The sequence below is a fragment of the Trichoplax adhaerens genome, genomic scaffold (assembly GCF_000150275.1).
Source record: "Trichoplax adhaerens TRIADscaffold_3 genomic scaffold, whole genome shotgun sequence".
In the NCBI taxonomy this organism is placed as follows: domain Eukaryota; kingdom Metazoa; phylum Placozoa; class Uniplacotomia; order Trichoplacea; family Trichoplacidae; genus Trichoplax; species Trichoplax adhaerens.
In genome coordinates, this window is record NW_002060945.1 from 8,835,311 (window position 1) to 8,952,976 (window position 117,666).

Consider the following 117,666-nt stretch of genomic DNA (forward strand, 5'->3'; position numbering starts at 1 on the left):
ATTTAGAACTGGAACTCAAAACGACGAAGTAAAAACAATTTTAAGCCTTAATATATCATTGGTTAACTGGCCACTGATCAGATTAACTAATACATATCTTAATATGCCTACAACCATGATTATTAGTATACGTATGCGTATAATAAGTTAACATTAATATGAAAATTGTACGTCAAGGTAGCATAACTGAAGATTTATATATATACTATATGAAAGTAAGTTATTCCAATGAAATTGGTAAATAGATATCGAACGATGCAGAGTAGATCTTATGAGCATACGGGTCAATTAGGTTAATATTGATATAGAAATTGCTCATCAGGATGATCGCATGAAAGGTGTATGTTCTTATATTCCGAATTGCTTTATTTATATTCGCATAAATGAAGTCTATATTTTAAATGATAATTAAGTGATATCTTACCAGTTTAAGCCGATGGATAGATAATGCAGCCTCGGATGAATGGTCGATAGTCGTTGCTAAAGCTCGGCTCATTTTTAGTCTAGCTTATACAATATTGATTGAAATCTTCTCTATCTGCTGAAAGACATAAATGAAAAGGATAACATGACAAAATGATCAATGCAGTAGAGTGATGAACTAGCTTCTATAAAGTGACCATCAAAGGTTCTTGCATTTAATGGTAAAATGGCAAAATTCGTGAATTTATATCCACATTTCTATTAAGGGAGAAAAATTTTAAGCTATTTATCTATTTTAATCATTACATTATCATTTTATGATTAAGCTGAAAGCTATAGTTGGTAAGCATGTAATTAAAGGTAATCATTTTTCAGAACATATTTTATAACAGCTTTTTTGGATCGGAATTAGACTATAGGAGAAAAAGAATACAATGCGGTAGGGCAACTAATACTTATAATGAGTAATTTTATCATTAATCGTAGAATACCGCTACGATCTAGCATCAGTTTTGCTATTACAAGGAGTGCTTGTAAACTAAATGATCATCTGCCGATTTAGCACTGATAACTCCAATAGTAATCAATAAATAGGCTGCTCATTACCGTGCAGGTATTGGATTTTATCCTGCTACATGTGCCGTGCAAAAAATTAAACTTAAACAAAAAATTGATTATGAGATTGTGAGTAGGAATTAGTTAATTCATAAATTACGGCAGCAAATTAAAATAGTTGATTTTCAATGGTAAGAAATGGTGACAAATTTCCATTTACTATCTAAGTGGCCTTACGCTGATTAATTGTAGCCAATGTTGTCCCAGTATAGTACAGTTTAGTTATGAAATATCAGGGCCATTAAATTTCTTTGTAAGCACTTTCTATATACACCAATTTGATATGGAGATCAAGAGAAATGTATTTCTGAGAAGCCCCCCAGTCTCTCTATACTAAAAACTTTATAAATAAATAATTAACTGCCGTATTTGCAGGTGCTTTATGTGTATTTATGCAAATGCCACACAATTAAAGTAACATTATTTTTTTTACAGTAAAGATACTTCAATGTTTCACGATTATATTGAATATAGTATTTTCTACTCAGTGCTACAAGTTGACTGTTATTTCGATGTATTTTCCATTGCTAAAATTCGAAGAGTCTATGAGTATTATCATGCTCTTACGCTGTAGAACCTAATACTGGTATAGCGGGCATGCTTACAATATACTTTAAAGCGGTAGAACTGACTGCAGATTATCAAACTATACCTCCTCTATTTTTGTATTAATTCTACTGGATATTATTTGAACCCTATTTATTTTACTGTATTTTGGTTGGTGATTGGACTGTTTGTACTGAGCTTTAGTGCCTGTTTATGCCCTACGATATCACTTGATCGAAGTTGATTGGCATAGTAGAATGAAATAGGTGTTGTAAATGATGTAATCCTGCTAGAGTCAAGTTGGTGTCAAGAATTGCACCAAATGAAGTATAGAAGTGATAAAAATGGAAATGACTATGAATAGTGACAGCTACGTCATTCCATTTTTCTTCTTGTCTATATAGAAATATTGTTATAAGTATTTAAAGTCGCTATTTAGGTAGTCTTGATGAACTATGGCCTTTCGTGAGTCAGCATGAGTAATAAGAATGACAATTTGCTAGCCTGCTGAGCTAAGATCTTCATACTGATTAGTAACAATTTATGTCCTAAGATACTATAAACCAATTGGAGGTATAAACTGACAATTTAAATTGAGAATAATTAAACAAATTGACTGTCCGTAGTGGTATGTAGTACTCTATCAAACTATACCTCCTCTATTTTTGTATTAATTCTACTGGATATTATTAATTAGCATGGTCAGCGTGCGATTTTTTAAAATTGACTTTTATCAGAATTGGCGTGATTTAAGTGTACCATTGGACTCAGCAGTAGGATATACTGTAAACTTCTTAAAAGAGTTGCGGTTAGAAGTACAGTATTTTGTCAGCTTAGTCATTCGGTAGATGGCATAAAGTAGAAATTCATGTTCTAACATTGCAGGCGCAAATAGCACAACTCATTAAGAATTGATCTCCTTGAGTTTATTTTTACAATCCATAAAAGGAAATAATTTAACTTTGTAACTGTCCAGTTTTGCTAAGATTTTCATCATTGTTAAGTCTATGCTCCATAGGATGGTACTGAGTACCGAAATTGCCGATTAATAGAATAGATTTTGCAAGAACATTGATGATTTATGTAGAGTTCAAATAGCCTAAATTTCAGGATGTTCTCACTTGTGGAAATTTTTCATCTTGATTTCATTTTGAATCTGTACAACAACCTCATTAAAATATTTAAAAGACTTTAAATCGATGTGTCATGCATCTCTATATATCTAAAATACAGTCGATTCATGACTCAATTTTAGAAGAATTCATTTTCCTGGTAATTTTTTATAAACCCTAAGTACACGATTCTGTCATTTTGAAGAGTATTGCGCCATAGTTGGAGATTGATTACGTTTGCTAGACCTATAGCAACTGATATTACTCAATAGCAATTTAACAAGCCAATTTTATATAGCGCGGTATAACTTACATATTCCCTTAAATATTCGATTCTGGCATCTTGGAGATTAATGATATTTACTAAACCTATAATAAGTGATATTACTCAATGCCAATTCAATAATCCGATTTGATATTTCATGGTATAATTTACATTTATATGTTGCATGGTACAATATAAAACTGTGCGTAGCTAATTTTATCCAAATTTGATTATTTGACAAGTATCTTACTTGAATGATAGATCTACAGCACTTTGCATAGTAGAGCATCAGGTGCGGTTTCATAACATAGACATTTATTTAATTGTTATGAGATTCTTTTAATCGTTGATCGCCTCATGATAGAGTGTGGTTAAAGCAACTGTGAAAAAGGTAGAGTTGGTGTTTATTTTCAATAACCCTGCAGTAGAAAATGCAGGAGTGTGTTTGTGAGTATGCCATTAATTCAAGATTATTATAAATAATCAATTACTGTATATACGCGTAAATCAATAAATAATGATCACATAGAAGCGTTTTGTAATCTTGGAAAAGATTGTTAGCTCTAGCTGCAATCGATGAACGTGTAATAACGGAAGAAATTTTGTTTTTAATGAATGGTAATAGAAAAGATTGTCCAATCTGGTATTAGATAATTCTTGTTTAGCAGAGATGGAATCATCTTTTGACCCTAGCCATGTTCGAGGAGGGACTTGTCAATTTTTTTTACATCGGGTAAAAATAATTGACAAGGCGCTGGTTCGAGCTATTGAAGGCGTTTTCAGTATTTTACATTGTCATGAATTGTAGTTCTCCTATACCTATAATTGTCTTGTAGTTTATGACGAAATGCAAAGTTTGTTTATATAAGAGTTATGGCACCACGTCTCTAGACTGTATTAATTATGCAAAATGGCGCATCATGGAGCGTCCTGCATCGAGTTAGAGATTGCCATGAATTATTCATGATTGAGGCTTATTCGATAATGAACAAATGATGTAATAGTCAATTTGTTTACATTCGAGCTGCAATTTCTCCAGACGATGCTCAATTGTAAACCATGGACTATCTTCTTCTATCTAGGCAGAGCTTGTAAGCCATCATTGATGGATTCAAGATAAATGGGCCTGCTCCAAAAAACCCCGCTTAATTATGATTCAATTCATCCCTAATGAAGTCTTTTTCATATGCAAAATTTTCATGCTGGAGGGTGATTTTAGGAGCTATTACCTCCGAGCTCGATTGCAGTAGGAAAGGGCTCGTGGAGTAAGTACTGTATTAGTCTCCGTGATCTTATACAGCCATGGCCACACTGAAAAAGTGTTGAAGTGATTGAGTTGAATAGGAGTAATACTCGTATACAGAGATATATTTAATTCCTATTCTATCAAGATCTCGTTAACTAGTCATAAATATGACTATAATTGATAATAATTATGACTCTAAGCAAGGGCTTCTACGTTATTTTTGGGATCACAGTAAAATTTCGTAAGTGTTCCAGCCAGCCTCGCTCTATCACATAATGTTTCACAGAATTTTAGGCCAGGGTTATGAGGCTAGAAGAAACTTGATCACTACCTACTGTACAGTACAGTATATCAACTAGCTTAAAGTTAGTTGCAGTTCTGAATTTACCATGTCGATGTTCTAATGGCCATTAGATACGATATCTACACAGTATACAGCGAGTTCTTCAGTCATGGGCTACGGAAATGCATTAACGTGATCAAGTGGTCCATCCCTCAACCAATTCAGTTGCTCATTTGGTACGGTTGATCAATGATAGTATAATTACAAGCCATGATCAATCCGATTTTTTATTTCTCTCCAAAATGGCTAGAGTATATGGATTATAGATTGATCTGAAATGAATTATTTCACTTGAGCATCTTGGTCAAAATTTAGTTGGATATCATGGAAGTCTGTATCGAACTGAGAAGTCACTTCGAACTCCGATTGGCTAGCTTTGATCTTAACACTACAGTACTGTACATATAGTCATTTCTAGCTTAATCCACGGCTAGTTTCCGTCCCTTGGGTTCAATCAGTGGTACAATTGCAATCCATTTGTCGTATACAGTAGTAGCTCATTTGAAGCGTACAGTAGTTGTGATCATTTTAGTAGTTGCTAGCAATGTTAAAAAGGTTGGAGATGGAGAGTACGCCAGGCATAAGTTCTTGACCAGTTCTTATGTACAGGGCTGCTAACAACGATATAGTTCATTGTACTTCAGTTGTCTACCCCACTATTACCTTGTGCTCGTTTTTGCTGTTTCAAAATTTGAATACTATCATTTTCGCTTTTCCAATGCAAAAGAGTGTACGGTTGCAGATAGAAAGTGGCGTTCAAATGATGAGCAAAATTGTCAGTTTAGGCATTTGTAGTTGACTAAACAGTCGCTTCCGGTCCTTCTCTCTCTCTCTTAGTCACTTAAGCTTATGTCCAATTAGTTCTGCAAAGCGGGTGTATACCATGGAGGAAATTTTCTTCTTTCCCCATCCATTTAATCAATTGACAATCCATTGATTCATTGCACTTTAGTTGTCCACCTCACTATTAATTTCAAATGATGAGCAAAATTGTCAGTCTAGGCATTTGTAGTTGACTAAACAGTCGCTTCCGGTCCTTCTCTCTCTCTCTTAGTCACTTAAGCTTACGTCCAATTAGTTCTGCAAAGCGGGTGTATACCATGGAGGAAATTTTCTCCTTCCTCCATCCATCTCATCAATTGATAAATATCAGAATCACTGACAGTACTGAAAATTCCCCACGACTGAACTAGCTGCTAGCAGCAAGTGGACGCCAATATTAGCTGTAAATAATCACGACAGTCAATGTGCAGAAGTCCGTCCAATCAGTAATTGGCTTTGCTCCGTACTTCCATTTGCCTATACTGTACCTGTAGCTGACTGCAGCTGGAAATTTTCTCCTTCCTCCATCCATCTCATCAATTGATAAATATCAGAATCACTGACAGTACTGAATATTCCCCACGACTGAACTAGCTGGTAGCTGCAAGTGGACGCCAATATTAGCTGTAAATAATCACGACAGTCAATGTGCAGAAGTCCGTCCAATCAGTAATTGGCTTTGCTCCGTACTTCCATTTGCCTATACTGTACCTGTAGCTGACTGCAGCTGGAAATTTTCTCCTTCCTCCATCCATCTCATCAATTGATAAATATCAGAATCACTGACAGTACTGAATATTCCCCACGACTGAACTAGCTGGTAGCTGCAAGTGGACGCCAATATTAGCTGCAAATAATCACGACAGTCAATGTGCAGAAGTCCGTCCAATCAGTCGTCCAGGAAAAGGTGGATCCGGCCGGTCCAATTAGCTTTGTTCCGTACTTCCATTGGCTTATACTGTACCTGTAGCTGACTGCAGCTGTACTGGACCCCAAGCAAGGTACTGGTACCGGTCCTGTTCCCAGTTGTAATAAGTCCCTGACCTGACGTGACGACGCGGAAAGGGTGGGTGGGGCGTGGCATACAGGGTCTCTATAATAAGTCTTTGCCGGCGATTGAAATTGGATGAAATTATCATTGGAAATTCTTATTAGACAAATTTGCTATGATGTACATGAGTGGATGCTCCAGTCTAGTAAGAGGTAATATGGAAACGCAGCAGCACAGCAGCCGAGTGCCGCAGATATGCCAGCACGCGTATTCATTTTCCGCGTGCCACAGACTTGTCGACGCAGACATGCAGACAGCAGCAGACGCTCAGGTAGTCGATGCCCTCGACTACCTGAGCGAGCCAGAGCGCATGCGAGCCAGATCGCAGCCATTGTCAGCAGCAGCAGCAGGGTAGCAGCCCTAACCACCACCACCATCACCATCACCCCCCCCTCCCCCACCACCACTAGCGGTTGGATTAACCAACGATCGTTGATGCTCGCCATTGGACAATTCGTCAACAACTTGCAGCTCGTTTATTCAACCACTTTCTTCAAGGTAGAGGTAGAATCAATCCATTAATGTATCCAAAAGTCATTGAGATAGACGATCGAGCCAGTCGATGAGGATGGATTGTGAATCAGGACCATTGTATAAGTAATCCTTTTCATTCTTGTTATCTATCTTTTATACTAGCTTACCAATCATCATGCGATTCTCATTTCGTTGGAAGAAGAAGAAAGTTGAACAATTGCAAGATGGCGATCATATATGTAAGATCTTGCTGTTGGATGGCAATACGCTAGAATATAAAGCTCAGGTAAGGCTGATTGCTATAGGTAATTTTTCATGTTTGAGCTTGTGTCTTGCCTAGTTCATTGGTATCATTGCTATTAAGTTAGCTTGATTGTGTCGTAACATCGGATCGAGGGATTGTTGGTCTGGATTTCCAAAAAAAAATTCAAAAATAACAGTGATAAGGGGTGATCCAGTATGGACTCGACGTGTATGGATAGTCTTTAACGGGGACTTTCAGTTATCATAACATGGTAATCGATAACGGAAAGCAATCAACAGTGTGTCTGCTTGATAGACTTGTTTACGGAAAAGAATGATCATCGACTGTAGAAATGACGAGTTGATTCTCTCAAACAGCGAGGTAGAATGCTACAATCAGCTTGTAATAATCGAGTGCATCCATGGCTAGATTGATACTGTGCTTGAATATCTATTGCACAAGTGTGAAGCAATCAAATTCCATTTCGATCGCTTTCTATTATGTTGATTTGTGAAATAAACTCAGAAAGGATTCTCTACTCTAGCAGTGTTAAGTCTATACGATCAAGGTAACAATGTTTAATCAATCAATCATGGATATACCATTAAATAAATAATGTCATCGAAACGCAACCAAAACCTTACGAGTATCACAATCAACGAGCGGATAAGATAAACGTGTTTTAAGCCTATTAGTGGCTAACTAAAAAAAAGACAGCAACTGCCTGCGCTATGGTTATAAAGTAACTTGCTATCGGTCAATATATTCCCTTCGATCATTATCCAACATACAGTCATATCAATCTGTTTTCAAATCGCCTGGGAAAAACGTTATCGACTGTAGGAGTGATTGGTTTATTTTTATCTACTAATCGCGTTAGATAAGCTCATCGACGCAAGTCTTGCAGGAAACCAACAAATAAAATCAATCAATTATCCGTACTTAGGACATCATTTCAACAGAATAGGCAACAGTAAGCTGGTTCCTTCTCCTATGCAATCCAACCTAAATTCTAAAATAACCCTCCCTAAATTCATCTCAATACTAGTCAATCCACGATCATGCGCCTTTTTTTTTTACATTGGGAATTTAGCAGTAGTAGAATTGCAGGAAGGAGGAGCTGTTCATTAAGATTGAGCCCCGTCATCACTTGATTAAGATTGCACCGTCTTGAACTCTATTTCCTGTCGATATACTGTACATAACATAATATCGTAGAAAAGAAGGCATATCGAATATATGCACTGTCTTTTGATTAATTAATTTACAATATTCATTCCTCCTTGTTCTATGTTTTCATCGACGGAGTTCCATTTTTTCCATCGGATAAAACTACACTATGACGAAAGGACTATCTCAACATCTTCCTTTCTACTAATTTGTCTATACAATAATTGGATCCATGAAGATAACTGATAGTAATATCGCCATCGTTGCTACTTTGAGTCAACGAATAAAAATTCGTTGACAATTCTTGGTGATTTTGAATCCTACAACGTGATGAAAACGACAGCAAATCTACAATCTATTGGCTACGATGATTTAATTTTAATCCTTGTTGATTTTTTGAGAATCTTATATGACTCTTGAAAACTGTATGAAAAGATTATTGACAACGGGTCGGACCACAATGATGATCATTATTATTTTTAAATTGTAGTGCAAGATGTTACAGTAGCTATATGCCTGCAGTTTCTATTGCAATATGGAGAAAGATCAATAATAAAAACTACAGTATTTATTTGTGATGATGATGATGAAATGCTATCGCCAATAGTGATGAATACTAAACTGTTCCACTCAATCTTTGTTGTATACCTATCAACTTTAATGCCATGAGGATAATATCAAAGTAGAGCCATCATGGCCTGCTTTCATGATAGTCATACAGACATTATTCTTGTTGTAATTAAAAACGATTCTACAATAAGCCATGGATGAATGATATCGTGCTGCATCATGGTGCTTGTAGGATTACAATAAACTCTCCCACAGAGCTATTTTTATCTTACTGTATTCAAAAAGAAGCAATGTTTAGACAAGACAACATGATTCAATTACTTGTACGCGTTTGCAATAGCGTAGCCAAGATGGGCAAGCAAAACGCAACGAGTGTTTTCGGATAAGACAGGATAGTTGAATTTCTTAACTTTAGACTATTTGCATTCATTCAATAACAATCGATGCAATAAGTTACATAGCCAAGGATCAAGGCTATTTATTGTACACAGTTTATTAATGAGAAAAAAAAGAGGCAGAAACAACGACGCCCGACGACTACATCAAATTGTAAATGTTGCATGCAATTCTTTTCTTTTCTTATGCAACAATTGAGATCGTCTACGCATAGAGTAGGATCAATGGCTCCAAATTTTCTATATTGCTATCTAAAATTAATTATAGATTGTCCATTGATACTGAGGGTAGAATGTCGTAAGGTAGCGAAGTATCTCTCTCCGATTTTTCCATTGCATTGCAAAATGTTTCAATGGCGTCGTTCAGGTTAACCAGTAAAGACAGCATTCGCTCTTTCCACATTGGATGAAGAGTCTGTGAAATCATCCATAATTTTTATTTTTATAGTAATATGAACTTGATTCAAATTGTGCGGACTACCCTACGGCTACAGTAGCTTGAGTGGAAAGGATGAAGGGGAAATGGTAGCTGAGATGGCAATTTACATTCACTTTTGTTTCCACTTTAAAAGCAAGAAATGTTTAGTCAAGCTGTCTATCAGTTCTATCTACTTGTATTTCTAACTTAGAGACAGTTGACTACTCATTCTATTGCAATGGTAAAAGGATATTCAACATCATTTTATCACCCATGTAGTTTCCTTGTCCAATTTTTCAAATGGAGCATCTACCGTCCTCGTAATAATTAACTAACAACTGTAGTTCCATTGCCTTGGTAAATTAATATATCTTTTTATCGCCATGTAGTTTGTGTGCTGCATTTTCAAATATGCAGCACACGTTACCTAGCGAGTCCGATTACTTTTAGTATACGAATATTCGAGATCTTTTCATCAAGCAATTTCTTCAGTGCAGTTTTAAATTAAAGATAATGGTATGCTAACTCCACTTGCGTTTGTAAAATGCTATTCAACATCTTTTCACAACCAAGTAGTTTCTTCAATCTAGTGTTGAAAACAAGTCATACTTGGACAATCGATATCATGCCGTATTAACTCATTTTTTTATTAGGGTTCCTACGCGCTAATAAATAAATTAATTATGCAATTATGTAAACTCCAACTATTTCCACCCTTGATACATAGATTAATTTAGGGCGGAAAAATCATTAAATTGATCCATTATGTTTTGATCGTAAGTTTTCCAGCCTAGCCATGCACTGTTGAAGTACAGTAGGCGTCGAATATCGCTCAATAACATGGCGATACCTCGATAAATTTGATAGACTTTTATTCCTTAGGGTTTACTCTCTTAATTAAATGTATTCGTGTATTCTTCATGATGAATTGAGCCATGTGTTAAAGCATGAACTACTTACTCTGTTATATCGAATATTTATGACTGCACACCTGGTATTCCAGCATGATGACTTAAGTCATGCAAGGCGTTAGGCAATACACTATTCGGTTATGTCTGCAATTTTTTGAAAAAAAAAATTTCAACATCTAGGCAGGAACTTCTAAGAGAAACTCTGAATTACTCTTAAAAATCCCTGATCTAGGATACTTTTCACATGGTGTGCAAATGCATGCGGCCATAGTTAATGACTTATCAACATGGGTTATATTGCTATTATTCTACGATAATGCTGGAAAATATCCAATTGGTCCATACAGCGAAATCTCTAGGGATTTTACTTTTCTCTTGAAAAAAGATTTCCAAGATTTATTTTAATAGAGGCGTGTTGCTATGGAAAAAAAATGGGATCGTGCTTATTCCCTTACTACAGTATAACTATTTTGGCAGTAGAGTACTGTACGTTTTTAGCAGTTTTTGACTTTCTTTTGATGTATTTCTTCAACGTCTATGGACGTATTGCCTTAGCTCAAAACATGATTGCTATTTCTTGCTAACGTACTAAACACAATAATAGAACGAATAGCAAGAAAAAATGGCGACATAGGAATAGGACTACGCTTCTTTTCAAGTATCATTTACAGTAGTAGAGGTATCACACTCAGAACGACTGATCCATTTTTTCCCCCACTTGGCATGATTTAGCCTAAGCAATAAATACCATACGTATAAATGGTCCAACTTGTAGGCAATTTATTCAATATCCTTCTCCACATAAGATACCAATAAAAACTGCCATGTTGCCAGAGCTAAACTTCCCTGCAAAAGCAGACAAGGGTTCGCGCATTGTCCTCATTCTAAATTGTGTTCGTCTATTCTCACGATGTAGTTTGCATTCAATATACTATCCATTTCTATTCCTATTTTCTTCTTAGATTGAATTTAAATCATTCTTCTGTCCTGTCATTGTCGTTAAATCTTGCCTAGGGATTCAATGGATTTATTTTTTGCATTTCTATTCCATTCTCCTTGTTACAATGAATTCAACCATTTTTGACACCCAATTCTTTGTTACTGTTATGCCATTTTGTTATCCAGATGGCAGTGTACTCTGAATTTCTACTCCTATTTTCCTTCATCATTTCACAATAAGTTTAAATAATTCTCACATCTTGTCGTAATACAATAAACATTCTACATGAAATACGATCTATTTTAGCTTGCAGGTTACAGTTAGCTCTATCAGTAAAGAACATGGAGGTAGAAAAGACATATACTATAGATCGGCCCTTTATTTTACCTTTCCAGCAAAGATCAATTACATTTTTAGCAGTAGATCAATATTGGTTATTCTAAAGGGGAGTCATAATATCACTCAATTTCAAGTATAGTGTGCTTTCCTCTCCATTCTGGATAGGATAGTACTAAACTCATAGCTAGAAATGAAATTGTTGCGGTCGCCTTGCGATATTCTTATAGACGTAGATCTTTGAGAACAATGATAATCTTTATTATTATTTTTAACTACTATCATGTCGTGGAGTAACTTAATCCGTATACAATAGTTGATTATATTGTTTGATCAACTTTACTATCCTGGATGATTGCATCTATGGATAGGTAGAAAAGTGAGAATGATAACGTGATGATGGCTATCTTATAATTTTATGCTAGAAACGTAAAAATAATGAAAATCATGATAGAAACAGATAGAATTTATTCTAGTACCCTGTCATGCTTTCATTATTTGGATCTATAAACTCACGAGTATATACCACTTTGTGGTCACATCTAAATTATCGAAAAACAAAATAGGATGATGTAGACGCAGGTATAAAAATCAATTAACATGGTCAATTTACGAATATGAACAAATAAGATAGGACGATGTACTACTATGTACTATTAACCATTAGCATGGCCAATGCTTGACTTGAAATTAAATTTCTGACCGTAGTATCGATTGAGAGCTATAAAAATGCAGCTATATCAGTAATGATGAATATTGAATAGTAAAATAAGATGATGTCATATCTAGTGGCACAAAATCGACAAAGCCAACTCTGGAATTGCGTTGATATTGATTTTTCATGCCTGTAAAGCGATTGCAAATATTGAAAAGCAAAGCAGGATAATCTACTATTATGTGCTGATTTAAAATCAACTTCTGGCCTATTCTACAGGAGACTTGTATCGAGATTGATTTCACGATCGTAGTATGGATTGTAGTACCCATTGGAGAGATGTAAAAAATACTACTCTCTTAGCGATCACAGACTCAATCAAAGTACGTAAATTTATCCTTTATTTATTACTTTAGAAAAGTGCCAGAGGGCAAGAAGTCTACGATGCTGCGTGTCAGGATTTAGATTTAGAAGAAAAGGAATATTTTGGTCTATCCTACACAGATTCAGCTCAAGTGACGGTAAGATTGAAATCTACTCTATTTAAAATACTTTCTTCTTACAACACCTATAGGTTACAATTACTACATTTCTTTATTATGGATGCCATGTAGAAAATCGATCTTGTTGTCCGCTATTTAATACCTTTATATGCTATAATCAATTGAATTAAAATGGATCTACATAGATTATACATTAACTTATCCCTTAATTTTTAAAATATAATTTTCCCTCTATGCGCAACAGCATTGGGTTGATCCTACCAAGAAAATTAGAAAACAAGTGCCTAGTAAGTTAATCGTTAGCTTAATGCAATACAAACAAATTGGTGAAGTAACATCAATCCTAATTTTTGGTTATCTTTTATTCATAAACAAAAATTAAATAGAACGGTTACAGACAGCCAATGAATACCCCTATAATTCTTTCTTTCTAGAAGAAATTTAATCGTTTGTTGATTTCTTTTACAGTTGGTCCACCATTTTCTATGCGATTTCTAGTGAAATACAGTATTGCAAATCCTGATGAACTTCAAGAAGAAGTTACTAAGTACTAGATTTTATACCATCCATTTCGTCTCATACGATTATATCCTTCATCTAGCTTAAAAGTTTGCCATATTATCATCAATGTTTATATATCTATTTGAAAATACGATAATAAAATCAATTTATACCAATTTTATATTGGAGAAGTAAGTAATTAGCTTGTGACTAATACCTTCTATCAATTTTTAGATATTTGTTTTACCAACATATTCGTAATGAAATACTCTATGGAAGGTAAGCAATAAGGTCTTTATGATACTATTTTTTTGCATTTATATTTTTATCTATTGTAAAAACTTTAAATCTTTTCTTTAGGCTTGAATGTCCAACTGATACCTTAACCAAACTTGCTGGATACGTTTTGCAATGTAATAAGAACTGTCGTAGTTTAATTTCCTGATTTAAACCTTATCAACGATGTGTTACATTCTAGATGCTATACTAACTGGGGCATATTTAGTCTAGATAGGAAGATGATAATGACTAACCTAATTAAATTTTTACAGCTGAACTTGGCGACTTTGATGAAGAGGTGCATACAGAGGGCTACGTCTCTGAATTTCGCTTTCTTCCTGAAATGATACAGGTACATTGTATAGATAATTTTTTGTTTAAAACGTTTTTAAACTTAGTCTTAATCATAGATTTCCCGTAGGGATATAAATTGTTTTTCCACTTTATTAGACGTTCTTTGTACTCTAATTAGTAATTTATCAATTAACCTTATAGACTGAAGAAATAGAAGCCCAAATTGTGGATTATCACAAATTATGCGAGTGAGTCAAAATAGAGATATCGTAATTTAGACGTCAGAATACTATCTCTTCTCCATTTTTATCAAATAAGTTAAAATAATTCATTTACAACATTAAACTATAATCGAGCAAGATTTATGCACGTATGTCTAGTATGGAGATTGAAAACCTTTATCAGATATACAACACGATTTATACTCTACCTTTATAATGTATCTTGCTTACTACACCATGTTCTAAAGTGAAATTTTGCCTCGTAGCGATACTAATATCTTTTATTGTTGCATTCCACAGGGGCCAGACACCGGCAGAGGCTGAGAAAAATTTTCTTACCATTGCGAAAACAATTGATATGTATGGTGTTGATTTACATTATATTTTGGTAAGACACATTTTTATAAGCAAAAATTATAACCTAGATATTGTGATAATAATTTTAAATAATCTAATTTGTCAACTTAGGGAGATTTAGAAATTGGTCTGGCACCTAATGGAATTATCATTCTTCGAAGATCCATTAGAATTGAATTTTTTTACTGGTAATTATTGTATAACCAATTTCTATCGATTAGAATCATTTTAGAAATTTTTTTCCAATAAGTTTCTAATTCTTTCTACAATATAGGCCAAATATTGTTAATTTAGAATTTAAAGGGAAGAAATTTATAATTGTCGCCAAAGGGGAAGGAGTAAGTTGTGTATTACATATTTCATTGCCGGTAACTGAAACATTATCAATCAGTATGGCAATAGCGTTAACATAATTCATGCTAACGCTTACTTAGGAGGATTCTAGTAAGATTAGAAATGAGTTTAAATTGGGTAGTGCAAAGGCTTGTAAACATTTATGGAAAAGCGCTATTGAGCAACATTCCTTTTACAGGTGATTGATTTTCTTGACATAGTTTTATTATTGTAGATAGATACGTGTATTAGTACAATACGATAAGAATATTGTAGAGTAATTTTTTAATACGCGTATCTAACTTTATTTATTGATTGTCTATCTTTAAAATTCAAAAAACAGGCTTACTATACCTGATGGCCCTGTAAAGAGAAGATTCAGCTTATTTAGAACACGCTCCAGTTTCAGATTCAGGTTTAGTACTTATTAATGGTTTACTTAAAATTTCATGTCTTTAATCAATTTATCCGAAATAATTTGTAGTGGTCGTACATTGTATCAAGCTCAAAGTATGCGAAAGAAAGCTCCTCGTCAATCTATGAATGTAAAAAGGTAAATCTTTATAATTAGTGACGCCTATATTTGTAATAGGTTACGGTATTCATGGTGAGAATTTCTTATTTTTTCGTAATTCTCAGAACACCGAGTCAACGTCAAAGTCGTAGAAGTCATAGATCAATGATATTACCACAAAAGACATCGTAAGAGGCGACATTATTTGTCAACAAGATGTTTATTTTAAATGAAAACTGCATAATATGTTGTGAAGATTTCAAGTATTTTTAACTCCAGTCTGTATCTTGACAAAAAACTAGACCATCTGTAACGAGAGTTGATGTATCGGTCGTAAAAAAATCGAAATCTGAACATGGTAAATATAGATTCGCTTGAGAGACCGTCTATCCATCTTTCTTGACAGTTAATTATCTTTATAGAAATTGACGGACCAGCTAATGTAGTGATCAATGCTCCCACTGATTCAAAAGCAAGTAACGATGATCATCTGTATACGGAAGTAAAAATTGCAGATCCTCTACCAGAAGATACTACAGAAGAATCTGGACCGTTATGTGAAGAAATTAGGAAACATATTGTCGACAGGTTGTAGAAATATGAAATATATATCGAAGGAAATATATTTGAATTCATGAATAAGTACAGTGTAGCACTATCTATTAATGGACCTATTTTTTACATGTAAATAACGTAGTGTTTTGTTACTTTTTAAATTGTGACCTAGCGAAACTAATGCTCTTCAACGTTCTCAGAGTCACTTCGTGATGCCAATGCCGTGTTCCGAAAGGTAGTGATTAAAATATTGATGTTGCTATTAATTAAGCGGCTATACGGTTGATACACCCGCATAATATTTAGAGCTGGTTATTTTTCGAAAGCGACATCTGATATACGACATCTTTAAAAATGAATTTTATTTCCTAGAATTTCGTTGGACCAATCTCTGCGTAGGACCCATTCCTTAAATGATGTAGCAAACCTACAAATAGAGTACGGCATAAAATATCACAGATGAATTTTGCTATTATTTTTTCAAGTTTGAGCTATTGTAGTGATTTTAAAACGATACTGTATCAAAGTGGCCAGAATGTAATCGCTATTTGCTGTAGATGCTAATATTGAAGTATAAAAATTTAGACTTTGTACATGTAGTCATAACATTTTTAGTAATGATAAAATTTTGTTGGTCGATAATTTAATAATATTTAAACTAGAAACGTGAACTCTAATGTAATACTTGTAAATACACTAGTGTAGCACAACTGAAACATCTATATGTAACCAATTAAATTCTTGTACAATATAATTGAAATGAACTTTTATTGTAATTGATATCGCAGGGATGAATCAGAATTAATCAGAACATGGAAAAGAGAGAAAAAGTTCCTTGAAAGTCTAGATGATGGTGATAAAGATGCAGCACAGGTTTGATATTGCCTATTTCAACTGTTAATAACTACTGGAGATGTAATAGAGAGGTAAATGATGTGTGTGATTGATATTGATTAGGATCTTGAAGAAATTAAAGATCTATTAAGTAAATTGGCGAAGTATTTAGATGTTCGAATGAATAGCCGTAATATGTACAAGAAATGTAGTAAAGAGAAGGTTAGTGGTAGTTTGTAATCTCTGTGATATTATTAAAATTTGGGGTAACCGATGATGTTAATGATCTATTAGGAATTACTTGAAAAAATCGAAGAATTCAAGAGAGCGCGAAAGCAAAAAACTGCTAGTGTTTATCATGAAGGGCTGACTACTACAGTGTCTGATTCAGGATCAAGTTACGCTGCTACGACTGAACAGCTACTTCAAGCTGCCAATGTTGATCACTCTGATGATAGCGATATTGAGACTACAGACCTTTAAATTTTATGTCTAATACATTCAATATATGTGACTACGCCATATGTATTTTTATTTAGAATGATTCTTAAATACTTCAGCGCTTATGTGACTCCGCAGTCTCACTGAGTCTTTTATGCTAATAGATATTATACCTAAGTAGTACTGTTGATCATAGAATTATTTACTAGCTTCATTTTAGAACTCGTAAACTCGCTTATCTAGAGATACAGCCTTCTTGATTATTAGGTTGGATTAAGAATAACTGGTTTATGGTAGTGTAGGACGAACACGCATATAGTTTTATGCTAGATTTTCAAAAAGTGTTTAGATATAGATATAATTATCAATTTTATCGAATTGATCAGCTCGCTAACACTTTACAATCTTAATCTTAATAAGAGTGTTAAGAATCTGCAGTAAGGAAATGGACCGATAGACTGCTATTCATGTTAGTTTTTAGTATCGTTGTTAGATCGTATTTATTGAAACTTCGTAGTATTTACATCGTTTTTTACTTCGCCCATTGAAGCACAGCTCCAGTAATTATTTTAAAACATTGTGTAATTGTGATAGATGACGATAACTTTAAATGTATCAGCATTATTAATCAGTTTTACGATTTTTACTTGATATAGTTTATTTACGGATAAATGTGTGTAGTGATATTGTAGATATTAGGAAAGTCATTTATGTTCCGATAAATTAATTTGGCAATCAGCCGAAATTATTAAAATAAATTTGCCTAAGCATCCCGGATCGAAAGTGGAGGGAATTATTAGTAAAGGTCCATCTGATGGTGCGTCAGTTAATTCACTAACCACAAAGCCTTTCCTAAAAAATAAAGCAGATTAATTGCTTAGTTTATGTCACACACAGCAAGTTCTAAAATTGATAATCAAAAAGAAATTTGATCAGTTATACCTGTAAGCTCCTGACGATTTTTTATATATTGAGCCACGCTCACCAGGCGCTTCTGATTGAACATTAAATCCACCATAATATTCTCTAAAAAATAAGCGTATCAAGATATAACGTACGTAGTGCATTAGCTGTAATGGTACAGTAAAATAGTATGTCACGCTATTTTAAACAAACATACCTGGGTAACTTTAACTGGATTAAAATGCGATTTTTTTTATTGACATGAGTAGGAAATGAAATTTTAAAGCGAGGATTTAGCTTAAAAGTTGGATGATTTGAACATCCTCCAGCAGTTTGAGTAGTCCATTCACCTACAATCTACAAAATTTAGGAAACTATCTAAGCTTTTGAAGACATTAGAAATTATAATTTACCAATTACATACACGTTTCTGGCAGATATATGGATTGCCAATCTCACCAATCCTAAATTCTGTGGATGAGTATACCTATCGACAATTTATTGTTATCCGCAGACCGAATTAATAATTGGAGAAGTCTCCAGTAGATTAACAATGTATACGGATACTGTATTTTCGAAGTAACGTTGATACTATGTCAGTAATTCGTTAATAGTCTCGCTACCTTCAATGTATAGTAAATGGTATTAGTCTTCTCGTGTTGAGAAATAACCAAAGTATAGCTGCTGTATCCTGTTGGAAGATCTAGCTTCGCTAGATAATGGGGGCTATTAATTTTTGTCCCTTGACTAAATGGATTGTCTAGTAAAATTAGATGCAGTATATGCATGTTAAAGTCACCGTTTCTTAAATTGTAATTATTGGTTAATAATAATAAAATAATAAAAATTAGTTATACCTGTATAGTATACTCTAGATCCATCAGTCTTATATACATGAATAGTGATAAATTCTTGGTTATTAGCAAAGTCTTCCTGTATATTACAAAAAGGATAATGATCTTCATAAGTTGAATCGATAATTCCTATTGGAAAATACTAAAAATTACCTTATCTACTATATGCCTAGTAAGTAACACCCATACGATAGGCTTTTCAGTGCCACCGATAACTTCTAATTTATACTGAGGATTATCGCCTAAAGAAATATCACATACGTAGTAATCAACACAAGTATTCAATCATAGGTATAGATGAGTAAATAATTTAAAAATCTATTTACCAAGATTAAAACTATCCTTTCCTGGACCTTTACCGGCATGCCATACACTGTTAAAATAGATCCGATATTAAGAATCTTAGGATACATTACATCAAATGTGAGATGATGTTTGCCAAAAATATTATCCGAAAATACACTCACTCATGCAAAGTATAACGATATTTAAACAGTTTCGGATTCCAACTTAAGTAAATTACATCAAAGAAGTGGCACAAACTTTCTAAATTTATCCAAAATACTCCTAAATAAAAATAAGTTGATGATTATTATAATTAGGTTGTTGCACTAGAAGTGTATTAAACAGCTTGAGATCAAATTACCGTTATCAGACGTCTTTGCTCGATCTAAATCATAATTTAGGGCCTTAATTAGCTCTGGTGTCCAATTAACAGTATCAGTTTCTGAATACTTTCCCTGGAATATTTCAGATTATTTGAGCAAAGCAATAGCCCAAGTATTAATAAATCCTCTAATATAAAATATGTCAACGATGCCAATACCTTCCAACGTAGATGACTCCATGGATTTTTTAGCTGGAAAAGCTTGATATCCTATGCATGTGAAGTGATGTAGCGGTTAGTATTAGTTCAATTTTAGACCTTCAAAAGACATCAATATTGTTACTGCTTGTGCTCTAAAACAGATAAAAACCTTAATTTGTTTTGCGTCTAATAACGCATACGCATGGGAGGATACAAGGCCAGTTCTTTCAGTGTCTGTATTTGATAATGCACCGGTAGCGACAGTTACCAGGACATCACCTATACAGAATGTAGTATTGTCGTATGTAAGCTAGTTGATGACATTAAAAAATAAAGAATGTGTTCGAATATACTCTAAAAGTATTGTTTTACCTCTCTCTAGCCCATCTTTTATACGAGCAAAGACTGAATTAGCTTTAAATGACTCCTCATTTTTCGTTGCTATTCTTTCAGGTATCCATCCAGTTAATGCGTGTAAATCAATATTCTAAGTAGGAGATAATAATGGTGTTTAGACATTTAGCTTACAGTATAGCCAGTTATTACTTAAAAAAGAAGTTTGCTTACTGAATTTGATCCAGGAAAGTCATAACCACCCATAACCTATATTATATTGTTATGTTATATAGGGTATAAATTTTGTGTGTTATAGTCCGCAAATAAGCTACTCTCGATGAGATACTAATCACATCTATTTCATCGAACCTTCATGTAGGCCTTCTCCATAAGGCTAACCCAAAACTCGTCACGATTGTGAGAAAAGGAACAAAGTAATTGGCCATCATTACCCAAAGGTAACGTGTCGTCAATGGCAATCTGATGATGATAAAAAATATCACAGCAACATTAACATGATAATACTGAAGTTTTTTTAAATATGGAAATTATAGCTAAAATATGCAGAACATGTCTAAAATAAAATGTCAAGCACAATTTAAAAGCTGTACCTTTCTCTGTATACCATTAATGTTTAATCTGACTAGGTATTTGCCACATGGATTAACGATAGGCCTCTTTTGTTTATCTTGAGGGAAAATACAGCTACATGACGTAATAGCAGGAAAATTTACGAAAAGTAAAATTTTAGTAAATGCCTGTAAATTTTGGTAAGTGATTTATATCTTTCAATATAGTACCTAGTTATAATTTGTTTTCTAAATTTTCTTTCATAAGCAGCGCTAACTGCAAGTGATGCTACGAAGGAACAATCAGATACAATTGTCTGAAAGATCATGATGAGGGTATCATCAATTGTTACTAGATATATTTTATTTTGTCCATTTCTTGTCTGTTAGCATTAAATTAACAAAAATGGCATAGTAAAATTGTTACCTGTCGAATACTAAAACTTGAGATGACGTGTATGATTTTAGGATCTTGGGAGAGATCATACGGTCTTTAACATATTAAAAGAATTTATAGTAATTACTATTCCTTAATAAGAAATTAGATAAACATACATACTATAATTTAAGTCCAAGTCTAATTATATAAATAGTTTTGCGTCGATTCCTAACATACCTAACCCATTTACGAAATTTCGCTTTTTGCTTTGGAGATAATGCAAGGGCTCCATCTTTGTCTCTTTGTACACAAAAGGTTAATTTTGGTATGTATTAATAAAGAATTCTGTGTTTATGTATTGCAAGGTGTATACACCATATATATTATCTAGCTAAGCATAAAGATCGGATATAAACTAGTAGCCGTGGTAAGAATCCACATCGAGAATTTTCATTAAAAATCACGAAAACCGCACTTACATAAATGTTACCGGATAAGCAAATCGATCATGTAGTTCTTCCCCATCTAGCCATGGCGGATAAACCTTGTTATTGATGTAGGAAGTTTTTCTAAGTGGTAAAGATATTATAAAAATCTTATATACTACTTCAGTATACCATTTACACTGAGTATGAGGAGCGAATGATGCAAAAGCGTATACAATACTTTAGAACGTCAATTTCTTTTGATCCTAATTTCTTAGTTGTGCCACTAGCAGCGTTTTCGTTAGGTGTAATACGAGCACCTGTAGGAAAGGAAAAGCTGCCAATTTGGTTGCTAGTGCTGACTTTATTTGTTAAGTGAGCTGCAGTGTTTCCTAACTGCTTTAGAGGAGAGTTTGACTCATTGGTGGATTTTCTTGATTTTCTAATTACTTCGATTCTACCAGTTTAAATTTACCAGTTGAGAGAAATAACATACATAAAAAATTTTACTTATCATTTTACGGTATTGAATGTAAATGCAAGTTGAAATTGTATTAAGTAAATATGCTAGGATATTGCTTAGGATAAAATAGTTTCTAATTTAAATACTGTACTACGCGTGCATAGTATAGATAGGTAGTTTAATTTTACCGATCGACAGCTTGATTAGCTAAAAGAGCCAATTTTTTTATCGCAGTTGGATCAGAACAAGTTGATTTCTAGTACAATATATTAACGATGATGATGATAAGCATAGCTATAATACTTTCCTAATTGATTGTAGATTAAGATTAAGCGATTCTATTTTATGAATGCAATATATATATGGGATAAAAATTTGAAATTAAGGATTAATAAATTATTCGCTGTAAGCCTGCAATGAATTCTTTTATACTATAACCTACAACTCTCAAGCATAGCTCTGCAGCATCCATGTATAAAGGCTCTGCATCATCACTTCTATCACGTTCATCTTCTAATAGTGCTTGTTTCATAAGAAATTCAACCTTTTCTAGATCGCTCTGTTATAATCATAAATGATAATATTGATTTCTTTTGAAAGACTTATGTTTATGACATTTATGAAGCTTTCATAATTTGATATCGCACTACCTGCTGTTCGGATCTAGCATCGGTCGTCATTGGTGGTGCAGTCGGAGCAACTACGTCATGTTATACGTATAGCAGTAGATAATAAGTATGATGCATATCAATAGTTTAAATACAACTACTGTATTGATATTGTACTTGCTAGATAATAGTGATAATTTCCCAAAATAGAGGGTACACCGTATCACATATTATCAAAGAAACCAGCTCAATATGCGATAACTACGCAATATAGCAAAATAATTAGAGCATAATACAAAGGTAATCGTTTAGCAAGAGCGGATTTCAGCTGAATTGGATCAATAATAATAATGATAATTATGTAATTATATCAATCTATAGATATGCGAGTATGTTGACTATGTTCCATTCCACGGTAGTTAGAGTACCAAAAAATACACTTTAATATCATCGATCAGTATAGTAAGATAAGGATGATTGGTTGCATAGTATTGAATATGCCAATCTTCCAATCTTTGTAGAGTCGTTGTAAAATCCATCGCGTTTGAAGGTCAGATCGTAAAATTGTGCAAGTACTGTACACTCAGTAATGTGAAGTAGAAGAAGAATTGAAAGTCTTACCATTTTAGAGGTATTTTATTGTGTATACTGTACGATCGTAAATAGAGAGGAAAGCGTTTAAATGTTGATTGCGTCCTTGTAGAATCATGACTGTATTAGAGGATTGTTATTCATGTAGGTTATGATTTGCAATGAGTAGAATTGCTGTACTGATGCTATTTGTTTACGTTTTCTTCAGTTCCATCACCCTAGTGTGTTTACTATATGACACAATATGTCCTATACAGCTAATACTATAGTATCGTATGGTGTTGTGTACAGTCTTGCGGCTTTGATTTGTAGTGAAAGTAATCGCAAAATGGTAATGAAAGGAATGGATAGAATGAATTTTCTCTCTCGAAGAAAGAGCAATCGTTATGTTCTCTATCGCAACACTAGGCCAATCAAGCAATACTCGGTTAGACACTGCAAAGTAGCCTGCAGCGTGAAGTCCACTTCTTTATTCCGGGTTGCCTTTCCCACAAGTGACATATATATATTACATACGTGTGAGTAAATTACTAGTGAACGTGTCAATACAGTTACGGTATTAGTCTTATACGGTTATCTTGTCAGTTAGGCAGCTATGCAATTTATCTGCCCTAATTCCTAGACATAACCAGTCTATATGATAATACATAACAGCAATGAAATGAGGTTCATGCTTTCCTGTGCGTATTGTTCATTTCAATAGTTTATAAACTGGTCGAGAGAAATTTATGATGGTTTTAGATGCTCAATTTATGACAACAAGCGATTGGAATGGTTTACCTTGGCCACTACGCAATGTTTCTATTCTTTCTAAATATTCGTAAGCTTTCCTATTGGTGCTGACAGCCATTGTTGGATCGAGATAAGCGGCTTGTAGCAGTGCTTCAGCTGCTTCTGAATAATAAAAGATTGCAGAAGCAACATGGCCAGCCGTATCTTGTTCGATAGCTTGCTTGGCGAAATTGGATGCGTCTTCGCATAACCCTCGGCTACGAGAGGACATTTTGTCGATGATCTCATCCACAAGCAAGACGAGGTACTACAGTATATAGTACCTAGCGGCATTCACTATACTGTACACTGTGCACTGTGCACTGTCAAGTACAGTACGATGTACTGTAAAAAGAGTATACAAAACCTCTTGCTACAGTACGCTGCTACAGTACGTACGGCCTTGTAATTCTCCCCAACTTTCATAGGGAAGAGAGGGGCGGAAACGATCGTTGAGTGGACTCAAGGTGTGGAGACTGATTGATTCTTTTACAGGTCATTTTAACTGTATCGCATGTCTGACGTCCAAACTAGCTGCTAACATATTGAATTGCTGATGCTGCTATCATGCTAAGTGGACTGGATCAAGTCGATTAATTATAACCCATATAATCAATCGACTTGGTTTACTTGGTTTTGGTTTGTACAGTACTGAACACTAGCGACCCTCTAGTACACTGTTACTGGATGTATGTAGTCCACGGTACGGTACAGTACGCTGCGGGTGCTTGGAACCTACTGCGCAAGCCAAAGTGGGCCTGTTGCCAACTTGGTAGCGGATTAACGACGACCACAGCCTGATTTACTTGGTTTTGTATAGTACAATACAGTACACTAGAGACCTTCTAGTACACTGTTACTGGATGTAGTCCACGGTACGGTACGGTACAGTACGCTACGGGTGCTTAGAACGTACTGCGCAAGCCAAAGTGGGCCTGTTGGTAACTTGGTAGCGGATTAACGACGACCACAGCCAGTTGTCCAAAGCACAATTAACAAGGTCAAAAATTAGCCATGGAAGTCAGTAAGAAAGTATTGGAAGGGCTTGAAACTTGCTCCAATTCATCCTACTTTTCTGATCGAGCTTTTCAAGATCTGTGCCAAATAACTCTTGGTATTCTGTTGAAGGAGAATGCTGAAAGTGACCTAGAAAGTTGGTGATCGTTCAAGACATGTATATTCACTCACGATCAGCAATAGCTTGCTACAAATAGCAATATACTTTTTGTACAGTTGGCCTTGGTAGTCTATATCTCTTTTATATTGTATTCTGTCAGTACTCGATCGATGCAAATAGATCAGTTTACAGTATCTATATATCGACACAAAATTATCCCTTGTTGACAACTGTATAGGAATTACTGCGATATCAATATACAAATTGGAACAAACGGGTACTCCAGTTAGCCTTAGCAATCTATACTTATTGCATGACGACAAATATTGTTAATACGCGTATTTCATATTCGTAGACGACATATAGACGTGCAGAGTTTATAACGTAGACTTGCTTATAGGATTGCCATGTCTAAATTACTTATAACCTAGTACAGTATAAACATTTAGCAATAACTCGCTAGAGATGACAATGTATGTATTTTTAGACAGTTGGTGTGCCTATACCCGTTTGAACTGGCCAATATTGCCAATACTTTATATGATACAGTTTACGACATATACATTAGATTACCATGGTTAAGAAAGGTTGATACTTCTCATCCAACCTGTACTTTCACCATAATGAACCGCTGATAAACATTCTATGTTACTTTCAGAAACAACATCACTAGCGTCTATTAGTGATAAAAGCATTCTAAAACAGGCTTATGCGTCTCTTATCACCTTCATCGTGGAATGTGCAAGAGTAGATGCCACTTCTGCTACTGTGAAGTACGTATCCATTGTACTATTCTAGAATCTCAGTTATGGACAGATGATAGACATTCTGCTAATACTGTCATGTTTAGGATACAAAAAGAATCATCTACCTAGTGCATGCTAGTATAATCAATTCATACTTTGGCATTCGGAATAATCAAAAGTTTTATTGCATGGTAACATTTATCATCGAATCATTTGTCAATTCATTTTTATAGTACGATGCTTGAAGATTGTAAATTTACCCCGGAAAGGACAAGTTGTTTTACAAGTATATACTTTGTACGTAGAATGAAAACTTATCTACAGAGCGGTATATGTGCACTCGTACTTGTGCACCCTTGTCTATATTCATGCCCTAGCGACTTATTAGGAATTGTACTGCATTATTGACAACTGTAATCATATGGAAAATGCTGCCATCTGTAAATATGCCAATAGTCTATAAAGATGTAATAGTTCTAGCAACTGAAGCTTTTATTTTATACTGTATAACTTACGCCTGTTGGAAATATTGGTCAATTTTTAAAGGCATCGCTTATTTGTAATATAAAAAAGTTATTAAAACTTTGTATTATTGTTATCATGAATTATAGCAACATAAGCAGCAAGTAAGACAAATACTTGGAGGGTAGGTTTGGAGAATATCACTACTAGTATCTTTGCTAGCTAAAAGCATGATATAAACATTCATGATACGTTACTGTGTCCTATTGACGAGTAGTAACATCAATGAGCTACTGTTGTGATATCATTCCTACAGTGTCTGCCATTAGATTGAATTATTTTTGATAAGATTATATAGAGAGAGAGAGAATTATAAATTGGCAACATTTATGGTTTTCTGTTTTCAGTGTATCATTCAGATTGCCTCATATAGTAAATACCGAATGGAGGATGGACTACGTAATTAAGGTAATGTACTACGCAATAATTTATAGCACGGTTTAACCCATTCAATAAATTGCCATACGATACCTCTATTGTTATCGTACAATTGGTAGAACTAACAGCACCTATAATATTTTACAGACATGCAATTTTCCCTATTTAGACTTTTTCAATTCAATACTATTTGTCAGCAGTAATGATGTAACATTATTTATTGGCTTTACACACATAACAATGTTATAACTATCTGATTTGAAATAGAACAACAGCTTAGAAAAGATAAATGCTATCAATTACACAATCAACTTCAAAGTTGAGGTAAAAAAGTGACTATTGTAAACTGGAAGATTGTTGGAATAATAAATTGAAATTTGTTTCAAATAAGTCCTTTACTTTATTAACTGTAAAAGTGATATCTTGTTAGGATCAGAACGAAAGCCGAAAGGATGTACAATTCTGTTGTAGTGTAGAAGAATTACAGGTATCTTCTTAACTGATTGACCATGACATTATTTTTAGACTCCCTGGTAACAAGTACATTTTATATATTTATCAGGATTTGGTATGGAAATTGAAAGAAGCAGTTAAAGCTGTAGAGAGATTCAGCTAATAAATAATTCTTTCTCAACATTTTATCCGTTTGCGTAAACGAAATTAGACTGTATCTATTACTCCGGTATAAATGTCAACTAATCAGTAGATTTTTTATACTGTATATATATACGAATGCGTACCACAAAAATTTGATAACTTTTTCTTCAGCCCTTCAGCAAATTTATAAATAAATTTCTTATATTTGTTATACAATCTTATGGAATACTTCACATATTTAAAAAGAAATTCTTTAAAATCTCTATAAAAAATTCATTTTCCAATTGTTATCGATATCACAACATGGTTATACATCAGTTTAGTGACGGATATCCATTGGATGGATCTAACTTTAACAAGTTTCTCCATTTAGTTTTTAGGCATTGGACAAATTGTTCCTCATTGCTGTTCGGTAGATTACAATCGTCACCCGAAGTTGTTGCTATGCATTCATTGTATGTTACCTAAGCATTAGAAATTAATTCTATATTAAAATTTAGCAATCTTCGATATCCGTCAACTTCTTACAACTCTTAAGAAAAGCATGATAAAATAAATTACAACTTATGCCGTAGGACTGTAACACACGCATACATCTACTCAATCTATATTATCATGTTACAAAATTACAATACCATAGTTTATGATAGCAAATAATCCCAACTATAGAACGAAAACTCATACGTAAAAAATGTTACCTTTCCATCTCTATTCGACTTTTGTAAGCCATTATAATGATACAATGTAAAACTTTTAGTGAATTCTGAATCACTCTAAAGAAATATAACGAAACATGAGCATTGTATGAAAGACGCTACTAATTATAATAGATGACTTAAGACAACGTCCAGTAAAACTTCTAGCATGAGAGTCCCTTCCCATGCGGACAATATTATCAAGCTCATTAATCTTACCTCTACGCTAGGGAAAAATTCGTTTAAAAAATTTTTGAGTAAAATAATTCCCAGGCTATCTTGATCCAGGCATTTAGCCATATAAGATACACTATGGAATATCATAAAATTTATGACATTTCTAACATTTGAATTAGATGTCATTGTACCATATGTCTCTTACTATTCAATGTCAGTCTCTAGTCCAAGTTCCTCCATTACATTTCCCAGCTTTTCATTAGGAATGAAGCCGTTCTCTAGTTTTTAATTAATACATGAAGCTTTTCAGATTGAGGCTATCGATCTTATACTTTTAGATTATTGTTGTACCAGTTTCGTCGTATTTCAAAAAAGTTCTTATAGCTTCACTCCTAGGATCTTCAGTGCAGGCCAACGAACGATCCTATCAAGAAAAAATTTAAAATGCACAATCAACTAATTATTAACAATATTATTTTATGCTCGACATAGTCCGTTTACCGTCGAAAATAGCACAGTTAGATGTTCAGCACTGCTTAAAATCCAAATAGGATTAGCAGGATTTTTGAGGAAAGATCCTACCTATAAGCATATGACGCATGTTAACGTAATAAAATAAGAAATTATTGCAAAGCATTACAAGTTGCGCATGATACATCAGACATCGCATCGCACATATTAACTTTGTTATCAGATTATTACCTCACAGTATCTAAGATGTTCCATTAGTGATAAGAATCCAATTTGTGGCTGTTTTTGTATACCAAATAGAACTACCATAATTATATAATTAACAAAATAATCTCAATAATGACAATCACTTTTCCAATTAAGTACTGCAAAGTATCTAGAAAATAGCGTGATTAAGTTTTACCTAATCCGTCAATATTTCTAGTGTTATCCCAAATATTAGCGACTGCACTTCCAGTGATCATCAAGTTTATTAAACTCTGGCTGTTGAAAAAATTTTGAGTGTTCATTCAATTTTTGCGTCATATTAAAGTATAAAAGGCTGCGTTAATGGCATAAACTTTTAAGAAATCGTAGATAGGAGAAATATCAAGACCTGCCGTAACCAAAGGTTGGATCGATCAATGGTTCTGCTGTTTCTTCTCTATCATTTTGAATGCTTTCCAAGCCTTTACTCAGAATAACTGAATATAATAACGACAGAACACCAAATTGGCCTTGAAATATCTGCAGTTCATTTCGTATCCATGTTTTAAGTGATTCTGTGTCATTAAATATCCATTGCCTTGATTCGTACAACAGTAATAATTCTGTTACTTTGTAGAATATTAAATATTCATTGCGTAGCAAATGCTCGAAAAAAATGAAGGTACTGTATATTATAGTATATTTCTTATAGCTATTATAAATTCTATACTAATGAAATAAATATACATGTACAGAGATTATCGTTACAGAATACCTTAATTTTAAATGAAAATCTTCAACATTTATAATTTCTTGATTGGTATTAGATTCTAAAAATAAGAAAGAGTCGAAAAATAATCAGGTGTACTTTAAAGTAATAGTGGTATTTTTAATCTTTAAATAACGATTTTATGAATGCAGCATAATTTTAATCTATTACCGTTATCTGTTGAATTTTTGGGCAATGCAACGATAATATAACGATCAACCTGCAGTGATTTAATAATATGAAATATCGCTCCTGCCAGTAATTGATTTACTTCTTCATCTAATAACGAACAAGAAGATAGATGGATGAATTTTAGTTGGTATAGTGTTACATTCAGTTTACATAAAGTGAGAATACGTATATCTGTTTCGATTGTTAGATAATCTCTATATTTGCTTTCTCTTAAATTAATTTTAGAACTTTTATGCATTCAAGTTTTAAATTAATCTATGCGCAATAGTTTTATATAAACTATACCATTTAAATGATTCCATGATATATCTCCGCTAGTTTTTTCTCTAAATAGTAGTTCTAGTAAGATATTTGCCTATTAACGTGATAAAATTTTGATATTCAAATGTGTTAGATCAATAGAATAGAAAATAATATATTAGTTGAAAAGTTTAATTGAACTTTTTGATTGTATTTCTAGTATTAAAATATGAATTTTTTTACATAAGTGCTTACAGCTACTGTAATAAGGAGTCTATATTACTCTCAATCCTAAGAATATATCATTGGGAGTTTAAGAAAGTCTTAGGATCGAGTGTAACATTTATTTTTTGAAGAATATACGTCTGTATTCTTAAATTACTACTACTGCATAACACCTGTATATATATAATAGTTAATGACTATTTAAACGTAATTACAGAAGAGCAAGATTTAGGGAGTGACATTGTTATCTTTCCTTGATGTTAATCTATTCCGCCATTCAATTAATTGCAGCAATGATTGCAGTAGCATATAAACAGATTAGTTTCTCTTTACCTGAACTGCAGTAATAATCGCGCAAGGACCACCATGATGTTGGATTAAAGCGCTAGGTTCATGCTGGCTGAAAGTGAAACCTGTGAGATATTGATATAACATTATGCATTATGCGTTAGTTAATTAATATTATTGCTCCTCGATAGTGATCAAAGAAGAGAGAGGATAGACGAGCTATCTAGTTAGGATGGAGTATACTTAGATTGTAATCAAATGGCACTAAAATTGAAAAATTGTACTTTTTCAACCTACGAATGTACTGCATTATACAGTATGTGGTAGAAGTATGGTTCAACAATAACCATAGAATTAAAGACATCTAGTTTTAGTTAAACTTATATCCGCAATTATAGCGAACGGATTCACGCCATGACATTCGTACAGTACATCATTGTGACAGGTTGAAGGCAAAAGAATGGTAATGGAAATTAATGTTGATTTCTGTTTCAGTAGCTCACTGCTGCTTAACATGCACACTGCTCGGACACTGAATACAATCTAAATACGATATCCTATAACACAATATTACTGTGAATGCACATTAGAATGCAAGCCTTGACACCAATGGTGGAAAATAAGGGCTGTATTTGCTTACAATCTAAATATGACATCCTCTTTAATATATAAGATGACCGTGAATGCAGGTAGAATACAAACCTTGACACCAGCGGCGAAAAATAGAGGGCTGTATTTGTTTACCCCACACTATTTCAATTACTGCTGGTAAGACTTCAATTGGAAAGCTATTATGAATTGATGATAACGATAAGCCATTTTCGGGTTGGTTTGCCATGGCAATCAAGTATTACCGTGAGCCAAACTGAAGATAGAAAAAGTTAAGGCCAGTAAATAGCAGCAGCGTAGCCAATATTTTCGAGCACTGATAGGCACAGTGTTGCTCTTGTTGAAATACGGATAGAATGGAGGATAGCAAGATTTCACGTAAGATTCTTTCTTGACTTTTATTTTACTTCGATGGATTTTAAGCAAGGATTTATGCTAGCATTCTTATGTCCAAATTGCTCGAATTAGAAAGTGGCTAGAAGAAGGATAACAAGACCAGGCATAAGATTCTTTACGATACTTTCAATCAAGGTTCGTCCAAGAATTGAATACAGTTAAGTATCTCTATCTTGACAATTCAGTAGAATGATACCGTACTATTACTAATTGTATGGAATTAATGATTAATGGAGATTAAAGAGATGATTCTACAAGATTTAATTTACCAATTTCTTCATCAATCGCTTCGCCATTAAGAGCCAAGGCGTTCATTCATCGAATGTCTCTAGTCCAGTCCAGTCTATCGTATAAAGTGGTTGGATTATTACTAGAGGAAATGACTGGTCATTTAGCAGTACATGATACAGTATAGTACTATACCAGTTTGGTCATTTTTGCCTCATTGATAGTATACGCTACCGTTGAAACCGTATAACTATACTATAGAAAATCAATCAAACAGGCTAATTTCTCTTTCTTATTTGAACTGTAGTCCTGTAGGGAATAAGGATATTAATTATGTCGAGCTCGATAGTGCAAGGTATAGAGGAGAATATCAGGTATATTTGCTTTTACAATTTTCAGACTTGATGCTCACCATGCTCGCTACAGTTGATAGGGTTGCTATGACTTGCATTATGATAGAATAAATCAATCTGCAGCTTATGGATAGAATAACTTGATCTACGAACGTATATGTTCATCTTGGCATAGACCCGAATTACTCATGGTAGTATTGAGACGTGTATGTAATATCATGATCTGTATTAGAATTAGATGTTTTTAGATTTAATGTTAGCGCTATGTAAGATCGGTCGCGAGACCGTTGTTTAGCTGTGCTGATTGAATTCTGATTGATCACATCGCAAGCCGAGGATTATATATATATATATGTAATTATCTACTTAGAGCGAGATGAAGCTGTGAGGCCAAGGCGAACCTGATTGGCCCTGAAAGACCAAATCAAGAGTCAAGAGGATGAAAACAAGGCACGATTAGCGACAGCCAAAGTTTATAGTAACATGTTAATAAATGTTAATCCAGTTATGGGAATCTTTGTGTTAGAGATTTGTCCAAAATACGTTGACAAACCACGAAGACCTGAATGGTATAAAGGGTCTTGGAGGGAGAGCTAAAGTAGCCTCTCAGATCTGCTAAGTCAAGAATACTAGACGACTTTTTTACTATTGGTTATAGTCTCTTTTATTGCTAATATCCTATAACCTTTTAATACTGTAATAAAGTTATCACGATGTTCGGTCTCGACATCATTGTGAACAGTAGTCTAGAATAGCTTAGAAGTAACTATTATTAATACACGCATCAAGGGATACTTTTAGTAATCCACGACTTGATCGTGAAGACTCCAACAAAGATAAAAAATACAGTATTCCAAGGGATACTATTCATCTTTCATTTTTGTTTATTGAGGATAGGCCATCCTAGGCACAGTGAGTACTTGTCTACAATAAGAAAAGTCTTGTTATCGTTGTGAAATAAACCCAAGTACTTACTGTACGTGTTTATAATTCTGGACAATACTTAAAAAGATAACCAATTTCAACATCCCTACATCCTGTAGATTTACATGGTCGTATAAAAAAAGGTCATTAACATATACATATTTATAATCTGTTGAAGATATTCTTAAAAAGGATGTGTAAATAGTTTCAATAGAATACACAATACAGCCATTTTAAATGCTCTCTACAGAGATTCACATACCTCTTACGAGTTTCAAATAAATTTCTAAATTATAATTATTATGGTCATAAATTAGTATACCTATAGCATTAGAACGCAATACAGAAATGTCATAATCTTTTTTCGATCTTATGCCAGTAATAACTTGGGATAATATGCAGCAATATTGAAAATAAGTCACTGTGCAGTGGGTAATGTGTCTAGTTGTAATGTAAGAGTCTATCATGAGTTCATTCTGCAGCATAACTTGAACTTATTTACTTCAATGAAGTCACGTTAAACGCAGAATCTAAATTTTATGCTAAGAGATGGATTAACCCTAATTTCGTTACGTGTACATGTCTAACGGTATTGACTATTGACAAAATATTAAAATGTATTATTTGAAATCCTTATTAGGATGCTCGATCATATACATATGGATAGGCTGTGTTTGTCGGAATAAAAACGACTAAAAATGAAGTCGAAAGTTATCAAAGGCGTACTATAAGTTGATAATGTAAAGTTATATTGTAATTAAAAATAATAACAATATAGAAACATGTAATTGTGCATGAATCTTCTATTTTTTGGAAAAGATAGGTAAAACTCAACGTTGCCTACTGATTCCATATGAAGGCCAGAAGACTTTCGGTACATCCATTTACTATAAGACAAGCTATTAAAATCGGATATTATATATTTGATCGTAAACGATGAGGAATTGATTACATTTCTAAGTGCAATTATCTATATAAGGCAGTAGAATCGCAAAGTCCAATAACGATGCAGCTTGATAATTAATATAATGTTCTTTCTATAGGCATAACAACTGATAAATATAACTCAACTTTTACTTCCTTCGATATGGCCGCGTAAAAAATATCTTGCTTTCGACTAAAGGTGATTTAGAGAAAGAACTCATACGCTAAATTTTTCGTTCTCGTTCAACAAATTCATATAAAAAATCGTATATATTTTGTAGTCCCTTGAGAAATCCTTCATCAGGACCTTCATAAGGAGGCAATTTATGGAGCAACCTATCACAAGTTGTGTGAGCCAAATCGATTATACGAATATCAATGTCAGCCTTGTTGGTGCGATTCTTACCTGGGCTATCCAGCTGGCCCTCGTAGATGAAAAGTAAAGAACTGGAGAAAAATCGGTAACCACGGTGTTCCTCTATAACTTGTTTCATTTCTTTTAGTCTTTGCAGAAAGTCAATGCAAACGTCGACTCGCAATTTGTCAGTACCATTGCAAAGAAATTCATATAAATGATGTTTAAAGCCCTCAACAGATAATGATCGGCAGTAATATTTATCACGACGACGGAACGCTCTTTCTGCTTCGCTATAGATCTATTAGCACACAATGGTATTTTTTAGTATTCTTTAATGCAGGAAAATTATTACGTTTTATACCGTAGTGTACATACGACTTATCTATTATTCAATCAGTGGTAATTTGAAATATTCTACTAATAAAGTAGTATTATTTAATCATGATTTTCATACTTGATCAAAATAACGCTTGTAAATGTTATCTCTTAGCATTAATCTAAAGCTTATTGGCAACTATATAATTCAATATGATAAACAGGATAAGATTTGTTGTCAATTCCTACCTGCATGCCACACATACGAACACCTAATTTGCTGGAGGTTGTACTTTTAGTCCTTTCCATTTGCTTCTGAGCTTTTACGCTGGAAGCAGTATCTCCATGCTGTCTTGTGCCCATTTTAAGATCTAAGATGCAAGGATTGATAAATTTGGAGGATACATTCTCTAAAAGAATGTATGCTGAATCTTCAGTTAAGCAAATATCATTATGGTAATGATAAACGTTGATTATAATTGATCAGTTAAGCTGGTAACAAGGACGGGCTACGAAAGATTGGAAAGTTTCTAAAAAATTTCTAAGGATACATTCTAACTTGTCAGTATCTGCGAGACCTTGTGAGCTACACTCTGGTCCTTTACTAGTGGTCTGTTGATTGATTTCTACATTTGAATGGAGTGCAATAGGTAATTACGAATAGGTTGATCCATTTCAATTGTTATAACAGGTTATTCATATGTAGAACAGTTAGGATAAATTACGACTAGCCAATCTCTTTTTTCGAATAATTACCTTTGTCACTTTTTGATGTATCGCAAGATTCTTCTTTCTTATAGATATCATTGACGATCCTAAATAGAACAACAATGATGTTGATATAGCTAAGATTGGAAACTCTTGTGGATTATTTATGATGATATGATACAAGGTGATTACTACTCTATACGTATACATGAAAGTGATTCAATCATTTTGAATACTAGTTATTTATACAATATTTGGAACGTCTCTACTAATTGAATCAATGGCAATGAACAAGACGATCAAGATGTTGGCTGATACAGTGTTGATAATATCAATAGACACTATACGAGTTATTTAAAGCAAATTGATGCACATCGCTTGTAGTAGCGATGAGAAAAGTAAGTACTGTGTATAATCTTACTCAGGCGAGAAATATTCTTTTGTAAAGTCCAAGTCTGTAGCAGATAAATCAGCTTCTGTTACTCGATAAGCACGTATTCTTTCTTCATCTTTCATATCAATTTTTACGATACCTGTCCAATGTAAAGATTTCATGTTGAAACATAAAAGACGATGACAAGAAAACGTTATTCAATATCTAGATGAGCCAATGTATGAGTGTATATCCTCATAGTGTACATGTATGTTAAAAGAGTGTAACAATTCATTACTTTTGTCAATCATACTAAAAGAAAAGTCATATACAGCAACAGCATTTTGAAATGGACGCTTATACAATAGTACAGTATTGAAGTAGGATGACTGTAGGTAAGTAGGTATAGCAACATGATGGAAAATTTGTTTCTGCTGTTGAATTTTGAGTCAATCCATTACTGTCCAATGTCCATTGGCGGACTATGCATCTCTTTAGTAGTAGCTATACTCGTATATTAAGTCAATATGTTCAATTTGCAAACTTGAAGCGTATGAAAGCTGATTATGCAGTTTACTGAACTTTAAGCTGTTTCTAGACAGGTAAGTATATTTACGTCACAAGATCATGACTGTAGCCAACAGAGTGAAAGGTTGTGGTATGGATAGGATTGCAAGATGAATTTTGCAGTTTCAGGATTTGAAATTATTGTACTGTATACAGGTAAGCATAGGAGTTTTAAGTTTAACATCATTTCAACAGCTGAGTGAGTAGAAGATGCAGCCATTGTGAAGATGACTATACTGCTGTCTATACGAGTAGAATGAGTCGATGGCACATCGTATTTTAAGAATCATTTGGTGGATCATCCTGAGTTGCATCTCTTGCATAACAGTAGTTGGACTGATATCCTGTCAAGGTATCCATCCACCTGTACGCTGTCTATTACTCCATACGAATATTGACTGTATTTTTCCGAGCATAGTCTACGGCGTATGATGGAAATGTCGATTACTGTCAATGGTCGTTTGATACAGCAAACATGGTGGCGGCTAAGACGTTGCTTTGGACCTTTAATGAATCAATCGGCAGTTCTACTGTAATAAAAAGTATCGCATGGAAGTTGCAGATTAAAGTCCTACTGGAGTCTACTTCAAACATACGCGTCAATATCCTATGACTATTTTAGTTGTTCTCTCTCCATAAGTCGTCCTCAGTTGAGCTAATTGTTCAATGCACCTTTATAATCTGGTATAAAAGATCGCAAGGAATTTTTTAATCTTTTATAGAAATAAAACTCTCGCGGCAATAACGCTTTACATATCGTCGTTTCATCGAACAAATATATCGTGTTATGGCCACCAACTCGATGGAAAAATTCGTTCACGATCGTGCCTGAGCTTGGACTTTCTCCTGCATCCATGTTGGCTGACTTTGAATCACTAGGATAGAACTCTACAGTATAATTTATTCATGATAATTATTAGCTTATAATAATGTAATAAAATAAAATAAAATAATAATATGGATCGTCACTGTCACTGCATACGCCTCACTACAAGAGTACTGTACGTCACGCCTCTAGGAATGTACTTTACAGTGTACAGTACTGTCATGTACACTACATTATACTGTAGGGAGTCACGTATTACAACTCCGTTCAATCATGATAGTGCGCATGGTCCATGGACTGCTACAGGGCAGGACAGGAAACTCTATTCGGACGGCCGGACATTTTCACGACTAGTGATACACTGTACAGTGTACAGTGTATCACTACTATACTATACAGTACACTACTATTAATGACAATTATTCGCAATCATGATAGTGCGCATGGTCCATGGACTGCTACAGCCTACAGGGCAGGACAGGAAAACTCTACTCGGACGACCGGACATTTTCACGAGTACACTGTACACTAGTGTACAGTACTATTCGTCTATACCATACACTAGTATTAGTGACAATTATTAGCAATCATGATAGTGCGCATGGTCCATGGACTGCTACAGCCTACAGGGCAGGACAGGAAACTCTACTCGGACGGCCGGACATTTTCACGACTAGGGTAGACACTGTACTATACTGTACTATACAGCAATACTGTACTGTACATTGCAAACATTTCTAATCGTGCTGTGCAATTCAGGAATTTTATTTCAAATAAAATACTAGTTGAAATCTATTCTATTTCACTTCGCTCTGCATGAAAGTAGTGATATAAAATCATGAATTTTCTATAGAAATGATGAAGAAAAATAGACACGGAAGATCGCATAGTAAGTAGCTCAAGAAATGCCTATGTCATGACTACTGTGTACTGTGTAGTAGCCCAAAATGCGCGGTAGAAATGGAGTAGAGTACAGTCAACATGGAGCGATACTTGACCCAAGAGAAGAGATTGTAAAGCAACAAGAACATGATGCTGTAGTCATTGTGGGCAGCTTCTGTGTATTTATCATGGCCTCAAAATGAGGCTTGTCATTTAGTCCACAACAACATGCTGTACTGTCTGTAGTACTGTCTACACTGTCTGGGTAGAAGCGTAGAACAATGCTGTACAATATTGAGTTTATTTACAGTGTAGTTGAAGAGTTGATTGAGTTCCATTCACCAGCAAGAATAATGTGTACACTGTACAGGAATCGTCGGCTTCCATTTTTGCAATACTGTATGTATACTGGAAGAGTGGAAGGACATTTTCCGCTTGTCTTTCTTTGAAGTACTAGTACACTTTTCCCAATCAATCATGATACAATAGAGCACAAAGGAATTTACTGGCACGTTCACTAGGAAGAGCAATGATTTATCACTACTATTGCGCATGGAGAATTCTGAGCAAGCATTTTCCGTCCTTTCAATTCAATTCAATTTTATTTTAATACAGTTCTCCTTTTCCCTTTTCTCATCATGGCAAAGATTTCCTGGCAAGTCCCACAGCCATTCTGGATGGTGCATCTCCATACTGTACTCATGTCCATCTGTCCACGACGTAGAGTGTACACTGTACAGTAGTACAGTACAACTGTACAGTACTGTGAGTCTGTGAGCATGTGGACTTGTACTGTACCTACAGTATGTACACAGTGTACTGTACACTGAGTAGTCTGGAGATGGTCAGTACTACACGCTTATTTTCTCTTTACATATAGAAAAAGGAAAAAAATACAACTGGAATGAAGGTAAAAATACCGTACTTTAGACCAACATGGAGCTACAACTGTTGATGCAAGAATTGTCAAGGCACATAGCAATAATTTGGAATTTCTATCTACTTTGAAATCTTACTGTAAAATGTCCAGAATGAATCAACGTGCCGAACTGGACCCATTACGGTCCCGACTCGTCTCGTACAGTACTGGACGAGTGTACGATCGACTACAGTCATGTGACTCTTGACGTACAGTGTGACGTCACTAGGGAGTGTCCTGATAACGTTGGCAAACACGGTTAAGGTACGCTCACACGATGAACTTTACTAGACATTTGACCACTTTCAATCTGGCATCCTCGACACTGACTGGATATCTGACCACTTTCAATCTGGCAGTCTTGACACTGGTGCAAGCTATTGCGCAAGCGTCCCTCTTCAGCAATCCCTACTGTACTATACTGTATAGAACATATATGCGCGACGCCCACAACTGACCAGAACAGTTGGTTGATGGCGCTTTGATGACCATTTCGTCTCCAAGCCAGTGGCCATTGCCGATTGGAATAGCTTAAAAATCATTGATCGTGCCCAAAAGGAAAGAGGAAAAACGCTCTTGGCATCGATTCTAGACTAAATACCAATACTACTATCCTTCTACTGGGTAGTAATGGTAAAGAATTGAAGGAAAAAAACAGCCCAAAACAAAGCCATTGCCTTGCTTGACTGACAGCATTGAAAAAGTCTTACTCAAGACGCAGTTGCCACGACTACAAGTTGTGGCCTAGTCCAATTCTTGCCGCTATCGAGAAGAGCTCCACGCTCATCCACAACATTTTAACTACTGAAATTGATGATTTAAACCTTGATATCAAGGAGTTTTCTACAAGAATCGACCAAGTTGAAAAGATCATGATGGATACAGAAACAAGAATCGATTTAGTCAAAGAGGAGAAGGAAACGTCAGATCAAACGGTCATCTTGCAACAATTCCCTCATCAAGTTGGTGGCCATAATTGTATCCTGATGTACGATCCATTCACCGTTTGTAAGCTTTTGACCATCCTTGAATTATCCTTTTATAAGGAGATTCCTCATTCCTTAGAGCCATTTCTCCCTAGATACTTAGGTATGAGAGAGTGCGATGTTATGCTATTCATTCAATGCACGCTATCTTGATCAATCAGGATGTTGACAAGGATTGCATACGCTCGTAAGGGAGATAAAATACCAGCTGTACTGTCAAAGTAGCAAAGCTAGATGGTACAATACTTTATTCGACGTCGATAGGATTGCTTTAGACAGTTACAACCACAATAGATGATTACAAGTGATTTCAATTCACGATACAAGGCATAGTCGAGTTGGATTTTACATCAATTGCAACAGCTACAACGTTGAATCAGCTTTAAAAGAGTACATTGAAGCCTTATTTTATTTCATCAAGCCCGTTGAGACTGGCGCCGAGCTGGTCCCTTATTCTCCCTCCCCCTCCTAAAAAATACAATGCATAGTCATTACATACTGTACTGTCTACCATGATGGGACTTGCATGCTTAATGAACTCTACAAATTACTACATTATAAAGCCAGAAATCAATATTATAATATCAACTATTCAATATTGACTATAGAAGACGTAATTTAGTGGATTGGACATCAATTGTAACCCTTACAATTTTCCTATCACTTCAAAATATTGCAATCAACAATCATTCCAGCCTAGTTGGCAGCGCAAAATCTACTGTACTAGTATTCTGCAATGGACGAAAAACGTTGCCTATTCAAAATTGTAACGAAATGAACAATGATAACATAGTACAGTACTCTACATCAGCGCCTTTTTCCACATGATCAAGGCAATGTTTGACCTTGTTTATGGCTCTACAGTAGTTGGAGAGATAGAGGTAGCCCATATTTATAGTTGAATCAATTTACTGTATTGATTGAAAAAAGATTCTTTTCATGGTTACATTGCCTATATTATTGGATGATTTGTATTTATGGTAAATTTATAGTTAGTAAAGTATTGTATATTCCTTTCAACTCGGTACTTATCGTACTAGATACAACTCTTAGCCAAACAATTTATCCATTCAAATTGATTTTATTCACTATTCTATGGCTTAAAAATTGAAAATAAAATAGGATAGTTGTATTGACTGTAGGTCAATTTATCTAGTGTGAGATAGTCCTATTAAAGTGAAACGCTATCGCTATATCCTTGAAGATGGACTGTAGAAGGCATGCACTATTCCAAGTCAATATAGTAGAGAGACATTGGATTTCCTGTATTACTATGGATGGCGACATACATACTTTAGTGATAGTATTTTAAATTAGGATTGCTAGACGGGTATTAAACTACTGTAATATACGCGTAGTTCATAGAATTATTGTTTCCACCCCTATCAGGAATTCCTTGCAAACACTTTCTAATCATTGAATGATAACTTGTATAGCATAGTTGGTTGGTGTACAATCCATGAGATCATTTTACTACACTACTTTCAAAAGTAGTTTAAGCTGCAATTTTGATAAAACCAAATCTTACTTCTTTTACTTTAGTTACTATTCAATGGTATTCATCATTGGTCATAAATCCATTCTTGCCATTACCGATCGCTCAAAGTACAGAATAGACTTAATATAATGAATGTACTATTTTTGCCTATTCTTCTAGGTGTAATAAATGTCCTACTCGAAAATGATGTCGAGGGGAAAGCCATTTTTCGAGCTTATCGCCTCAGTTCTGATGAGATTGACCATCAAATAATGACTCAAGTTGATACTGACGAAGAAATCAAGTAAATAATTATAGTACATAATTTATATCGCTATGAATAATTTAAAAATTCAATGATTGCCTTCTAGGTACCCTAATAGATTAGGTATCAAAGTTATAGAGAAGAGTATAATGCTATAGGCTTTTAAGGTCCTAATTATTCAATATCAACATTTTATATCGACACGTATCAATTGTATCTCTTTTAGAAATATAGGAAAGTAATCATTGATCGTCTTGATTTACTATATAGTGGGTAGTACTTTGAGAGATTAGATTGTATCCTCATAACAATTTCAGCACTAACCCTATAATCTCCGTACAATAAATACAATTTACATAGATTGTCATAAAGCGCAAATCAATGTACTTTGTCGTGCAGTTTATAGTACAGGAACTTGACTGCACAATTTGTAACATCAGTGATCGATCATCATTACTGCCGAAAGAAATATCTAGTATGAGCATAATTACAGTAGACTATCGATTATATAAATCTTTCAATAATCCGAGTTGTGTCGCCAACGTTTTACAGCAATAAGATTTTCTATCAATTGCTAAGCACTAAGCCATCACTTGTTAACAACACTAAAATCAACTGATTATATGGTATAATCTAAAGACTGTAATTAATGACAAGCTTAATAATGGTCGCTTCTGAGTTGTCTTTATCTTACAATTCGATGCTAATCACTTTTTTCTGTCGTCATTTATAGAGTGAACTTTGCCAAGGCAAATTCACATGTAAATAATGGGCCTTCCAAGATTCAATCTGAAGGTTAGAAAACGATTGATGTAGTCACAATTATACTTTCTTTTCTCTCGAGTAGTCCCTGCAATGACATCTAATTATTTTACAATCCCTCATGAATAGAAACGGAAGAATAAAAATTGACTGATATGACTTAATGTAGCAGTTATCTGTTGAGATAGGATGATAGATTAATATTCATTTATACGGCATGCATTGCACTCCAGTAGCTTCTGAGTTATTGAATGAAAGAACATAACTTGTATACTACAGTATAACGAAGAGAGGTTGAAATTGTCGTTAATGTTTTATGTAGTAGTAGAGTCAAATTTAATAGAACTTAAAAAAATGGTAGATATAAGGTTTTAATTAAAAGAAACTTCACAGTATACGCGTATACAATGAATTAAAACTAAATTTTTCTTTGGTTATGTTCCAACCATCGATTCCGGTTTAATTTCTATTCTTCCAATAATATCGCTAAAACTATTATTTTACATGGATCAAGTAAAGGCTAAAGGCTAATTGTCATATGTTGATTGTTGTCTTTTAATCTTTAGGTCCTATTAGCCCTTGTAACAGTAAATATTATAGGAAACAAGTTAAAGTGATGAACAATGATGAATCGAAATGTACGCAAATTAATTATCAATTAATGATTCCATTAATGATCAACTTCTAGCCTCGTATTATTTATCTTAATTTTCTAGTAGAACTATCTCTTCTTAATACATTATCAATCAACGAACTAATTTGTTCCATCAATTTATACTTTTCTCCCTTGTATCAATAGTATTTATTCTATTAGAGAATGTTGTTCAGCCATTTCGTTGTCCTTGTATACTTGACCTTAAAATTGGAACTTGGAATCAAAAACTGAATATACTGAAAAGTCGTTCTGAAGATGAATATAATAAAGTATCAACCATTAGACTTGGTGTTCGCTTAGGTGGAATGCAGGTACAGTTGTAGAATTTGATATAAATAGCCTATGATTATAAAGTAATCGGGTAAGTCATGTATTTCTCGTAAATATTCTTACTTTATTTATTAATACTAATGATTAACTAATAAATTGATAGTTATAAATATATCTTATTAATATGCAATGTTCATAACTTCTTGCATGATAAAAACAAAATCAAATTTATTGTATCGACTGTATGTATATACGAGTATACTAAAAGATCTTAAATTATTAAGAATGCGCAATTATTGGAGGAATTACTTTATTGAAACGAGTACAGTATAAATCGTACGGTAACTGTTTGATTCTTTGTACTGCCCTTTCACCTTTTACATTGGACTATACTGTACTTTAATGGATTAATATTGGCTATTATTTACTTTGTACTGTCAGATATCTACGTGCTATAATATTAAATACCAATTAACTTTATGTATAAAAGAAGAGACATATAAAATAGCTTTAAAATATGTATGCTGATAGAAAATATTACATTAACAGATACTTGTGCAATTTCAAAGTCAAATCTACATAATTTATAATATTGTACAATGCAATGCGTTTGATTTTCTGCTCTACTATTACGTAGGGCGCTAACTTTTAGATTACTATATCTTAGATTTATGTCAACTTATTAATTGTCCAACTTATAATCTATTGTAGACCTACAATGTGACCGATAAAAAATTTTCCTACTTTGACAAATACTTTGGTAAAACATTGGATTTAGTTGGTTTGAAGCGAATGTTATACCAATATTTTGATAATGGCATTACCTTTCAACATGATATTTATAACCAAATGTTGAAAAAGCTACAGTTGCTGAGAAAACGAATTGCGCTAGAAGATTGTTTTCGATTTCGATTTCGAGGTTGTTCCATTTTGCTCATTTATGAAGGTTATTGTAATGATAATATCAACGGTAACACAAATGTAGATGCACGTTTGATCGATTTTTCTCATACGATATCAAATAAGTTAAACTATAACCCTAATCAGCAACTTAACGGGGAATTGATAGGTCCTGATAATGACACTCTTAAAGGATTAGATAATTTATTGACATTTTTCATGGAACTCTCTCCATCACCTCAAATTTCTTAATCTGAATGATTTAAATCAATTTTCTACTTCGAGCATTTTTCAACAACATGCTTATTTAGGGATCATTTTTATCTTTCATTTTAATTGTATTATATAATCCACTAACGTTAATACATGTTATTATTTAGTATTGTCTTTTAAATGTACACATATATCGGAATTATATGCATTGAAATACTCGTATTTATTGAGGAGAAATTGTCATGATTTCAATTCTTTCACATGCATCAACTATCAAATATTTTTTAAATTATGTAGTATATTATCGATATAAATAATCACAAATTTATCAAAGATAGAGTAAATTGTACATTTTAGTGATTCATGCTATTAAGGTACAGTATATGTTCATGAAATTTTGTTACCAATTTTATATTATAGAATACTAACCCGAAAGGAACAAATACCATATATTAAGTTAACGATGCATACACTATTGCATAATTTAGTTTATAGTTTAACGTCGTAAATTGCCTAATAAGCCACACATTAGGATTTGGGCTGTATCTATCTTAAATAGGACTATTGTAATAATAATGATTAAACTGGCTGTGATATAGGTCATGAAACGGTCGCTATTTTGATATTTACTGTTATGTAATACTGTTATTACGACGGTGATAAACTTACGTAATTATAACATAATTAATCAGATAACCTTTACAAATAATTGATTAATTATACAGTATGATATCTTGTAGTACTATCAGGTCATTACCAATAATCAACAATAAAAACTGAACTGTTTTCTGTAAAGTATGATGTACGATCAACTTCGGTTTATACTAATAATGCAGCATTTACTGCATACTTATATATTAATATCATCGAGTCTAACTAGCATTACCATTGACTGAAATTACTACATCTATACTGTATAACTACCTCAATATGATGTTGTAATATGTTTGAGGGTAATGTAATAATCGTGTAGAATCAGATATTGCATGCCGTATCTGTGATTATTAACTACATTATATACTATAACGTTAGGCCGTCTACAATTTTAAAATTACTGCTATCGTTCTATAATGGATAAAATACAATATCGACACAGTTGAGTACTGCAGCGAACAGTTACCATTAGTGGTTACAACGCTTTACAAACACATCACTTTAATAGAAATTTCCATTTCAATACTTCACGTGTACTATCACAAATTTTAACATTACAACATAACACATCAATATAATATTACATGCTATCTATAAAAGAATAGAGACATCGAACTAAGTTCAGCTTAGATTTCAGAAATCTCATTTAGCTCATAATTAAATTAAATCATTACATAAAAGTCGCACGTAGAAAAGCATGCTCATTCCTATACGTACAGTATATCATCAGCACAGATGACGATTTGTAATAACTCGAAACAATAATTAGTAGTATAAGTATGATTGTGCTTATTAAAATGTTTCTATGTATTTACATCATTCATATAAACATAATTTTTACGGAACAGTGTCAAATTGTTAAAACACCACATATCTAAAATATTTCGGTCCTCATAGCCATGGATACCACATCGGATCCATACGACTTAAATTATTCTGATCAGTGGCTGCACGAATAACGGCTGACACCTTACTTTCAGCATTCTCAAAATAAGCCATATCTATAACGAAATTTGATAAGGTGTAAACAGTGAAAAAAATAAGAATCTTATTGTTATATTGAAATAATAATATATTAAAAATATGAATAATTATTAATTAAACTTTTACTTCGGAGTCGGTTCATGATAGCTTCTACGTTCTTTTCTACAAGTCTTATTAGTTCTTTATTTTCTAATTCTTTAATTTTGTCGCTATCCTTGCTGGATAAACGTTTCTAAAACAATTACATTCACGTTAATGGAAGCGTATATTAGAAGGCAATTGTTAAAATTAAACTTATGCACCCCTACTTACCTTTCTGTGCCATGTCAGTATTTCGTCACGTAAAATGATTCGAAAGGTCGCCTCTAAACTAAATTGTGGTTGAACAAGGCAACGAGATGCAGCAATCATATTTGCAGTTAATGGTCCAGAAGAACAGTAAGGTTTGAGGAAATGGTCAATGTTTACAGTTAATCTCATTGGCACTGGTCTTGTATGGTTGAGTAATCCTTTGCACGTAAAAAGTGTTACACAGTAAATTTCATTTTCGACAATCGATTTCATAGCCAATAGCTTTTCAGAAAATTAAAAAAAAAAATTGAAAACAACATACTACCTGTGTCGTCATCTATATTAAAGGTATAGTACATTGCCGAAACATCGCCAGAATCTTGATAAATTTGTAGCATTTCCGGCATTAACGGTGTTAAATGTAAAGCAAATTCAGCTAATCCCAGTAAGGCAAGTTGGTTCGTAAACTGTAAGGAATTGATAAAAGAAACGATTGAGAAATACAGATACCGTGCATTCCTCCTTCTGAAATAATTAAATCATAGTCGTAGTAGAGACAACTTACTTGTTTTCTAAACATCCAGTAATCAGTTGCACTAGGGTAAGTTTTAATTGCCCAAGATTTGAAGACACGAACAGGTATACATTCGTTTTGAATCTGAATCGAAGAATTTAGATAAAACCTAAAGCATCAACTCTATCTCCTATATAAACTTTTTAATATTCCTATAAAACTAATTCTAACCTCCTGCATAATTTGTTTTAGGTCAGTTGATTTGACGGCTTGACATTTATTCTGAATGCTCGCAATACTTTCATAGTAATGAATAACTGGTAGGGACGGATCTTGTTTTATGTTTCCACAGTACTATATTCATGATAAATTGATAATAAAAGTAAACTATTACCTGTACATATCAACTATTAAAATAGCCTATTGCAAGTATATTTTGTGGCTTACTCGCTTGTAGATATCATATAATGAAATTATAGAAGTATTGTCCTATATTGAATTAAAACACAAAGAAATGTTAATACATAATAAAACAATAAAGTCACAAACTTACGTACAGAATGTATAGTAAACTCAGTTTGAACTATCGTAGCTAAAGTTTTGATATACTCGTTCATGATGAACTGATCCAATTACAGAATTACGTTTATAATCTGCCATTAAATATATGGTATTGGTTTGTGCTACTTGCTAGAAAAAGTAACTTATATTGGTGCACAGGCAGGCTATAATAACAAGTTAAAATAATTCAGCAACAATAACTACCATAATATTAAATGCTACTTACTTCAATCAATCTCATTTGAGGAGATATTGCAACCACCCGTGGCACAGTATACATTAAATGTCGCTTGCTAACCTCCTAGAAATAAACATACCATTTAAGTCATAAGTTAATTATTTAAAAATTATGTAAAGCTAACCTTTCTCTTTTCAAAATAGCGATTAAGTAATCTAAGTAATTGAAGTAATCGCTCTTCACGTCGGGATTCAACGGGGTTAATATCGTTAACAACTAAATAGGGATAAACCTGTAAAAAATTTTGTATAGATAAGAATTAGTAAAATCATAATACTATGCCTAAAATGTTCTGTTTTACCTTTCCATTATGTCCACGTATATACAATCGCCTAGCGATGCAATTGTCTTTATGTACAATTTCTACTCTAGGCATAAATCTTGCTATTCTTATAAAGTATCCACTAGAATTCTGATAAATCAAAATCAAATAACAGTCAGTTGAACTTCCATGCTGCAGTCATGTAAAAATCGCCTTACTCTAGGAAGTAACGATTCCCCTGGTAACTCTACATCAGCAGTGGCAAGCGAATAGTTACTTAAGAAGCGACATCTATCTTCTATTAAAAAGTAACTAAAATGGAAGAAAAACACGGTTAACGTCCTGCCGTACGCCTGATAACGTAGATCTATTGCGACAAACCTAGGAAGCATCTTAGATTTAGCTTCAAGAACTTTTATCCATCTCTTTAATTTAGAGATGATCGGGTGCAACTTCTTTGAGCCGGCGATACTAAAATTGATCACAACTAGTTTAATTCACCGATATAACTGAATGAAAAGGTAAAATGGTAGTAATATTGACCAACTAGCATTTTAGTACCTGAAATCGAAATCTGCGGAGAATTGACCACGTATTTTCTGAAAGTTAGGATCCTGAGCAGTCACCTGAGCCCTTCGCGCCAAAGTTTCTGAAGCAGCCGTTGAAAAGACGGACGATAAACTAGATACAGTTTCATGAGCCAACCCAAAATTGTCCACAAGTTTTTTGATAGAATTAATAATTTCTGAAGAAGCGTGCGATTTTCCAACTAAATAGGTAAATCATCATATATTAGTTGTAGCACCCTAATATATGATAACAACATTATTAATACGTCAACGCACCATGTGATCTACTGTTGAACGCTGCTTCCATACACGCTTTCAATATTAAGCGAAGTTGTTTTAAAACTTCCTCATTCCAACCTTCACGAAACCAAACCATCTATTGCAAAGAAGTTCAAATGAAAATAATTTAGTACATATAACTGAATACGAACGCAAAATGATCTAATCGAAGTTACTTGATCCACGATGCCTTCTAAAGCAGCCAATAGAGTTGGATGCAAATCTCGCAATACATGCATAACTTTATTACATCTTGCCATAGCAGTAGTTATTCTTGTTTGATCGGGGTTTTCAGCTACAGATTAATTGAATAAAGATAATAAACAACAAAGAATTGATTTCTAGATGCATAAAGTCCCTTACTTGGTTTATCTAATTTGTTAGATTTTGTGGCATCAGCTCCCAGAGATTTTTTATCAGCTTGTGAGTGAACACGAGTATCATCTACGGTAACATCAGTTACAATATTACATTCTACTTGACACGGCAATCATGAGTATTTATATATCCGTATAACATCATAGTATTTGAGAAACAATTATTTAAATATGCAATTACCTTTCTCTTTACTACTCTCGGACTTAGATGTAGTAGACGCTGCAGAAATACCTGCACTATTTTTTTTTGCAACTTCTTTTTCGTTAGAGGCTGTACTATTGCTCGATGCTAAATTACAAATTAAATCTTGGACTGGGTTTGATTTTGCTTCAGAAGACAAAATATCGTCAGTTTGACCAGTAGTTTTTAATTCGGTATTTGATAGAGTGACAGCATTAGCTCCTCGTTCTTGTTGATAGTTAGGGATTGTGGATTCATTGTCATCGGAGGGATTACTAGATTCTGTAGTGCTTTTCTTCTCAACATTGCCTGTAGAAGAACTTTGATTATCCTTTACTTCAGTCTTTTGCAATTCTGTTTGATTCAGTTTTATGGTCAAAAATAGTGTCCTTAAGCAAAAGTAAACAGCTTGGGGATAAATACGGCCAATTGCAGTAGCCAAATGAACGACACTGCCTCCTTCCAATCTTCCGAGATAAGATAAAATCTGTGGTACCCATGGCAGCCATTGATTAGGAGGGATGGAACAACAATATCTTTCGAATGCTTCCGCCAATGTCCGTTTCCCGTCATCAAAGCTTAACAACCATAACGTTTTAGCTAAATGTTCTCTATGCTTTGAAGCATTCTGTTGCCGACAAGCTTGTAAATAGCAAGTTACAGCTGATGCACCAGCCTGCATACTCTTTTTCTGCATAAATACTTCTTCAAGGTAAGCAGCCCATAGTGCCCAAGCCTTAATCAGATTATCATGCAGTTGCACAGCAGATGAAAATGATACATTTGCATCATCAGATCGACCAACTTTAGCTAAAAAGATGCCTTTTAGAGCAAAAAATTCTGCCTGCATTTCCTTAGAAAAATATCGTAAATTTGTCGACTCAATTACTTCTAAGCCCTCCTGCAATTCTTGTTTTCCCATTACACCAGCCATTTGTAGATAACATTTAATCTGTTGTCGAATTTTCTGAAAGCAATCAAATATCGGCACAGATGGTATTGTGTGAATTCTACTTAATGTATCTAAACATACACCACATAAATCTTGTTTTCTAGCAACCTCAGCATACGATATTATCGAAGTTGCAGTCGCGTGAACACCTAACATCGCATGACTTGCATGACCTTCAACATGAGTAGAGTTATCGTAAGCTTTTATAATAGCTTGATATAGATGATGTCTCCAGAGAAAAACATCATTCCAGTGAGATAAATCATCCGATCTTAAGGGAAGTCGATTTCTCCACGTCTTGATGACAGCTTTCATATCATGCACGCTACTGTTCCTACCAACATTAGACGATTGTAGACTACTGTGAATCTGACCGGCTTCTTGCAATTCAACAATTAATTGTGCAGCTTGCAAGATTGGTATATGAGCGTAAGAAACCAATTTGGGTAGGTGTCGCCATTGCCTTATAGCTTGGGTGGCGGCAAAATCTACGAATTTTTCAACAAGTGATACATGGGGATCTTCTGATTGGCAAACTGCAATGTAACCACGATATAAATTTAATTTATAGGCAAACGTTTCCGGACAATTGACTTCAACTTGATTTAATGCTTCTTTCATCGCGGCCCAGTCAGGTACACGCCAAGCACTTTCTAAAACAAGTAAGGGATTAGGGTGTTGCTTCATTTTTCCAAAATCGAGTAACAAATCCCATTGGCCTAACTCCTTTGAACATTTAATCCAATGCTCTTCCCATAACTGATACACTGAAAACATTTCGTTGGAAATGCTAGTGAGAGCATAATCTTCCCTAGATTTAGCCATAGCTATTTCAAAGGTAGTTTGAGCTTGCTCGTAAAGGCCATGCTGTTCGTAGCTCAAAGCAATTTTTGTCTTAGGATTCTTACATCTCTTCGTCCAAAGGCCGGTAAATAGATCTTCCTCTTTTAGTGAAGCGTACATCGCTGAGAGCGAATCCAATGCTTCATGGTGCGATGATTCAAATAGCGTAGATTCAGATGTTGGAGCACTCTGGGAATTCTGATTGTACTTAGATTGAGCAACGTCCTCTTCAATAGTTAAAACTGCACGGTGCCAAGCATTATGGGCTTTGCCAAGATATCTTAGGACGCAGGGTCTTAGTTTAATGGGCGGCTTACAGTGACATAAACTTTCCAGGAAAGTATTAATAGCGCTACGACTTAAATTTCTCTGAATTACATGGCTACCGCTACAAAGGAATGGACCCATTTCTATACTTAGTTGCTGTTGCTGCGGGCGATTTAACAGTTGCCATATTTGAGGCAAGATGGTTATCCAAACATCATGGGATAATTCAGAATCGTAATGGCACAGCTGTATTAAGGAATCTAATAGAGCACTAATCTGATAGCGTCGCAATGATTCTAGAAACTTTGACTGTTTATCACTTAAGTCCTCAACAATCTTCCCTCCATCAGCTTCATTTGTGGTACTTTCATGAGAGTTGGCATCTACATCCATCGATTCTTCCGGTGCCGTTGTTTTCTCTATATTATCCAGGCTGTCCTTTGAGGCAAGCGAAGCTGTAGGATTTTTACCAGCATCGTCAATGGACAACGCTGTTCTAAAAATACTAGGTCGACCAGTAAAAGCCGAAGAAACTGACGGAAATACTAGCGATTGTTCAAAGGATTCTATAGGAGCATCTAATCGAGCTACAGACAATATAAGTGATATACACTGCTTAATCCAGAAATGGTTTAATATTTTCTCCCAATTTTGTGAGCAACAAATATATAAACAACGATCCATAAGATTTTTTGATGTACTAGCATTGTAGAGCTTAAAAAATTTTTCCCTGATATTTGGTCTAGGACATTGTAGTCCGGATAGAAACGCAGGTTCAAGCTTTAATAGAAGTTCACTACCTTCTAGCGAAGAATCTTGATATAAATCAAGAATAAAACTTAAAAAAATTTCTTGAAATTCCTGATCTTCGTGCAGTCGCTTCTCGTAGCTGAGCATAATTTTAACTAAAAGTGTACATTTTTCTTTCATTTCAATTTGACTTTCATTAGATTTATCTTTTACCCATTTTTCCACAATTTTAACAATAGCTTTCTGGAGTTTAAGATCGGTGGATCGATCTATTAGCACTATTATAGTCTGAATTAATACTCGCTTAGCTTCTGGTGGCATCGTTGATATTCGACCCTTGATTAGATCCAGACATGCTATTAAAAGATCGACAGTGGCTACAAGCAATGTTAGGTAGTAAATTAGTAAATTAGTTAATGATTCGTGCTTCCTTGTTAAATAGTCTATCAAGAGCAATTCTAATTTAAAGTGTAAGTAAACTTACTGTTACTCTCAGTTCTGCTACCAAGATGCTCGTTCGCTAATTTATGTATTGTCTTTATTATAATCCCTCGCAATCTATGGATCAAAGATTTGGTATTAACCTCAATTAAAACGTCGTATAGAAAATATAGAAAATTTTACTTGTCAATGTAAGCCGCATTATTGTTGCAAACAGCTTTCAAGGTTGAAATCGCATCCAAGACATAGTAACTTGCGTAACCGTTTCTAAAGACAAAAACAACGCAATTTTAAAAAAGTGACAATGGTTGAAAGCAAGCTCTGAGCAAAAATTAATCTAGCATACGTTTGCCTTTCATATTGCTGTAACCGTTCGAAAACAATTCGAGCAACGGACATATGAATTGCGTTAATTTCTTCGCTTCGTTGCATACCTTTAAAAAATTCGTTAAACACTGGTTAATGTAATTTAAGTTATATCGCAACAAATTAATTCTTGTTTCGTAACTTTGCACTTACTTTCGAATAAGGCAGTAAGTTTTGACAGAAACTCTTGTACAGCGTGAGTTATCTATTACGACAAAAAGATTAAATAATTTCGAAATATGAGTACATTCGTGTTTTATACTAGATCATGAATAGATGTAATTACTCGTTTAAAGCATAATTTAACAAGTACCTTGGTGTTTTGGCAGGCCATACAAACTGTTAACCCATGGGATATAGTTTTACACGCATTTAAAATGGCAGGGCGTGACTATAAATAAATGTAACGTCTCCATTTCAAAAACCAATTCAGAGCAAAAACTACAAGCGAAATAGATTGACATCTTACCAGCACAGAGAGTAAATGCGTCATGATTTCAAAACCAGCGCAAATATTGCCGGTGTTGCATGTTGGTTGATTATCCTAACGAAATTCGATCCGACATTATGACAATCATTTTCATCATAAGTCTATACTCTAGTTTTATATTAATTATATCTTACGGCAGCAGAGAATATTCTGTCAAACCAAACAATTTTTATTTCTGCATCTATAACGCATATCAAAAATTTGAGAAAACCTATTAAAATCCGTAGCATTAGCATGATAGTAATAACAAGAAATAACTGTTACTTTGCCACAATTCCGGTTTCAAAGCAATCTTGAGCAGAGAGATACAACGTTGTGACAACGCCTCATTCGGAGAACCACTTGTTGTGGAGGGTTCATGAACCTAACAAGCAAGCGAAGATCAATTACGTAAGTAGTAGTACGAAATTATACAATTGAACCTATACAACTATTTTTGTTTCAATGATAATACCGAGCAAGCTAATCGAATCAGAAAATTAACGATGCTGTCGCTATGACTTTTTTCTATTGGGGCCTTATTTTCAATGGGTACCGGCCTTGAAGTTGAACCCTGTAGGTAAAAATCATTATGTAGATATACAGTATTCTAGCCTGTGAGGGAAGTAATGCGACAAACTTAAAAAACGAAATACCTGCGATAATGTCCTTTGTTTCTTAGCTTCTGGTTGCAATTCGTCAGAAGCCGAACGTTTCAAGGTCACTGTAGCCTTCGGTAAGATAGTCAATCTTAGAGCTAAGATCAAACTGAAACGTACATTAAAAGAACTAACTGGTTACTTACAGAAGTATTGGCGCTTTCTACGGCATCCGATTCCTGGCCCTTAAATGTAAGAGTTCGAGTTCAGATGCTTATACAAGTCAGTTTGCATGATAATTGCTTACATCAGAGTCCGTAACTTCTTCTTTAACTCTTCGCAATTCCCATTTTATAATTACTTCTGCTAAATCAGTTGCAAGCTTTCTGTGGTCTATAGTAGACTGTAAAGCGATAGTATTATTAATAGATATTAGTGCAAACGACAAATTAAATAGAAGTTAAAGGACAGTACTTACATTATGAGGAAACCCTAACTTTTGCATAGCATTAATCATATGTTGCACAAGCAAATGGCGAACCGAATAGTACACTTTTTGATGGCGAACCACTAGATATCTGCCCAGAAGTAAAATTTACTACGAATTACAATTTATTAAAAGTAAAGACTGGTAACAAAGTCATACATACAGAATGTGAACAAGTTGAGCAGTAATATGGCCGTCCTCAACAATAATCTTTTTCGTCCAATGCGCCAGTAACGTCTACGGTTAAAGTAAGGTCAAATTTTAGTTTAATCTGACAAACGAAGTTTATATTACAGTTGAACACATTCAAGGTATATCTAAATTTACATTTCCATCTTCCATTCTGGCTGGCATAGCAGGAGTCAATATATCAAGAGCATGACGGACAACTGCTTTCGCTTCCAAAGCATGGGCTTTTAGAAGACTATGGAAAACCTGAATTCGGTATTTCCGTTAATCATCTGAACGTTTGAAATCCCTCAAGTACTTGCACACATATCTATATACATGTGTATATATACTCGTATACCTGAAGCACTATTCTTCGATGAATTGCAAATCTTGCGATGATGTGAGCAAGGAGTAAGTGACCAAAATATTTCGTAGATGGATCCTAAAATTCATAATTAAACATTAGTAAATGTATCATCAAAGACACTACCGTACTATCGAACATTATCCGTACCATGCACTGCTTAGGCAAAAGACAAGGCCATGCATAAACCATCAACCGACGAAGTTTGTTTCCTTGCCTCCTACAAATAACAATGGATATTAATTATCTAGGCATAATAAGATGTTTAAAGGACTGGACCAATTTTGCAAAGTCGTACCTATTAGCAGGGTCATGTATATGTGGAGAAGCAAACTCTACAAGCAATGACGAAAACTGTAAAAGTAATATTCGTACTTCATCCTTAAACAGAGGTTAGATACAGAATTAGTGCTAAGACTAGCAAAAAAATTCCTTAGATATCCAGTTTTACATACCGATGCTTTAAATGGATTATCAGGATCGATTATTTTGTTAATAAATACACCAACAATATTTTCGTCATTGTCTTGATCAGGGTTAGGAGAACCCCCAATAATCTGTAAATCAGAACCACAGTTTCAATACCATACTTGTAATACCTACTAGAAATAGAATCAGAAACACACCACAATTTACCTCATCAATTTTTCCTTCCTCGAAAGATTCTGTAACCATTGGTATAATTAGGTATGAAAGAATCTAGAAATAAGTTGAACAGATTAACCCACAAGTATGATTAGACTGAAATTGCTAGAAATTCTTTAATTTTACCTTAGCAATTATTTCCTGTGGCAATAATTTCTTGACAAACATTTCGATGAATTTAAAAAAGACACTACGTTTCTGCTCGATGGTATAAGACTGTAAGAAACAAAATTTCGTAAATACACTTCATTTTCCTATTTTATCGGAAGCTATTGAAAGGACTTAAACTAACCTTACAAAGACATTCTAAAAATTCACGAAAAAATTGAAAGTTGCATATATGTTGTAATGTAAATGCTCTCAGCATCTGAAATAAAGCTGTTATCTCATTTTTGTTTTCCTTATAGTACATCAATAAACACTTTAACAATAATCTCGCTTCGTCCCATCGATTCGCAGGCGATGACTCCTAAAAGCGAATTTGAATTAAGAACATAAGTTTTCAAAATGGACAAGAGAATAACAACTTTGAAATAGGTTTAGAAAATTTAAAGAATTATCTAACCATCTTTACACGTTCCTGGAAGAAATCAGACGACCATAGCCGCGTTAGGTGGACGAACTATAATATTAAAAATACTTTCACTGTACTTGTGCATCATTTAAAACATAAATTTACTCGATGCTTACCAGGATCTTTTGTTTTGCATACCAGCTTGGATTTAACTTACTTAATATTCTGTAATAGAGTTTCAATTAATCTTTAGTATTGCATGATACTTAACAATGAGCAAATTATTCTAAAAGCTGACCGGGTAATAAGCACTCCTTGATATTGCAATAATGCCTTGTTCTCAGATGTTAACGTTTCTCCTTCCGGCTATGTTGAGACAGATATTTAGTATACGTATATATTTTTTAAACGATTTACTGAATATATTCAACTACCTTGACAGAATCCAATGCATTAATAATAATTTTATTGGGATCAGTCTCTAAAACCTGACGAATTGGTTTTGCTCTCTCTTTTCCAAGCAAAAACTAAAATATATAACATTTTGCCGCATGATTTACTAAATAAGTATCACCATTGTAGCTCATTCATTAATGCGATATTTCCTCCTTACTATGAACAATCGGCTATATTGTGGCAGTATTAACCGAGAAAGAAAAAAGTCCACCGATTCAGTAGGATATCGAAGGGCTAAGTCTAGCAATGGTTCTCGAAAAGGGCTTCCGGCCTATAATACAAGGTAATATGTTATTCAAATCCTTATGAGGACGAAAGCGAACTATAGTTTCTTAAAAGCTGCAAAGAATCATTTTAGCATTTATGAACTGACATCAGTGTTAGTTGCTTTTTCACACTTTAGCACAGTTTCGACGATTTGTTCAAATAATTTAAAAGACGTAGCAGGTACGATATGAAACACGTTAACTATTTTAGCACAGATTATTGCTTCCTAAAAGTAATGAGAAATAAAATAACTCAGCGATATAGATATAATTAACTATCTTAGCTTTTAAAATACTTCAATAATTTTTGATTATTTATTACCTCTACAGCCTGTTTTAGCTTCTTACGACTCTGAGACGCTGCAATGTTGTCAGCTCCTCTTTTAATATGTGTCTAACAAAAACAAGAGCATTAAATAATTCTGAAGACTAGTAGTTAAACAAATGTATTACTTATTTTATTACCAATAATTGATCACATAATTTCGGGCTAAAAGATGCTGGAAATAATTCCGTTGTGATAGACAAGCGCTGTAAAATTGATCGTTTAATTGAACATTTAAATGAAAGTCTGAAGGGAAAATACTATTGTGCAACTTGAGATTAATATAGCAAAAACCTCACATATGCTATCTGTATACCTGTATGAAACTTGGTGTAAGACTCTTGTAGTCTCCTAGACCTGAGAGTAATTGCTTGATATTTGTATGTAATAGATCAAGTTCTACTTGATATCCTACTAAAAACTAAATAAAGATATTGCAATTTTTAAATTTTAAAGATACTTTCATTGCTAAAATTCTATCATTATATCCTAATCTATACAAACCGATTGCATAGCTTTTTTCGCCGCTTTCTGAAGTTCACTTTCACTTGATGTCAGATTCTGTGGACAATAAGTGTTATGATTCGTTCAGACATAATTACATATTAGCTCATAACAATAAGAGACTGATAATAAAGTGATAGCGCTACCTTGTATACAAACGAATAAATTACAATTGAAAATATGTTTATTTTTTCATATCAATACCTTAAAGATAACGTTAAAAATCTTTTGGAGTTCTGACTTCTGTTCGATATAGTGTAGAGACGCTAACGCCGCTGTAATAAAAGTAAAGATATCAGAATTTGACGGATAAATACTACATACGTTGATTGGGTAGGTCCATTACCTAAAGCACTTTTTCTAAGCGGTACTAACGATTTGACGGGTTTGTAACAAGGAAGTTTATGCAGCGTGGCATCATCGGCTTCGCATAACGATAATAGCTAATACATAAATATTACTTTATTATAGGAAATAAAAGGGGCATAGCACAAGTACAATACATTATTTAAATGATGCATTTAATTGTAGCTACCTCAGTAACGAAGAGTTTATGTTCATGGCTGGAAAGATCTAAACTGTATAAGCGGGGTTGTATAGTACTACAAAAAGTGTTACCGTCCTAGTAATAATAAAAAATTCAATATAGCTTTTTAAGTATTTGAGGGTCAATACAATGCTGTATTTTATCAATAATGTACACCTTTTACATAGTGTCATGCAAAATACTGTACTTACCATGATGGCGATTTGCTGATTGACTGGTTGGTGCCTTAGTAAATTTTTCTACCGTAGCCACATAAACATATAGCTAGTTACGCTAAGATACTCGCTTCACATATTTTAATTCATTGTAAACATTATATAACTGTATAAATTAATTACCTTTGGAGGAATCATATCGGCAATCACCTAATTTTAGAAAGATATTAAGTATTAGAAAAACTGAATACAGAACTAGGGTCGTAATGTAGTATTCCGTAGAAATAGCATACAGCTTACATCTTTATGTAATACCATGACATCGTATACAGACTTGGCTGTTATATCAGCTAAGAGCTCCAAGCATTGATAAGACTAAAAATGTCGTAATAAAAATTTTACTTTAAAAACCCATAGTAAAAAAATCACGCTTTAAGAAATCACGACAACAAATTTCACCTGTTCACGAACTGTCTGATTGGGAGAGATAACTTCACGAATAAAGCGTTGGCATACCAAATGAAAGTGCTTCTTTTGAATTGCTGATAAGTCATGCTAATAATGAAGTAATATCAAATGCGTCATTGAAATAGGGATTTACACCAGGCATATGTTCACAAGTACGTCTATATCGTCAGCATCAGTGACGAGATTTACCTCATTATTTATGGGTTTATTACACAGTCTAAGTAGATCTTCTAAGGTTTTCTTAGCGACATCAATTGTGCCAGAAGATACCTTCAGTAATTGAAAGGCTTATTATTTTCTCATCATTTCATGACAACGTTTTAATACATGAAAATTGAAGTTGGAATTTAAAGCACTATATTATTTATATTTACCTCGTAACTCAAATCCATCATTAAAAAGAGTAAAGCAGAAACAAAAGCTCCCTGATGTTCCATGACCCATTTTAGAGGCATATGCGTCATTAAACATCTAATTGCACTACACCTATGATAATACGAGTCATTTCAGATACAACCTAAATAAAAGATGGTAAATATTGTAAGGAATTAATTACCCTCCACTTTTCGCAAACCAAGCTCTTTCATAGCAACATTTACATAGTCTTTTCGCCATCACATCAAAGAAAGGTACGTTACTTATCTAAAGGAAATGACACACGTTAGATATAGATGCAATCTCACGGCTAACATGAAATTTAGAAAATGTACCCTCTGAGGGGATCCAAGTATCATAACGGCTGTTTTAATTATCAACGTAATTGCTACTTCGCCGAAGATTGTTAAACTTTTCTCCGCTGATGTCATACAAACTGCAATTGCGTCAATCAATACATGGATGTCCATATAACGCGTTCTAAAAGCATTTTTAAGTCAGTTTTAAAATTCAATCTGATCATTAAAATACCGATGCGATAAAGATTGTTCTTACTGGTAAGTAACTGGTTTAACAGAAAATTGTTGCACGATAGCAATCATGGCTAAATGTGTTACTAGGTCGGTCATGAAAGGGACTGCATCAGATCGGAGATCATTAACAGCAGCCGCGACTAATGAAATTATTACAATTATCATGTTAGTATGGTTATAAATCTCTTATAAAATCATAATTTTAATACCAAATACTGCCGTAAGTGCTTGTTCAAAGGTTTTTCTTGTTATTTCATCTGCTGCCAAGCGAGAGTGCATCTTACTGACTTGTGGTTTCTGTTCTGAAAATCTGGTACAGGTCAATTAATCATTAAGTCTTTAAACTTTAAAAATGATAACTTCACAATAAAAATTAAATTGTGAGCATCTTACCTGATTTGGGTTAAGATTTCTTTAATATTACATCTACTCTCACTCAGTTGCAACGTTGACACGATGAAGTACTATATATAAAGCAGATTAAAGTATGACCTCATTTTGCCCTGTTCCTTGAGTTAACTTGAAAATGACTTATTCGCTACACACCTTAGAAATTAGCCAAGCTTGTTTACGGTAGTGGGCATCGGTTGAGGATTTTTTCAGTATTGATAAAGCAAAAGCTATAGCCTAGATATTATCAGTAAAGTTTTATTACATGTCTACTCGTTGAAATATGAAGCTAAAGGTACAGTCTAGATTACTTTAGAAACAGGTAGTGATATGGGATGCTTGCTTTCAGGAAATTGAATAGAAATGCAAGGTCCAGGTGTATGGCAATCTTCGTAATCAAGCTAAAAAATAATCGGTACTAATGAGGCTACAAGAAAGATTAAACAAGGGTAATAATAACAAATTTTAAAGTACCTTTTGGGACTCTCTCAGTGATTTTCTGTTACCACCTCCGAATTTTCCTAATACCCTCAATGCTGAGTGAGATAGTGATTCGTTGGGATTTCTCAAAATTCGCCAGAGTGCCTATGAAGAATGAATTTTAGTAGGAATACATCGAATAACTACTAATTTATAACATTTTTACATACCTGCATTAGCTCAGCTCTTACAGGTTGTATGTGTTCATACAAAAAATCTTGCTGTAAGTTATCAACACATAGTTCCAAAGTTCTTAATCCCTGCAGAATATCAAATCAAACAATGCCGTTTAGGTATTCATCTTTAAATCGTTAAAAAAATCTGCTACTACTTATTACACTCTTATTTACCTGTGTAACTAAGTTTTGAGATCCATTGAGAGCTGATACCAGGGGATCCATTAGCATTGGTAGATAAGGAAGTAAAGAACTGCAATAACAGAAAATTTACAATCATAAATGGACTGAAGATCCAATAGTGAGGGTATTAGAGCATACCTTAATCGTACGGGTACCGTCAAACATAATTCAACGAATAAATCTTTCATATGCTGTTTATGAATCCCACTTTGTAACAGATTCAATCCTTTTAAAAGATTCGGCAATAATGGTAGGAATTCTTGATATAATAAGTCGTGACTACCTATATAGACGTAAATATTTTATGTAGTAAATAAAAAAATGTTACGCCAAGGTAAGAGTAAAATCGCATTTCGTTGTCTTACCCCCACCAATAGAACGAAATAACGCCCTCATTAATACAAAGTAATTGTAAGGCTCCTTAGCAGTTAAGGCCAATTCCATAGATCGATTAACGATTTTGTGCAAATGTGGCTAAAGGCAAACAAGATCATGACAAATTTTAGTGAATAATCTAATAATAATTCAAACATGTAAATATCTTTCTATAAAGCATATATTTCCGCACTTTCAGCATTGGTTCATTTTCGTTTGCGAATATTGCTACAGAACCAAATACCAATTTAAACAATTTAAGGTACAGATTAGACCTTTCAGTATTAGCTGCAAACAAAAATTTGGAAATCATTACGTCAAAGAAAATATGCAAGCGCTATTAAGTCATTATCAAATGTTGCATCAACTTTGTGCTTCTGCAGCTATACATACATCCCATTTCTTCAAGTTTATCCAATAAATAATTGATAAGTATGGATGCGAAGCATGATGATGTCGCGCTATTGGCCAAGAACTGATTCGGGATTATTTGTAAGTTGTAATTGTTATGAATTCTTTCAACTAGGTAGTCAATGTTGACTTCTATAACTTCCTTAAAACTGCAAGGATTTAGCATAATGAACTAGATATAGAGAAATTAAATTTGGTTCAGTTATTCTAAAAGCATATCAATATACTGTAGTAATACTCGCATGATGAAACCGTCTGTTAATGAAGTCATGACTTACAACGCCAGAATAATGTTCGAGTAATTCTTTTTCATCTCTTTGACGAGAGTTTGTATTGCTTAAGCAAAGATAAAAACAAATAAGTCATGAAAAGCACGATAACAAAAATTAAATAAATAAATAACAATTACTTTGTAGAGCGGCTTTGTATAGCAGTGTTAGAGCTATGTCCAATTTTGTGAATATCAAGGGCTCGTAAGCCTATATAAAACATTTAATTTAAAATCACAATTACGGTTATATTATTATCTACTTACTTTAATACAGCACTGTGGCCTAAACTTTCACTCACCATATTTTAATAATCTTGTAAAAACATTGATTTCTTCCGGTAGAAAATATTTGCTATTTTGGTTACCATAGTTAAGTGCAACTGCATCTACTATGTTTGTTTAGTAACATAAACATTACAACTCCAAGTATTATATGAAAATGTACACGACATAATCTTATAAAAGGTACCTCCAGGTATTTTACATGAGCCAGCTCCCCAAGTAATCGTTTTTATTCCTAGTAAAAGCGTTCTGACCATTGTTCGACAATCATTCACATTCATCGTGGGGGGATGGGATGCAAGACTAGGACCTAATATATTGATGAGCATATATATATATATATGTATTACTGTATACTAATCTTACGTACTTTATAATACCTATCACTGATAGTATCAGAAAGACTTTAAAAATACTCACCAATAGAAGGAGATTTTTTATCGCTTTCTTGTGAATCAAATTCTAAATCGCCAGAAATAGTACCTAATGAAAGATGATAATAACGATAAGTGGTAGGGAAAAACATGACGTCGAGTCAAAATTGCTATAAAAATTCTGCTGATATTACCTCCTTCAGAGCTCGTAGTTGCATTACTTCCGCTTGTACTTGATGATTCTTTACTGTATATTGATAATTTGTTCAATATTAAAATATGTGTTGAAACGAAAAGCTTTAAACCGAGTATACCATACTTTTTTGCGAGCAGGACAGGAACGTGGTTTTTCGCGATATATGTTAACTTGCGAATAAACACCTCCAACATTCGTATTAAAATTTCACGTCCTTGACCTTCTAGATCGTCAGTAGAGCTCTTTTGGCGAAGACATTCAACCAAGTTTAATACCAACTGTATCAAAATAATTCCAGATAGGAATTAAAAAACTTTTCGTTATAATCGATAATATGAATCAATGCATAAAAGGACATTGATAGACGTACCTTGCATGACATCACTTGTATACTTATTGGCAGTAAATCATCATGTATATTTTTAGAAAACAAATGAACAGCCAAAGACAGCTGATTTAGCGGTAAATGAGTTCGAACATGATGCACAAGATCGGCAAGAGTGCTGTAAGCTAAAGGTCTAATGTAACAAAGAGTGCTTCTATCAAAAAACATATTTTAAAGCTAACAGAGTAAGAACGCAGATAAAATCATAATTTGTATAATCAAACCTGAATGACGTGCGAGCAGTCCAACCAGGGCCAATAAGAACATTCTCATTAAATAATTTGTCAATTTGTGGAACAAATTCTAGTAGTAACAAATAGATATTGGTATGCGGTATTTAAAAATTTGACTACATGTCACATCCAAGGTATAAAATTAATAAGGTATAATATTTGAGAGTATATACTGCGTCTTACTATTTCGAAGATCTGTGCTTAGGATATGCCGAATTGCGATGAGTAGATCTCGACGCAGATTAGCGGCTTCCTAAAATTTATATATAAGTATTTAAAAAAAGTTAGAATACTAATATATCGCAAAATGACAAGTCGATAATTATCTTATTAAGTAGTAATAATGTGTCTAATTTTTACCGGCGGACAATTTTTTAATAAGCAAATAACACCTTGGACCATGCGAGGAGAATATTTATTAATTTCCTCCTGAATAATCAGTTAGATAAAGCTTTAGTTACTATGAAGACTACATTTTCTAATTATAAATACGAACTGGAATACTCACCAAAAACACTCGAATCACATATGCTAGAAATGAAAGCATCTTAATTTGTGCAGTAATGAAGTCGGCATAAAGATCGCGATTAAATGATGGAGCCGATCTACCATGATTAGCAAAATAGGATTAGATCTACTTCAAACTACAAAATTTAATTTCCAATCCACATCGTAATATTTAAAAGTGATACGTTTACCTAGCACTCTGAGATGGTTGCATCAAAATAGCATCCATAATCAATGGAATAAAGTCTTCAACTAGCGTATGTACGTTTTGTTTGTATAGCTACCAATATAATAAACAATTCCAAAATCAAATCATTGCTGCTGGAAATTCTTTACAAGAGAGTAATTTATTCATTTGTTTAAGATAGAATCTAATCAAAGCTGAAAAATTAAAATTACTGTATTCAAGACCTGATACATGAGGACGACGATTAAAGGCAGTTCCGCCAATACTTTTAACGATGTTAGCGCAGATTGTAATTTTACCTGTAATAAATGAAATAATCCCATATATTAACACAAAATATGATTGTATAATTTTAAATTGATACTTACCGGTTGTTTCGATTGCTTCGTACCAGCAGATACAGGGGCCGAGCTACTTGAAGCAGCCACACCGCCAGAACCTCCTCCAATAGAACTAGCAGCAACAGCTGTAGATGAATTAGATGCTTCTATAGATGTGGTGGCTTTCATTTCGAAAATATCATTCTGTACGGAAAATACCACGTAATGAGCTTGACAATTTAATTAGCCTGACTAGAATCAATGATTACTGTGTTTCTACATACAAAGTTGGCTGGCAAGTCAGTGTAAATCTTTTTGATAAAATTTAGAAATTGCTGCACCTATTTAAGTATACAAAAGCGAACGTTAAAACAGAGTGATAACAAGATCGATGATACTTAATCTGATAGTGAACTAGGTAGATTTACTATTTGTACAAAGACTACAAAGTAAGCTATTTGAAAAAACTTACCTCTGATCCAATAGGTGGTCTAAACTGTTTATGTAATTCGATAATGATTCTGATACAAACTAAAGCGATTTCTTCATTTTCCTCCTAAAGACCACACGATAAAGTAAGCACAAAAGAAATTCTTCGTAACTAGTTAAAAGTACTACAATTTTTAGAATATTTCTTCGATAATTAATGGTCATAACGTAAATCTATTTTATAACATACCTTGATTAAACTAAAGGCCAATTGCAAGACCGGCTATAAAATATAAAGGAAATGATATCAATAGTAGTTTTATTTAAATCAGTTGATTAAGCTTATTAAGGTCAAGTCAGAGATTACAACACATCAAGTAATATTGAAATGCAACCTTAACATGATTTTTCATGGCTTCATTTGGAGGAATACGATGTATAATTTCTAGTATTAGTTTGCGAAGTTGCTAATTTTGCAAAAGTACATAGGAAAGGTATTACAGCAGTCGGCATTTAATATTATAGTAGTATGTGCACATGTAATATAATTCTGTTTTGGGTAATTATATTACTTATTTCCATGTTATTTAGTCAAAAGAGATTGGGGAATAATAGACATACTGTAACAACCATATATTTAATTTCACCTGTACTGGACTATCATAAAGTTGTGGCTTGGCTATAACATACAAAATACACATTGTTACATATGAGAAATAATATTCAATTATTTGTTGTGATACATAAGTCTACATAAAAATCAACTTAAAATTGAGAGATAGCAAATAAATGATTGTCATACTATGGTATACAATGTTGATGATAGCTCAGACGTTAGTTACTTGTTTAGCTTTTATAAGACAGTGCAACTGGTACTGAACTTACTATGCAGTCTACCTGTACTAAAGCATCTATAACATCAAATTGTAACCATATTTATCAATATTATATATCATGCATAACTAAATAGAAATCTGATGTCTACTTGAGAGGACTTACTTGTGCGCAGATAATTTAAAAATTTAGGCATGACACTTTCGAGAAAAGTCGAATATTGAGGTGATGCTAGCATTGTCTATATTTCAACGAGAAATATAACGATATAAGATATGAATAGAAATTTGCAATATGTATACATCTATTATTCTATACTGATATTATTTCGCGTTCTAAGAAATAGTAGTGAGTAAGAGCAAAAAGTACAGTTTGCATGCATAAGATCGGAACTATCATTGCAAACCTCCAGGTTTTCGCTAAATTCTTGCATGGCTTGTAATTTTGAATCATCGTCTAAATTGAAATAGTGGAAAAGTAATTTCATGTTCAATAGCTTGCATATGATAAAGAGCAAAAGGATGCAGTAATATGATGAAATGCAATTGTTGCAAATGAACATCATTCATAGGGTCATTTCGATCGATAGAGTGTAAAATTTTCTAACAAATTGAGAAAGCGTTGTGCATGCAACGCCGATTATTTCAATACAACGCATAAACATAGCTACAGATGCAATTAGCTAACAAATGATAATCATTAAAATAGAATAGATAAATGAAATGTGAATTACTCTGTTCTGATATGGATTGCATCAATTTACGATATAATGTACATTACAAATTCAGCTGAATAATTTAATTTGCAATTTTTAGAATCGATTTACAGAAGAATGCGTCATGCTAGCAAGTTATTATTCAATCAACGAATAAAATAATTATGAGGATTCCAGCTATTTTAATGGCTTTACTAAGATTGAATGCTATAATTTATACTGTACTTGGAGGTTGATGTTGCTGTAAGTATAAAATAATTGATATGGACGATGAAATGTTATCGCCATTCAAAGTACTGCAAGCAACAGTTGAGCGATTGCATAGAGTCAATGAGACTCAATGATGGAAATGCTAGGTCTGGCCTAACGGTCCCAATGCCATCTTTTCCGTGGTCTATCTTCTAATATCATACATTTTATTTTTTAGCCTTAAGTAGGATAATTTTATACTTTCCTAATCTTTAGTTCGAGCTTGATTTTAACTTACCAATTGTGATAATACTAATACTGGACAAGATTGAAGTTTTTTTTGCAATTTAAACTGAGAAGATTCCCCTTAGGAATCAACCATTTTGGGCCTCTTCTTCAGCACTTGAGTAAACCGTTGAAGAAGTGCTACAGTATAAAAAGCATTCAACAGCGGGCTTAGTCTTGATACTCGAAATCTCGAATACGTACAGTATGGGTTCTGCACTACAGTTACAGAGGTATAGGTAGAGTAGAGTACAGTACAAGTGCGCTTGGACGTTACGGTACTATCCCGTCTTGGTACAGTACACAGCCGAATTGTGCAAAAAAGCCAGTCATAGCTAAGTAGTCATACGCACTACCATTTCCTATAGAATACAAACTATACTAGATTCAAAGATGAGACATAAAGGTGACAACTTTTTTTGCACACCTCGAGTCGAGCCGTACTGTACTGTACTGTACTGAACCTTTATTTTACAGTACATTGTACGCTACTCGTTCAGACCATCAAATCCGATGGTCTGAAGCCATCATGTTTACAGGGATCAGCACAGACTAAACGAATGAGGAACCATGGAGGAACTGAGTAGTTGTAGGGACTTGTCTATGATAAATTGGCAAAAAGAGAGAGATCAAGATTGCTTTCCGGCATTTTGACACCTTCTATTGCATTCGATGTCTTGTACCATCATGTGTACAGGGATCAGCACAGACTAAACGAATGAGGAACCATGGAGGAACTGAGTAGTTGTAGGGACTTGTCCATGATAAATTGGCAAAAAGAGAGAGATCAAGATTGCTTTCCGGCATTTTGACACCTTCCATTGCATTCGATGTCTTGTACCATCATGTGTACAGGGATCAGCACAGACTAAACGAATGAGGAACCATGGAGGAACTGAGTAGTTGTAGGGACTTGTCAATGATATATTGGCAAAAAGAGAGAGATCAACATCACTTTCCGGCATTTTTATACCTTCCCATTGCATTCGATGACTAGCAGCGATACAACTTGGATCACATCGGGATCTTATATGCTGATCCTTCTGCTTAATTTGTTGGTATTAAGTTACTAATCGTTGATGAGAGAGAGGCGACCGATCCATCGTAGTGATGGCCACGAAGTCTCACACCGCTGTTGACAAAGGTTATTGCACAATGCATACTAGACCGCCTTAGCTTTGCAAATTTATGTTGCAGATATCGCTGATTTCAACGATGTCTGTAGCATAACATAAATTTGCAAGGCTAAGGCAGTCTAATGCACAGACGTTGCTGAAAGAGCTGCTCTTTCTATACTGTGTCTCCTATGATCCCTAGACCACATTATACATGCAGTATATGCTTCAGTGTAGTGTTGCATTGGGATACTTGAGGACTTTTGAGCTAAATTAGAGCTAAAAACCCGGATCTCTTGATGCCTAATACTGCCTAGATGATGCCTTAAGCATCCAGCATGTTCGGTAGTGCGGATCAAGGGATTTTTTTTAAAAGTCCCTAGCACAGATGCTGTATCCTATTGCATGCACTACATTCCGTGCGATGGAGTCTGCTATACACTGCATGTAAAACAGTCAAAAAAATAAATACTGTGGTGTACAGTATACGTAACTATCAGAAACGTCTGCGATTTTGAGCTTCATAAACCTACTGAATGGAAAGTCCTTGCTCTTAACAGCTTACTGGATAATTGGTGCTACGTTAAGAGATTTTAAATAAACTGCAGCATTACCAAGCGTTAAGCTTATTGTGCTATAATTACGAGTGTAAGGATGCTAATTTTCTTTCTTTGTATATTCAGCCTAATAGAATGCCATTTACGCACTGTCTTATCATTCAGAGCAGATTTCTATACGAGTGTTTTTAACATATCGGAGATATTTGACAAGACAATGATGAAAATATGAGAATCTACAACAACTACGTGTGTACATTATCGCTATATACAACTAAAAAAAACAATTAATCACGCGATAGTTCAATGCCGTAACAGAAGAAAGCAATATACGAGTATTGTTCATTATCATCAGATTATTAAACTACAAAGCTCTATCAGTACTTCAATTTCGTATTGCCAATGATAAACATGTATTTGTTGTAGTAATGCATTATAGGTAACATGTGTCCCTGCCTTACTAGATGATAAAACACAATGCTAGTAAGGATCATGTAAGGACGACATTGAAGCATACGCTGTAATACGTGATCAATTTAATACCAATACTTTATTAACCAGCTACAGTTAAAAGTAACAACCTTATTATTAATATAAATGCATTTATTACATAACCCTTACGAATGTACTATACAATATCGTAAAGCTACCATTTCACTGGAATCCAGTTCAAATTTATGCTTGCTGCACAAGAATATATGTACATTTTTAACAGATTATACTATATATCTATGCCAATGAAAATAAATTACTGAAAGTGTCGTCATTGTTCATGAAACACTATAGTATTTCGACTGACATCATCTTTACTACATAGTTTGTAACCGGTTTATAAGCTCCATATATTTTCTTTTCAAAGCATACGAGATGAAGAAATAAAACGGTAATAACAGTCTAACTGTTCTTATTTATAATGTTGCAGTTCAAGCAAAGTTATAAGGTATACGAAAGGTATCCTTGACGGTTATAGTGTAAATTTTATCAATGTTAAAATTGTCTTACGATATTTATCAGAATAGGAAAGTTTCATGCTTCCTTGGTTAACAGTTATATATCATAAAAGGGTTAGCTGCTGCACATATTACAATATGCAGGTAAGGTACACGAGAGGCATACTAATCCTCATTTTACTATACCGATGTTTACATATACAATCTCAGTGGTAGTAGATTGTGTGTTACATTTAAGCATAACGTACTGTATCAACATGTAGTTTTACTGCAATTTATATTGTAAGCTTCGATAAATGCAAACTGCAGCGAATTGTCAGATAATCCATGTCAAGACTTTAAAAATGTATAATTCTTGCAGATTGACAAGCGATTAATGTAGAAAGTGAATGTTCCCTTCATCTTGGTCGAATCGGTTTTTTCGTTGCAACTTTTTTAAAGATTTCTTTCTGATAAATAAGCAGTTTTTCGACAATACGATTCTGATACACAGTATTTGCAGCAATGTTAGACGTAAGTGTTGTCTTCATAAGATTTGGTCCCCAAACAATGCTCAAATTGGAAGCATTCATCTTGGTTTTTTCAACATTATTTACGATCCTTATAAGATATACAAAACATAGTTACAAATTTATTTCACTGGCCAATCAGACCAATATAGTTATCAATTCGTAGATAATTATGTACGAGTATATGCTGTACTGAAACAAATGCAATATTAAATCGATAAGTGCAGGGTTAAAGTAAATTCTAAGGCTAACCAATAATTTCATACCTTGTAAGATGAAGCATTAGACTATGAAGCGTTTGACTGGTGTAAATAGAACAAGAGTTGATGTAATCAGTTAAAAGTTTCATAATTGCATGCTCACTTCCTTTTTCTGAAATAAATAAATTGTTATTGTTAATCCAACATAAGTATGAGAATATGCGAATCTTCACATTAGAAGCAGATGGCAATTATACTTAAAGCTATAATAAAATCGTCAAATAACGATTTCGAAAGTAAGGATTCCGGCAGTTCTCGAAAGTATAATTTAATAGCACTTGTTAGTACTGGAACATCTTTCCATAAATCGTCCTCCAGATCCAGCTTTAATTCTAACATTAAGAAAAATTTTTACAATTGGTTACTTTCTTGTTTGCATCTATCGTACCTAGAAGAATCTGTTCATTTGAAAACATAAATAAAATAGGATAAAGTCTGAATCGAATCGACAATCTAAGTTCACACCTTGATCAACCATATATTTTATCTTGTTGACCAACGCCATATTACCGCCAACTCTATACAAGCCTTCGTTATCCAAACCTTCGATAAACAAGATAAAAACTGTAATACTTTTCACTTGTCAATATAATACGCAAACAGTTCATAAATAATAACTTGAAGGAATAACATACCATATTTCTCAATCTGGGATAGACATAATTGAACGAATAAAGGAACAGATCCTTGTTCACGCTCGCAAAGGGAATCAAGTGGGCAACCAAATATTTGTTCTTTGAAATAAAAATTTTAAAAATAATACTTTTAGTGTACCGTATCAATAAAATAGTTTACCGGTATAATTTATGTAAACATTAGCTTTGTAAAATACAGTACCTCTTAAGATGCCTTTTTGTTTTAATACATCAACTGGAGGCCGACGTGCTAAAAGTCTTTTAAGCATCATCCGCAATCGTTCAAAAGATTGTTCACTTTCATTGTATATTTCTACATTACCAATGGAATGTAAATATTTTTAAATTCTTGCTATAACATAATCATAAAAGCTAAGCAAAATTTATAACTTTTAATGTTGAATTATCGGTTTATTTATGAATACGGACCTGCTACTTCATTTAGACCATCGCCATCAATATATTCCACTGGATCTGAAATTACAATAACAATAATAACAATAATAACATTATGGCTCGTATTACCATCAATTTGCTGTATACTGTAGTTCAAGTATGGTCGAAAGTAATAACTTTACCAGTCCGATGTCCTCGACTCTGTAAAAATTAAAACAGTAACTTTATTTAATGTGAGAATTTTACTAATGCGAGCGATATCAATTAAGCTCGTGAAACATTAGCAAAAAACAAGTATTTAGTAAGTTACATTAACTTAATCTATGCTTCATAGTATATATTAATACTAACATATTTCCGTATATGTTCATCCAATTTCTGGAACCATTCCGCTTTCTCTCCTCTTCTATCAAAATGTAGCATGAATACTAAACCGGACTGACACGCAATCTAAAAAGAAATGAAGTTAGTGAGAATAAATATGAAAAAGACCAAAATTTTAGATTAACGATATATAATTATCTACCAGCATAACGTTCTTTTTTTTGCTAAAACTGCAATCTAAGAGAATTCCGGCTCCCCGAATATCACATTTACTTTCTTGCTTATCCAAAAAAGCTGACATGACTTTCTATTAAACGACAGCAAACAAATTATTTATTGACAAATTACATTACATAGGCTATTCTACAACTAAAATGCCATTGTAACGAATGTCAATCAATCGGAACCTTAGCTAATTTGACATCCTTATAGAACACCAAATAAAATCCTCGTAGTTCTACATACAATGGAATCCATGACATTTTTCTAAAATGAGGCCAAAAATGCTCACTCAACGGGTATAATACTAATCAAATACATCAGCAACGCAAATTAGGATGCTTACTTGACTCTGACTTTCCCTACATCCAATAACTTCTTACGCGTAACTATTCCACTGTTTGCCAAAGCCTTAATTAATTTAGAAAATATAATTTTTTTGTTATTAAATTACAACTGTCGGAGTAGGTGCAAACAGTGATCTACAGTAGACGAGTAATGCATCGACAGAAACAACGTACTAGGGTATCAGCCGATGTTTGATATATTTCATCTTCTTCAAAATTTTCAACGATATCGTCCGGTTCTTCTTTGCTTATAGGTGCTACCATGACCTACATAAAATTTAACAAACGGTATAACAAGCGAATATGATCCAAATCTTAAAACCATAGCAGTAATATTTCAATAGAAGATTTACATACCCGCTCTCCTTGCAGTAATCTTATATCTGGTAAGTCCCATTTCGATTGCGATCTGTCAGAGTTATAGTAATAGGTTCTATCTTGGTTATCACGGCAACCGTACCACTGTAAAAAAAATTTTCATTATAGTAAGGATAAAATTAACGCAGACATATACTTTATCAATAAATCATCGTATCGTAAACCTACAATTTCGCCATTATGTGGATTTTTGAATGTTTTTTTACCAGACCTAGAGTCAATCTCGACTTTCCATCCTTTATACAACGAGTTTGTGGTACGCTAATATATTCCAATTATATTATCCATTTATTAGTAATAAGCCAATATTGAAATGATACCAACTCTCATTGATGACAAATAAATGACAGATGCGCAGTTCGTACGTCATAAAATCATGTAAACTGCAACAGCTAATCTTGCAGATAACATTGTACTACAGTAATAATACTACAATCACCAATATCATGTAGAATTTAATTGTTCAGTCCATATCAAGCAATACATCCGAGCGTAACAACTATCTACCTCATCCGCAGAATTATCTCTTCGTTCTTTGGTATTTCTGGCATCAGTAACTTCTCTCTTATCCCTTCGCCCAGTTTCTTCTTTCGCTTCTTCCGCCTAGAATATGATGGCAGTGTGAAATATTGATAATCATGATAAGAGCCTATTTTAGACTACAACATAACTTATTTATATGAAACGTAAGTTTGAGAGGTAGCTATAGGTAATACCAGGGATTTAAAATCTGTAATATGTTCGTAATCTACAGCAGATGGCATATTTTCATGACGATCGCTTTGATCAATATTTTTAGATCTAGTATTTCTTCCTTCCATCTACAAATTGTGTAAATAACGTAGTACAATATGAGTACTATACACAAGACAAATTATATATTTATTATCTATTATCTGTTATAAAACGATTGAAGTAAACTGATACATCTAATGCTATTTCTAACATCGTATACTGTTGCCACAATATTGAAGAATTAGTCCCAGTTACAACTAATTTAATGATAAAGGCAAAGCGTCCATGAATACACATAAAGTATATTACAGCTTAAACTAGTTCGTTGAATATATTGAACAATCTTACTTCATAGGTAAGATATTAAAGGTAGTAAATGAAATTATGAACATGAAAGTTAGAGCATCATGACGTAATTATGATGTTAATGTTTTAAATTAATTAATATTAAAACCTTCTGAGAGAAAATTAAAGCTAAATATCAAGCAGAATATTTCAATCCATTTAAGGAAAGCAAATCGGGAAAAAGTACCAAAGTATATTTATGACAAGCTGTTCAAAATTTAAGGGCGAGATTTTTTAATGCTTATAAAGCATATATGGTATAAAGTCTTTTCAGCAATAACAATTAAAATACAGAAATAGAAAAACAATTACCGCAGGCGATAATGAGCGTGCATTGGATGCTTTTGGAATTCTCATGCTGTTCGCGCGAGCAGAATCATCGTGTAGACTCCGTAATTGGTGATAATCTTTACTTCGAAAACGATTCTCTATAAGCATATCATCGTTAGTTTTTCGGCCACGATTCACCTGAGGGTTTACTTCAGCTTCATTTTTATGCCAGTTTGGACGTTTTTTCTGACTACCAGAGTAAGTTCGAGGGATTTTTTCATCAAAAGATTCTACATCCTCATCATAATCAGTATTTGTAATTCGTTGTTCTTTTGAAGCATCATCCGTAGAATTTTTTTTCGGTCGATCACTCTCTATACCGGCTCGAAATTCCTCTATACGGTCTGTCGGTAGGTAAAAATAACCCCCATCTTTCGATTCCACGTACCACCATTCATCATTTGCCTTCTTTATCAACTTGTAGATACTATTAACTTGAGCAGAAATTATCGTCCCATCGTCGTTCGTGTAAATAATAGGCTTTATAACTCGTACCAAGCTGATATTTGACATTATTTTTAACCAAACTAGTGCTGTAAGTAATTCTAGCTACTAAAATACTGTAGTATCGAATAAGGTGATTGGAGTTCGTGGCACAGTCCGTTATACCAATTAGACAATATCAAGCCAAATAACAATGATATATAGTCCTTAATGAGTATAAGCCTTGGGTAAGAGTTTTATTAGGTAATTTCTGAATTTACTCAATTTGGAAGAAGCAAATGAGTGTGTTTCCTCCTTCTGGACAACGTGACAATACAGATACAATATGATAATATCGCTGTTATAACGAAAGAAGAATAGCCATGAAAAGGTTAAAAACGCATTATTTGTAGTCGTATTTTTTATTTTTCTATTTCTAAGAATCGACTATTTGTAGCTGTATTTTTATATTATTTTCCTATCTCTAATTCATATAGTTACAGTGTTACAATTCAGGACTTTTGCAAGATCTATACTGACCAAGATTGTCAACGGCGGCCAAAGAAGTTGATTGTAGTAGATTTCTAAATGACATTCATGAATCAATAAAGCACTCCACACAACCACTTTGCAAATAAAATTTGCTCTGTCGACTATATTACAAAACAGTAGAGCAACAAATGTTACCAAACAGTCGTACGCAAGAATACCAAATCAAAAAGTGAAAGGTCAAAATTTTGATCTTAATCATGTATACTTGTAATACTACAAGATGATGTATTATCATGTATAGCGCGTTCATTTCTAGTGATATGTTGACAGTTACTATTGCTTGACGACCTTTCAAGGTATATTTTGAGAGAATTTGAATGAATAGAAAGCATATTATATTTATTATTATTATTATTTTCATATACGAACTTTCAGCGTGACACATTATAATACATGTACGTACTTTTTCTTTTAACAGTAGAAAGAATCCGTCTGAAGGTAGACAACCGCAAGCCCCAATGAGAGTCAAGTTTGTAGATCGGAAGTTAATATTATTATTATCATACACATAAAGGAAGATGTATTACGCCTATCTAGGGTTAGACTGCAGGCTACTTCTACGTAATAAATGCACCTCAATAACGATATCCCCATACATTTACAGTATTAACGTCAACGTCCAAAATTACATGCAAACAATTTTGAGTGGAGAAAAAACATGCCACCATCATTACTACTGTAATAATAATAGTGTATATTTTTGTTGGAATTATCGAAAGTATGGACCACTAGAAGGAAATTACAAAGTCGATGATTGCGATAACTAGTAGGTAAAATAAATTATGTCGATTAGAAAGAAGGATGAATTTAACTTTGAATTCAATCCATTGAATAATATGCAGGCAATTTTGAGTGGAGAAAAAAATGGCATCACTACTACTGTATTCATACTGTATACTTTTGTTGGGATTATCGAACCCTAGACCACTAGAAGGAAGTTCTAAAGTAAATGATTACGATAACAAGTGAGCAGTCAATTACCGTACATCGATTAGAAAGAAGGATGCATTTAACTTTGAATTTAATTCATTAATTAATCGAGTACTATGAATAATGACATAAAGTAGGACATGTCTAATTTGATGATCAATAGAGCCCGTATATTTTTCAGTAGTTGCAAGGTAAGACCATGGAATACTGTAGGTATGATCAGATACGAGATCATACAGTACTGTATTCCAGATACGTTTTTTTACGTGTTATCACGTATGGAGACGAGGATTTCAAGACGTTCAATCGCTACTTGCAAAAATGGTGGATAAAAATTATAAATTGTTCCTGCTGCTCAACTTTTAGACAAGCACTGCTTTGAGTTCAGCATGATAACGGTCAAGTATTACAATGATTGGTTCTTGTAATCATAATACGTACCACACACAGGCGGCAATTACAGCAAATTTACACTGTCAATGATAGACTACTGTTAAGCCTATATCATGTAAAGCTACAAGCCTTATTCGTGTTCATAGTAGATATGTCAACATGGAATACAAGGTATTTTTTTATTGGATATGTTGTAAGATTAAATTATGATTAATTAATTAGTATTACCATATCGTGTCCTCACTGTGATAGCATGTAATACAATAGCGACATTTCCCTAATAAGATACGCTATTTTAATCTGTTGTATCATTCAGGCTTGATTTTTTATCCGGCAAAGTCCACTAGATCGTCATTGCCTAGTAAAATCAGAATACTTTCTAGGCTACTCCATTCAATTCGTTTGGAAATGGTCAATAAATAAAAATTTTTTTCTCTATCGTCTTAATCTATTTATAACAACCCCATTAGAACAATGGTTGACTAGGTCAGAAGGTTTTAGACCATTTTTATGGTACTTGTCGTCTGATCTGATGTCCCAAAGGATTTCCCAGTCGATCGATTAGGGTAGTCATGAGTAGTTTGGAGTAGGGTAAATGATTGCCATTGCATTTATCTTTTTATATTCGCCCATTACCATGACAGAGTATGATGGCTACTGTAATGTACTTGCTTAACTCATCCTACCCTACATACTGAGACTGAGAAATGATGTAGACGGTCGCTTTCATTAAAACGATTTAATTGTAATCAGAATGGGGCGAAAGTATCCCATAGACAGTGAGTAGTACTGGACTGGACTGTACTGCCATCCTACGAATCAATACGACTTGGACTTGTCAAGTCAATCCTATTGCTTAATTTATCAATTAGTCAATGTGTCCAATATTTTAAACATGGGATTACACTGACATAATCCTATTCTATGTGTCCAGTACAATAAGCTATCGAAACCAGGGGCAATTTGCGATCGTCGATCGATTTAATTCTATATTATCCGTCGGCCATTTTTGCTTTGTCGAAGCGCACACTTTGAGCACCATCGGGGATTAACTGATTACTGTAGTATGAACGGTATCCTGCTACTCTCTACAGTATAGTATAGTACGGTCCGAGTCAGAAGTATGGCGAGTGTACATACAATGTGGCATCGCACATCTGTACATGGGCAGTAAAAAGTGCTCAACATTTGCTCCCAATTCTGCTGCAATCGCACTATCAATTGTAGTCTATGCTGTACACTTGACTACTACATAGATTGCATAATCGACATTCAAGTTTAGCTACTATTATGAGGAAAGACAGTAGGAAAGTCATTTGTTGTCTACCAATCCTATCCACATGGATCTGTTTTTATCCCCTATTTCGAGTGTGGAAGTGTGTTCTGTAGGACGTGTCGTATTGGAAGGAGAAAATGATCGCTTTTCCAAAAACACCATCCAGTATTTCACTATTAGAGAGTTTTCCATGTCGATACTAGCGTGTACGCATACCATGGCAAGCTATCCCATTGCATCCATCACGCTACTGTCTGTTGAACATTTGAAACAAGCAGCAGTCTACTCGTAGACTTCGGTATGACGGTAAAATCAAGCTGAATGCTACGTACACTCCAATAATCGATCGAAGGGGTTAAGGTTAAGAAAGGGATAGAAAGTAAAGCGAACAGCGCTACCATCATGTATTGGGTTGAATGAAGATGATATGTTTATAAAGACATTGACTCGTTACAAAATAACAAATATACTGTACTTACTTTCGAAACTTGGCTGGTAGTATGCAGCTTCCTGATCTCCTTCTTCAAAATAAAAATAATAATAATAATCTTGATTTCTGACCACAATAACAGCCTTATTCCTTACCGTATCCGTCGTATACAGTTGGAGAGCTTCTCCTTGGCCGGGACTCCAACTACGTCCAGTCCAGTACAGTACAATAATGATGCCTAGTGACTAGTGCAAGCAAGCTGGTGCACAGTACTATGTACTGTAGTGTTTACAGTACATTGTACTGTAGTACAGTTCAAAGTTTTTCCACACGCCAGTATACAGTACTACACCGACAGGTCTCTCGTCTTGAGTCTACTGTTAGTACTGTTCTGTATAAAACCGTGAATCTGCCATCTTCTATGGACGGAAGAAGAAGAGGAGGCATCGAAAATAATCAGATTGGACAGTAATGTAAAACGTAGAGAGCGAAAATGATGAGTACTGGACTAACATCGACTACTGTGTCATTAGGCTGTCACCCTGTACGACGGGGAGAAAGTATACTAACGTAAAGAGCGAAAATGAGGAGTACTGGACTAACATCGACTACTGTATCATGAGGCTGTCACCCTGTATGACGGGGAGAAAGTACACTAACTTTCTTGACGACGAGTAGTCCTAGAGAACTGCTGACCGATTGCATTTATAAACTAGAACTGCATTCAGTAACAATAGTCAAAGGCTATCCCAAAATGGTGACTCGTTCAACACTCAGCTCGTCATCACTTTGCGTACTTGTTTACTTTCAACACATTAACGATGAACTGCAGCACTTTCATTCTGTGAATGCGCCGCCTACTGGATTGTGTAACCTAATTTCAATCCTGGACATTGCCCGTAATATATACATAGCTCCCACTCAATAGCTTAACGGTTCTGACTTACTTTTCTCTATTATTCACATTTATTCCTTACCGCGCATAATTACTCACTAGAATAGGGCATTGATGAACCTAAAGTTCACAAACTGTATAGCGCGCCTGACTACACCTGTTATCGATCATCGCGCTAGATAAGTGTTGAAAGTTTTCGGCACACAGTTCGCTGTTACCTTCAGTACAATTCAATACATGAACAGAAATATCACCATTCTGTTTAGCATTGAGTGAGTATATGCCATCCGTTCCCGCCCAATAGTCGCATTTCTATCCCTTGCCTATAGATGCATCGTTGCGGGTGTGCAGTAAGCTTGACTCTGTGCTGTAGTATGCGCGTATTTTAAGATGAAAAAACATTAGCCAAACAATTTGTCAGCTATGCTCCTATTATAAAGTTATAAGTAACTTTTCCGATAATTTCAAGTTTAGTCCGATACAGCACAAGTGTGAACGCACATTTACAGTATTCTTCACTCTACAGCTTTGCATATTACAGGCCCTAATGATATTTAATCTACATAGCGGAAATGCAATGTTATCCAATCTTGTATGTTACACATTTAATAATCTTGTTCGTAGTCATCATCCACTAATCAAAATAGGACGCATAAAATTAAGGACTGTTATAGAATTAATAAATAATAATTATAGCAGTAAAAGATACAATTATTGACAGCGAATAACTACAGAAGTTGCAAATACAACTATAACCATTCAGCAAAGGCACAATGACATCAACTACAAAATAATATTGCAAGCTACTGTTAATAAACCGGCAAGGGCGGCTTTGAGATGCTAATTATTTAGGAAATTATTAGTTCTAAAGCAATTTACATCAACACTACTTTACGCATCTCTACAGTAATAATATACAGTCTCATAAACTTAGAGTATTTAATCATGCGTTAAATCATTGGCAATCAAAAATTACGTACGGTTACCGATGACGCTGTACTTGGCAACACACATCTCCTGCGTGAATAGTCTGTTTTACATAAAATTCTGTAGTTTTGTAGTTCCAGTTTTATATCAAGATGTTCCGTTTTATCTCGTCTATACTCTAGTTAGTAACAAAATTTTGTACCCTTGTAACAGGACAAAACCTGCCGGCGTACAATCCAATCAATCTATTCTGAATTATATATACACGTATAAATCGTTAATAAATCAAGATGTATGATGTGCAGTCCATATTTAGTCATTTTTAACATTACTCAAAATTACCAAACGTAAGAATTTTATGACTAATTGGATAAAGTGTTAATGATTTGAATCTCTAATGAAAATAGGATCTTGTGCAGGATAACAAGTTATCACTGGACTCACAATCAAATATCCTCCTTGCCTTATTTATGAACTAATACGTAGTTACATCGATAGTGGCACCAGAAGTGAAATCAGGCGTACTTTATACGTTGATAGGTATTATTATCTTCAAGTTGCGGCGTCCCATTGACCGTTTTCGACGTTAGTATTCCATCTTCATGTACGGTGACAGTTTCGACGCCATTCTCAATTACTCTACAAGATAAAATATTGATTTATACTACCTTGTTATAGATCAAAAATTCGTACAAGTAAATATAACCTAGTAATCAACAACGATCAATATCTTAAAATATGTGTAAACACGTTAATATTACTCCAGTTCTATCAAGTAATCGTAGGATCATACTTTTTTGTGGTCTTCTTTTTACCATTAACGATGACAGTTGATGTACTAGTAGACTTGACATTCGGTCCACCTCCAAAGGATGACGACATTGACGAAAAAGAAGTGAAACCGCCACCTCCGGCACCCATGTTACTAAAGTTACCAAACGACGAGAAACCACCAAAGCCAAAATCATTGAAGAAACTGTTATTCTGTGATCTCTCACCAGGTCGCTTCGTTCCACGTCCCTCGTTAAAAGGATCTATTCAATTATTGCGTATAATTTCTACTTTTAATTTCAATCCAATCAACATACTGCAATTTTATCTCAAATCATAAAATTAAGAAGAATCAACTTTGATTATAAGAAAATTATCAAATGTTCTATTTGCAATAGTATGTTCTGTTTTTTCTTCCTATTCTACATATTTTGCTACATTAATCGCTTATCATTTTTTTTTATCAAGTCTTGAAAAGTTTAGGGGGCCCTTCTACTCGTATAAGTACAAGTAATCAGCAGAATTCGTTACCTTACAGTGATATCCCTCATACTATAAAATAATGTATGCATTACTGTAATTAAGGTAGTTCCAGTCACAACAATAAAACTAGGAACTATGTAGTAGACTACACGCACAATACGGGCGAAAAATGTATGCAATTTTTTCTCCCCGCTGAATAAAGTGAAATGGTAGACTCTAAGCTGTACGTGCTATCAAGGGTGTTCTAATTTAATATACAGTATGTGCGTAATAGCCATGTAAACGGACATTCATACCAAAAGAAAACATTTCCGAGAAAGGGTCCCTTCCTCCGAAGAAAGATCTGTCCAATGAAAGTAATCCTATTAGAAATGATACAATGGCTTGAATTTTTCAAATCACGATTAGTAGAATCAGACCTAAAGATATCCATCGGGTCGCTAAAAGTAAATTCAAAGCCGCCTGAGGAACCATAATCTCCCTGAAGTCCTGCTTTTCCATACTTATCATACATTGCACGCTTTTCAGCTAATAGATAAGTGCATCGTTTTAAATTGGTTAATCAAAAATTTAAAGCTTTATCTACATTTATCATTCTAGCTACATTGCATATAAGCTAATTTTTTGGAGGCAACACATGACATTGAAATATTAACATCGCTGAATATTACTGAAGTCTAACATAATACAGTTCTAAGAAACTAAAATATGGCAATTGATCAAGTAATTTATTTTAGGCTGACTTACAATCTGACAACACTTCATAAGCTTCTGAAATTTCTTTAAATTTTAATTCAGCTTCTTTTTGGTTATCAGGATTTTTATCTGGGTGCCATTTTAGCGCTAGCTTCCGATACCTAAAATCGACATCAATACCAGTTTACCGATTAATCTTTATGCCAACAAGTATGTTGCTCGATTATATTATAATCAATCGTAGTATCCTGTCTACATAGTGTCGATATTTCAATTGGTACGGTAGTGCGTCCAACTATTGTCATCAGGAGGAAATTGATATCGTCCACTCTTCATCGATAGCAATATTTATCTACAGTACTGTATACTGTACATGATAAAATTAGCTGCAATTCTAGGACACCGATTTGGAGTCATTTTACTTCAAATTTTGGAATTGTATCTCACTAGGATGTCAACTTTGCTGCAGTGGTACGATACCACATATCCATTATTTATTTTTATTGGATCCAATTTAACGTTACTTTAATGTTGAATCCACGGAGTTGCTGCATCGCCTGACACAACTTAAACCACTTGCAGACGATCTACACGACTATTTCGATGCACAGCAATTACGATTATTTGTACAACCTCTTCTTAAGCTCTCCTACAAATTGATTCATTGCCGGTTACAGTATTATTGTTCATAAACAACAACGAACACGTCTAGTACATGGTCAAGATCGCATAAGCATCACGAAAGAAGGAGTCTATTATCGTGTACAAGTCGACAGTATACGACTGTACATAGCCCTCATCAATTAGTTTTGCAATATTTATTCCAATAACATTCAATCTTCGTTTACTGCAGGCGGCAGGTACAACGCAGTACTAACAGGCGTCAAAGCGAGAACATTGAGTACAGTATAGTCCTGCACTAGAGACGAGTATTGTTCCATTGTATAATACAGTACAGTATGTCACATTATAGCACGTCCTTACGTACAGTACTGTCCGTTAGCGTGTTGGACTAGCCATCGATCTAGAACATTCGAAAATGTCGTCCATCACTTTCAATCTCATGATATTGAAGGGGCAAATTTAGAAAAAGGAAAAGGAAATACTTATCGAAACTGTGTAGTTTTGGTTGCTTAAATGTTAGAGAAAGACTACTCCAGTGAGCATGATTGTAGCTGCAGTACGATTTGCAAGCTGATTAGTATTAGTATCATAAAGTTCCATTGCTTCGCTAGTCAGAGGCCATCATCAGGACGAAGTACCAGGAAGAGATTTAATATGCGCGTATAGGCCAGACCGTCTTCTAGTAGTCCATGACATGATACAGAGATGTCCTCTAGTGAAGTTACGTTAACAAAAAACATCTCTATACACCAGTCTTGGATGCAGTATAGTATTTACTGCCACTCCAAGCAATCGCTAACTTTATTGGCTGCAGGTAAATTGCTTGTCAGCAAGATTGTACGTACTCTGTCAATAGGTATATCTTGCATTAAACACTTGCTTGAATCCAACTCTCAGCGTCAACGCGTATTTTGAGAGAAAGAGCCTTCTAAAATATTACCCATGAATAGCTTGCTAGCATAATATCCTAACCAGATATAGTGATTAGGACAGTTGTTCAATCTTATAATTTAATGAAGGTACATGTATGCATTTCAAGACAATCACACTTTCAATGGTCGCTACAAACTACAGTTTATTCTAGCTCAGTAACCCTATGGCACAGTAATGATTACATTGAACTGTTGTGTGGCTGTATTAAAAGTCCAGTTTCTTCAAAGCCAAAAGTCGACTATTGTAAAATTGATATCCAAAACCAGCCACTTTACACGTACTGTGAAGGCTAAAACTATCGCATCAACTCCATCGTCATCATTTCTCAAAAAGGCTGAATCATAGCTTTTTTTTAGAAAATAGGTATTATCGGATAACATATATCGCTTGCATGGTCTTTTACAAGTTTCGCTTAATTTCATAACAACCAATGCAGGCTCACAATATCGTCAAGTTGTCTTTTTTCGATTCATATTGCTCTCGACAGCGAGAGCGGCAATGCATACGGTGAATAGTTCATGCTCATTATTGACTTGAAAGTAAAAGACATGTCAATGCGCTCAAAATGAAAGCACTATTCATGGATATAGCTTAGGAAATGCAATTTAAAGTAAATTTAATGATTTAATAAATTCCGGTAGAAAAAAAAAATAATCTTTCAGTATAACTCGTTGTCACGCAGTAGTTTGAAGTACCGTAGTTACGATAGTCAATTTAAGTAACGTTCATTTGCACAGCATTCTATCAGTAGCCAAATGCTACTATGGACAAGCTTTCCTCTGCATGGATAGTACTTACGCTTTCTTGATTGCTTCTGCGGAGGCAGTCTTTTCAACATGAAGTATTTCATAGTATTCTTTATCGGAAGACATAATTATCTATGGAAAATATTTTGAGGAAAAATTAAAAGACCATAACGCGATATGTTGAGATACTGTAGTGGAAGAGTACGATACTTTCGAATCACTCAAGAGAGAGAGAGACTGCTATCTTAAACAGTCTTGGCTTGACTGTACATGGTACTCGTTGAGAAAATATTGCAGTCTGCAAGCATACTTTTAACAAACACAGTCGATTCTATATATATATTATTGGATAGAGGCTGTAGGCAATGCATGCCTTGTACAGTAAGTCGATTTTAGATCATCTCGCATAATTTCTGCACTATGATGTAGTCCATTTATCGATTAGCATCACAACGATGAATCGATCAAAAGGAACAAAAATGGAAATTATATATCAAATTTTCCCTTCATTCAACCAGAACATTCCAGGATATTCTGTGCAATTTTCTCTTACCACAATTCGTCTACAACTTGCTAGGAAAGGATGAGTTATAACAATTTATCCTGCCAGAAGTAGTGATGGATATCTTCCCTCAGAAAGAAATGAATGACTTGACAAGTGGCAACCTTCTACTGCCCTTTCAACTAGTGCTAACGGGCTCGCTGTAGTTGGCCGTTTAAGTACTAATCGTGCTGTAGCGCTACGTTGGCTGTATCGATAACTACTCATACACCACCTACTTCTCTATATAGAACCTATGTATCCATTGGATACCTCCATAATCGTCTGACTCCATTTACTAGAGTTTGCAGTACTATGGACTCCTGTTACGGTACGGTACTGTACTGTACACTGTACACTGTACACTGTGCACTGTACTGAATATTTTTCCAGACCGATTGTCCCGTTTCCAGATTGCGAAGGTTACTAGACTCAGGTCTAGATCACGCATTGGCTGTTGCAAGGTGTTTTAGAAAGCCTCATCAATTGTAAATGCAATTACGGGCAAAATAGAAGCCCTTTCCGCTAATCCAACCACTCGGCTTCGACCTTCCTGTTGTTTGATCGAAACGACTCGATTTGGGGATCAATAGTAATATCCAATTCCTACAGTTTTCATAGTTTTAAAGTCAAGATTGCAACAAAGCAAGAGTTGAATCATGCATTCGCTTTGCAAGGTGTTTAGAAAGCCTCATCAATTGTAAATGCGATTACGGGCAAAATAGAAGCCCTTTCCGCTAATCCGAGCACTCGGCTTCGACCTTCCTGTTGTTTGATCGAAACGACTCGATTTGGGGATCAATAGTAATATGCAATTCCTATAGTTTTCATAGTTTTAAAGTCAAGATTGCAACAAAGCAAGAGTTGAATCATGCATTCGCTTTGCAAGGTGTTTAGAAAGCCTCATCAATTGTAAATGCGATTACGGGCAAAATAGAAGCCCTTTCCGCTAATCCGAGCACTCGGCTTCGACCTTCCTGTTGTTTGATCGAAACGACTCGATTTGGGGGATCAATAGTAATATCCAATTCCTACAGTTTTCATAGTTTTAAAGTCAAGATTGCAACAAAGCAAGAGTTAGATCACGCATTGGCTGTTGCAAGGTGTTTAGAAAGCCTCATCAATTGTAAATGCAATTCTGGGCAAAAATAGAAGCCCTTTCCGCTAATCCGAGCACTCGCCTTCGACCTTCCTGTTGTTTGATCGAAACGACTCGATTTGGGGGATCAATAGCAATATCCAATTCCTACAGTTTTCATAGCTTTAAAGTCAAGATTGCAACAAAGCAAGAGTTGAATCATGCATTCGCTTTGCAAGGTGTTTAAAAAGCCTCATCAATTGTAAATGCAATTCTGAGCAAAATAGAAGCCCTTTCCGCTAATCCAACCACTCGGCTTCGACCTTCCTGTTGTTTGATCGAAACGACTCGATTTGGGGGATCAATAGTAATATCCAATTCCTACAGTTTTCATAGTTTTGAAGTCAAGATTGCAACAAAGCAAGAGTTAGATCACGCATTGGCTGTTGCAAAGTGTTTATAAAGCCTCATCAATTGTAAATGCAATTCTGGGCAAAAATAGAAGCCCTTTCCGCTAATCCGAGCACTCGCCTTCGACCTTCCTGTTGTTTGATCGAAACGACTCGATTTGGGGGATCAATAGTAATATGCAATTCCTACAGTTTTCATAGTTTTAAAGTCAAGATTGCAACAAAGCAAGAGTTGAATCATGCATTCGCTTTGCAAGGTGTTTAGAAAGCCTCATCAATTGTAAATGCAATTACGGGCAAAATAGAAGCCCTTTCCGCTAATCCGAGCACTCGCCTTCGACCTTCCTGTTGTTTGATCGAAACGACTCGATTTGGGGGATCAATAGTAATATGCAATTCCTACAGTTTTCATAGTTTTAAAGTCAAGATTGCAACAAAGCAAGAGTTAAATCGCGCATTGGTTGCTGCAAGGTGTTTAGAAAGCCTCATAAATTGTAAATTGTAAATGCAATTATGGGCAAAAGTAAAAGCCCTTTCCGCTAATCCGAGCACTCGCCTTCGACCTTCCTGTTGTTTGATCAAAACGACTCGATTTGGGGGATCAATAGTAATATCCAATTCCTACAGTTTCATAGTTTTAAAGTCAAGATTGCAACAAAGCAATAGGCAATGTGCTTATACGACCCAGCTCTTGCTGATGTCTGCTCTATAACTACAATAGGTAGAAAAGTGACCACTCAATAAGCTTTGGACAACCCATTTTCATTGATTTTCCACTATGATTGAATGGCGACGAATTGATACTCTCATGGTATCAACAGTACCAAAATACTATAAAAGTCTATCAAAATTGTAGGAGTCGGATATTACTGTTGATCCGATTTTTATTCCTTGTTGTGCAATACTAGAGGTACAGCAATGTAAAAATGATTCCTCTGATCGGCCTATTTCACATCGCTGAGGTTAGTCCTAAGGTCGGTATAAAGCCTCATGCTTTACATTTCTTACTAGCTTATTACTAATGATATAATTCAACATCTCCAACTTATCCTGCAGGAAGCGCAAAATTTACTGAGGCACTGTTATTTCACTATCATAGTCGAAGCTGTAAGTTATGCTGCTAGATCATATCGATCTTAGATACGCATACTAGGTGTATCTAACCAGATAACTTGATTGCTGGTGCAAATGAAATCAAGCTATCGGATTATAGTCAATATTTCTTAGGGCCTAGAGTTACTTTAAACTTTTCTTTAAATCTTAATCAATACCCTAGCTAACTAATACTATAGAATAGATTTAACTATCATCAACCATACTACCAGCATCGGTCAGATTTATCCTTTTGAGACTCTCATAAAGAGTTGTAACGGTAGCCTGCTTTCTAAATTTTCTTTATACTGTGCAATTAAAAGCAAGATGTAAATAGAGTTATACACTTGGAAATGGGCCTTTGCCGTACACTACGATATTAGTCAAAAAAAACTCCGCGACCTAAAGATATCAGTAAAATAGATTACATGCTGCAGTAATTTTTCACTCAAGAGCTAATCCTCATCGTTTCACTTATAGTTTTATTATAATTCTCATTCTTTACCATATGGCACCATCAAGCTTTATTAACAATTTTGGCCAGTTAAACTCAAACCATATAGTTGATATCTGAAACTCAATACCTAATATGAGAATTATTTCAAGATTATGATACCTGCATAAGTGCATATGGATACTCTTTCAATTAGAAATACGTGTACACAGACATAAGGATACACATACTTTGAAACTAAAAAATACTGCATACCTATCGACGACACGATGAGATTATTCACATGTTAAATATATCAGTGGAGCTAGTTACTAAATTTGGATGCATAAATATTCTACGAAGCCAAACGCGTTTGTAACAACGTCAAGAAATTGCAAACTTGTATACTTGAAGTAATCTATCAAAATAAGGATATATAACAAGCTATTAAGCTACAAAAATATATTAAACGATATTCAAAATTAATTATTAAGAAATGTGTGCGCCTCGTAATGATGATGAAACTAACCTATACCGTAATGCCTTGGATTTTTAGGCTGAAGTATAGATAATGATATTAAGCAATTATTTAAAACTATATCTACATGCAACAATCTATCAGGAGAGAGATGCATTCTAAGTGTTGGAACTACATAAATAGGAGCGAACGATTTTAAAAATTATCTAGAAATCTATGTATATTATATAAGCTACATAAATGCTTGGAGCAATATCGAAAAAGTTATCTAGAAATGCATCTATTTTACGATGTTGAAGCAAGCTTCTAAGATAGCTATCCTGCATGCAGTTAATAAGAAATTTACTTAACTCATAGCAATACGTAGATGTAGGCCACTAAGATCAGAATTTGAATGCATGCTTTAACAGCAAAAAATGAACACAAAATTAATACGATAAGACTATCTAAAACTATCTCTACATATTGTGACAGTATCTCGGATTCGCATAGATTATGATATGCATCACTTTTAAGCTGGAAAGCAATGAAATATCATACAATTCTTCAGACATTAGCCTGTCACAATTAGTTGAAGATAGGTTACCTATACTATTCTATACGTATACTTGGGGTCAAGGTAAAGGTGCAAAATGATTGGAACTACGTGACCCGCAATTTTTTATAAAATGAATATCCAAATAATTATCATACAACTAAATACTTTTAATTTTTAAAATATGGTGATAGTATGATAATGACATTGTTCTATCGTTTCCTTAGTTACTAGCATAAATGTAAATGGATAATTAAGTACAATAGTAAAGTTTAGTATTGTTACTATATCAAATTTAAAAGATACGATTAGGTACTCTGTATTCTTGCATCAGACAGATTGATGTAGTTGGGCATAGTTATTCATTAATTCGTTCTGTCTTTTCTATTGTATAGTTGAATTAATTTTACCTTTTAATATTACAATAAAGGACATAAACATCTACTAGTTTGTTACGTTAGTATAGAGTAATTTATTTTGCATTATAATAGCAGGCTTAATTAATAGAAAAAGGGAATAAACAGCCGAAAACAATGTATCAACCGGCAATCTTTTGATGCAACTGGGTTCAGTGGAAAACAATATCTTAGGAAAGATAGGTCAAGATCCCCTATAGATAGATGGGTCAACTAAACTATTATTTATGTCTAAGGGTACATAAGAAGAGATTTTCTTAGTTCTACTACTAAGTCATGCTGAGCTTATAGCTCTATTAACAAGACAGTTAGTTATATGCTTTTATTGAAATCTTAATGTATAGAGTATATAGAGTGGACAAATTAAAAATTTGCCGTCGTGGACTAAATTGAATTTAATAAAACAGCTATTACCATAACGAATCGGATAATCTATTAAACTTTTTTAGTCATATTTTACTCAAAAGAAAATAACAGCAAGATACCATTATAGGTCGGATTGCCACGTATTGCTGAAGACGCCCTGCCCTGGCTTCGTATAATTATATACAGTCACTATTAGCCTATCATTATTTTTCTCGTCCATAAGGTCATTTCCATGTTATGCAACAAGTTGAAAATTATCACACCAGCATAATTCTAGGACAAGACCATGGCTACTAATTCTGCTCTTTCGCTCCAAAGGTGATCAAGTTATGATTTAGATAGTTGTATAATTTACTTATGAAAGAAAAAAATCATCTTTAGCCGTTGACGTTTATCAAATCTACATGCACGAAAGAATGGAAATAGTTTGCCATAACTAAGAGTAGATCATTAGTTGTTTTCACTACTGCAATTTCATAATAAGACTATTAAACATATGAAGTTTTATCATAATACTAGTGAAAAGTATTTCAGAAATTGGCCTCAAACGACTGTATTTATCCAGTATTAGTAAATTGGTATTACTATTTCTGGACTATTTGTTTTCCTAAAATGTATAAGAAACCATCGTTTAGTTAATCAATCTCATTAATTGTAGATATTACTCATCTACTCTACTATTTTAGCTGGATACAATTGCTTAGCTGTTCGTAAAATAGAATGACAGTGAGTGGATATACTTAAGATCCACAAAATTCAGATACAGACGAAGAAAATAATAGCTGCTGTCGAAGAAAGGATAGATTACTTTTCCTAGAGATGATAGTTTTGCTATACTATTTTCATCTATACCGTATCCAAACTAATCAGAAAATAAGAGTAGCGACCATCCTAGTAGGAAAGAAGTTTGGAAAACTTTATACAATTATTTTTACTCATGCGTTGTGCAGATCTGTTATATGCTTAATCCACGGCTTAAATTATGCATAATCGACTAATACTAACACGCGTATAGGATCAAGTTGCTAAATAACTTCGGTACCTCTGCTTTAAGTTAGAAGTTCTAAAATTGGATAATTCTTCGCTATTTTACAACAATCGTTCGTCATTAAAATCAACAATAATATTGCTTATTCGTATTTACATGGATGAAACTTGATCATTTTTAGCTTTGATAAACAAGTAGAATTATCATCTAATGTAACAGCTAACTTAAATTGAATACATCGATCAAATATAGACGAATACAAAGAGGTAAAGCAACTATTTCATATAAAATTTGCTTTTATTTTTCCAAAATAACCATTCCATGTTGCCGGAATCCATCGCCTTGCAACGAATAGTATAACCCCATCTATTAATCCGGGAAAAGATGATAAGAAAGACCCTGCTTCACCATTAACAGAACCCAAAGGCGATAATGTTCATCAGAATGAAGAACAGCTACCAAAAGAAGACCAAAAACCCGCAGACGATGAAACAGAAAAAATGCCTTCTCAAGGGGATGATAATATGAATTCTGAAATTGCCCCTTCCAATGATGATGAAAAGTTAATTCCAAATGAACAAGAATCGCCAGTAACTAAGAAAAATCCAATCGATGTGGCAGGAAATGATGTTGATGAAGAAAAGTTAAAACCATCATCAGAAGATACCGCCAATGATAATAATGTCGAAAACGTAAGTAAACCTACTCTTTCATCGGATAATCCATCACCTGCTCAAGAAGAAATAGAAAACAGTTTAAGTCCAGTAGATTATCAAGATGACCATAGTGCGTCAACAAGTGATATAGAAGATGAAGACGCTATCCATAACACATTAATAAAATCACCTTCAAAGATGAGCTTCCACGAAGGAATAACCATTGAATGGAATAACATTGTCGTTAAAGCCCGCGCACCACGTCCAAATCCAATTCGAAGATTAATTAGCAGAAATGCCAATAAGACTGAGACGAAGACTGTCCTTCACGGAAGTAAATCGTAGTGTAACCAGCTTACAATTTATTCATTATTCAAATATCTTAAAATCGATAACTACATACGAAAGATAAACTTCTTTTAAATGACTAGTTATCATCATGATTGTTGAATTCTCTTTTTCTAAATCTTCTTTCATGCTATTATGGTTGATCTTCTAGTTTCGGGTGTTGCTGAACCTGGAAATTTAATAGCAGTTATGGGTGCAAGGTAATATAAAATGAATAAGTGATCTAGTACTAAGTAGAAATTGCAATCATCAATCTCATTTTTAATCACTCTATTACTAGCGGAGCCGGTAAAACAACGATGCTTAATGTACTTGCCCGACGAAATTATAAATCCCTTATGATCCAAGGACAAGTAACAGTTAATGGCAGATCGATTGGCAAAAAAATCACCAAAATTTCCGCTTATTTTCAGCAAAGTGATCTCTTTATGGGCTGTTTGACAGTTAAAGAACACCTCCTATTCCAGGTAAGACGTTAATCATAATGATAGAGAGTGCTATGAATTGGGAGGACTGTTGAAATCCAGGGCAAAGAATGTTAGCTACTCATTTGAACAGCTAAAATGTAAACGTGATTTTGTAAATTCACACTAGGCTTTATTGCGAATGAAGAGAGAAGTTCCTTATGAAGATCGCGTTAATCGAGTCGATGAAGTTATTACTCAGGTATAGCAATCAAGTAAAAGGATTTATGTGCTCTATTTACGTTAAAAAAAGTAATGGTAGAACAGACATGATGAATTGGATCAAGTTCTAATGCAGGATACACGTATACCAATAATAGTTATAAATTTATCCTCTCCATTCCATTTCTGATATCTAATGCACGTAAAAATATACTAGATGGACATTTGAAATGATTCCTATGGCAACAGAGAGACTAAGATTTTAAAGGCGATTTCTCTCTAAATTACTTTTGCTCACTTTTCACGGTATTCACTGCATATGTGACAGATTGGATATCATACTGTACACTAGTTAAATGGGATTTCTGGGTTAAGGAAGAAAGATTTGCCGAAACTCTGCACTTCAATAAAATATTAAAGATAGACAGAGTCTATATTAGACGATAACTTCTAGCTAGCGCTTTTAACTAGATTGAAGAATTTTTATAGGAACAAGCCTTAAAACATGATAACTTGTTCAAACCTCATCAAAATGAAGTAAAATATCTCTAACCTATTTCTATCTGCTCTTTTTAATGACATAATTGAATCTAGTTTGGATTATCCAAATGTGCGGATACTGTGATTGGAATACCAGGCACTCAGCGTGGTATATCAGGCGGAGAACGAAGAAGATTGATGTTTGCCTCAGAGGTAATGTTAACTCTCGCTTCCCATAGTTAAGCAAGTTTATTTCTACTTTAAGTAGAGAGATTATCGAGAATTATACTTGTATAGAACTCTATAAGCTACAAAAATTTGCTGTACATTAACATGAGTTTAGCACTAATTTTTAATAGCGAGTCTGAAACGATACTCGACAGCAATAAAAAATGAGATATCATACTTTCGCTAAGAGATAGTAATCAATTATCCACCTCATTTTCTTAATCCATGCAAGTCAATATCAATGGATAACCTGGCTGATTTCTTTCTTTTTCATTTCTTCTGTGTATTGATAGTTAATTATTGATGCCAAATTATTATTTGCCGACGAACCAACATCGGGATTGGATTCATATATGGCTGCCAATGTTATCTCGGCATTACAACAACTTGTGCGACAGGGAAAGACAGTGTTATGTACCATCCATCAACCATCTTCCGAAGTTTATAACATGTTTGATCAGTAAGAGGAAATTTCTATCCTGTAATCTTTGATTTACTTGGTTTAAAAGCATTAAAATGATAGCAATTGCCAATCGATAAAGTAATATAATATAATATATCAAGAATAGATTCATGTTATTCGTGGATCATTTTAATCAGTCTGAGATCGCATCGTGTTCTGATTTTTCGAATATATATTAAATAGCATGAATTTATTGGATTATAAAATTGGATAATACTATAATTTATTCATCAGTTATCGTCCTGATATATCAATCATAAAAATTACTATCTTATAGCAGGATTTTATTTGTTTCTACTGAGGTAATATTGTATGGCTAAATAGTTTACATTGGATGAGAATTTATGTACTGGTTGTAAAAATTCCTATCCTGCAGTAGTATTTCATTCGTTTCTATTGAGGTAACATTCCAGGGCTAAATAACCCAAATCGGATATAAATTTGAATATCACTTATAAATTCTGATAGACTTACTGTAAAAGTTTCATTCCTATAGTAGTATTTCATTCGTTTCGACTGAGATAATACTCCAGGACTAGATGGTTCACATTGGATAAGAATTCATATACAGGTTGTAAAAATTCTTGTCCTACAGTAGTATTTCATTCGTTTCTACTGAGGTAATATTCTAAGACTAAATAGTTCAATATCGGATAAGAATTCATATATGGGTTATCATCCTGATATACGGATCATAAAAAATTTTCGTCTTACAGCAGTATTTCCTTCGTTATTGGATAGTAATCTATACATTGATTATAATCCTGATATCCAACAGCCGTGTATCATTGCTTCTGCTAAATAAGGCAATATTGTATTCTCGAAGAGTTTATATTGGATAAGAAAGCAGATACATAAGCTATCATTCTGAGGCCTTGGTTTTTTAGTGCAAAGTTTTCCGTCTTATAAGTGCATTTCACTCAGTTTACCGAGTTAGAAAATTTTCCAACATTGAACAGCTCGTCCATTAATATTCTATAAATATCAATTTTTGTATTATTTAGGGTATTACTTATGGCTGAAGGAAGAATTGCTTACATGGGGAAAAGAGAAGAAGCTCTAACATTTTTTAAGCAGTAAATAGAAATTGTATAGCGATATCATTCAATTGCTGTTTTATCTATCTATTTCACAAGTTATTGAATTAATTTTCCATATAGATCTGGCTATGAATGCCCTGTAGAATATAATCCAGCAGATTATTTTATTTCCCTGCTCGCTATTAATCCTAATGATGAGGAATCGTCACGTAAGCGTGTCCAGGTAATAAATTGGAATTAGTAAATTTTTATTATTTTATTATTATATATGATATCATAAGTTGTTACATAATTCTAACCCTGGCTAGATATACCGTATAATAATAAATTTATCCATACTAGGCAATTACGGAAGCCTATAATACCAGAGATATTGATGCTACCGATGAGAATGTAAGTCATTGAGATAATAATTGCCGATATTATTAATAAGCAGGATGGATTCATGGTCAAATCATTCCTAATGGATAATAATCAGATTTAGATCGATTCTTTAATCCCTTTCTCTCTTGGTTCATCTACTATAGGACGATTCAAATGCTATTGAATGGTCGTTAACAGAAGAGGCTCCATCTAAGTTAGTTGCATTCCTTTAAGATGACCAATTTCTAGATATTTGTCTACAGAGATATTTTTAACATCATGGAATTTCTATTTTCTATTGAAATCGATTAGATATAGGGCAACATGGCTCGAACAAATGTATGCTGTATTATGGCGATCGTTTATTATTTTACTCAGAAATCCTTTACTAACAAAAGTTAGAATTGGACAGGCAATTGTAAGTATTAGAAGTGATTTAGACGTAGTCATATCTTTAAATTTGCAAAGATGTCCTGTCATTACAAGTTAATAGCAAAGACTTAAAATCATAGTCAATTACAACCAATGTGCATTAGATGTTCACTCTAATATCTTTTCCATTTGAAGTTTAATTCTGTTTTAGCTGGCTTGATCTACCTCCAAATAAAGTATAATCAAGACGCTGTTCAAAATGTTGGAGGAGGTTTATTTTTCGTATTAGCCAATGCATCCTTTGGAAACATCTTTAGCGTTCTAAGAGTAAGATTTAAATTATACTGAGAAGAAGCAGAAACACTTTAACTGGCGTAGTTGAAATGCAATTATATAACTGACTAAATGGTACTAGTAACTACATAAGATAACTTTACCAATGATGATAATTTACAGACATTTACGGAAGAAGTGCCGGTTTTTATACGAGAACATCGGAGTAGAATGTATAGAACTGATGTTTATTTTCTCTGCAAGAATGTTGTGGAGGTACGTCTATGCACAATGTAGATATAGAGGTAAATTAAATAGCAAGTAAATAAAATTATATTGACTATAAGTACTAACCATAGTCAAATTTGTTAATTTTAGCTGCCTAATGCCCTCATATCTTCTATTCTGGCAGCAACGATAACATATTGGATGTTTGGTAATTTTAAATTGCGATAAAATGCTGAATATACGCTTATATACATGTGAATGATAGGTATACATCAAAGTTGGAGATGATACTTTTTAAGGTCCTTATTGACTTTTAAAATTAGGTTTAAATCCTCACTGGACTAATTTTCTAGTTTACCTTGCAATAATAACTTTGGTTAGCAATGTTGCCATATCTTATGGTTGGTGATCTACTTAACTATCAATTCTTGTTCTATAACCACATCTTGATAGCTTAATTATTACCCCCATTGGGCATTTCATTTACTTATATAGAGGGCAATAAATACTGCTACTCATTTTTATCTATTTGCCTCCTGTATAGGGTATATGATATCTTGTATATCAAAAAATTTAGTGGTTGCAAGTGCAATCTCTTCCTTATTTTTAATGCCGATGATGCTTTTTGGAGGCTTTTTCGTCAAGAATGGGTACGCCTATGGCTTCCTTTTGTAGCTTCTAGTTTCATAATTTATAGTGTAATAGCTAAATTAGATGAAATTGCCATAACTTTAATTAAATAGTAGCCATCTATCGGTATACGTAGGTATCTACTTATTCGAAATGGGCTATACCCATTTATAGAGAAAAAGAAATTATGCGATACACTCGTAGAAGTAGTTTCATTTTAATCTAATTTGGTATTTTCTCTCGATATCTTTAGGACGGAAAAGCCCTATTTCATTTGGTTGCGCTACTTATCCTGGTTTAGCTACTCCTTTGAAGCTTTGAACATAAACCAATGGGAATCTTTTGGCAATCTAAGTAAAATAAATTAATCAATTATAAAATATAACGCAGTTGATATTAATTTACATATAGATAAAATTGATTACAATATAACATTAATATCGTTGGTATATTTTTAATTAAGCCTGCAATCCAGAGATAGCAATATGCTTAAAGAACGGTGGAGAAGTCCTCAAATTTTATAATTACGATGCCGTAAGTTGTATTATATATGATTTCGATTACAGTAATATTGACTTTATCCATAATCCTATAAGTAATACTATGCTTCAAAATCTATTTTATTCAATAGGCAAATATCTACTTTGACATTGGAATGTTAATTATGTTTCTATTTGTCTGGCGTATCATTGCTTTTATCGCACTTTATTGTAGAACTAGGCTATCGCGTGAAAGTTAACACGTTAAAGTAGAGTTGACAATTCTAATTGGCTTCCAGTAACCATAAAACATGCGCCATATTCATTCTTAATTTTATGAAAGCGATCTTTACTATTTTAAGCGGTTAAAATTCTCTGCTACCAAAATGTAGCTGATCTACAGTAATTGCTGGTAAAATAGCATTATATTTGTAGGGGTTTACTGGTTGACTCGTGTAATTACATAATCAATTGGTGACTAATTTGGATTAAACACATACCAAACAAATATCTAACAGTTAGTGCGATACGTTATTTTTTTCAGTAATCCTACGATAAGCCATTTTAAACTCTATCAAAAGCATTACTATTACGTTGTGAAAAGAACGGTATACAATCTTAGTATTACAATGGATATGGCCAAGTTTTAAGTTTATTCTTTCAAATCTATGATAAAGACTAGTAGCAAAAATGATATACGTATATGTCTCTTTGAAATATTTTTACAACCATGTAGTAATTAGGAAAGTACGGTAACAAAGTAATCTTAAAGGATGTACGGCATAGTTGGTTATTTGGTAAAGATTCATTAATATTTTTGATGCTGATCTATTTTATATATTCTTTCTTAATAATTCGAGCACGGCAAATATTTATGCAATTAAAGGGATAAGTTCGAACTAATTTTTGAAGTTTCATTGATATTGAAGTTTTGATTTCTAGATGTACTATCAGTAGCTCCATAATTAATTAAAGAATATGTATAAAGTTTGAAACTATTTTTATGAAAGTAAGTGACTAGCGTATTTTCTACATCTTCTAAACAATACTTTATCCTTATTGTTAAGATACATGAAACTACATATATAAAAGCTGTAGATGTTAATATTAGATTACATCATTAAAATAAGTAGTAAATACACAACAGCACGTAAAAAAATTTCAGTATCTCCCATTGCATCAGGCAGCATCTCCAAGTATACGAGTATATATATATATATATGACTTAATTCCCATCCTGATAGATCTCCTGATAATATCAGAGACTGAGTTTAATTCACAGACATTCCTAATAATGGGTAATTTCGGAAATAGCTATAACTAAGGATTATCCTAATGCAGTATATAAAATAAATAAAAGTTGTTTGAGTAGCTTCTGAAGCCATCAATACCAGTACGGGGTCTAAAGACAGGTATTAATTGCTGTCAAAGCTCAATTAATAATAATGTTGAATCGCTACGATAACTTTTTCAATCTGTCAATGGATGATTAAAACAATTGTGTTTTTCAAGACTACTACACATCATTGGTAACTTATGGATATTATAATACCTTTTCAACTTTGTGCCCATTTCATATTTGGTATACTACTGTTATTCGCATAAGGATAATATTTATGAGATACATGACTAGAAATGGCACATAGTATAATCTGTAGTTAAGATAGGTATTTTAAAGTGCTTTTATTATAAATTTTTACTTGTAAGAGTAAAGACTGACGTCGATGACATAATCGAAAGTGGTTTACATTTTACAGTAAAAAAATTTAAAATCAGATTAGCTTTAAATGAAGCTATGAATCGCTGAAATGATATTGAATCAGTGAGTAAATATACCGAAGATAAAACAAACTGTATAAAAATAATAGATAACCCGGTACATTAAAAATTTATAATAAAGTACAAGAGCAGCAGTAATCATGTCGAAGTGAAGCTTCGTAGAATCATAAATAAAAAAAAACTTAAAAAATTAGAGATGATTATCAAACGGGTCATTATTTTAATACTATAGAAATAATTGAGATTTATTGTTTTTTCAATGTAGTAGAGTGTAGCTCAATTAATGCCTGACAGCAGTTACTTATTGGACAATTTCTTCAAGCCATCTTGCAATTGTAATTATCATATTTACAATATAAAAGCGATAAAAATTGACTGCGGCAATGCAGTACGATAATTATTAACTAAAGTAATACTATTAACAATTTCGATTACAAGCGGATCGTCTCGGTTGTTACACCAAAAATAATACAATTTAACAAGAAGTATCACTTTCATGATGCTGGTTTTTATTTTGATCAGAAATTGCAGCCAAGATAGTTCGTAGCTCTTTCGAAATATTTTCTTCTAATCTGGTGAGCCTAGTATTTAAGATCGCAAATTGTTGTTTTAATGCTTTAACTTCATTAGGTGTATAAATGGGAATTGCCAAATCGCCACTGTTTCTGTTAGATGCATCTTCGATATTATCATCATCGTCATCAATGGATTCATCTTTCCGCATAACAGGGTTGATTGGTCTAACTTCCGAGCGATTATTACAACTCCTAATTTTGGGCTGACTAATAATCTTGTCAATAGTCTTCGAGAAGCTTGAGTCTCGGTAGATGACATTAGCATGCAATAAATTGGGGTCTTTTACAGAATCTTCTTTATGATGTCCTATTGATTCTTTTCTAGTCGTATTAGAGTAGGTAGCGGAGCGCTGCTGTCTGGTAGGTTCATCTGTGGGCTCTGGATATAAATGCTGCAAATTACGCGCTGATAGTGTTACAGCTACATTAGGCCTTCTTGTACTATTGACTGGTACTTCATCGGATGTAGCTAATTCTTCCTCAGTTTGCGGTTCCGTTTTCTGAAAATGAAGTATACTTATTAGTATGGGTATAATATTAAATAGCCACTAAAAAGCATATTAATTTAAATCGTGTAATAAAAAACAATCAATCTGGGTAATTTAGAAATATTTGCAATAGAATAAAAAGATTTGTTCCTACCCCTCTTAGATTAAATGTAATTTCAAGAGTATTATTAAAGTCTTCGGCAAATTCTGGATATGCATCTAGTACTTCAAGTAAACTTTCCTTGCTAATTATATTCAGATCACAATAGGTCAGCGCACGAACATTACCATTTGACTTTATCACCGAGCGATATTTATAAAAATTTTCCCCAAATACATCTCCAACTCCTGTAATCATTAAAATGAAAAATTTATAGATTAGGTATTACCGTGACAATATTTTGGCGAAGTATAAGAGTATGAAAATATCACATTGAACTAACCTAAAATAGCTACTACGACATCGTTTCGCAACACCTCTACCGATCCACGAGAAATGAAATAGAGAAAATTTAGCTTATCGCCTTGCATAACTAAGTAATCCCCAGGAGGATAGTGAGCAGATTCAATCTTGAAAGCTAAACTTCTTAGGCAGCTTGGCGTACACATTTTAAACGCAGTGGATTCTTTTAGTAAGTTTCGATTGAGATGTAGCGATACTTCAGCTTGCAAACTTTCAGGGAAACTTTTTAGTACCTATCAGGATAATTTCAAGTAAACTTTAGGAAGGATAACAATTCACGTGGCTAGATTTTTTTGTAATAATGCAGTGATTAGAGCTCCGATTACTAGTAACCAACCGATGACATATCAATTCCTTTATGATACGACCATGTATGTTGAAAATATTCCAATAGCCTACACTTTAAGTAATAAGGAATTTTGTGAAATTTTACAAATTCCTTTATCTTTTTCTTATGAGAATGGTAGCGGGCAGTGCTGGCATATATTCGTTGTATGATTGCTGTTACGTTACCAAAAATACTGGCAGACAGGAGAGCTATATATATATATATATAGATAGATAGATAGATAGATAGATATGAATTTAATACAGTAGAATATTTCGTCAATAAAAATTAAATAGAATCAAAGCAATAAGATAAACATAACCGACCTCCAAACCACATAACAACAATAGCAAAAATCTTCTCCGAAGATGTATTAGCGGAAACATTTCCAAAACCAACTGTGGTCAAGCTGCTGAATGTGAAGTATAACGCGGTCAGGTACCTTTCTGTAATTGACGGTCCACTTACGCTAACGGATACGTTAAAAGGGCGATGGATTTCGTCTGCAAGCTTGTCTAACCAAGAATATTTGGGATTTGGTATAGAAGGTCGCTCAGCAATTGCAATAGCGTACCAGATGCAAGCAAGCCAATGAGCAATAAGTGCAAAAGCAAACATTAACAGAATCAAGATGGCAGCTCCTGTTTCAGAATAGCGATCGGCTTTACGTACGACACGAATAACTCGTAGAAGCCTTGCAGTCTTTAGTAAACCAATCAATGTTATTGTCTAAAAATTAAGACAGATAAAATTAGTCCATTTTAAATTACAGATGAGCTATAAAACTTTATAGGATTACTTGTAATATTGAATTCAGTCATATTGTAAGAAAGTAATAAGGATATGTACAATTTTACACCGGATAGTATAATTATATTTTTAACAAGCACTCTTAACTTTTGTAGTACATCAGATCAAAAAGTAAAATAGATATAATTGTAATATTGTTATAAATTTTTACCTGCTCATTTTGTTCTCCTCCAATAAATAATTCGAAAGGAATTGCAGCAATAAGATCGATTATAAACCAACTCTTTAAATAATGTAAACCGATCTTTTTCCAATCCGTGATAATCTCATCATTCGAATTGACGTAAGTCGTACGGAAATTTATTAGAATGTCAACAATAAAAGTAATGTCTACTATCCAATCAATGATAAAGAGGGGATCTGAATATGGGTTTAATACTCCATGATTCACTCTGGTCTCAGGATTACGATCAAGTATAGTACGCTGAACATCTTGAGCTATAATAAAGGAAGCTGTAAAAGGCGTAACTATAGCAGTATATAATACCATGATTAGAATAAGCCAGTCCCAAAATGCTTTTAAGATCGAATAATGTATAATAGTGAATCTAGGAATTTGAATTTCTTCCAATTTATATTCCGGTAGATTAGGTTTATTCAATGATATCAACTATGAAATCATGATTTTTAATAATAATTAATATAAATAATTATCAACAGTCTATCGCTTTAAAATAATCACACTATAAAAAAGCATTCTTAAATTTTTAGTATGCTGCATAAATGCTACTTGGAATATAATAACAATGAGCTAAAATGTGAAGTAATCTGTAGCAATCAAAAAATTATTGTTTGTAGCAAACCTGCGGGATTTTAGGTTTAATTTGATCTTTAGGTTGGTTGCGATTATCTCCTTTACTATCAGTTTCTTTGCCGTCTTGGATACTAACACTTTCTGTATCGTTAATAGCAGAGGTTGAACGCCTTAGTTTGCTACGTATTTTATCGGAGATAGATTTGCCTGCTGCATCTGCACCGCGAGGAGCTGGAATGTTGAGAGTAACGCCAGAATCAACCCCGTCTTTACCGACATCAGTTGATTCAGAGTGAGATCTGTGCGTTATATTAATTTCACTACCGTCCATACTGGGACTTTTTTCAGCACTATTGCCATTTGGATCGTTATTCGAATTAGACGCTTTATCATCAGCATCGGTTTCGTCTCTCGATTGATCATCACTACTTGTCCTAGAAAGAGATTGCCACGGCGATTGATCTGATAATTTTCCTTGATTTGTAGATTGTTGATCGCCTTCAGTACTATCAGAACGAGACCATGGTTTATGAAAGCTTGCCATGAGTTTATTGCTGCTATTATATTTTTCAGCTAATTTATTTAATTTTGAGCCTGATACACACAAAGAATAATGATAATTAGAAATTAACTTAATTATTAATCGTGATACATCAGCTACCAACGCTTTATTACACTCTCCAGTTATAGTGTATCATCCAGCAGCTTATACAAGGCAGCATGTAAAAGCATAAAATCATTTATCAATTTATTACTATACGCGTATTATGGTATCGTATAGCATATCTCAATTTTTAATATTGTTCATAACATGAAATTACTACTCCTACTGATCTACATGGGGCCTAAACAACTTTTAAGATTGCCATCACAAAAATAGATTAATATTCAAGTATCTATTTGGGTATTATTTACAAAAAATGTAGTTTACTATTGTTCAATTGAGTCCATTTATTAACTTACGTTTTGGTTGTTTTGTAGGCTCTTTAATTTCAGTTTGAATTTCTTCATGATTGATTAGATACATAACAATATTGTGATCTTCATTGAAGATTGGAGCAACATTTACACGTACGTAAACTGGCGCACCTGAAAGTATATCAATAGAATACCTCAAATGAATACCAAGTTGAAGATTAAAGGAACAATACATACGTGTAGGTATTATTATGAGAGCAAGTAATCTCCGTTTAAGAATTGGAGAAGACTATAGAATTTTTAAATTACAAAATTGTTGAGTTAGTTATGGTAGTATTGTCTATCGTGTTATCAATTAGGATTAGAATGTTGCTTTTTTATATATGTATGCATAATTTCAACAATAATCCAATGGAATAAAGCCATATAATAATGGTCAACAGTTGAAATTTATATGAGAGCATGGAAAGACAGCAGAAGGTATATAATATAAATTGCATTGCATATCGCGGTAGCATCTATGACATGAAGCACCTGACTGATTTTTTTGATGATGTATACTGTGATTTTATAGCATGTAATGGTTTGGAGCATAGATATTATTAGGCAGTCATGATGATACAATAAATTAATTATATCATACTGGATAAAAATAAATATTCCTGCTGTAATTAATTAACATCTTTGCTAACATGTGTAAAGTTACAAAAGATCTGTAAGACATGGATTTTGCATCATGATTTCATTTTATAAGAGTCAAAATGATAACAGCGATTACATGTTTAAAGGTTATTGTTTTGTACATCAGAATCAAGAATTGATGATTAAAAATGATAGAATTTAATTAATGTTTTTTTTCTCTTCCTTATTCATAACTATGACATCAATAGAGTTATGCTGATTAGCTAATTAAAGCTATTAAATGCATCGATGTTATTCATTTGTTAATGAGACATCAACAAATAGAAAGAGGTTCTCTCGAATAGTTTTAAAGTTTCATTATTCATCTACGGGTATCCATCATCACATCATTTGATGAGGTATATAAATAGAATTGCAAGCAACAGTGCTAGCTCTATCATTGATATTAATATTTCTGGCGTAGTAACTGTGCTAAATGATTGCAATATATGTTATGGGCTAAACCTGGATGATTACGACATTGATCGTACAGTATTCTACATATTCATCTCTATATCTCTACACTATCACTGTACAAAATCATGGGTAGTATTGCTATATTGGACGCACTAATGATCATCATGCAAGAATTATGAAGGATAGGCTTGAGTAAAGCGTAATATCAAAATTATTTTGAAAAGATTTTGTCTATTGATGTTTCACTTATGGATATCGTTGAGAATTATAAAGGCCGACAGTGAATGTAATTAAAGGTAAAAACTCCGATAGAGACATTATTAGGTAATTTACACATTGTGTGGAAAGGCTACAAGAAAAGATATCTATAAGATCGTAATAATCTCATTATTGCATAATAAGTTGTAGAGTTGGACGATATGGGATGACAGAAAAAGCTGGAATATCAACTGTATATCCATTCGATGGAGGACTCAAAATACTGATCTTATAATCCAGAAACTGATTCAGGAGGGGGTATACACACCAGTTTAAAACGGGTGAAAGATAGTTATAACCATGGAGGCCAGTATGTTCTAGAATATTGACTGATGAATTAACCTTGTAAGTAGAGCGAATGTAGTCTAGAAACTGGATTAGAGCTACAGCTCGTATAGTTGAGCAGAGCGTTAGGCTAGTAGAGACTATTAGTAAATGATCTTAACATATGCACGCTCATTTCTGTGCCAAGTATGATGATATACAGCATTGGCTGATAAATTAGTTTTCCTTTACTAAATGAAATAGCATTATGGATCGATTTTACTTTACTTGTCGGTACTGCTAATATGGTCTATTTAATTGAATTAGCAGATAATACAGAGCATTCGTTGATGCAGTATATACAGTAGATGCTTTTGGAGCAATTTTACGTTTTCAATTTAAGGGATATGTAATAGAGTTGCTTAGTGAGACATGTTATTGTAGGCTCGTATATACAGTAGATGCATTTTGGAGTGGTGTCTCCAATTAAAGGTAAATGTTAGGATGGCAGTAATAGCGTTGATTAATGAGGCATGCTATTGCATATATATATACATGGAGAGAAGATACATTTTGGAGTTATAGCTTAAATTCAAGGGTAAATGTATTGGAGTGGATTCAATAACTTTATAGAGCAATTCAATGTGTTTCATGACAGGGATATGTAATGGAGTTGATTAGTTAGGCATGCCAATATATATATACAGTACATGCCTTTTGGAGCAATTTTAAATTACTTGGATAATAAAATGTAGTAGAGATAGTATTCTACTCGTCTATTTTCAACTAGTTTCACAAGACGTCTGCATTTTGACTCTTTCATGATTATGTTGTTGTCGCACTGGAAGGAATGAAATGATGTTGGACTATGACTGGATTTGAGTTTAGTTTAATGATATGCTTAAATGGGCCAGAAGCAATTAGGTTGAAAATGAATTTTGATTTGGTTGTTGATATAACAATTGTACCTTGAAAACTCTTCTCAACCATTGTCTAAATCAATCCTTATTTATTTTGGGGGGATGTAAGTAAAAGCCATGATACAACGATTGCATGAGAACTTTCTTAAATACTACTGTAAACAATCTTGTCAAATCAATACGCTGTGGGATATCAAAGTGAACATAAAAACAAATTTCTCAACAACGGGATGGAGAATACAAGTCATGATACGACGATTCTTTAGCCAATTTCCATGGAATCAGTAACAGATTTCGTTCTATATAACATGTACGTCTATGCGTTGATGTGATATTGTAGCTAGCGATGATAGGAATTGAGCTATTTGAAATTGATCGATTTACTGCTGCACTCATTGCGCCCCCCCCCCAAAAAAAAATGACAAGGTTATCGATACTGTAGGCAGGAAATGTTCATGCTATTGGACATATCAAAGTATGTTATTTCCAATAGTGCGTTTTTATCATTATTGTACGATGATAGAGTAGAGCAAGATGAAAAAAAAAAGGATATGGTAACAGTAGAAAAAGAGCTATCCACTTGTACTACAGGGCAGTTTTTAAAGCAAGTTGAATAAGGGAGTAGAAATGAAGGCAGTGTCACCATTTTGTTTCCATGCAAAAGTCTTCACCTATTTTTGTCTACCACGCAAATGGTATCATAAAATGTTACTGGCAGCAATAGTCTTCTCATGGCTGTGGGTGAATAAGGATAATAGTTTTGCTACTTTAGTTGAAAAAATGTCTGCAGGGGGCAGCGTATTGATCAACGTTGAATTATGGTTGATATCAATTTATGGTCTAGTTTATTTTTGGCCATTTATTGTAAAATGCAGCACAAAAGTCATATTATCCAGTACAAGGACTAAGACATTTGCTCTTCTTCTATACGCCTTGATTAACATGGCGTAAACTAGTTGTTACTAAGGTATTGATTTTGCAATGAATTGCATAGTATTGAAAGTTACTATAGCCAATGTTGCTTAATTGCTATGGAACTGCAATACCCTTTCTATTGCAAACAAATCCCATCTGGTAGTGGAACGTAAAAGGCCAAAGTCTATTCGATCGGCCATGTTCATTGTAACTCAGCGTTGGAAGGCGATGATGTTTTTTCTTTCGACTATAACTTAACTACAAGTTTTCGGTCTTTTTTTTTTTCAACCACTGTCACCCATAGTTAACTGGCAACTGTTTCTATTTTATTTCATTTTCGTCATGATTGATATTTGTAGTAGAATCGTTGATACAGACTGGGTTGGGTAGTTTTTTTTTTTTTTTTTTATTCCCTGTATCGCTTTCTTCATTGCATATACTGTAAAGACAATCAGTTATTGTGTTGTTGACTGAACAAGAAGGATATTATTTTGATTGATTGACTTTGAAAATGGTGCTAAAGTACAGCAGACAACGACATCAATATGGCTACAAAGTAAGGTATAAAATGGACGACTCAACATTGCAATTGCCTATACAAACAAGCGATTGCATGATTCTATTCGTGGTCATGACATAGGGGATAAGGTTATTATTGTAATGGCCATTCTTACTACAATGTGTACCTACATCATTTTACGCCATATTGCATCTTTTCTACTATAAACAAATACAATTTTTCATCAACAAAACGAGGTAATCGCCTTGCACAACAATTGCCATGGACATTCTATCGACTGTATTTTTAATGGGATTGAAACAAAGCAAAGTGATGGAGTTTTTGTCGTTTAGCTTTACATCAAAGTCTGTGCATGGCTAGTAGGTAGAGTAAGTGTGTGTGTGCTGTCTTGGCAAAGGATTAGCAACGTCTAAGAGGTTCTTCTTCATGACTGCACACGCAGTTTTTCTTGCAGCAGTCCATGTTCTGCTTTAGCATGGCCTGGACATAAGACTGTACAGTGTACAGTCCATGCTTGTTATGGGCCAAGATAGGACAGGGTACATGTCCCATCTTGACTGAATTTTGAAAAGCAAAATGACGATCAATCAGAGCAGTTTTTAAATTACTTTTAGGTAAAGGAGGGGAAGCGAGAAAATCAATCAACAATCCAATGGTGATTACAACATGAATCAACTACTGTTGATAAGCAATGAAAGCAAGTATCATGGATGAAAGTCATGGGAAAAGGACAATCATTGTACGATAGTTTATTCTTAAATTTGCGGCTTACCGTCATATTTATACAAGACAACATCTATTTGCTGCTCATTAGGTTCATGGAGGAAACGGTAAATGGTCTCTAATGCTTCTGGACTTGTTCGTTCTCCTTTGAAAAACTTGCAATCGCTGCTGGTTTGCATTAGCGTGGCTCGAGAGTAACCATATAACTTACAAATTCCATCATTACAATATATAATGGGTAATTCTTCCAGGACCGCATTGGCCAAGACAAAATTTCGACCTATGAATGAATTAATGTTGAACCACCATTACTATTTGTTCATTACAATCCAACACAGACACGCTCATCATCAAGTTGCAATCATTGACTATTTCATTTATTTTTTTTGGCCCTTTTTTGAAATGTTCTGAAATCTTTGTTTTTCAATACATCAGAAACAAATAGCAATATCTGTTGATTCGTAATATTGACATCATTGACTGTCCAACATCATTAAATTACATAACATTTATTGCGATGTTGGTTATTATTTTCATGGATACAGTAGGCGCACATTGCGTGGTCAAGTCGTGTAGTAATGGAGGGAATTGCATTGAAACTGTGGCAATTGGGGTCGTTCTGTGTAAGCTTAGATGGAACATCATTTTTAATATTACCATGATACAGTGGATAAGAGCCATTCAAAATAGAAAAAAAATGGCTAAAGAATGAATGTTGACGACGATGAGAAGGCATCTTGGCATGTTACTGAGTGCCTCCAACAAAGTTAATGGACATGAATTTTGAAGCAACCCTACCATGCCAAACGGCAGATGAAAAAACGCTTCATGATATAGTAGTATCCACTCTTTCACTGCGGTAGTAGCCATGCTTGGCATAATGTAGACCATCGCTAACAAAACACATCATGTTGTTTCGTGATCATCATGTTGAAGAATAACAGCAACATGCAATTTGAAAACAGCAGTACGAGTATTTCGCGGTCTATCTCTCTCCATATCATTGGACGACAGTAGACCGTTGTAGAGTTGTAGCAGTGGATCGGATTGCAACAATTCTGAGTATTGCCGTTAAACAAGATTACTGTCCTGTCTACGGCGACACTGATGTTGAAGTAGTGGATAGGATTGCAACAATTCGGAGTATTGCCGTTAAAAAAAAACTACTGTCCTGTCTACGACGACACTGATGTTGAAGTAGTGGATAGGATTGCAACAATTCGGAGTATTGCCGTTAAAAAAAAACTACTGTCCTGTCTACGACGACACTGATGTTGAAGTAGTGGATAGGATTGCAACAATTCGGAGTATTGCCGTTAAAAAAAAACTACTGTCCTGTCTACGGCGACACTGATGTTGAAGTAGTGGATAGGATTGCAACAATTCGGAGTATTGCCGTTAAAAAAAACTACTATACTGTCTACGGCGACATTGGCGATCGATTGATGTTGTAGTAGTGGATTGGATTGCAACAATTCGGAGTATGGCCGTTAAAACAAGTAAAACAAGACTACTATACTGTCTACGGCGACATTGGCGATCGGTTGATGTTGTAGTTGTGGGTCGGATTGCAACAATTCGGAGTATTGCCGTTAAAATAAAACTACTATACTGTCTACAGCGACATTGGCGATCGATTGATGTTGGAGTAGTGGATCGGATTGCAACAATTCGGAGCATTGCCGTTAAAATAAAACTACTATACTGTCTACAGCGACATTGGCGATCGATTGATGTTGGAGTAGTGGATCGGATTGCAACAATTCGGAGCATTGCCGTTAAAATAAAACTACTATACTGTCTACAGCGACATTGGCGATCGGATTGATGTTGGAGCAGTGCAACAATTGTGTTATCCTTTGATGTATTTGGAGTGAATTACTAAAACGAATGTCGTCCACTTTGGGGGCTACTAAAATGATGAATGAAAAAGTGACAGTATTAGCATCCACCAAAATTGTTAGCATAGAGCAAGCGATGATGATGGATGTAGGCAGATTGCAAGCAAATACATGGATTTAATTTAAAATCAGGATGTCCATGATTGTTGTGTGGTCTATCAAAGTCCGCTGCAGTTCAGATTAATTAGTGGACATCGACTGTGTATCAATAATATTGTATTGAGTTCCATGACCATGAATTGAGATTGTTCCAGCATCGCTTCTTTTTGCAATCAACTGATTGACACTAGTGGAAAAACACAAGACAAATCCATTACTTGTCCATTGCTCAACATCCATGCTTGCCTGTGATTGTACGTAAATCAATGTTGACAAACTTGTTTCAACTTGAGCTAACTAAGCGTAACATGGACTACTGTATGGCAGAAAAAAAACAAAGTATTTTTCAAAGTAGTTACGGCCTAAATGGCAGGGTCAATATTAGCGCAAAAAAGGATCCATCAAGGCCCCATTTTCTCCGATCGTTTCCCATCGCCTTGATCCACTTGAATTTATATTCAAGGATTGGCTGGTGTCCATTTTCAATCTTGAAGGCAAGACGACGATCCCCCCCCCCCCAAAAAAGAAATTGTTACTACCATATTATCGCCATCATCCTCTACTAAGGTTGATGGAACGATGATGCCAATCGCTACTCATGTTCTACTACTGGATGGATACTGTCGGCGGAGGGACGTCTTGTGTTTGTTGTTGATTTGATTAAAACAGATTTGATCGACATCAAAGGGTAAAAAGAATGGCCATGGATCGATGATGACTACTACAATCGATTGATGACATGGTTTACGGATAGCAATGCATTACAGTAAGCTGATCTCTCCATCAACATGATGAAGAGATCGATCAACCTTGTCAAAAGTGCAAGCAAAGGCTAGTGATGTCGCTTGCATTCTTTCAAGGGTAGCGTACTGGAAATAAATCAAAGTCTTGCGTGTTATGCTAGGTAAGATCTAGGTCTGACTCCTTCTTGTCTACCGCATGCTATCCTTGATCAAGCATGGTTATCCATGGTACATGCTATACACACTATCCCTTGGCATCAAGTAGGCTACAATTGAAGAAGGCATTTTGACTTACCGGGACCATCAAATCGTTTAATGATGGTTTCGATAAAGTTGTTTTGCGGCGCTGATAGCCCTCTTCGGATGGGCATCGCTTGATTGTTTTGAACTTGATGATACGCTTTTAGGATAAGGATAATACAAGCAAAGCAAGTAATTGCCTTACATCAATGGAAAGTCTCTTTTTCTGTCGCTAAGATTGATTTGCTTTCGCCAAGAGAGAGCAGAAACTGCCAACCATCACAACTAGGATGGCAAAGTTGGGGAAGATTTAGCGTCGATGTTGAAAAATTTGTTTGCTACAACACAAGGTCAACCGGTGGTGGAGCGGTCCGTTCCGGTCCAGCGCGAGGGTGTTGTACGTTTACTTTAGCGCATGACTTAGTAGGGACGAGCGACACAAGCGTTTGTACTGTACACTGTACACTGTACACTGTGGGCCAAAGTGCAGTCATGGATGACAGGGACCACACTCGGTGTTGCGGTCCGTTCCGGTCCAGCGCGAGGGTGTTGTACGTTTACCTTAGCGCTTGACTTACAGTACTGTACTGTACACTGTACAGTAGTAGGGACGAGCGGCACAAGCGTTTGTACTGTACACTGTACAGTAGTAGGGACGAGCGGCACAAGCGTTTGTACTGTACACTGTACACTGTGGCCCAAAGTGCAGTCATTGATCACACGGACCGCGCCAGGTGTTGCGGTGTGTTCCGGTACAGCGCCAGGCTATGCTACATTTACAGTACTGTACTGTACTGTACTGTACTGTAGAGACGAGCGACACAAGCGTTTGCACTGTACACTGTACACTGTGGGCCAAGTGCAGTCATTGATCACTTAAGACCGCACCAGGTGTTGCGGTACGTTCCGGTACAGCGCCAGGCTATGCTTACACCTGTCGAAGGTTTGGTTCTACAGTACAGTACTGTACTGTACTGTACTGTAGCGACACAAGCGTTTGTACTGTACTGTACACTGTGGGCCAAAGGGCAACCATTGATCACTAGGACTACAGTACAGTACACTAGGTGTTCCGGTACAGCGCCAGGCTAGGCTACGTTTACTTTAGCGGTTGACTGTGGGGTAGGACGAGCGACACAAGCCTTTCCACTACAGTACTGTACACTGTACACTGTGACTATCACAGTCTACTGTCACTATGCAGTCATCCATTACTAGGACTACAGTACACTGGGAGTTTTACAGTACAGTACAGTATATGGAACCTTAGAGCATTGTACTGTACTGTACTGTACTGTGTACAGTGTACAGTACAACTCGTTCTGTACTGTAGTACTACGTACTGTACAGTACAGTACCATAGCATACTGTACGACCGTTGGTTGCTACAGTATTGTACGATTGACTAGACCTGACGGATTGACCGACTGGCAAGAATAAAAAGCTCCAATGATCAATATCGCCAGCAACCCATGGCGATTCCGTTCAAACCCATAGCATGGACATTATTTGCAGTCATCGACTTATCCAAACAGCCTAGGCTGTGCTGAAAGCTTTCTTATTGCTTTATTGCTTCTTTGTCAATCATCATCATACAGTACAATCGATATTGGAAATAGAAAAAAATCAACTCCAAAAATTAATGGTAATGTCATTATGTACATCATAATTTACAAATAGTATCGCATCATCAAGTATGCAAGCGCAAATTGACAGTAACAGTACACTTTCAAAATCACAATTCTAAAGCCAACTCTACTCCGTGATAGCGATAGACTTTTACTTTAGTACAATACATTGTCCATGTTGTCATTTACAAGGAAATTTCTCCTGTAATCACAATACGCAACAAGTTAGTGCCTTGACCATGGGTAGACAGCCTTGCGTGCCATGTATCCATTAAGGTTAAGGGCGGTACCACAATCCAGTTAATGGGCCAGCCACATCAACTATCAGTATCTGAATCAGTTAAACGCAAATCTTCACCTAAATAAACAAAGAGAGGAAAAATAAATGGCAGACATCAAAACGGTTTGGACCGAACCGAACCTTTCTCAGGTCTAATTGCAGTCTACCATCATGGCTAGTAACAATCCGTGCATTTTTGTCATTTGTGTGCGATCATCATCAAGTACTGTACAGTACAATATCAGTTCAATTCAGAAAACAGCTCTCTTTCATAGTCCAAATTCACTTACTGAGTATTCCATCTTCTAAATCATTCTTGGCAGCTTCATACAGACTACGACGCTTATTATCGCTTGCTGATCGAGTATTTTGACTGACCGTGCTGCTTACACGATCATCTTGAGCTACTGAAGTCGTATCCTCTTCACTTTCACTACTGTCAGAATGGTCGCTATTGCTACTGCTGTCATCGCTCACTTTATTTCCATAATCGTTCTCCAGCTGCACATCGTCTTCGTCCTCACTGCTACTAGCGCTTAACCTGTATGATTTTTCTGACGCTAAACCAGCATTTTTCTTGATATCTAAGAAATATCAATTGGATATCAAGCTATGGCGCCCATTCTATTCTTCAAATACATCTTGAATAAAGCAACAACCATGTGACAAATTGATCGATTGGTAAAAAAAAGGCGTTACCTTGAGAGCCAGCAAGTCTTTTATTGCTAGGTATATTCATTTTACAAGTTGTATTAGGAGACTGGGAAATTTTACGCAACTTGAGTTTCGTAGGTTGTGAATTGACTTGACAACTTACTGTTCTGTTCATTGCAATAAGAGAGGGTTAACCAGTAATGCAATATCGATTGTAAACACTCAGTGTCACTTAGCTTAATATCACTATTGCCAAATACCTTGTGCGTTTCAATTGCATGTGGCTGCCAATTCTTTCTAATGTTATAGTCTAACATGATGAATAATGCAAATTAATCAACCAATCAATCAGATCATCGACTAAAAATGACTCTATGCATAAATCCTACTGATTACTCAACAAATCAATTCTTAGTCGGATGCTTGGAATTTATTTGCACATGACATGGCTAAAACGATCCTTGTACCTTGGATTTTTTATTAATTAGTAAAATGCATTCTTTGGAAGATGGTCTCATTGAGCCTTTGAACTCAGTGGCAGTACTTTGCTGTGGTGATTGAGGGTCATTTGCATTCTGTAACATGATGATCATTTTTTACAATCGAGTGTATTGTTCTAACTTGAGTTTAGCCAATATTTCATCTTGTAATATGGATGATCACTTACTTGGTGATGGGGTAAAGTCACGGTGCAGTCTTTATTGCCACCTATCTTGATGTTGCCAGTGCTGTGGACATCAATAGAAGCGGGTACAAAGTCATCTATTGAAAATGCAATCAACAAGCAGACTTTGAATCTTCATATCTGCATGATAAGTCGATGACGATACAGTGTCATGCAAATTATTTCATGTCCATTCTTGCAACCCAAGGCAAATACGCGTGTAAACTATGTATCAGCAATACATCCATTTGCTTCCACTATCCAAAATCAACATGATGTACGGTCGTTTATCGAACTATCATGCTATCACTGTACGCGTATGAAGGTGTATGACAAATGACAATCTGCAAGTTTTTGCACTTTCTTTGCAATGGTACTTACCAATTGATTGTTATTCTTTTAGTTGGAGTCAATGGATCAACTGTAATAGTAAGTTTCAACTTGATACTGATGGCTTTTGGAAAGACAGTAAGTTAAGGGTCTACGATGGTTACCGACATGTTTGAAAAGGTATGATCATGCCTGTTGTACGCTATTGATTGCATGTTGTATTGCTAGTGGGCAGTGTTGACCGAAACGCTGGTACCGTACTTACCTATTGATGGTTATTCTTTTAGTTCGAGTCAATGGATCAACTGTAATAGTAAGTTTCAACTTGATACTGATGGCTTTTGGAAAGACAGTAAGTTAAGGGTCTACGATGGTTACCGACATGTTTGAAAAGGTATGATCATGCCTGTTGTACGCTATTGATTGCATGTTGTATTGCTAGTGGACAGTGTTGACCGAAACGCTGGTACTACGCGTACTACCGTGATAGTATGGGACTACGTCTGTAGCCTGTTGGAATGACATTATTATCAAGCTATGTTTGTCGCTATCAATATTGCTCTATTTTACAGCACTATATTATACTGTCCATGATGAAGAGAAGACGCTGGCTAGTTTAAACCGACACAAACACTATTTTACATGTCCAGCTGTACTGTATTTGGAAAGATCTGTGATGGTCACAAGCGATATTGTAATCATCAGAATAATCCTACTACTGGGGTAGTTTGATAGGACACACGTAGTCCATCGTCTATTGCCTAGGAGGCAATTGTTATTGTGGGATTGAACCTTTGATTGAAAAAAAAGACAGTCAACAAGTCCTAAGCAAGAAAATAATACTGTCCAATTTGACCTTTGAAAATCAATCGGAGAAAATTGATGATAACACTGTTGATTTTGCCTTGTCAATACGGTAGTATGAGATGAGCATAGAGTCTTTTGGTAAGGCACAACTATGTCAATGTATGCTAGTCAAAAGCTAACCGAGAATACAGGTTTCAAGTTCATAAAGTAATTGTACAATAAGACATACAACGAATGGTATGAAATAGTTTCTCTTCACAGCTGCCAAAACTGCTTCCTAGTTTGAATTGGCGATTTTCACCAACTGCGATCAAGTCCTCTGCCATTGCTGCCACTGTCTGAAATGCATTTCAGACGTCTGACAATACGTCTTTTCCATACTGTACTGTATATAGTAATTAGGCGTATTGTCCAGTATGAATGATTGCTTGCTGTAGTGCCCTTGCCAAAGCGTCTGTGATTTTCCCTATTGTACCTTGTATGGTGGTGTCCTGTTTGTACACTGTACAGTGTAGAGTATGCTTTTGGCTACCGTCAGACAGTGGCTTCCAAAAAAGTCTCCTAGTCGCTCTCTACCTTGTCCATGGCTGTACTGTTTGGACGTAGTCCAGTAGACAGTATGAATGTAGACCATGATTAGAAGAAGGTTTCCCACACTTCCACTACAGTATCCTTTACTGCTTTAGGAGAAGGATTTTGATGCATCATGGACAAGCCAATCAAAGGACTGTACAGTACAGTAGGCGCACTTTTTCCCTTCTTATGGGCCTTCCTTACTGTACGTCATCCATTGCAAGTATGAATGTAGACCATGATTAGAAGAAGGTTTCTCACACTTCCACTACAGTATCCTTTACTGCTTTAGGAGAAGGGTTTTGATGCATCATGGACAAGCCAATCAAAGGGCTGACTGTACACTGTACTGTAGGCGCACTTTTTCCCTTATGGGCCTTCCTTACTGTACATCATCCATTGCAATGACGATGTAGAAACCCAATGAACTTATGTTGTGTTATGATACTGTAGGACATTGTGGCATGGTTGACTAACGTCCATTTCTGTCTACATGCAAATTCAGTACAGCGTGTTTACATTCGCTTGAGATTATAAGACTTTTATTTTAATGCTATTATCAATATCAAAACGTTGTCGATTTCATACCAGCATGTAGCTAATGAGCTGAAGATTCTACAGTACAGTACTGTACAGTATACTGTATGAGTGAGTAAAAGTCAATTTGAAATAACACTCAAATCATTCTATCTACAGTACAGTACAGCATGACTTTGGAATGGATTGCATTGGTCTTCTACAGTACTTTTTGAAAGTGTATAGTAAGAGGGTTTGGCTACTTTGGCATACTGTACTGTACACTGTACAGTACAGTACTGTTTGGATCGTTCATGGACAAGCCGACCAAAGGATGGGACTGTACACTGTATACTGTACTGCATGCGCACTTTTTTGCGAATGGGGGCCTTGCTTAGGCTATGCAATCCAATTCCAATGGCAATGTAGAAAGCCAATTAGCTTCCCTTGTGCTATGATACTACAGTGAGACATGTTTGACTTGTGTCCATCTATAGACAGTGCATGCCAACCAAGTATGCAGTAGTACAATTTTGGAATCCATTGGATTTGTCTTTGGCCATGATCTACAGTACTGTACACTTGTACAGTACAGTAGATATCGCCAGGTTTGGTTTTATGCGGTCTACACTAGTACCCTATCATACCGTATCGGACCGAACCGTACCGCATCGTATTCTGTACAATGGACATGTTGGCCGTACTGTATGCGCAAATTGCCGATGCGACATTTGAAAAACCGTCGAGGTAAGAGAAAAAAACTTCTGACGGCGCTTGTATGAGATAGTCAGTCCAATTTCTGACGGCACTTGTATGAGATAGAGAGTCCAATTTCTCAACGGCAATTACTGTATATGACATACTATAGACAGTCCAACTTCTGACGGCACTTGTATTAGATAGAGAGTCTAATTTCTTGACGGCAATTACAGTACATACTGTAGACAGTCCAACTTCCGACGGCACTTGTACACTACAGTATGAGATAGAGAGTCCAACTTCTTGACGGCAATTACAGTACTGTACAGTACACTGTACAGTATATTTACAGTACATACTGTAGGCAGTCCGACTTCTGACGGCACTTGTACAGTATTACTGTGTAGAGAGTAAAACTTCTTGACGGCAATTACAGTACTGTATATTTACAGTACATACTGTAGACAGTCCAACTTCTGACGGCACTTGTATTACTGTGTACTGTAGAGAGTAAAACTTCTTGACGGCAATTACAGTACTGTACACTGTACAGTACTGTATATTTACAGTACATACTGTAGACAGTCCAACTTCTGACGGCACTTGTACTGTATCACTGTACAGTACAGTACTGTAGATAGAGAGTAAAACTTCTTGACGGCAATTACAGTACATACTGTAGACAGTCCAACTTCTGACGGCACTTGTATGAGATAGAGAGTCCAACTTCTTGACGGCAATTACAGTACTGTACACTGTACAGTATATTTACAGTACATACTGTAGACAGTCCAACTTCT

At 34.4% G+C, this 117,666-nt stretch overlaps 13 protein-coding genes across 13 annotated transcripts in view; 2 read left to right on the top strand and 11 right to left on the bottom strand.

The window, feature by feature from the left end:
* The window catches only part of TRIADDRAFT_55016 (uncharacterized protein), a gene marked incomplete at both ends in the record, with an annotated part of 3,786 nt that extends 3,290 nt beyond the window's left edge, over positions 1 to 496 (bottom strand). The window contains one exon of the mRNA XM_002111218.1: positions 425 to 496. Coding sequence (XP_002111254.1) covers positions 425 to 496 — 72 coding nt within the window. The remainder of the gene's footprint in view (positions 1 to 424) is intronic.
* A 12,354-nt stretch (positions 497 to 12,850) lies between these two features.
* Positions 12,851 to 17,410, top strand: TRIADDRAFT_55017 (uncharacterized protein; the record flags this gene model as incomplete). The annotated part of the gene is made up of 19 exons (XM_002110670.1): positions 12,851 to 12,919; positions 12,953 to 13,057; positions 13,284 to 13,326; positions 13,508 to 13,586; positions 13,775 to 13,819; positions 13,901 to 13,953; positions 14,092 to 14,171; positions 14,315 to 14,361; positions 14,635 to 14,722; positions 14,803 to 14,879; positions 14,966 to 15,029; positions 15,126 to 15,223; positions 15,368 to 15,439; positions 15,509 to 15,577; positions 15,841 to 15,896; positions 15,961 to 16,126; positions 16,882 to 16,966; positions 17,051 to 17,149; positions 17,222 to 17,410. The coding sequence occupies 19 exons, from the start codon at positions 12,851 to 12,853 to the stop codon at positions 17,408 to 17,410; spliced, it is 1,584 nt and encodes a 527-aa protein (XP_002110706.1).
* Positions 17,411 to 18,072: 662 nt separating this feature from the next.
* Positions 18,073 to 24,307, bottom strand: TRIADDRAFT_37459 (uncharacterized protein; the record flags this gene model as incomplete). Its single annotated transcript, XM_002111219.1, has 24 exons — positions 18,073 to 18,220; positions 18,311 to 18,394; positions 18,489 to 18,628; positions 18,696 to 18,758; positions 18,895 to 19,031; positions 19,129 to 19,204; positions 19,279 to 19,367; positions 19,452 to 19,498; positions 19,593 to 19,692; positions 19,772 to 19,865; positions 19,952 to 20,002; positions 20,103 to 20,212; positions 20,306 to 20,420; positions 20,501 to 20,536; positions 20,639 to 20,749; positions 20,881 to 20,974; positions 21,070 to 21,155; positions 21,266 to 21,329; positions 21,455 to 21,517; positions 21,697 to 21,786; positions 21,884 to 22,084; positions 22,294 to 22,361; positions 22,548 to 22,664; positions 24,062 to 24,307. The coding sequence occupies 24 exons, from the start codon at positions 24,305 to 24,307 to the stop codon at positions 18,073 to 18,075; spliced, it is 2,430 nt and encodes an 809-aa protein (XP_002111255.1).
* Positions 24,308 to 27,749: 3,442 nt separating this feature from the next.
* TRIADDRAFT_55019 (uncharacterized protein) lies at positions 27,750 to 31,516 on the bottom strand (the record flags this gene model as incomplete). The annotated part of the gene is made up of 14 exons (XM_002111220.1): positions 27,750 to 27,899; positions 28,134 to 28,208; positions 28,350 to 28,440; positions 28,513 to 28,585; positions 28,659 to 28,731; positions 28,809 to 28,889; positions 29,010 to 29,080; positions 29,182 to 29,261; positions 29,374 to 29,562; positions 29,740 to 29,794; positions 29,905 to 30,012; positions 30,211 to 30,280; positions 30,724 to 30,803; positions 31,381 to 31,516. 14 exons carry the CDS (start codon positions 31,514 to 31,516, stop codon positions 27,750 to 27,752), a joined length of 1,332 nt encoding a protein of 443 aa, XP_002111256.1.
* Positions 31,517 to 34,336: 2,820 nt separating this feature from the next.
* TRIADDRAFT_55020 (uncharacterized protein) lies at positions 34,337 to 37,289 on the bottom strand (the record flags this gene model as incomplete). The annotated part of the gene is made up of 6 exons (XM_002111221.1): positions 34,337 to 34,768; positions 35,035 to 35,216; positions 35,337 to 35,411; positions 35,542 to 35,600; positions 35,915 to 36,026; positions 37,106 to 37,289. The coding sequence occupies 6 exons, from the start codon at positions 37,287 to 37,289 to the stop codon at positions 34,337 to 34,339; spliced, it is 1,044 nt and encodes a 347-aa protein (XP_002111257.1).
* A 2,646-nt stretch (positions 37,290 to 39,935) lies between these two features.
* TRIADDRAFT_55021 (uncharacterized protein) lies at positions 39,936 to 44,627 on the top strand (the record flags this gene model as incomplete). The annotated part of the gene is made up of 6 exons (XM_002110671.1): positions 39,936 to 40,149; positions 41,704 to 41,827; positions 42,522 to 42,583; positions 43,117 to 43,188; positions 43,350 to 43,516; positions 44,187 to 44,627. The coding sequence occupies 6 exons, from the start codon at positions 39,936 to 39,938 to the stop codon at positions 44,625 to 44,627; spliced, it is 1,080 nt and encodes a 359-aa protein (XP_002110707.1).
* Positions 44,628 to 46,133: 1,506 nt separating this feature from the next.
* Positions 46,134 to 66,515, bottom strand: TRIADDRAFT_23101 (uncharacterized protein; the record flags this gene model as incomplete). The annotated part of the gene is made up of 88 exons (XM_002111222.1): positions 46,134 to 46,243; positions 46,353 to 46,458; positions 46,539 to 46,735; positions 46,840 to 46,984; positions 47,083 to 47,175; positions 47,263 to 47,385; positions 47,479 to 47,520; positions 47,819 to 47,893; positions 47,955 to 48,062; positions 48,132 to 48,242; positions 48,311 to 48,404; positions 48,474 to 48,563; positions 48,654 to 48,861; positions 48,938 to 49,037; positions 49,117 to 49,235; positions 49,820 to 52,687; positions 52,795 to 52,894; positions 53,055 to 53,206; positions 53,271 to 53,322; positions 53,425 to 53,508; positions 53,587 to 53,661; positions 53,742 to 53,788; positions 53,872 to 53,971; positions 54,062 to 54,146; positions 54,223 to 54,317; positions 54,493 to 54,588; positions 54,664 to 54,763; positions 54,836 to 54,909; positions 55,000 to 55,107; positions 55,202 to 55,285; positions 55,358 to 55,424; positions 55,506 to 55,588; positions 55,663 to 55,764; positions 55,844 to 55,906; positions 55,979 to 56,068; positions 56,145 to 56,321; positions 56,418 to 56,474; positions 56,543 to 56,591; positions 56,665 to 56,732; positions 56,798 to 56,893; positions 56,980 to 57,093; positions 57,196 to 57,315; positions 57,411 to 57,482; positions 57,554 to 57,619; positions 57,730 to 57,834; positions 57,918 to 57,974; positions 58,122 to 58,192; positions 58,264 to 58,360; positions 58,453 to 58,539; positions 58,656 to 58,703; positions 58,803 to 58,829; positions 58,920 to 58,994; positions 59,079 to 59,174; positions 59,268 to 59,357; positions 59,462 to 59,573; positions 59,644 to 59,729; positions 59,798 to 59,942; positions 60,018 to 60,135; positions 60,205 to 60,305; positions 60,389 to 60,459; positions 60,542 to 60,622; positions 60,697 to 60,786; positions 60,860 to 60,970; positions 61,036 to 61,125; positions 61,216 to 61,294; positions 61,363 to 61,507; positions 61,590 to 61,698; positions 61,793 to 61,887; positions 61,993 to 62,182; positions 62,289 to 62,346; positions 62,420 to 62,489; positions 62,581 to 62,633; positions 62,732 to 62,873; positions 63,132 to 63,411; positions 63,504 to 63,651; positions 63,743 to 63,821; positions 63,935 to 64,004; positions 64,112 to 64,180; positions 64,260 to 64,356; positions 64,450 to 64,538; positions 64,670 to 64,744; positions 64,847 to 64,969; positions 65,050 to 65,106; positions 65,238 to 65,321; positions 65,445 to 65,477; positions 65,590 to 65,661; positions 66,180 to 66,269; positions 66,435 to 66,515. 88 exons carry the CDS (start codon positions 66,513 to 66,515, stop codon positions 46,134 to 46,136), a joined length of 11,211 nt encoding a protein of 3,736 aa, XP_002111258.1.
* Positions 66,516 to 70,782: 4,267 nt separating this feature from the next.
* TRIADDRAFT_55023 (uncharacterized protein) lies at positions 70,783 to 74,830 on the bottom strand (the record flags this gene model as incomplete). The annotated part of the gene is made up of 15 exons (XM_002111223.1): positions 70,783 to 70,940; positions 71,074 to 71,151; positions 71,244 to 71,342; positions 71,446 to 71,556; positions 71,673 to 71,717; positions 71,822 to 71,840; positions 71,991 to 72,089; positions 72,166 to 72,270; positions 72,371 to 72,449; positions 72,529 to 72,593; positions 72,704 to 72,796; positions 72,887 to 72,991; positions 73,415 to 73,510; positions 73,624 to 73,728; positions 74,300 to 74,830. The coding sequence occupies 15 exons, from the start codon at positions 74,828 to 74,830 to the stop codon at positions 70,783 to 70,785; spliced, it is 1,788 nt and encodes a 595-aa protein (XP_002111259.1).
* Positions 74,831 to 80,658: 5,828 nt separating this feature from the next.
* On the bottom strand, positions 80,659 to 84,522 carry TRIADDRAFT_50110 (uncharacterized protein; the record flags this gene model as incomplete). The annotated part of the gene is made up of 6 exons (XM_002111224.1): positions 80,659 to 80,782; positions 80,937 to 81,177; positions 81,694 to 81,740; positions 81,817 to 81,925; positions 82,145 to 82,254; positions 84,449 to 84,522. 6 exons carry the CDS (start codon positions 84,520 to 84,522, stop codon positions 80,659 to 80,661), a joined length of 705 nt encoding a protein of 234 aa, XP_002111260.1.
* Positions 84,523 to 99,861: 15,339 nt separating this feature from the next.
* On the bottom strand, positions 99,862 to 101,281 carry TRIADDRAFT_23112 (uncharacterized protein; the record flags this gene model as incomplete). Its single annotated transcript, XM_002111225.1, has 4 exons — positions 99,862 to 100,109; positions 100,205 to 100,457; positions 100,562 to 100,761; positions 100,879 to 101,281. Coding segments are annotated over 4 exons (1,104 nt in total), but the record flags the coding sequence as incomplete, so codon positions are not given.
* A 163-nt stretch (positions 101,282 to 101,444) lies between these two features.
* On the bottom strand, positions 101,445 to 101,972 carry TRIADDRAFT_22287 (uncharacterized protein; the record flags this gene model as incomplete). The annotated part of the gene is made up of 1 exon (XM_002111226.1): positions 101,445 to 101,972. A coding segment is annotated over one exon (528 nt), but the record flags the coding sequence as incomplete, so codon positions are not given.
* Positions 101,973 to 107,764: 5,792 nt separating this feature from the next.
* TRIADDRAFT_22120 (uncharacterized protein) lies at positions 107,765 to 110,846 on the bottom strand (the record flags this gene model as incomplete). Its single annotated transcript, XM_002111227.1, has 2 exons — positions 107,765 to 108,012; positions 110,771 to 110,846. The coding sequence occupies 2 exons, from the start codon at positions 110,844 to 110,846 to the stop codon at positions 107,765 to 107,767; spliced, it is 324 nt and encodes a 107-aa protein (XP_002111263.1).
* Positions 110,847 to 112,660: 1,814 nt separating this feature from the next.
* On the bottom strand, positions 112,661 to 115,404 carry TRIADDRAFT_55027 (uncharacterized protein; the record flags this gene model as incomplete). The annotated part of the gene is made up of 7 exons (XM_002111228.1): positions 112,661 to 112,701; positions 112,914 to 113,207; positions 113,323 to 113,444; positions 113,538 to 113,587; positions 113,745 to 113,852; positions 113,945 to 114,039; positions 115,308 to 115,404. 7 exons carry the CDS (start codon positions 115,402 to 115,404, stop codon positions 112,661 to 112,663), a joined length of 807 nt encoding a protein of 268 aa, XP_002111264.1.
* Between the last annotated feature and the right edge of the window lie 2,262 nt (positions 115,405 to 117,666).